General features: G+C 40.0%; 6 protein-coding genes across 6 annotated transcripts; all 6 read left to right on the top strand.

Annotated features, from left to right (window-relative positions):
* Positions 1-10,722: 10,722 nt before the first annotated feature.
* LOC146636220 (basement membrane-specific heparan sulfate proteoglycan core protein-like) lies at positions 10,723-17,634 on the top strand. Its single transcript, XM_085350298.1, has 10 exons — positions 10,723-10,849; positions 12,809-13,075; positions 14,343-14,615; positions 14,733-14,993; positions 15,192-15,464; positions 15,659-16,006; positions 16,409-16,687; positions 16,788-17,063; positions 17,359-17,565; positions 17,615-17,634. Exons 1-10 carry the CDS (start codon positions 10,723-10,725, stop codon positions 17,632-17,634), a joined length of 2,331 nt encoding a protein of 776 aa, XP_085206424.1.
* Positions 17,635-18,077: 443 nt separating this feature from the next.
* Positions 18,078-31,844, top strand: LOC146636219 (uncharacterized). The gene is made up of 10 exons (XM_085349478.1): positions 18,078-18,338; positions 18,590-18,838; positions 19,015-19,122; positions 22,110-22,172; positions 22,269-22,328; positions 28,609-28,668; positions 30,386-30,448; positions 31,079-31,144; positions 31,482-31,544; positions 31,792-31,844. Exons 1-10 carry the CDS (start codon positions 18,230-18,232, stop codon positions 31,842-31,844), a joined length of 894 nt encoding a protein of 297 aa, XP_085205604.1. The 5' UTR covers positions 18,078-18,229.
* A 3,443-nt stretch (positions 31,845-35,287) lies between these two features.
* LOC146636218 (Fc receptor-like protein 5) lies at positions 35,288-46,830 on the top strand. Its single transcript, XM_085349482.1, has 11 exons — positions 35,288-35,324; positions 35,629-35,661; positions 38,179-38,451; positions 38,589-38,849; positions 40,447-40,719; positions 42,363-42,614; positions 45,978-46,094; positions 46,190-46,205; positions 46,285-46,376; positions 46,502-46,552; positions 46,703-46,830. Exons 1-11 carry the CDS (start codon positions 35,288-35,290, stop codon positions 46,828-46,830), a joined length of 1,533 nt encoding a protein of 510 aa, XP_085205608.1.
* A 14,138-nt stretch (positions 46,831-60,968) lies between these two features.
* On the top strand, positions 60,969-64,149 carry LOC146636217 (sialoadhesin-like). The gene is made up of 8 exons (XM_085350297.1): positions 60,969-61,071; positions 61,430-61,720; positions 61,863-62,120; positions 62,380-62,625; positions 62,800-62,904; positions 63,157-63,219; positions 63,686-63,748; positions 64,142-64,149. Exons 1-8 carry the CDS (start codon positions 60,969-60,971, stop codon positions 64,147-64,149), a joined length of 1,137 nt encoding a protein of 378 aa, XP_085206423.1.
* A 5,273-nt stretch (positions 64,150-69,422) lies between these two features.
* Positions 69,423-124,323, top strand: LOC146636215 (Fc receptor-like protein 5). Its single transcript, XM_085349476.1, has 24 exons — positions 69,423-69,486; positions 70,055-70,087; positions 72,368-72,631; positions 72,754-73,032; positions 73,203-73,205; positions 74,287-74,550; positions 74,673-74,951; positions 76,485-76,748; positions 76,871-77,149; positions 78,683-78,946; positions 90,266-90,544; positions 95,783-96,049; positions 103,892-104,191; positions 104,577-104,837; positions 112,696-112,944; positions 113,196-113,315; positions 113,429-113,444; positions 113,548-113,615; positions 114,681-114,743; positions 114,840-114,899; positions 119,614-119,679; positions 120,771-120,833; positions 123,808-123,870; positions 124,290-124,323. The coding sequence occupies exons 1-24, from the start codon at positions 69,450-69,452 to the stop codon at positions 124,295-124,297; spliced, it is 3,849 nt and encodes a 1,282-aa protein (XP_085205602.1). The 5' UTR covers positions 69,423-69,449; the 3' UTR covers positions 124,298-124,323.
* Positions 80,027-90,166, top strand: LOC146636216 (uncharacterized). Its single transcript, XM_085349867.1, has 5 exons — positions 80,027-80,145; positions 80,557-80,864; positions 80,987-81,265; positions 81,436-81,438; positions 89,880-90,166. The coding sequence occupies exons 1-5, from the start codon at positions 80,027-80,029 to the stop codon at positions 90,164-90,166; spliced, it is 996 nt and encodes a 331-aa protein (XP_085205993.1).
* Positions 124,324-124,744: the final 421 nt, after the last annotated feature.

The raw sequence follows: 124,744 nt of genomic DNA, 5'->3' as shown, positions 1-124,744 counted from the left end.
ATAGCACGACTTTAAGTCAGCAGTGTTACATTAAAAAGTACTGTTATGGGCAGCAACACATACTTTTACTGTATTTGTTTAAAAATCTACATTATTTAAATAAATGATCTGATCAGTACTGTGTGAATTTGAATGTAATGAATGTATTTCTTGATTTCTTTTCTTTTTTGTTTTGGGGGTTTTTGCTTTATCTTAAACATTTTTATTCATTTTCATGCATTTATAGTTAGATTGAATCTGAATTGCTCAACTTGAATAAAAGCTTCTAAAACTGAACTATATTTTTAACATTTAAAACAGATTTGAAGGATGGGTCGGGTGTATCCTTCGTGGCCCAACCTATCCCAAAATTCATAGCGCGGCCCAGCCAATTCCAGTTTCCAAGAATGGCGGCAGCTACTTAGTTTTAATATTACTCTTATTACTCTTTCTGGGTTACAAAATAAACTTTTAAGATATTTTCAGCTGAGAATGTAGCTGTGTGCACTTCAGATATCTGCTCTGTTTATCAAGACATCACATATTGGCAAAAGTGCTCCTTTTTGTTACCCACCAGCTCGATAGCTAGCCGGGGTTTCAAGGCTCACAAGAGCCGGCGAGAACACTGAACTCCCCGGCACATCATTTTCAGATCCCTGCGGTCTTTGGCTACTCAGGTTAAACATGATCTAAGTCACTTAGATGACTTAAAAAAATATATTTTTTTGGCTTTTCTCAGTGTTTTATTTGTTCCTGAGTAAATCGGTTTGGCTGAGATTAAAGTTATAGTTTTTACACAGCTGAATAAACATCACACAAAACTGATTAAAAAGAGTGAGATGGTAGAATTTACTCCAGTGTCCTGTTATATTTTAGATAGCAAGGAGCAGACGGCTGAGTTTATTATTAAACTTTACTGAGACAATCTGCAAATTTCATTAAAGTTTAATAAACTATCATCTAGTCTTTATTTTTAGTTAGCACATATCTTAAACACTTAATGCTGTAAGCTAATGATAGTTATATAAGAGCAGATGCTGCTGGTGCAATAAGCTGCACGTTTTATGATCCAATGGATGCATGATCTGATTAGTCAACTATCAAAATAAGCATTTGTGGCAGCCTTAGTCTGAAGTCATAAAACAAGAATTGTGTATATTTTTTGATGGGTGTATTTTAAAACTGGAAACATGACGATAGAGAACAACCTCTTTGTTCTTCTGAGCGGTCTGTCGTCCTTACACGTGTGTAACAAACTGTTTATTCTGCTGTTTGTCTTTTTATCAGAGGAAACTGAAACATCTCATGATTTCTGGCTGTGCCTGTGGGTTGAGCCACAAATCTTCTGTTCAGCAGGTTTGATGTTTTCAGCAAACTTCACACAGCAGAGGAAACAAGGAATTCAAAGAGCACCGTGGGAATTTCATAAGCAGCTGTTTTCCTGATTGTTGATTTGTGATTTGCTCATTTAGTGCTTCTGTGTTCAGTTTGTTTGCTACCTGATGTGTTACTACAATGTTTTAAGTTATTTATTGCAAGTATTCATTATCAAAAATACATTAAGTCATCGTTTAAGGACGTTTTGTGTAGTACTTTAGTACAAAATATAATCACTGGGTTGTGTTTGGAGTTGGTTGCCAACAGAGGGAGTCATTTTATTATGACTTCATCTGCTTGGCTGGATGTTAAATATTAGAAGATAAAAGTTGAAGACTTTGACTTCAGAGTCTATTATTTGCCATGTCATGTTGCAATAAATAAATACAATACACACAGTTTTCTGTGTCTATAAAAAACAAAGTGTGATGAGCCTTAAAAGTGAAAGAGGATGAATTATTTCTTCTGAGCAGCCTTCAGTGCTTTTGCCACTTGGTGGAAATGATTTTAGTATCACACTCTGTGTTAGTTAGTACACTTTTGCAACATATGTATTTTGTTTGTATGCTTTTATTTTGAAAAGTAGTTTTGTTACTTCCTAACCTCATCCTCTGAACGCAATGAGGTAAACTTAAACTTAGAGCAAAGAGGACATAAAGGAAGTCGCGGCAGGAGGCCGTGGAGCTGTTTCTTTGGAACCAGTGTCAGACCTGGAGGAGGAGCCAGACCCAGTAACAGGTGATATACAACTGATAGACGACAGAGTATATCTTTACCATATTATTCTGATTTATTTTACGGCTGTTGTCACTTCATGCATAGTATTCTCTTTCATTGCTAGTTTGCTCTGTGTGATTTTATTTTTCATTGCATGGCTTGTTTTTATTGTTTTATTTAGGAAGAGTTCATCTTTTAGTTGGCTTTAAAATACAGGAATTTACTGTAAATAAATAGAATTTTATTAACTACTGCTCTGTATGCCTTTACTGCCACCCCTTTAAGCTGCTCTAGTCTTCTGTATCTCTTTTTACACCTACATGTGTGTAAATGACTGTTGGTGGTTACTTTCTATCCTCTCAGAGGCTTTTTTTTATCCACTGAAAGGCCTCGTGGTTTGTGACCACCTAGAAAAGAGGAAATGCAGCCTGTGGTTTCAGCCTGAAGTCTTCTGTGTTACAGATATGCTGTTTTATGTTATCAGCTCATAGCAGAGAATTAACAGGGAATTCACACAAAGGTCACAGTGGGAATTTCACTTTGTTCTCTGTGTGCATGACACATGTTTATATTTGCTCCCTGTACCCGAATAACAGTAATAATTTTCTCTGGTACATTTAAGTATGGATGACAGTGTGTGACAGCAGATTAAAAATGGTGTCACTGCAGTGATGACACATACTAAACTAAAGGGAAAAAATGACGTGCTGTGAAACCATGAAAATAAATTTCTCACACTGCCTTCATACAGCTGCCTTCAACTGTCACCACAAAACAGGCGTTTCAAAACTTTTGCTCCAGGTTTTTGGTATTTTTAGGTTCATCTCAAAGTATCACGTCTACCCTGTGAATGTTAATAACTGTTAATAAGTTCACTACATCACCACCATCACTCCTATTAATGGAGCCCACTCATCCCCAGACTCTGAATCCTCTATGGAAGGCTTTTCAATCAGATCTTTGAAGTATTCCTTCTACTGCTTACAATATCCTTGGTTGACATCAACAGTGCTCCAGGTGTACTATAAACTTTTTACTCTCCTACCACAACTGAGTTTTAGTTTCAGCTGCAGCCAGGGTTGCAGTATGCTTGGCCTGCCTGTACCTGTTAGCCTCCTCCAAGGTGCCACAAGCTAATAAAGCCTGAGAGTTTGACGTCTTCAACTTGATGGCTGTCTTTACCTCTCAAGTCTACCATCTGGAATACCACCACGACAGGCACCAACAACCTTGCAGCAGCAGCTCTGTGCAGCTGCCTCAGTAATAGAGAAGAAGAACACGATGCAGTCAGATCCCCAGCCTCCTTCAGAATCCTGATCCAACTGACAACCAGGTGGCGATCATCTCAGCTTCTTGCTTCATCTGAGAGTCCAGAACATGGGGCTGCAGATCTGATTATATGATTACAAAAGTGATCATCCTTCGATCTAGGGTGTCCTGGTGACATGCGCTCCTGAGGTTCAACGTTGGTGTTCATTATGGTCAAACTGTGATTAGCACATTAGTCTAATAACAAAACATCACACAGGTTCAGCTGATGCAGAAGGTGAGATGATTCTCACATTATGGACATGTGGCAAAAAGCAAAAACTAGTCTGGTGCTGATTTTTTGCTGTCAGCTGTTACCTGTTTAGCTCTGGGGTAATGATGCATCAGCTTCATGTATTCTTGAAGTCAACCCACCATGTGTCATTACACAAGGGAGGCACTTAAAGCTCAAGTCGAGTGAGGTGGACCAGAGAATAGGGCTGTATCTACACCTGACTTGCTTCTAGACATTTCTCACAGTGAACTAGCAACAAAAAACTGGCTTCCTCATCTAAGTACTTAAAAAAAACAATATTTATTTATTTATTTTTGTTTTGCTTTATTTTCTTTCTGATACAGCTTACCGTGGTTGTGCCAAGTAGATTTCATCACAAAGTTTTGAAGACATCCCACAATCAGAGCATTTGGGTGTTCATAAGGCTTACAGTTATATTCAGAACTATTTCCTCTGGCCTTGACTGAAGAAAGATGTATCTGGTAACATTACAACACGTCACATGTGTCAACCAGACTAAAAAGCTGTCTCGTATTCCAGGGATTTAAACGTTGTTGTCACGATTAGTTAACGGACTCAGGCTCAGACCAGGGAAGGGAGAGGTCCGGGAAAGAGCTGCACAAAAAATCTTCAGTAAGAGATGAACTGACAGAAACAACTCACTGATTCAGATTTTCAGCCTACTGAGCAACTGACGCTGATAGCTCAACGATCCAGCGACGAGTAGCACAGTGCTGCCTATTTAAGTAGGACTCGGGATTACGAAGATAGGCAGCAGGTGTGGAAATGGCAGGTGCGTGGACCAGGGGCGGGAGCCTGTAATGTGCACCCCCTCTGGTAGGAGAGAGAGAGCGAGAGAAAGAGCAAAACAACAAAAACACATGTTGCCTAATACGTATCAGCTGGTGAGGCACAGGGACCATGACAGTTCTGCTGTCCATGCTGTCCATGTGCCCATTTCCACAGTGTGGAAATAATGATGGTTTTTTGAAACAGGAAATGTGTAAAAAAAAAACCTTTCCTGTTCCACCTGTGCTGATGGCAGAGACTGCAGAGATTCAATCATCTGCTGCTCTGTGAGTTCCACCTGTTGACATCCTTTTGGGAACTCTGCCACTGATCAGTACCCATTGGTACTTATGTGGTTCCTGGCCTTGGTTGGGTTCTGTCATCATGAAGTTCATTAAAAAAATGTTTCATGAATATTTGCTCTGACTGAACTTTTGAAGGCTGGACCAGTGTGAAGTTTGTCTCATTTTAAGCTTTAGATGATAAAACTTTCCTGTTTTATTCTGTTTTCTCTTCTGGTCCTAGAAGCACAATATTTCAAAGTGGAATCAGCTCTGTTTCACCAAACTTGTGATACTTGTATTTTCAAACTGAATTTCAGCCCACCTGTGTTACCTTCATGGCCCACGAGGGGGCCCTGGCCCACACTTTGGGAATTACTGGAGCCGACAAGGTGGTAACTCAGAATACAGTAGTTTATTTGTAAAACATGTATGAAAATAACATGTTTGTCAGCATCAGTGGTGTGAAGCATGTGTGGCAGAGCTGAGAGAGATTCTCTGTTTGTTTCGATACAATGTGATGGTAAAATAATGTTTGCCTGCTGGCTTTCACAGAGGTGTTATATCTGTCACTGTGAGTCAGCACTGAGCTGCCGAGCTCGCTTCAGTAACACAATGATGACTTGACTATCTTTTTCTTCTGCTGCAGAATTAAAATGAGGAAGAACAATTTAAGCTAAATATGTGTGTTGCCTTCCAGAAAACATGTTTTATCTCTGACAGCTGGCAGCAGAGAGAGCAAGATGCAAAGTTTTAAAAACTCATTTTTTTGTCTTTGCTGGTTGTCATCTCTTGTAGGAATGAATTTTTATTGATTATCCACTTCCTCTTTCCTCTCTCAGTTATGTTAAAAAGCATCTTGCTGAATATGTAATATGTTATGTATGTCTATGTATGTCATGTATGTGGGCATATGGCAGCACGGTGGTTAGCACTGTTGCCTCACAGTAAGAAGATCCTGACTTCAATTCCACCATCAGGCCGGGGTCTTTCTGTGTGGAGTTTGCATGTTTTCCCCATGTTTGCGTGGGCTCTCCCCAGGTTCTCCGGCTTCCTCCCACAGTCTAAAGACATGCGTTCTGTGGTTGATTGAAAAATCTAAATTGCCCATTTAGATTGTGAATGTGCGACTGGTTGTCTGTCTGTGTGTGTTACCCCTGCAACAGACTGGTGACCTGTTCAGGGTGTTCCCCACCTGGGATAGGCTCCAGTACCCCCTGTGACCCTGAAAAGGATAAGTGGAAGCGAATGGATGGACACATGTATTTAGTTACCAAGTATATTTTAGTTTGTACAAGATGTGCATTCAGATTATTTTTTTTAAGTTTCACAGTGTGATATTATATATGGCCAAAAGTATTCACTCACATCCAGATCACTGAATTCAGCTGTTCCAGCTTCTTAAATTCTAAAACCAAATGTTGGAGTCCCGGGTATTTACACCCTAATGCAGGTCGTTGCTTAACAGGGCTGTTGGCCCACTATTAATCATGTGACTCAAGTTGTGAAAAAAGGCGTGGATCACTATCGCCAGAGGTTTTGGGTAAACCATAAAATTGTGTGACCTTGCCTCACAATTTCATGTGAGCTATCGTCACCTAATGCAAGATGTGCCTGGGCATATGGGAAGGGATCTCAAAACTAGATTGTAGGTGGCAGATGGTTGGTGTCATAAGCCATCCTCTCTGTTCAAAGATGGTCGTTCACGGTGACATAGATGTCCTGTTTCAAACGATCTTTCTTGTCTGTCCAAAATGTGAAGATTGGCGTCCTCATTGGCATCGTTCATCTGACCTTGAAGTGCAGACGACGATCTGAGGCCGACATCATATTAAACCCTATGGTTTAAGAATGGGATATCACTCATGTTTATATGTGTGTAAAAGCAGACAAGTGACTACTTTTGGTATCAGAGGCTATGTCTACACTTCGACCTGTTGTTATTTCTGTCTGCTATTTATTTACTTTCCGGCTCTTTGAAAGGTCGCGTCAAAATGGACTAACAATGAGGTGGAGTTGTTGCTGCAAATAACACAAAAATACAAAATTGCAAAAGCAAGTGAGAATTAAAGAATTTGAAGAAAAGCTATCTGGAGCATGTACAAACAGATATTAATCTTTAATAGGGCTGTCAAAACTGAGAGCAAACAAAATGCCCTCCGCTAGCTTAGTTTAATTGGTCACATGACTGCATCACATGACTAAAACACGTCATCGTTTTAAAAAGTCTCAGTTTACGCCGACCACACTGTGCCGCGAAAACGGCGTTTTTCAAATTGATCCACTTTAGAGAGCGTTTTCAATTTTCCGTGACCGAAAAGGCCGTCTCAGTGTGGACGGAAGGCCAAAAGTGAGAGAAAAAGTTGTTTTTGTGTTCCATACCCATCCAGGAGAGCATCCTTGACGGCGTTTTCAGTCAAGGACAGCTGAGCTTTTTGAAAACGCTCTCCAAAGAGGATACATTTAAAAAAGTCGTTTTGCGTCGCAGTGTGATAGCTTTTGTTCAAATTCTTTGATTCTCACTTGCTCTTGCAACTTTGTACTTTTGTGTTACTCGCAGCAACAACTCCACCTCATTGTTAGTCCATTTAAAAAACTCTGTGCTTTTCCTCTGTGCTGGGCCTCAGTTTGCCGCGACGTTTCAAAGAGCTGGAAAGTAAATAAGTGGGAGACAGAAATTTCTTGCTTTTCACGCATGCGCAGTACTGGAACGTAAGTGTTTTTGGCCGTTTCAATGTAGATGAACAACTCAGTGAAAACGCATGAAAACAATAGTGTGGACGTGGAGCGTTTTCAGACGAAAACACCGTTTTCAAATTTATCCAGGCTAGTGTGGACATGGTCAAAGTGAATTTACTGTCTGCTCACTGCTCTAGTGAGTATGTGGCAGCTATTACACCTCTTTATGTGTAAACGGGGAAGAGGAAGTTCAGTCAAATAAAACTGTTTAACACAATAAAGCAATGCACGGTTGTTGCTGTGCTTTGTATAATTGCTCAGTATGCATCATTCACTCAAGTTACTGCTGCTACAGGACTTAGAACCAAAGTTAAACATCAACTTTAAAAATAAATAAACTTTAATTAATGTAACAGTGCTGGAGCCATTAGGATGGCTGTAGCTGAGGAGGCAGAGCAGCTAGAATCTTCTTATAATCAGAAGGGTTGAGGTTCAGTTCCTTCAAGTCAGAACAACTTTGGGTTTAGTAACAGAACAGGTTTGAATAGAAAACAAAAATGGAACCACACAAGAAGCAAGCTGATCTGTTCTGAATATACAGGAACTGCTGCAGTCGAAGCTACAACTGCTGTTTGAGCTCAGTGTGAAAAGGAAGCAAGCAGAAAGAGTCAGAAGAAGAAGTTACACTCGTATCTATATAAATAACAACATCTCTTTCTTCTGCTTAATTTTTAGTACAAAGTAAAACAGTTAAAGCAGCAGAGCTGGATGTGAGGATGAGGCGCTCTTTGCTCTGCGTGCTGGAGTTATTCTGTAAGTACATCACTGACTTTCTCTGTTTGCATGTTACTGATTAAAGAAACTATTTAAATATCACGAGGAGGTGAAAAGGTTTGTCTAAGAATGTGATTGGTGCTGACTTGGCTCATTTTAACATTGTGTGGGATACACTGCTGTTTTACATTTAAAGTTTATAGTTTATGAACTCAGAAACTGATTTGAGGATGAACATCAACTGAAAATGCACATTTTTCAAAGAGTTGGATGATGTTTCAATCTTGATTTTAGGGCTCAGCACACTCTTCTATGGAAATGCTGAAGGTAAGATTTTTTTTTTCTTTTCTTCCTGTTTATAAAATCTGAACAGTATCGATCTGTATCTGTCATGATCCTGGATTTTGGACCAAGCATTTCAGTTTTGGACTCTCAGCATCTGTTTGATATTCTCTGTTTCACTTGGTTTGTTGTGGTTTTTCAGTTTTTAGTTTTTCTAATATTAAACTTTTTCTTAGATTATGTTTTCATTCATATTCTGTGTGTATAGTTATCTTTTCAGTTATTCTTCAAGCTTGTTTCCCATCCTGCTGTGTTCCCTGAGTCTAGTCTGTGTTTCTCTTAGATCTCCTGTGCTTAGTCAGACTTGTCTTCCTGTTTTTTTACCTTTTGTCTGGGTCAAGATTGTGTCTTAGTCTCTGTTTCAGTGTTTATGCTTCCTGTTTTATTTTGACAGTCCCTTGTCCCATGTCTTGTTTTCGGGTGTTTCTTCCCTCTGTCTTGTCTCCCCGATTTAGTTCCCTGATTACTACATGTTAGAGCCAATCTAAAGAGAAATATTTGTTTAGTTTAGTTTAATGTGTTGGGTAAGAAAACATTAGATCACATGTGTGGTAGCAGGTTAGAATGAGCCAGGACGGCAATGGAAATGTGCACTGAAGCAGCAAATCGTTTTTTGACCGTGACATTGTTTGTTTGTATGTACGAGTCAGAAATAAATCTGAACATCTCACATTAAGAAGTGGAAAAATTATGTTTTCAAAGCTTGGTAGAGAAATTTGCCACTACTCTACATGTGTGTACTTCAGCCTTTGTCGTGATTTGTCTCATAGTTATTTTCCCTGTTTTTTCTGTATTTCTTGGTTAGTATCCGAGTTTTTTGCACTCAGCCCTCTCCGGGTTTTCGGTTTTCATGTGAAGTTTCATCAGTAAAGCTGTTTTGAGTTTAGTTCTGCTCCCACTGAACTAACTGTGGTTAGAAATGGCTGTTATTCTAAAACAATTCATGATTTATTTATTTTTTGTAAAACTCATTAAGTAAAAGCTTAAAGTCTGCACTTCAGTCACATTAATTATTTGATTTACTGTGGTGGTGAACAGATGCAGAACTACAAATCTAGTAAAACATAATGGCCTTTTTAAAATTCTCACTAAACCTGCAGTGACAATAGTTCTCTTGTTTTGGGGGGATTTTTTTTTTTTTTTTTTATTTCTAACTTACAGTACATGGCAAGGCCACACTAACAGCAGACAGCACAACCATACCAGCAGGGGGCAGTGTGACACTGACCTGTGATGTGAAGGACTCTGCTGACTTAAAATATGAGTGGTTCAGACAAACGTCATCTGAAGAAAAGTCCATAATAACTGATGAATCAGGCAGAACGATCTCAGTGTCTGAAGGAGGCACGTACACCTGCAGGGCTGAAGGGAAAATTATCATCATTACAGAAAGTGACTCAGTCACAGTTCAGAAAACTGGTGAGTTTAAACATTTCACTTGAACTAAAACATTTTTTCTGTTATTATTATTATTGTTTTTGTTGTTGTATTTGAGGCATTTTTAAAGACAAATCAGCATTTATTCACATAATTATGATAAAACCTGCTACTGGAAACAACTTTTTGCATTATCTTTTTTTTTTGTTCCCTGTTTTGTTGTTGTTGTTTCTTTTTTTTAACAATATTTGTTGAACAGTCTTGGCTGCTGTGAAACTGCAGCACAGCTGGTCTCAGATATTCACTGGTGAGACAATCACTCTCAGATGTGAGATTCAGGGAGGTGAAGGAAAGGTGTGGAAATATGAATGGACAGCACCCAACACAAACAGCCCTCCAACATCCAGTGAATACAGGATCAGCAGAGTTTCAGTGTCCCACAGTGGAGACTACAGATGTCGGGGTAGCAGTGACTATCTCTTAACAGGATGGTGTGATGCCTTCAGACTGACAGTTTCATGTGAGTTGGACCATGATTCATGCTGACATTTAATGTTTTCATGTTTACATCTGTCTACTACTCATTGATGTTCATTCGAAACTGAACTGGTATTTGAAGTTTGAATATTTATTTTCTTATTAATTAATTCATTTTGTTATTGTTATTTTCCCCGAAGTAAATGATAATATGATGTATGTTTTCCTGTTTCTTCAACAGCAAGTAAACCCAGAGCCACACTGACAACACAAAGTTCAGTCATACCAGCAGGGGGCAGTGTGACACTGAGCTGCTCTGTGGAGGGCTCTGCTGGCTGGAAGTTTGACTGGTTCAGACGTGATTCAGTCTCTTCTAAAGCTCAGCTCATGAGAGGAAATGAAGCAAACAGAGTTATTAGTGTCTCACAAGGAGGTCTGTACCACTGCAGAGGAGGGAGAGGAGATCCAGTTTACTACACAGAGGACAGCAGTGACGTCACAGTTGTGGAGACTTGTGAGTTTTAAACTTTCTATTAAGTTTCTCATGTGTTTCATACAAATGTAGAAATAAACATTGTGGTATCAACTCCAAAAAAACCTGCATATTTATAGCTCATTAGCTGCTGTTAGTCTTTAAATTGTATTTTATTAAATATTTTTGGCCTCTCTCTTTAAATGCTTCTTTATCCTAAACTGACTTTAAGTGGACATGAAAGACTGTGTATTAAGCCATAGAGCCATAAAAACAAACAAACAAACAAACAAAAATAAAGGTTAATCCTGAACATGTTGTCATCCGAGGTCATCAACAGCTCAGCTAACATCAGGTCAGATCAGGGTCGGTAACCCGCGGCTCTTCCGCCCCTCAGCTGTGGCTCCCGCAAGCTTTGGGTGAAAAAATGAAAAATAAAAGTCCCACACAACATCCCCAACATCTGCAGGAGGAAGTTTACAGAGTGAGAAAAAGAAAAGTGTGTTTATAGCAGCAGCTACTGCAGCCAGAGAGAGTCTGACAGGCCCAGCTGTGAGCCACATGTTATTATCCAGCTGTTCACTGTGTTCACCGCCTCCAGAGGAAGAAAGTGTGCTGCTGTAACCTTCCCACGCCTCTCTCCATCTCTGCACTTTGCCATAAGTTGACCCAGAGCAGAAAGCTAGTTAGCAGCTACGAGCCAAACTCAGAACACTGAGCATCAGCCAGAGGTCTCCGTGGGTCAGAGCCGTGGATCTGGAGATAAACCTGCCGTTCTGACACTCACGTCAACACGACAAAGTCTGCTTTCCATAAGGAGACAAATTTGTGTTGAAAGTGTTACAAACACACACGATATGATCAACAAGCAATGATTTGTGACTTGAAAGCAGCTCACATTTGTGGATCTGTGTGAAGCTGGCAGTTAAATTAGACTCAAAACCCCACGTGGGCACGAGACGTGATCTGTGCGTGTCAGGTGATTCGTCCACATGTATTTAAGGTGTTGTGAGCTGTGTATTATCACCAGATCTGCTGTTATTGTGCAATAAATATCTTTATGTTTTCGACCCTGAGCTGATGTATTTTATACTCAGGGCTGCCCGTGGCTGCATGAAAACAACAGAAGATGATCGCTCATTGAAATGGACTGAAGACATAATTATATACAAAGAGTTTTCATGATTATTCTTCTTATTTTACAATTATTGGACCACAGCTACATTTTATTTACTTATTCTGAACTCAAACTGACCTGCAGAATGATGCTTTATTTAAAGTAGGCCTGCACAGGCCTGTGCTGTTTTTCTCCTCTTTAAAGTTTTTGTTAAAAAGTTCTTAAAAGGTAAAAAAGCTCTTCTTCTTATTAAGACATCTTGTATTTTATTAAGTATATTTATTATCATCCTGAATTATGGACGATGAATTTTAAAGAAAGAAATCTGAAAAACAATCCAGACGTTAAAATTTGTGCCTCAATGATCAGCAGTTACTCAGGTTTGTGTCGACACATTTGTACAATAGTTTGTGTGAACTGCAGACCTGAAAAGTTGCACACAAATCACTGCACACATCTGTAAATCTTACTTTCTGCTTGTGAATCATATTATACACAGTTGTACCACTTTCAAGGTAAATTTGTTGCCATAAAAACAAGGATATACTGTCCACCTTCACTCCCTGTCTCTGTAGCTGTAAGTGGTTCTTCAAAGGGAAAATGCAGCTGTTAGCTGTAATGTTAGGATTTGTAGATCACTTTATAAATGTGGAGTGTGTGGAGAACAGGCTGTGTGAGTCAGATACACCAGTGGGCCACCACACACGTGTACCACACGGTAAATAAATGTAAACACTGACTTTTAAATCCAACTTCATTTACAGTCAAAGTGTCACCAGGATGCAGTAAATCTTTCTCCTCTGAACAACAGCAAAAAGAAAATCAGGCTTCAAAATGACTTCATGTTTCTATTTGTGTCTAACTGGATATTTTTCTGTGAACAGTTCCCAGTAAGCCCACTGTGACCCTGCAGCCATCCTGGACTCAGATATACAGCGGTGAGACAGTCACTGTCAGATGTGAGATTCAGGGAGGTGAAGGAGCTCAGTGGACGTATGAATGGAGAGCAGCCAAGTTAAACACACCTCCAACATCCAATGAATACAGAATCATCAGAGCTACTGAGTCTGACAGTGGAGGATACAGCTGCCGGGGCAGAAGGGACTATTTCTTCTCAGAGTGGAGTGATATCATCACACTGACTGTATCATGTAAGATCTTTCATCCAGAGTATCTAAATAAGGAAAAAGCACTTCTTCTTTCTTACAGCTTTATAACTGTCTTTCATGTTGGTCAGTAAAATGTTTAGTTTTTATTCCAACAACAAAAACCTGAACAGCAGCTTTTTATTCACAGTGAAGAGAACAAAACATATGAGAGTAACTTCTCTGCTGTGCAGCTCTAATACATGAAAGATGAAATGCAGAACAAATGCTGGATCTGTCTCAGCTGCTCCACCACATCCACTAAGAAACATTAAATCCACTGATTGTTCCTCATGTGTGTTTTTAACTTAGAAATGCAGCAAATTAAATATGAAAGATTAGTGTTGTGTTTGTGTGATAGTTGTACAGTTTGTTTCAGCTTCACCATTAAAGTTATGTGATATTTATTATTTCCATATTTCCACCAAGTTATTTAAACTGGTTTGATTCAGTCATTGACTTTTGTTCTTTTTCTAAACTGAACTGCAGATAAACCAAAGGCCAAACTGAGAGCTGATAACACAGCTGTTCCAGTAGGGGGCAGTGTGACCCTGACCTGCTCTGTGAACCCATCATCATCATCTGGATGGAAATACTACTGGTACAGAGATGAGAAATCCTCTGAAGCCCTGACCACACAAGATGCAGTTTTCCACTCAAATGGACAAATCAGTGTCTCACAGGAAGGACTCTACAGGTGCAGAGGAGGAAGAGGAGATCCAGTTTACTACACAGAGGACAGCCAGTCAGTCAGGATTGACAAAATTGGTGAGTTCAAAGTTAATGAACCCCAAATCACTACCTGATGAAAAGTATCTGATGGAAATTGACCCCTTTTGTCATTCACTTGTTCATTTCCTGAATACAGTCCCAATCAGGCCTGTCGTGACTCTGTATCCAAACTGGTCTGAGATATACAGAGGAGAGACGATCACTGTCAGATGTGAGATCCATGGAGGAGACACTGAGTGGGATTATGAGTGGGAAAAAAACAGCAGGATAAAAGCTCCAAATCAAAATGAATACAGGATTAGATCTGCTTCATCATCCAACAGTGGAAACTATCGCTGTAAGGGCAGAATGAAAAGTTCACAGCATGAAACAACAGAGTGGAGTGATTCAGTCACACTGACAGTTTCTGACAGTAAGTAGAGTCATAGTTCATTTAACCTGGAAATAGAAACAGTTTGTAAAAATGTGTTTTTATTAGTACATGTTGAGTCAAAGTCATTCGTGAAACAATCTGATGAACTTTTTCCTGTAACTTCAACAGCAAGTAAACCCAGAGCCACACTGACAGCACAAAGTTCAGTCATACCAGCAGGGGGCAGTGTGACACTGAGCTGCTCTGTGGAGGGCTCTGCTGGCTGGAAGTTTGACTGGTTCAGACGTGTTTCACAGTTTTCTGGAGCTCAGAAAATAGGAGCTGGAACATCAGAGCACACGATCAGTATTTCAGAAGGAGGCATCTATTACTGCAGAGGAGGGAGAGGAGATCCAGTTTTCTCCACAGAGGACAGTGCTGCAGTTACAATTCAGAAACAAGGTGAGGCACAAATAATTGAAAGTAATACTTGATAACTGTCAATTTTATATATACATATTATTCCATCTTGATTTTATATTTTAAATATTTGTGTTCGTTTATTTGTTTGTTGAACAGTTTTGGCTGCTGTGAAACTGCAGCACAGCTGGTCTCAGATATTCACTGGTGAGACAATCACTCTCAGATGTGAGATTCAGGGAGGTGAAGGAAAGGTGTGGAAATATGAATGGACAGCACCCAACACAAACAGCCCTCCAACATCCAGTGAATACAGGATCAGCAGAGTTTCAGTGTCCCACAGTGGAGACTACAGATGTCGGGGTAGCAGTGACTATCTCTTAACAGGATGGAGTGATGCCTTCAGACTGACAGTTTCATGTGAGTTGGACCATGATTCATGCTGACATGTAATGTTTTCATGTTTACATCTGTCTACTACTCTTTGGTGTTCATTCAAAACTGAACTGGTATTTGAAGTTTGAATATTTATTTTCTTATTAATTAATTAATTTTGTTATTGTTATTTTCCCTGAACTAAATGATAACATGATGTATGTTTTCCTGTATCTTCAACAGCAAGTAAACCCAGAGCCACACTGTCAGCACAAAGTTCAGTCATACCAGCAGGGGGCAGTGTGACACTGAGCTGCTCTGTGGAGGGCTCTGCTGGCTGGAAGTTTGACTGGTTCAGACGTGATTCAGTCTCTTCTAAAGCTCAGCTCATGAGAGGAAATGAAGCAAACAGAGTTATTAGTGTCTCACAAGGAGGTCTGTACCACTGCAGAGGAGGGAGAGGAGATCCAGTTTACTACACAGAGGACAGCAGTGACGTCACAGTTAGAGAAACTCGTGAGATTAATAATTTTATTTCTGCCAAACTGAGAGATGTCATTTTGTGTCCTGTGCTAACAATTTCATTCAACTGTGAGTTAATTAAACCTGAGATGAGAGACACCTCCTGACAAATAGAAGAATTTATTGCGTCTTATTTTTTTATCTTCATGTTTCTATTTGTGTCTAACTGGATATTTGTCTGTGAACAGTTCCCAGTAAGCCCACTGTGACCCTGCAGCCATCCTGGACTCAGATATACAGCGGTGAGACAGTCACTGTCAGATGTGAGATTCAGGGAGGTGAAGGAGCTCAGTGGACGTATGAATGGAGAGCAGCCAAGTTAAACACACCTCCAACATCCAATGAATACAGAATCATCAGAGCTACTGAGTCTGACAGTGGAGGATACAGCTGCCGGGGCAGAAGGGACTATTTCTTCACAGAGTGGAGTGATATCATCACACTGACTGTATCATGTAAGATCTTTCATCCAGAGTATCTAAATAAGGAAAAAGCACTTCTTCTTTCTTACAGCTTTATAACTGTCTTTCATGTTGGTCAGTAAAATGTTTAGTTTTTATTCCAACAACAAAAACCTGAACAGCAGCTTTTTATTCACAGTGAAGAGAACAAAACATATGAGAGTAACTTCTCTGCTGTGCAGCTCTAATACATGAAAGATGAAATGCAGAACAAATGCTGAATCTGTCTCAGCTGCTCCACCACATCCACTAAGAAACATTAAATCCACTGATTGTTCCTCATGTGTGTTTTTAACTTAGAAATGCAGCAAATTAAATATGAAAGATTAGTGTTGTGTTTGTGTGACAGTTGTACAGTTTGTTGCAGCTTCACCATTAAAGTTATGTGATATTTATTATTGACATATTTCCACCAAGTTATTTAAACTGGTTTGATTCAGTCATTGACTTTTGTTCTTTTTCTAAACTGAACTGCAGATAAACCAAAGGCCAAACTGAGAGCTGATAACACAGCTGTTCCAGTAGGGGGCAGTGTGACCCTGACCTGCTCTGTGAGCCCATCATCATCATCTGGATGGAAATACTACTGGTACAGAGATGAGAAATCCTCTGAAGCCCTGACCACACAAGATGCAGTTTTCCACTCAAATGGACAAATCAGTGTCTCACAGGAAGGACTCTACAGGTGCAGAGGAGGAAGAGGAAACCCAGTTTACTACACAGAGGACAGCCAGTCAGTCAGGATTGGGAAAACTGGTCAGTTCAAAGTTAATGAACCCCAAATCACTACCTGATGAAAAGTATCTGATGGAAATTGACCCCTTTTGTCATTCATTTGTTCATTTCCTGAATACAGTCCCAATCAGGCCTGTTGTGACTCTGTATCCAAACTGGTCTGAGATATACAGAGGAGAGACGATCACTGTCAGATGTGAGATCCATGGAGGAGACACTGAGTGGGATTATGAGTGGGAAACAAACAGCAGGATAAAAGCTCCAAATCAAAATGAATACAGGATTAGATCTGCTTCATCATCCAACAGTGGAAACTATCGCTGTAAGGGCAGAATGAAACGTTCACAGCATGAAACAACAGAGTGGAGTGATTCAGTCACACTGACAGTTTCTGACAGTAAGTAGAGTCATAGTTCATTTAACCTGGAAATAGAAACAGTTTGTAAAAATGTGTTTTTATTAGTACATGTTGAGATATTTGACATGTTTAGATAGTCTCACTCTGAAAGTTCATCATAAATATTTGTGAGTCAACATTTTAGTGACATTGAATTCAGAGTTAAGAGACGAAAGATTGAGAGAAAATCTTTGTTGAACAGATGAACCCCGTCCTGTCCTCACTGTGTCTCCATCATGGCTGAGTCCTGGAGCCTCAGTAACTCTGAACTGTGAGGTTGAACATCCGTCTGCAGGATGGAGCTTCTACTGGTATAAAGCTGTTCCTGATCTATCAGAGAAATCCTCCAGTTATGAGCTGCTACCTGATGGCAGTGGGATTGCACAGGACTCCTACATCATTCATGGACAGACACACACAGCAGGATATGTGTGCAGAGCTGGAAGAGGAGACCCAGAGTATCACACTGATCACAGTCAACCAAAGTTTGTCTGGTCTGCAGGTCAGTTTGATTCTCTTATAACCAGTGCAGCTGTTGTTTACCTCCAAAGGTCACCCAAAGGAGAATTGAATCTTTTCATTTCTGATTGTGATTAAAGTCTTTATTTAAAACGTGTTTAATGTTTAGCTCAGTGAAATAAGTAGGTGACCCTATATGCCGTATGGCTAGGCAGCAGTCCGACCTGTGTCCCTTTGCTGTTTGTCTTCCCCTTTCACTCTCCCTGCTTTCCTGTCTCTCTACACTGTCACTATCAAAAAAAGTAAGAAGCTTTGTGTTTATTAATTGTAATTATTTTCACTTAGATAAAAGTGCATGTATAGATAAAACAGCCAAAAATACGAAATTTAAAAAAAAAAAGATAAAAAGAGAATGCTAACTAGTTAACGGCTCTGACAAATATGAGGAAAACCCTGACAGATAAGGAGATAGGTAATCGTTGCCATTAAAAAAGTAAAAATAAAAAAAATTCTAACATCTGTGAGCTTTGTGTCTTCACTGCATGTTGTTTCCAGATGTTCATTCAGCAGCGTCTCTCACAGTGAGTCCTGACAGAGTGCAACACTTCACCTCTGACTCTGTCTCACTGACCTGTGAGGGAAACTTCACTGAGTGGAGAGTGAGGAAGTTCTCTGAGGACGGCCGACTGTACTCTGACTGTAGGAGAATGACTGGATCCACATGTAACATCAACACATCAAAGTCAGATACTGCAGTGTACTGGTGTGAGTCTGGATCAGGAGAGTTCAGCAGTGCAGTCAACATCACTGTACAGAGTATGTTATTATACATTTACTTCTTGGTTGTTAATGATTTAGACGTGACATGAACTTTTGTCCCACCTTTGCTGTGTGTGAAGTCATTTCATGTGGAAAAATAAAACACATACAGCAGTTTTTAAATACACAAGATCAGATCTTCATGATGAAAAGCATTTGTACAATCTGTTCTTATTATTGTTTGTCAGCTTTTTCTAAAAGTGTGCACCAGCTGATGTGACTGAAACAATTGTGTGATTGTGTCACAGATGATGGTGATGGTCCTATCCTGGTGAGTCCTGTTCATCCTGTGACTGAGGGAGCTTCTGTTAGTCTGAGCTGCAGTTTGAGAACACAACAAATACTTTCCAATGTGTTTTTCTATCACAATGACAAACTTATTCAAAATGATCCCCGAGGGGAGCTGAAGATCTCTGCAGTGTCAAAGTCTGATGAAGGTTTCTACAAGTGTCAGTACTCAGGAAGAGAGTCAGCACAGAGCTGGATGTCAGTTAAAGGTGAGCAGGATCAAAACAATTTATACGTTTTTGTAAATGAGTTTAGTGACTGAGAAGGAACATTAGATTGTCTGATTTAATTCTTAAAGTCACTTGGCTCTATTTTATAAATGTATTTATTCATAAGATTATAATTTATTAATTAATTTCTGTTTTTTGTTACGTGACTGTGTCAGGAGCTGACAGCTCTTCATCTCCTGTGTGGATGATTGTTGGACTGGTTTGTGGAGTCTCTCTCATTATTATTCTCCTGCTCTTGTTGTATCGCTGCAGACAGTCCAAGTGTAAGAGCCTCTTTTCTGTTTTTATTATTATAATTATTATTATTATTAGTAGTAGTAGTAGTCATAGTCATAGTATTAGTAGTAGTAGTATTGACATTGCATTGAGTATTTGTCACAGTTACTAAACTAAAACACAACTTTATCACAGAACTTAGAAAGTTATCCAAATAAAACAAAAACAAAAACTAAGAAACCAAATTTCTACAAATCTTATTAAAACAAACTATGATGAAGGATGTGACAGTAAAGGAAGATTGAGGCAGTCTATAAAACACAGGATAATGAGATGATGGGAAACAGGTGGGAACACAGTGATAACTAATGCCCCTTTTCCATTAGTACCTACTCGGATCAACTCACAACTATTCAAATCGTATTGACTGGTTTTCTATTACAATCAAGTACCACCTAATGTGTGTGGTCGTCCTAATAGCAACGTGGCTGAGCATCCTATGACGTAATTAGGATGCGTCACACACACTACAATGAAGGTGGACGTTGAGGCGATGATAAACCTGCTGCTCAGTCTGCGAATTTTCGTCACACTCTGGGACCATGATGTTGCTTTTGCAGCTGTTTTCCTCATTGTTGGGTTTCAAAAATGGCTCTTTTTATTTTCATCAACGAAATACTCTCATAAGTCATTGAGTGATGCCACTGACCAGCCAATCAGTGGGATGCAGGCTGATGACGTCATATTTTGGGATCGCCTCGGGTCGCCTGGAACTCCGGCTGAGTAAATACTGAAAAAGTACCTGGTAACAGGAATAGAGATGGCACGATACCACTTTTTTATGTCCGATACCGATACCGATATCATAAATTTGGATATCTGCCGATACCGATATGAATCCGATATAGTGTTTTTTAATCAACAAAACTGTTTTTTTAAATATCTTGCTGCATTTTGTATAAGTCCATATTCAAGTTTAAAACAACAACTACACTAAAGCTATTCTGTTATACCTGTATGCAAAAAAAAATATTTCATAGTTCAGCAATACTGATCAATCTAATAAACTTAAACCTACACCATCCTCCCTATTCTGGTATTTTAAAGAGTACTTAGCGTAAATATTAAGCAACCTAACTAATAGGGTTCCAACTCCCAGCAACAACAAAAATAAATAAATAAAAAATAGGGAAGCACCCCTCACGCTCCACCTCATGATGCTTAATCGACGTAATCAACCTTAATTTGATGCAGTGTGAAAAAAAATGCACAGAAATCAATTATTTTTCAAGAAATATTAAATAGATTCAACATCTTTCTTCAACAAAATTGCAGACTGCACAGATGGTACCGTCCCAAAGGAAAAAGTACTATAGCTTACTAGGGTATATATATTAGACTTAATAGTCACTATATACAGTAATTGACTTCTATTCCTTTTACATCAAATTAAAACTTTGGGTGTCAGATAATTATTTATTAAAAGCTAGACATTTTAAATGAGAATAAGAAAGAAAAGTATGTCTTTGTGCCCCCTTTTCCCTGTTAATGCCCTATCGGCCCCCCTGGCTAAACTTTGCTAGATCCGCCCCTGCACAGTTACCAGCGTCAGCTACGTAGAAAAAGATCCTGGTGTAGAAAGTAATATTAAATAAATTCTAACAACAGCTTATCAAGCTTAAACGTGCTGCTGTTGTTCAGCCGCTGGTTTCCTCTTTCTGGTGCAAAGTGGGCCAAAAACAAACAAGAGAGACGGACTCGCGACAGAAAAGCCGATCAGCTGATCATTAAGCAGTTTCATGATTGAAGTAGCAGCAAGAAGAGGCAGTCACTTGTTAAGCTTAACGCAGGAATGCTTTACAAACATTCAGAGATGGACTTACACACTTGCTTTACTTCTCTTGGGGATAACTTTGTCGGAGATGAAATGCCGGGTTGCTAGCGAAGCTCCAAATGCTATCCAGACCACCGACAGGTCCCGCATGCCACAGCCGCTCTATCACGTGACGCATACTGCTCCGACGTGCTAACGTTCTGAGGTGAGTTACGGCGTGTTGCAAGTTTTGCGAGGTGCTTTCGTGATATTTAATGGATCGGATTACATTTTTTATTTTTCTCCGATATCCGATCCAGTAATTTAGGTCAGTATCGGACCGATACCGATACGTAATATCGGATCGGTCCATCTCTAAACAGGAACTATGACCTGATGGAAAACCCTGAAAACCATGGTGACCTGACCTGAGTAGTTACTAATGGAAAAGAGGTTAACAGAATGACTATGGAGGATGTAAAACTAGACCCAAGATACAGACGAGAACAGAGACCAAAATAAAACAGGAAATGACTGACACTGAGACCTGGACTAAGACACACGAGCTTGATGCAGACAGTAGACAAAACATGGAGACCAGAGAGAAAGAACAGAGTGAGAACACAAGGGGATAAACAACCTCTCATTAACCAAATAGACAGATAACTGTAATGTAAACATAACATCATACGAGAAAACGAGAATGTCAACAATACAAAATACAGAACTATGAAACTAAGAATTATCAAAAACTAGAAAACCAGAGAAAGCAAAACATCAAAACCCGGGTCAACCATTCAGGGACCTTGAAGGAAGCACAGGCAGGAAGTTACCTGCTACACATTGTTACCTGTTGCACCTCCAACGGTTACATCATGGTAGCTGAAGGGTCATCAGCTGGGAGCCACCCTTCATTGATGTTTTGCTCCATTAATCATGGAACATCTTGTGGTGGTGGAGCAACGGGTGGAGGTCTCCCTACTGTCCCCACAGCTGACCCTAGGACACTTGTCTTCCCCACATCTGGTCTTTCCCGATCTCCATTAACCTTTACATGACGTAGGTTCAGTTTGTCCTCAGCAGTTTTTTGAAGAACATTTATCAAAATTCAGTTGGACAAACATCTAAATAACCAACAGACTACATGCAATAAAAGAATTTAAGGTAACTGGTACGCTGTCATTGGTTTACAATTGTGTAACAAAAATATGAACATTTTAGGTGCAGATAAACCCCGAGATGTCATTTACTCTAATATTGAACTGGAAAACTTTGGAAATAAGTGTGAGTACACAAAACATAGAATGTAGAAAAAATGTTTTTGAAATGTTTAAAAACGTATTAATTATTTTTCTTTTGTGGATTCGATCATCTTAACAGGGAAGCATCAAAAACCAGAGCAGAGTGCTGTTTATGCTAATGTGAAGACAGGAGCTGCAGGTACAGTCACAACAGTCTCATTCAGTGTTTGTACTTGAATGTGTATATACAGGGTGGGCCATTTATATGGATACACCGTAATAAAATGGGAATGGTTGGTGATATTAAAGTCCTGTTTGTAGCACATTAGTATATGCGAGGGGGCAAACTCCTCAAGATGGGTGGTGACCATGGTGGCCATTTAGAAGTCGGCCATCTTGTATACAACTTTTGTTTTTTCAATAGGAAGAGGGCCATGTGACACATCAGACTTATTGGTAATATCACAAGAAAAACAATGGTGTGCTTGGTTTCAACGTAACTTTATTCTGTCATGAGTTATTTACAAGTTTCTGACCACTTTTAAAATGTGTTCAATGTGCTGCCCATTGTGTTGGATTGTCAATGCAACCCTCTTCTCCCACTCTTCACACACTAATAGCAACACCGCAGGAGAAATGCCAGCACAGGCATCCAGTATCCGTAGTTTCAGGTGCTGCACATCTCGTATCTTCACACCATAGACAATTGCCTTCAGATGACCCCAAAGATAAAAGTCTAAGGGGGTCAGATCGGGAGACCTTGGGGTCCATTCAACTGGCCCACGACGACCAATCCACTTTCCAGGAAACTGTTCAAATAGGAATGCTCGGACCTGGCACCCATAATTTGGTGGTGCACGATCTTGCTGGAAAAACTCAGGGAACGTGCCAGCTTCAGTGCATAAAGAGGGACACACATCATCATGTAGCAATTTCAAATATCCAGTGGCCTTGAGGTTTCCCTTGATGAAGAATGGACCCACTATCGTTGTACCCCATATACCACACCAGACCATCACTTTTGTTGTTCCAACAGTCTTGGAGGGATCCATCCAATCTGGGTTAGTGTCAGACCAATAGCGGTGGTTTTGTTTGTTAACTTCACCATTCACATAAAAGTTTGCCTCATCACTGAACAAAATCTTCTGCGTGAACTGAGGGTAGCTGGAGTTTGTAAGGGTGCCATTTGTGAGTAGCTAATATCCGCCGAAGGGATGTTCGACTAATGCCACTCTCCAGTGACATGCGGCGAGTGCTACGCTGTGGGCTCTTGCTGAGTGAAGCTAGGACAGCCACTGATGTTTCTTCATTAGTGACAGTTTTCTTGCGTCCACATTTTGGCAAATCCAACGCTGAACCAGTTTCACAAAACTGAGCAAGCAGTTTGCTAACTGTAGCATGGAAGATGGGTGGTCTCGTAGGGTGTTGCATTGAAATCTGCTGCAATGACCCGGTTACTGCGTTCACCAGATATCAACACAATTTCGATCCGCTCCTCACGTGTTAACCTCCTCGACATGTCAATGGCTGTGAACAAAGAGAAACTTGTAAATAACTCATGAAAGAATAAAGTTACGTTGAAACCACGCACACCATTGTTTTTCTTGTGACATTACCAATAAGTTTTATGTGTCACATGGCCCTCTTCCTATTGAAAAAACAAAAGTTGCATCCAAGATGGCCGACTTCTAAATGGCCACCATGGTCACCACCCATCTTGCCCCCTCACATATACTAATGTGCCACAAAAAGGACTTTAATATCACCAACCATTCCCGTTTTATTACGGTGTATCCATATAAATGGCCCACCCTGTATATATATATATATATATATATATATATATATATATATATATATATATATATATATACAGGGGGTGCATAATTATTAGGCAAATGAGTATTTTGTCCACATCATCCTCTTCATGCATGTTGTCTTACTCCAAGCTGTATAGGCTCGAAAGCCTACTACCAATTAAGCATATTAGGTGATGTGCATCTCTGTAATGAGAAGGGGTGTGGTCTAATGACATCAACACCCTATATCAGGTGTGCATAATTATTAGGCAACTTCCTTTCCTTTGGCAAAATGGGTCAAAAGAAGGACTTGACAGGCTCAGAAAAGTCAAAAATAGTGAGATATCTTGCAGAGGGATGCAGCAGTCTCAAAATTGCAAAGCTTCTGAAGCGTGATCATCGAACAATCAAGCGTTTCATTCAAAATAATCAACAGGGTCGCAAGAAGCGTGTGGAAAAACCAAGTCGCAAAATAACTGCCCATGAACTGAGAAAAGTCAAGCGTGCAGCTGCCAAGATGCCACTTGCCACCAGTTTGGCCATATTTCAGAGCTGCAACATCACTGGAGTGCCCAAAAGCACAAGATGTGCAATACTCAGAGACATGGCCAAGGTAAGAAAGGCTGAAAGACGACCACCACTGAACAAGACACACAAGCTGAAACGTCAAGACTGGGCCAAGAAATATCTCAAGACTGATTTTTCTAAGGTTTTATGGACTGATGAAATGAGAGTGAGTCTTGATGGGCCAGATGGATGGGCCCGTGGCTGGATTGGTAAAGGGCAGAGAGCTCCAGTCCGACTCAGACGCCAGCAAGGTGGAGGTGGAGTACTGGTTTGGGCTGGTATCATCAAAGATGAGCTTGTGGGGCCTTTTCGGGTTGAGGATGGAGTCAAGCTCAACTCCCAGTCCTACTGCCAGTTTCTGGAAGACACCTTCTTCAAGCAGTGGTACAGGAAGAAGTCTGCATCCTTCAAGAAAAACATGATTTTCATGCAGGACAATGCTCCATCACACGCGTCCAAGTACTCCACAGCGTGGCTGGCAAGAAAAGGTATAAAAGAAGAAAAACTAATGACATGGCCACCTTGTTCACCTTATCTGGACCCCATTGAGAACCTGTGGTCCATCATCAAATGTGAGATTTACAAGGAGGGAAAACAGTACACCTCTCTGAACAGTGTCTGGGAGGCTGTGGTTGCTGCTGCACGCAATGTTGATGGTGAACAGATCAAAACACTGACAGAGTCCATGGATGGCAGGCTTTTGAGTGTCCTTGCAAAGAAAGGTGGCTATATTGGTCGCTGATTTGTTTTTGTTTTGTTTTTGAATGTCAGAAATGTATATTTGTGAATGTGGAGATGTTATATTGGTTTCACTGGTAAAAATAAATAATTGAAATGGGTATATATTTGTTTTTTGTTAAGTTGCCTAATAATTATGCACAATAATAGTCACCTGCACACACAGATATCCCCCTAAAATAGCTAAAACTAAAAACAAACTAAAACTACTTCCAAAAACATTCAGCTTTGATATTAATGAGTTTTTTGGGTTCATTGAGAACATGGTTGTTGTTCAATAATAAAATTATTCCTCAAAAATACAACTTGCCTAATAATTCTGCACTCCCTGTATATATATATGTGTGTGTGTGTGTGTGTGTGTGTGTATATATATATGTGTGTGTGTACGTATATATGTGTATATATATATGTATATATGTATGTATTAGGGGTGCAACGATACACAAAATTCACGGTTCGGTTCGATACTTTGGTGTCACGGTTTGATATCTTTTCGATACAAAAAAAATGTTCATGCCTTTTTAATTTGTCATTTATTAAAATTATAAATATATATTTTAACTAAAAAGTACAGTTTTTAAATTTTATGTTGCTGAAACAAAAAAGTAATAAAAAAAATATATATATATCTCAGGGCTCGCAAAATTTCAAAATCCCTGGTACCCCTTCGGGCAGGGACTCTTCAGTTTTTGGTAGCCCAAAATAAATTTAAGTAGCCCGAATAAAAAAGAGAGCAATTTTTTGATTGATGTTTTGTTTCCTGCTTTGTTTCCTTTACAATATTATACATTAAAGTATAATATTGTATAATTATATAATATTAACTTCTTATCTTGTGCGCGTTTTTTATTTTGACAGCGAATGCGCACCTGTGGACCACTTATGTGCACCCCTGGTTATTTAGCTCGTCATATCGCAGCCACAGAAATTATTTTGTCCATGAAACCATAAAGCTGCACTTTCTTTTTGCCTTATAGTCTGATTTGTCAAAACTTTTCCGTTTTGTGGTCACTTCTTCACCCTGACCTGTCTTATTTGGCTCAGCAGAACTAAAATATATATCATGCTGCTTTTACACACGCACTCACATAACGCTGAGCGATTCTCTGTGTGATCAACCTCTCAAATGTTTAAGCTTGCTGCGGGAGATTTCACTTGTCATGTTTGCATAGTAAGCTAACGATTGATAAGACGATGTCAGAGGAATTGGTGCGCAAATTATCATCACTCACCAATCAGTGCTGTCGCTCTCTATACACAGTTTGCAAAGTGAAAGCAAAAAACAAGCGCAAATTCAAACGCGATTTCAATATGTCACATATTGACAGTGGCTCACCGATGCCAATGACATAATTACCCAGCTACATTTCCGAAAGAATGCAAAAGCATTGACATATATTTTTCCTTCCTATGATAGCCCGCAAAATCGCTAGCCCGACGTCCCGGGGCTAGCGATTTTGCGAGCCCTGTATCTGATTGAGGAATCACTCATCTTTGGAAAAGAGAGTTTATTACAGAGAAATGGCTCTTTCCAAAATAAAAACTATACTATACGCTTCTTCTGGGCTATATTCAACATATTAGGTCCCCATAAGGAGAATCATGTGCTAACGGCTGTCTAAATGACTCGGGTAAAGTTTGTAGCATGCCTGCTTTTTGTTTTTGTCTGCTTCCACTTCTCTTTTGCCTGGGGCTGGACGGCCAACACGTTAACGAGCTAACTGCGCTAACACACTAGTTCCCACCAATGTAATTGAGCTTTGCGTGGCACATCCAACATACTGTTTTACTTTAGTCCATGACGTGCTTACCTTCAGGGTCATACGTCACATGAAGACCAAAATAGTTCCAAACGCCACATCTGAATGAGGGTGGGGGAGGTTCAATTTGCCATGTTGCAACGAGAGCTTAACTTGTCTGGCTAGCTTGCCCTGCGCTCAGTGAATCTGCGTTCGACTACTCCGCCTAGGCTGCACTGTCGAGCGCAGATCCACTGAGTGCTCAACACAGACAGGATCGTTAGAAGGAAAGTTGATAAAATAAATAAAAAAATTTGTATTGTTCGATACATATGCGTACCGAACCGCAAGCACTGTATCGAACGGTTCAATATCGATACGAGTATCGTTGCACCCCTAGTATGTATAAAAAAAAAAACACCCAGCACGCCCCTGCGGGCGGTTTATCCTTCAAGCTCGGGTCCTCTACCAGAGGCCTGGGAGCTTGAGGGTCCTGCGCAGTATCTTAGCTGTTCCCAGGACTGCGCTCTTCTGGACAGAGATCTCCGATGTTTTTCCCGGGATCTGCTGGAGCCACTCGCCTAGCTTGGGAGTCACCGCACCTAGTGCTCCGATTACCACGGGGACCACCGTTACCTTCACCCTCCACATCCTCTCGAGCTCTTCTCTGAGCCCTTGGTATTTCTCCAGCTTCTCGTGTTCCTTCTTCCTGATATTGCTGTCATTGGGAACCGCTACATCGATCACTACGGCCGTCTTCTTCTGTTTGTCTACCACCACTATGTCCGGTTGGTTAGCCACCACCATTTTGTCCGTCTGTATCTGGAAGTCCCACAGGATCTTAGCTCGGTCATTCTCCACCACCCTTGGGGGCATCTCCCATTTTGACCTCGGGACTTCTAGGTTATACTCGGCACAGATGTTCCTGTACACTATGCCGGCCACTTGGTTATGGCGTTCCATGTATGCCTTGCCTGCTAGCATCTTGCACCCTGCTGTTATGTGCTGGATTGTCTCTGGGGCATCTTTACACAGCCTGCACCTGGGGTCTTGCCTGGTGTGATAGACCCCAGCCTCTATGGATCTTGTACTCAGAGCTTGTTCTTGTGCTGCCATGATTAGTGCCTCTGTGCTGTCTTTCAGTCCAGCTTTGTCCAGCCACTGGTAGGATTTCTGGATATCAGCCACCTCCTCTATCTGCCGGTGGTACATACCGTGCAGGGGCCTGTCCTTCCATGATGGTTCCTCGTCTCCCTCCTCTTTCTTGGGTTTCTGCTGCCTGAGGTATTCACTGAGCACTCGGTCAGTTGGGGCCATCTTCCCAATGTATTCTTGGATGTTCCTTGTCTCATCCTGGACTGTGGTGCTGACACTCACCAGTCCCCGGCCCCCTTCCTTCCGCTTAGCGTACAGCCTCAGGGTGCTGGACTTGGGGTGAAACCCTCCATGCATGGTCAGGAGCTTTCTTGTCTTTATGTCAGTGGCTTCTATCTCCTCCTTTGGCCAGCTTATTACCCCAGCAGGGTACCTGATCACGGGCAGGGCGTATATATGTATGTATATATATATATACATACATATATATATATATAATTTTTTTTTTTTTCCTTTGTGGATTTCATTATCGTGACAGGGAGGCTTCGTAGAGCGGAGGAGAGTGCCATTTACTCTGATGTAAAGATGGGAGCTGCAGGTAAGGTCACAACAGTCTCATCCAGTGATCCGGTCATTGCGTATAGTAGTACTGATCACTAGAGTTGAATCTTGCGCACATGTGGAAATTCATATCCAAAAAACAAGAAGTCTACTTTGTTTAAAGTATGTTATTTTTATTGCATCTAAAGTATGATTTTAGAAATGGTTTCCAGCTGTTTCTTAGAGATATTCCCCCATATTTTTTGGGTTTTTTTTTTTTTGTTTTGTTAGTTTGCGTGTTTTAGGGGAGACCAGGTATGGTTGTAACACATTTTGCTCCAGCACCCATAACACAATTAATTTTTGTGCTAGAGGTCACAAACCTTTACACAAATTACCCATTTTTTCCCTATAAATGTCAACCATTCAAAGCCCTGCAAGAATACCACAGACCTTGTGTGTTAATGTTAAATACATGGTGTTCCTTTGTTATCACCTACTCCACAATCAGGGTGGGTTGTAACACATGCTGGGGAGAAGTGTCAGTCGACACCAGAGAATGTGCTTCAAAAAAGTGATGTATTGGAATAAAAGAACAGTTTTTGTCTCTATTTCTCTGTGACTGACCATATCTCAAACACACCCTGGCATGTGCGGCTGTGTACATTAGTTTAGTAGAGCAAACTTTCATAATACAACGGACACTTAGTAAAGTTAGTACAATGCAAGTCTGTGTGGTGGAGTGTGGTCTGAGCATGAGAGAAGAAGAGGCAACTGCACAGCAAAGACACATAATAACTCCAGCTTTGTGTCTTTTTAATTTCAGCTAAGGTATGGAACAAATCGCTTCCTTTTCAGCTCAATACAAAACGCGTAATATTTTCTCTGAATACGGGACGAAACTCCGTCATGCTAGCTAGTACACAGTACGAGTTATTGTAACTGACTGTAAAAAGTAAGCATAATGAAAATAAACTACACCTGAACTTGGTTTACATCTGACCCAGATAGACTGCAGGTGATAACTTCTTACCTGAAGTTCAGTTCACCTGACACTGGGACCGGTGGCCGCCTCCGGTCTCTCCTCCTCCTGCCTCCCATTTCCCTCATCCACCTGCTGGCCTCTGTGGAAGCTCCGCCATAGCCACCACCAAACAACTGACTTATTTTTACACATCTGCCAGCATCTGATTATACCATTACAAAAAAAAAACCAACAACAAAAAACCCATAAAGACGAAAAATGACCATCGGCCCGCCGGGCAAATGCCCGGTATGCCCGATGGCCAGTCTAGCTATGGTCCTATCATCATAATCATGTATCCACTATTTTTACAGTAGCTGCCAGGGCCAGAAAAGGAGACTGGTAGCTGTGCATGGGTCAAATTTGCTACAAAAAACAAAACAAAAAAACTTTTGTATGTCACAACCAGTTTGTTCTCAATAAAATCTGCATACACTTGCAACCCTGACAAGCACCATGTGAAATCAGGGATGGAAGTGGGTAAAAACTGAAATCATCATATGACTCCTATCTCATCCCTGAGATAGATAGGATGAGATTAGTGGCGTTACAACTCTCCCCATGTTACAACCATACCCAGAACTTATCTATATCTTTAAATATAAAACACATTGTATGTCTTTTGTCTAAGACAGCTAAGCATACATAAAGACAACAGTTGATTTTCATTTCAGTTTCAGTCAACCTCTTGTCCCTTCAGTGAATAGCTACATATCACATTTCTGCTGAATAAATATCACTTCTCTTTTAGAGGACAGTCTGATGTATGCTGAGATCAACCACCACAAAAAACAAAAAGCCAAGAAAAATAAAGGTGAGCAAAGTCTGCCATCATCTCCACTCAGTATTGTTCAGTCTGTTTCTTATCTTAAAGATGTAAATCTTCTTATGTTACAATTTCTATTCACAGTTTACATAATTTAATAAAAGCTTCTTTTTTATCTTTTTTAATTGATATAATCTTTTTTATATGAATTGTTCGTCTAAGTACAAGTACATTGATTTTTTTTTAAGTATAAAATATACCTTATAGATTACTGTTGTAGCAGTGTAGCAGTAGCAGTGCATAAATAATCACATTAGGAAGCACTTTTATTAGTAGTAATAGTAATAATAAGAAGAAGACGAAGAATCAATTCCATTCTCTGTTTCAGCACAAGTAAAATCAGGTGCATTCATATCTAATGACTAATCATTTTTTAAATTTTTTTTAATTATTAATTTATTTTATATTTCAAGGCGTCTATATAAAACTTTGATTTGATTTCTCTTCCATGCAGCAAAAAAAGCCCATGTTTTTTTTTTTTTTTTTTTTTTTTCTATTTATTTATTTTTTTGTGCTGTTTTATTTTCTAATTTTTGGACAATTATGATATAAAAAACAGTTATTGATTTTAATTATGAGAATATGAAAAAGTTTAAATAATTGTCTTTCTACTTACAGGAAAATCAAGTCCTGAATCAAACAATGAAGCAGTTTACTCCCAAGTCAAATTAGAAAGAGCTCTAGGTAATATGAAAATATAATTATTAAATCTAACTATATCCTCACTTAACATTTTTTGCATAAAACTTTGAAGGCAAAAGTTAGATATGTCATCTTTAGTATTTGAGCTTTAAAGTTAAGATTTTGCACATTTTTGCAAAGATATATGTAATAAATGTGTAATATTTAGGTACCGCTGTGTCCAAGCTACTTGCACTTTCTTTCTTCACTTGTGAGATTATCTTCAGACCGTTGTAAATTTCTTATAGTTTACCTCCATCCACCTTTTTCCGTTGATCCATCAGCTGTATGTGATATTTGTGTTGCACAAATGTATGCTGAGATCTCATATCTCTCTTAGAGGACAGTCCAATGTATGCTCAGGTCAACCGCTGGGATAAAGGAAATACTAAGACAAACAAGGGTGAGTAAAGCCTGCAATCATTTACAGTGATGACATGGATAATTTATTATAATGATTTATGATTACATTTAAAAATGTAAATCTGTTTGTTTGTGTGTGTGTGCATTTTTGTTTATATCACTAATAAAAACAGTGATAAAGAAAACTTTATTAACCTGTGGTTTAAGAAAAGTATTGTTGTTTTTGTTGTTGTTGTTGTTGTTATGAGACTACACAAGTCTTTTAAGTAAACTTCTCTCCATTACAGGAAAATCAAGTCTTGTGTCAGCTGATGAAGCAATTTACTCTGAAGTCAAATGAGGGAGCACTCTAGGTATTTATGCTGACATGATGGAGTATGATGTGATGATTTATTCTTGTTCTTTAGCTCATATTATTGTTTCAAATTGGAAATCTTGTTGTCTTTTTTGCTTTACAGATCAGTGAGGAGAGCTGTAACAGCAACCCCAAAATGAAGCTTTTTATGAAGCCACTGTTGCTCCTCTGCTACCCAAGTGTCATACACACCCAATAAGTATAAGAGTTATAGGTCATCATCATTATGAAATACAATATCTGTATTAATAACTGTAGACATATTACTGTATTTTAGCACAAAAAAGTACAAACTGGTGTGCTTCTGTTTAGTTTCATGCTCTCTCTATTCACTCAGTGATAATAACAGCATGACTTACAGTCAGCTTTTTCAGTGTTACATATAGTTTATTAATGTTTGGGCAATAAACACGGTATACTTTTGTATGCAATAATCTTCTACATTATTAAAAGAAGACTGATATAATATGATATATATCTGACTGTATTTGTGCAAAATACTAATGAACCTGTTGATGTCAATTATGGAATAATTTGCTTTTTCTCCATGAAAATATGCGTTCATATTATAATATGTGTGTCTCTGGTTGTGTGTGTGTGTGTGTGTCTGAGAGAGAGAGATACATACATATAAACATACAGAATGTGAGATGCTGTGTTTGCTCCAGTTCAGTGTGGTGGCAAGGCCCAAAAATAATATCTGCCCGGGACTTTTCACAGAGTCATGAAAGACCTTATCTTCATCTCTTTGACTACAGAACTAAAATGACAAAGAACAATCTAAGCAGAATGTGTGCAAGCTTATGGAAAATATATTTTAGCTCTGACAGCTGGTAGACAGAGAGCATAGACACAGAACAACTGTCTGTGACTCACCGGCTGAAGAAGTGGAAGAGTGAGAAACTGAAATGTCCAATCTGTGTTCTTTTTGGAGTCCGGAGAATTGCTGGGAGCAGAAAGGCAGAAACAGAGTTGTCCCCAGGAGGGACAAACCAGGATTCAGGGACAGGAACAGAAAAACAGCACAACATGACACTCAGTCTGGGCCTGTATAGGACCTCATATGGGTATTCTGTAATTAGTGTTGCCAACTGTCCCATTTCAGCTGGCACATCCCATATAATGAGCAAAATTGGTTTGTCCCTTATTCTACCAAATATCATGAAAATTGATGGTTACCCGCAATGTCACACACAGTGCATTTTTACACCATGCCCAGCTTGTTGTGCACTGTGCTTCTGGCACGCCACGGTGTCCCTTATTTGATATTTAAAAGTTGGCAACCCTATCTGTAATTGACATATCATTTACATATCCACGTAGGCTGCCCTACATCAAATGACCAGCATATCTCTGTACTTCCAAATGAGCTGTTAAAGGGGTCTTTGTGTGATCTGTCCTTGGTGAAGCAAATGGACGAAAAGATTTGACACATTGACAGAGCTTCTCTCCACCACTGCAGCACCAATGTAGAAAGATGTCCTGGTCCACCACTTCTCCTCTGCTCAGGCTTAGCCTTTCACCAGCCCCTCACTCTTCATCCTCCATGCTCACCATTTCTTCTTTTCTGCCAGTACTTGCATCTCGCACGATGAAGAAGCTCTTGATGGTGAAGTAGTAGTTACCAGCCCAAGACCTGCAGCATGTCTGGGGAGCTCACCTTTGCCCATTTTTCTGGAAATTCCTGACTCAATGTTGGCCAGCTCTTCTGGCTTGATGATACCAAGCAGTTCATTGGTGGTTCTGCACCTAGTTAGTCTGAGGCATCTGCAACCTTAACTCCTCGAGCTCCCTCTTCCAGGTAGAAGCTCCCACCTATGTTGCCCAGGATAATTGCTAATCTGTGAGCCCTGTGCAGCTCAAGCTTTAGAAACCCAGGCTACCAAAGCCTCCTGAGCAGCTCCAGGTTCCCGAGTCATCTCTGAAGCCTTCAGTGCTGCTCTAGTCACCAGTCATCCCATACAAACAGAATCAGAGCCCATGGGCCCTGAGCAACCAGGACCAGACGCCATGGATTTTTCGCCACCGAGTTCAGAGGGCCTCTGTGTTCCTGCGCTGCTACAGTTGACCTCCAACCAAGGCACCTAAGGTTCATTGTTCTGGTCCCAGTCCCTTCCAACATCTTCATCAAGATGATAGAGAATTATGTGTGGGATCACATTTTTTTTATATTTAAAATTAAATGTCTATCTATGATTAGCACACTTGGCTCGCAGTACTAACCACAGCCTGCTCATATATTTCTCTGTGGAGTTTCCCACAGAGTAAGCCAGAATAAACTTTACTCTGACTTCCTCTGACAGACCAAAGATGTCCTTGAGAATGGCTGATTCTCTCTCTCTATGTTGACCCTCTGACAATGTGGCGACCTTTCCAAGATGTACACCACTTTTTGTCCCTGTGTCACTTTGAATTAGATAAGAGGTTAAACAATTGATTGGATGTTACTGTTTTGACAGTGTTGCACTCTCTGACTTTTGATGGGAGCACTGTATCCCTATACACCAGATCATGTCAGCAACAACAACTTCACCTGTAGAGTTCAAGACTTTGCAGATGATAAATGCTGTATTCTTTTTAATAAAAGTAACATAATCAGTACAGTAAATTGTACTACTTTCTTTTTGTGTCAGCTTTGCATATGTGCATATGTAGTTTCTGTCCATTCTGCTATACTTATTTTTATGTACTGAAAGTGACCTGATGAATTACGTCATCTAGAGAAAAGGAAATGCAGTCTGTAGCTTAGAGCTGCTTTTATGTTCACCAAATTTTTAAGCAGACGATCAAAAAAGGAATCTAGTCAAGAAGAGCACAGTGGGAATTTAATGGTGCTCCTTTTGCACTGCGCTACCCATAGTGTTAATGCAAGGCTATGAAAAATTTGAGAGAACTGGAGTGACTATGGCCATGACACATATCTTTGTGTGTGTGCGTGTGTGTGTGTGCATGTGTGTGCATGTGTGTGTGTGTGTGTAGATGTGTAGAGAAGCTGCAAAGAGTGCGTTTGTCAGTAAAACAAATGGCAATTTTTCCTCATTGTTTACTGATGTTTAATATTGTAACGAGGAAACAAATGTAATCACACTAGTCCACGTAGTAGTTTAGATGATGCATGTATTTCATAGTGAATTACCAATGATGGGAACCACTGCAACCAGAAAGTAGTGCTATGATCACTGTAAATGATAATTACATAAATAAATGCAGAACATAATGTGACTGTTTTGACCTTTCTTGGCACAAGAAGCAAGCTGATGTGGACAACAAATGTCAGCAGTGGAACGGTGCTGCTGTGGTTTGTGTAGCTGTTTATAGTTCTATGAGCTCATTATAAAGGGGAAGGAAGCACAAAGACACTTTACAAGGAAACAGCTTCACCGTTAGAACACGTTGACTTTAGCACTGCAGCAGGGTTGGGTGTGACAATGAGGCACTCTTTGTTCTGCATGCTTGATTTATTATGTGAGTACATTAATAACTGTGTCTTATGAGTATCACAAATTATTGAACATGTTTCTGTATTATTGTAGGGTCTTTATCTTACAATGTAAAGTGCCTCGATGTGGCTGTTGTTGTAATTTGAAGCTAAATAAATAAAACTGAACTGAACTGAATTATGAGAATTACAGTAAATTTCCAGACAATACAATTTGTCTTGAATGTAGCACATTTAAAGTTTATTTCAATATAATTATATTGAGTGATTCCTTAACTTCATCAAAAACAGGTTTAACAAAATCTGATCAGGTTTCAATCTTCATTTCAGTGCTCAGTACAGTCTTCTATGGAAATGCTACAGGTGAGATTTTTTCTTTCTTTCTTGTTTTCCTCAAATGTAATTCAGTCTTTATTTATTTATTTTCGTATTTATTGCCATTACCTCTTGAATGAAATTAATCTCTTGAATTTGCCAAATATCCTAATAATGAGATACTGCACATATAAAGTACTTTGAATATTAAGAAGAAGAATCGAGACTTTTTTAAATCAAGAAGAAGAGGAAGCGACTGAAGGCAAAGGGAAGAATTAAATGGTGAAAGTTGAAGGAGGAAGAATGCTGCACAGGGAGGAGTTGAGATAGATCTGGGTGGTAGGCAAGAATTACCAGACGGCTGGGAAAGTACAATTGTAGAGGTGAGGGAAACCATGAGGAACATATTCGATGTATTCTCTTGACAGAAGAAAAAGGACAAGGAGACTTAGCAGTGGAATCATGAAGTATAGGAAAGTCAAGTCAAGTCAGCTTTATTTGTATAGCACATTTAAAAGACATCAAGTATCGGCCAAAGTGCTGAACAGGGATGATGTAATCAAATAAAAGAAATAATTAAAATAAATGAGTTAAAAACATCACAAAACATCCAAATATATACACACACCCAAGCAGACTCTTATATACATTTGTTTATACAAGTATATATGTACCAGTACATATGCACATACGTATACATGCATATATGCACACACACACACGAGTACGCACGTGGACATAAATACATGTATACATATACACGTGCATAAATGATCCAATGAGATAAAACACCAGAATAGCTAAAATGTAACAAAAGCGGCATCAGATCCGAAAGTCTTTGAAAATAGATAGGTCTTCAAATTTGATTTGAAGATTTCCAAAGAGGAAGACAATTTTATAAAAGAGGAAGACTGTTCCAGAGTCTCGGAGCAGCGATGGAGGAAGCCCTGTCACCTCTGGATTTTATCTGGGTGCGTAGAACCAGTAAAAACATCTGACTGGAGGAATGCAGAGTTCGAGTGGGTAGGTAAAGGCTAAGGAGATCTGAAATGTAAGCTGGAGCCAAGCCATGGAGGGCTTTAAAAACAAATAATAAAACCTTGAAATCAATTTGGTATTTAACTGGCAGCCAATGTAAAGATGTGAGTATCGGAGTAATACTGTCTCTCTTTCTCGCATCCGTCAGGAGCCTTGCGGCTGTATTTTGAACAAGTTGCAGGCGGGACAGGCTTCATTGACAGACGCGTAAATAGAGAGAGTTACAGAAATCAAGATATGATGAAATGAAGGCATGGATAACAGTTTCCAGATCTTTAGATGACAAGATAGTTTTGAGGATAGAAATGCTCCTGAGCTGGAAGAAACTGCCAACAACAACTCAATTTATTTGTTTGTACAGCTTGAGGGTAGAATCCTCAATATTTTTAACATGGGGATGTAGATTAGCTGATCGTGGGCCCAAGTCATTTCTTGTGAGACTAACAGAGTCTTGTTGGCCAAAAATTGTAATGTCACTTTTGTCATGGTTTAGTTTGAGAAAGTTCAAAGACATCCAGCAATTTATGTCACTAAGACAATCTGAAACTTTCTGCAATGTGCTATCAACACCTGGTTTTAGGGAGAGGTAGGACTGTGTATCATCTGCATAACAAAGAAAATCAAAAATGAGAGACGAGGACAGGTGGAGGAAGTGAAGAAAGGTATGAAGAGGTGGAAAAGATCCTTAAAATGCACAGAAGGATTTAGCTGTTATTCTGCACCTCCATTGCTGGAGTGGATATATAGAGCTGGGGAAAACAAGATGGTTGTTGCCTGTTGTTGCAGTAATTCCAGAACCAGACTCTTGTATGTGAAAATAATAGCAGTCCTATTGTGCTTGGTTAGCCTGTACCTGACAGGTTCCAATAAATGAAGGGGAGTGCAACTCTGGCAATCGCTTAATTACAAACTCAGGTGTGGTAGAAGTTTGGTTCCATGTCACAAAACCTTTGGTTGACTTAAAAGTGATCCTGGCAAACGACCATGTGACTCAGGAAGCAAAGCAGTGCAACCATGGAAATATGGCAACCTTAGTTCAGGATACAGTTGGATATAGAAGTAATACTTTAAAGAAATCCTCAATCACACTGGCATTAACCACAAGGTGGTTCAGATGTCCTGGGAGCCTCCTCAGTGAGGTGTTCCAGGCATGTCCTACCGAAGGTAGCCCCAGAGCAATCCCAGGACATATTGAGAATAGATAGGATATCCATACCAGGGAGATTTGTGACATTCAGGTCTCTCTTGAAAAAAGGAATCTCTAATCTCAATGATGCTTTTACCTGCATAAATAAAAAAACAATGAACAACTGGGGACTCTGCCAGATGCTCCCAGCACAAATTACCTATATGGATGACTGATATCACATAAAACTCTACTGCCTTAATAAGTTATTAAGGAAAACTTAATAGCTTCAGTCCATAATAGCTAACAAACCAGATAATGATTTTTTAAAAATTTCTATAACAAATGTATTGCAAGTCATATCTTTGTGTTTTACTTGTTTTATATTTTGCTTTAAACAGCCAGTAAACCTCGGGCCTTAATAACAGCACATGAGGGAGTCATACCAGCAGGGGGCAGTGTGACACTGAGCTGCTCTGTGGAGGGCTCTGCTGGCTGGAAGTTTGACTGGTTCAGACGTGATTCAGAGTTTTCTGTGGCTCAGAAAATAGGAGCTGGAACATCAGAGCACACGATCAGTATTTCAGAAGGAGGCATCTATTACTGCAGAGGAGGTAGAGGAGATCCAGTTTTCTCCACAGAGGACAGCGTTCCAGTTAAAATTAAGAAACGGGGTGAGTGTTACATTTTGAAATAACAAATATTAATCACTGACATCAAAGTAACACTTCATAAACCTTTTACCTGTTAATTTCTTTTCTCTTTTTATTTTTTTGTTTTTCTTCACATTGTGTTTGTTTTTTGGGAACAGTCCTGTATGTTGTAAAGTCGCAACACCGTTGGCCTCAGATGTTCATTGGTGAGACAATCATCCTTCAATGTGAGATCCAAGGAGGGGAAGACAAGGAGATGACATATGAATGGAAATCACCAAACCCAAACATCCCTGAAACATCCAGTGAATACAGGATCAGCAGATTATCAGTGTCCCACAGTGGAGACTACAAATGTCGGGGTAGCAGTGACTATCTCTTAGCAAAATGGAGTGACCCCTTCACACTGATTGTCTTGTGTGAGTTGAACTGTCTAGCATACATAAAAAATAGATTTAATGTACACATGTGAAAGACAGGAAAGGGAGACCTATAATATTATTTCTCAAAAGGGAATGTACAGTGTTAAGAAATCAGTAAAATCTTTTGATAATTTTAGTCAGTCTATGTGTGCCTCTACATCATGTAGCTAAAATACTGAGGGGATGTTTAGATTGCACCGAGTCTGAGGCAGTGGTGGTGACGGTGATGGTAAAGGGACCTAATGACTTTCACCCCACCCCACTTTCCAAAATTATGACTTTCCAGAAAAAAGTATTCTTAACAACAGCACTAACAAAACAAAACAAAAACCAGCTTTATAATGATTCCACGTGTCTATCATGTTCTAAATTTGATTTTTTTTTTATATGAGCACAGGTCATTTTTTACTTTGCAAAGATACATGACCCTATAAAGTGGTGAGATGTAATATATATAATAAACTCCAAAAACAGTTTGAAAAATCAGGTTCAGTAAAAGGACTAGATGTTACAGTCCCTGATAATGCATTGCTTTGAATGGACAAAATCTTGAGGAATGGCTGTTATGAGAAAAGGCAGCCCAGAAACTTTACCAGCGGCACTCATCGTTATGCCTCAACTTTCGGTCTTTTACCCGGCCGTTTAGCCTGCCGTTGCACCTGTCCTTTGATCCCAATCTCTCTAAGCAGTTTTGCTGTTGTACTGGCAACAAAGCCCCTGCACCCCACTTCCACTGGGCACACCTTGATCTTCCAGCCTCTGTACTTTGAGCTTCTTAAGCTCAAAAGCTTCCTCAATTGCTTCCTCCCATGGTACCATTTTTGGGGAGTTAGACCAAAGGACGAGTAGTTGTTATGATCTCGGTGGAAAAATTAGCCTCTGATCCAAGTCCACGTGCATCTGCCAATCCCTGGCAACCTTCAGTGGGCCCAGGTCCGGGTTTGAGGGGCTTGGCTTCAGCTTGTCTCCCTCCCGGATAAATGCTGATGAAAACTGACGCTCCTCTTGGTTTGTGAAAGGTTGAGCTTTGATGGATTTTCTTTTATACTCAACTTTCTCGGCTAGAGAACTGAGGACCTGGTTGTGTCTCCATGTGTATCTGCCCTGAGTAAGGCTAGTCCTACAACCAACCAAGATGTGCTTGAGTGTGGCTGGGATTGTACACAGGGGGCTGGATGGGTCCTTTCCAAACCACAGCTGCAGATTTATTGGGGAAGGTAGCACATCGTGTGTTGCTCGGATGATGAAACTCCCCAGAAGAGTTTCCTCTTTTTGACACTCTCCCACTTGTTAGGGTGGGAGCAGTGCCTCTCACCATGGGGTCCCGGGAGTCTGTGAGTGACATCTCAAGCCTCACTTTGGCACATTTAAACTCCTCTACCAGGCTAGCGATAGGCAATGACAGTATCCTGTTGCTATAGAGTCCAAAGCTGATGAGGCATTTGGGAAGTCCGAGCCACTTCTTAACATTGGAGCTCACTACAATTTAAATGACTGACTGAATGTATAAAGTGTGATTGTTTTCATAACAAAATTCTTGTTAAAGAAAATTGACATCAATCTACTGTTTTTTCTCTTTCTGTATCTTCAACAGCAAATAAACCCAGAGCCACACTGAGAGCACAAAGTTCAACCATACCAGCAGGGGGCAGTGTGACACTGAGCTGCTCTGTGGAGGGCTCTGCTGGCTGGAAGTTTGACTGGTTCAGACGTGATTCAGTCTCTTCTAAAGCTCAGCTCATGAGAGGAAATGAAGCAAACAGAGTTATTAGTGTCTCACAAGGAGGTCTGTACCACTGCAGAGGAGGGAGAGGAGATCCAGTTTACTACACAGAGGACAGCAGTGAATTCATTGTGGAGGAAACCTGTGAGTTTAACTGTTACAGTATTTCTGACAAGGCACAGTGACTCATTGTATTTGTGATCTGCACTGTTTGTCTGTCTTTCTATACTTTAATACTTTCAAAGCCAATTGAACGTATTTCCATTATATTTTGATTCTATCTTGTTGTTCAGTCTTCCAGTTTGTTTATTAACTAGCTAGTTGTTTTCCAACCAGTACACTCATATGTTTGAAATAACAGAATCTATCAGTTATATGTTTTATTTTTGATAAAGATAAGGTGATGATAAATGGCTAATAGTAAACTCAAAAAGTTAAAAAACACATAACAGATGGCTGTGATGAGAATAATGGTCAGGGTATGTTCGAGGGAGGAACCCTGAGGAAGGAATACATTTAAAACTCAGAATACTGGGACACCTGACCAGATACCATGACACAAAGTCACAAAGTGCTAAGGTGGAGTGTATAAAAGGAAACCAGTAACTGCAGATCTCCAAACCTCCTCCTCTCCTCACCTGTGAAATAGACCCCAAGATACTTAATCTCCTCTACTTGGGGCAGCAACTTATCCCTGACCTGGAGTGGGCATGCCACCCTTTTCCAGCTGAGGACCTCAAGCCTCAGACTTGGAGGTGCTGATTCTTATTTCTGCCACTTTAAACTCAGCTGAACAGCCCAACATGACTCCTTCCTCTGCCTGATGGCTCCCTTCACCTCTGGTGCCCACCAGTTGTTTTGTGGGTTACCACCACTACAGGCACCAACCACCTTGCAGCCGGAGCTCAGTGCAGCAGTCTCAGCAATGGAGGTGCTTAAAATGGTCCATTCAGACTTAATGTCCGCAGTCTCCCTCAGAATGCTGTCAAAGTAAGTAACAGTACACCACTCAGGTTCAGGTCAGGCAGGCCATTGTTCCCAATCAAACCCCTCCAGGTCTCAGTGTAGTTTCCCACATGAGTGTTGAAGTCTCCCAGTAGACGACAGAGTCCCCAGGTGGAGCACTCTTAAGCAAGCCACCCATGGATTTCAACAAGGGCAGGTACTGTTGTTCAGTGCATAACTGCAGATCACAGTCAGGACCCTTTCCCCAACCTGAAGTTGCAGAGAACAAACCATCGGTTTGCCAGGAATCTGTCTGCCACGGTTTATGCCATTGACTGCCACCAAGCACACACTGCAGTCGCCCTTTTGCCTGCCTCCTGTGGATGGCAGGTCTACAGGCGGGTGGTCCCATGTCCTTTTTTTGGGCTGCACCCAGCTGGGCCCCATGGGCTAAGGCCCAGCAAGTAGGTGCTCAACTTGTGCACCCTCCCCAGGTCTGTCTCCAGGGCATCAGCCTGGCGACATCTCCATGGTGTACCTTGCATCTTGCCTTGTGGTAGCTGGGATAGAAATTCAGCCCCCCTATGACCTTGATAAGGATAAGTAATTAGCAAATATTTTTTATTTAAATTGTACATGTTATCACTTTAAACATTTTGATAGGTTTTCTATCTTATACTGTGAATAAAATTTGCATTTATGAGATTTGCATGTCCTGCATCGATGTTATGGATTACATGTATAATAATTAACAATATTGGCATTCTTTTCTATTAAGATGTAATAAAGTAACCATCTTTTTTCTACCTTAATGCGTTACTTGTGTTTTCCAAACTGACCAGCACAAACTGAAAAACCTCGGGCCTCACTGGGGGGCAGCGTGACCCTGAACTGCTCTGTGAACGACTCTGCAAGATGGAGATATTACTGGTTCAGACGTACCTCAGAGTCTTCTGCAGCCCAGAGAATAACAAACGGAACATCATCCCACACTTTCAGTGTCGCAGAAGGAGGCATCTATTACTGCAGAGGAGGAAGAGGAGACCCAGTTTTCTTCACAGAGGACAGTGTTTCAGTCACAATTGAGACAAATGGTAAGTGTTGTATTTTGTTCAGATATAAAACAAATGAAATCCATAATTAACATGAAATTAACAGCTGACAAAATTTTCTTTGCTATTGATTCATTCATTATTCATTATTTTTGTCCCATGTCTTAAACTACTTGGTTAAGGCAGAGTCAAAAGAAGGGATATATATATATATATATAGGATCGTAAGTTCGATTCCTGCCTGGGGCGTCTGTATCCAGTAAGGGTCCTAAGGCTAGACCCCCTATGCTAAGCAAGCCTACCGCAGACATGAGCGAGACAGATAAATATGAAGGCATGCCGGCTCGGACGTCGCCCGGATCAACAAGGTCCGCGTCAGGTGTTGAGGAACCAGGGCACCCTGACGAAAAGTGGGCTACTGGAACAAGAAGGCATCGGTGGGCAAGACACGAAAACAGGGTGCAGCCACCTCCTGTACATGGATGACATCAAGCTGTATGCCAAGAGTGAACGAGACATCGATTCACTGATCCACACTACCAGGCTACACAGCAATGACATTGGAATGTCGTTCGGACTGGAGAAGTGTAGTCGGATGGTAACAAAGAGAGGGAAGGTAGTCAGAACTGAGGGGATTGAACTACCAGAAGGCAACATTGCAGACATAGAGGACAGTTACAAGTACCTGGGGATCCCGCAGGCAAATGGGAACCATGAAGAGGCCGCTAGAAAAGCTGCAAACAAGATCCGGGCCATCAACACGTACGCCCTGCCCGTGATCAGGTACCCTGCTGGGGTAATAGGCTGGCCAAAGGAGGAGATAGAAGCCACTGACATAAAGACAAGAACGCTCCTTACCATGCATGGAGGGTTTCACCCCAAGTCCAGCACCCTGAGGCTGTACGCTAAGCGGAAGGAAGGGGGCCGGGCACTGGTGAGTGTCAGCACCACAGTCCAGGATGAGACAAGGAACATCCAAGAATACATTGGGAAGATGGCCCCAACTGACCGAGTGCTCAGTGAATACCTCAGGCAGCAGAAACCCAAGAAAGAGGAGGGAGACAAGAAACCATCATGGAAGGACAGGCCCCTGCACGGTATGTACCACCGGCAGATAGAGGAGGTGGCTGATATCCAGAAATCCTACCAGTGGCTGGACAAAGCTGGACTGAAAGACAGCACAGAGGCACTAATCATGGCAGCACAAGAACAAGCTCTGAGTACAAGATCCATAGAGGCTGGGGTCTATCACACCAGGCAAGACCCCAGGTGCAGGCTGTGTAAAGATGCCCCAGAGACAATCCAGCACATAACAGCAGGGTGCAAGATGCTAGCAGGCAAGGCATACATGGAACGCCATAACCAAGTGGCCGGCATAGTGTACAGGAACATCTGTGCCGAGTATAACCTGGAAGTCCCGAGGTCAAAATGGGAGATGCCCCCAAGGGTGGTGGAGAATGACCGAGCTAAGATCCTGTGGGACTTCCAGATACAGACGGACAAAATGGTGGTGGCTAACCAACCGGACATAGTGGTGGTAGACAAACAGAAGAAGACGGCCGTAGTGATCGATGTAGCGGTTCCGAATGACAGCAATATCAGGAAGAAGGAACACGAGAAGCTGGAGAAATACCAAGGGCTCAGAGAAGAGCTCGAGAGGATGTGGAGGGTGAAGGTAACGGTGGTCCCCGTGGTAATCGGAGCACTAGGTGCGGTGACTCCCAAGCTAGGCGAGTGGCTCCAGCAGATCCCGGGAATAACATCGGAGATCTCTGTCCAGAAGAGCGCAGTCCTGGGAACAGCTAAGATACTGCGCAGGACCCTCAAGCTCCCAGGCCTCTGGTAGAGGACCCGAGCTTGAAGGATAAACCGCCCGCAGGGGCGTGCTGGGTGTTTATATATATATATATATATATATATATATATATATATATATATATATATATATATAATTGATTGTGAAACTGCTAAAATTCTCAAAACCTAGGGAGCCAAAATGAGAATCTGTTATATTTTGTTGTACAATAGATCTGAATTACTTTTGTTTCAATTTATAGCAAAATCCTGACAGGAATAGAACACCAGATACAACTTTTCTGTTTATCGCTCTCAAAAGATGAATATAGGTACTACCAACAAAAGAAATAAGTAATAAATAAAAGTAATCTGTTAACAAAACAATATTTAGATGCCAGCAGCTCATACTGCTGATGAAGGGGCTGATTCTTCTTTATTTATCTATTACTATCGCTCAACATTTTAATACATCAACGATAGCCAGGTCCTGCTACCTGTGGGTTTGGAGTCAATTTGGCATCTCACAGCTTTTATTTATTTATTTTTTTTGGTATGGTGTACGCACACAAAACCATGCTATGACCGTCTGGTGTGGTGAAACACATTAACCAACTCAGGGTTCATACCTCAAAGCCAATGACGGCTGTCTCTGCAGCATTTTTCATATGTGTGGCTCCAGGTCCTTGCATGCTACTGCATTTCCTCAACCTCCTGGTTGTGAATATTTTTGCCCAGCCATGAAAAATATCAAGCAACAAAAGCTAACTCAGGCATCTAATATAAATTTCTAATTGAATAAATCATTTTATATATTTTCAAAAAAATTGTAAAAATTAAAATTCAGTTTTATTTATACAGCATCAAATCACAACAACAGTTGCCACAAGGTGCTTCATATTGTAAGGTAAAGACGATACAATAATACAAAGAAAACAGAGGAAAACCCAATAATCATATGACCCTTTATGAGCAAGTGCTTCAGCAAATGTGAGAAGGAAAAACTCCTTTTTAACAGTAAGAAACAGCTAGCATCTAGCCCCGTGCGTGGGGGTGCACGGCATCAACGTGTTAGCGCAGTTAGCTCGTTGACACGTTAGCGCCATCCAGCCCCACGCATGGGGCGATCCGCTCTAATGGAATGATATGGTACTATAAGGTCCTTAAGATAAGATGGGGCCTGATTATTTAAGACCTTGTATGTGAGGAGCAAGATTTTGAATTCAATTCAGAATTTAACAGGACGCCAATGAAGGGAAGCCAATAATATAGGAGAAATATGTTCTCTCTTTCTAGTCCCTGTCAGTAATCTAGTCCCTAGATTGCTGCTCTTGCTGCAGCAATTTGGATTAACTGAAGACTTTTCAGGGAGTTTTAAGGACATCCTGCTTGGATTTATGTTCATATTTCTTTAATTTACTAACTTACTCTTACTCAGTAGTATTTATCACATTTCTTGTCTTTAAGAGATACATGTAGTTTGACTTCTTCATTTTAGTCTGACTTTAGCTGTAATCTATGCTTTTCTGTCACTGACCACTCAGAGTTTGTGCTCTCTACATCCAAAATGTTATTCCATCGTTTATGTTGTTTTATATTTTATAATTTAAGGTTTCAGATGTGAAAGCCACTCGTTTCTTGTGCCTTTCATCATTGGACTTGTTTTTGGAAGTTTACTCACTGTTCCTGTGTTGTTGTGCTGTATATGCTGCCACACAAGGATAAGAGGTGAGACTACCACATATTTATATTAGACTGAAGGGTTTATACATTCTGGTAATTTAAAGGGATTACAGTATGCATTTCTTTCCCTTTTTTGACAGATCGCTGTAGAAACAGGTTTGTACAGTACTGTTTCTGTTCTTTTTAAGCATGACAATGTTACACATGAGTTTTACATTTACACGACATGTTTTAGGTTCATCCAGTCTCCAAACATCAATCAATCCTCTGCTGCACCCCAAACTCCTAACCAAAGTGACACTCAGATTTACTCCTCTCTTCTCCACGGTCAGCCCTAAAAATGATAACTTTTGTAACTATTAAAAGTCATTTAGCACTAAAGATACAGACATACAAAAACAAACAAAATAAAACTAATTTTACTTTATTTCTTGTATTTTACTCTCCTGTAGGTGATCTTTCTGTCTATGAATCGATCAGAAACTCTGGAATCACTCGAAGTGGTACAGTATAAACTTTAATAGACTTCTTAGGATACATGTGTCCTAAATCTGACGAAGCCTTTATTCTGAAATTGAAATAGGAACTGATGACAAGTAAAATTTGTGTGCATGCTTTGGATGTCAGTGCTCTTATATCGTTCTCCCTTGCAGACTTTCATTCGCATCACCCACATCCTCCCAATCTCCACCTCACTAACACCTCAGTCAGAGCTCCATCCAAGCCTCAGTCTTCATCTTCACCACCACCAGAGTTTAGACTCCAGGGGAAACTCTCCTAAGTCCTATCACTGTTTGGATTCTGTTCTGCCATGATGGGTCATTGAAGTTGAATTGCCAAAGGCATTAATTCATTTCTCATATATAGCCATATAATATATATATATATATATATATATATATATATATATATATATATATATATATATATATATATACAGGGAGTGCAGAATTATTAGGCAAATGAGTATTTTGTCCACATCATCCTCTTCATGCATGTTGTCTTACTCCAAGCTGTATAGGCTCAAAAGCCTACTACCAATTAAGCATATTAGGTGATGTGCATCTCTGTAATGAGAAGGGGTGTGGTCTAATGACATCAACACCCTATATCAGGTGTGCATAATTATTAGGCAACGTCCTTTCCTTTGGCAAAATGGGTCAAAAGAAGGACTTGACAGGCTCAGAAAAGTCAAAAATAGTGAGATATCTTGCAGAGGGATGCAGCAGTCTCAAAATTGCAAAGCTTCTGAAGCGTGATCATCGAACAATCAGGCGTTTCATTCAAAATAGTCAACAAGGTCGCAAGAAGCGTGTGGAAAACCCAAGGCGCAAAATAACTGCCCATGAACTGAGAAAAGTCAAGCGTGCAGCTGCCAAGATGCCACTTGCCACCAGTTTGGCCATATTTCAGAGCTGCAACATCACTGGAGTGCCCAAAAGCACAAGGTGTGCAATACTCAGAGACATGGCCAAGGTAAGAAAGGCTGAAAGACGACCACCACTGAACAAGACACACAAGCTGAAACGTCAAGACTGGGCCAAGAAATATCTCAAGACTGATTTTTCTAAGGTTTTATGGACTGATGAAATGAGAGTGAGTCTTGATGGGCCAGATGGATGGGCCCGTGGCTGGATTGGTAAAGGGCAGAGAGCTCCAGTCCAACTCAGACGCCAGCAAGGTGGAGGTGGAGTACTGGTTTGGGCTGGTATCATCAAAGATGAGCTTGTGGGGCCTTTTCGGGTTGAGGATGGAGTCAAGGTCAACTCCCAGTCCTACTGCCAGTTTCTGGAAGACACCTTCTTCAAGCAGTGGTACATGAAGAAGTCTGCATCCTTCAAGAAAAACATGATTTTCATGCAGGACAATGCTCCATCACACGCGTCCAAGTACTCCACAGCGTGGCTGGCAAGAAAGGGTATAAAAGAAGAAAAACTAATGACATGGCCACCTTGTTCACCTGATCTGAACCCCATTGAGAACCTGTGGTCCATCATCAAATGTGAGATTTTCAAGGAGGGAAAACAGTACACCTCTCTGAACAGTGTCTGGGAGGCTGTGGTTGCTGCTGCACGCAATGTTGATGGTGAACAGATCAAAACACTGACAGAATCCATGGATGCCAGGCTTTTGAGTGTCCTTGCAAAGAAAGGTGGCTATATTAGTCGCTGATTTGTTTTTGTTTTGTTTTTGAATGTCAGAAATGTATATTTGTGAATGTGGAGATGTTATATTGGTTTCACTGGTAAAAATAAATAATTGAAATGGGTATATATATGTTTTTTGTTAAGTTGCCTAATAATTATGCACAGTAATAGTCACCTGCACACACAGATATCCCCCTAAAATAGCTAAAACTAAAAACTAACTAAAAACTACTTCCAAAAACATTCAGTTTTGATATTAATGAGTTTTTTGGTTTCATTGAAAACATGGTTGTTGTTCAATAATAAAATTATTCCTCAAAAATACAACTTGCCTAATAATTCTGCACTCCCTGTATGTGTGTGTGTGTGTGTATATATATATATATATATATATATATATATATATATATATATATATATATATATATATGCATGTATAGAAATGAGTGTTGTGATGTTTACTTCATTAGATGCTGTAAATTTTAAGTATGATGCTGATTTCACATCAGACCACTTTGAGTAGCACAAGGTCTCCTTTTTGCCTTTATCTGATGGTCTGTTTTACTTCTTTGATTACTTGTTACTTACTGGTTACTTCAATAAATCTAACAAAGACAACCTGGTTGTATGTACATAAGTGTGTTTCAGATTTCCATAAGACATGATCTCCTTTCAAGCTTCTGATTGGTCAACATGGTTTTAGGGCAATGTCAGACAATATTTTCACGGACCTGGAATTAAGGTGTCGCCGATAAATACAACAAAATAAAATGATACAACCAAGACAAAAACTGTGGCATTTTGTAAATATAATAATAAACATGAATTCACTGTGTAATTGTGTAACTTTATCAGCAGCATCCTCCTGAAATGTGCCAAATACATTTAGAGTAACATCCTTCTCTCTGCCCTTAATGCTCTCTGGTCGCTATGGTAACACTTAAACAGTTCTTTCAAAATAAGACACACAACTACAACATGGGAAAAGACCCAGGGAAGCCGAGTTAATGATAAAAGCACTGAAAACCATACATTTCACACCTGAACCTCAACTCTCAAGGCCCGGTACCAAACGACTCACAGACCGGTACCGGTCCGAGGCCCAGGGGTTGAGGACCACTGTTTTAGGGAACTCTTGAAATACATCAGATGCATCTGCGTCTCTCATTTCTCTTCTTCTCTCAAGCTTTGTCAAGATGCACAGAGCAGGTAAAAGGGGCAGAGGTCATGCATGCAAATGTTTAATAGAAATTAGTGCGAAAAAAAGTTTCCCAGTAACACTTTTGGTGTGATCTGAAGCCATGGAAATAAAGTGAAGGTGTACCGTCACAGAGAGAGACTGTATAATTGAGGCATTAGTTGCATTTTGGTTTGACATGTTCTTGACAGCTCAGCTAATTTTTTTTTCAGGCTATACTAGATTTTATTTTTTTTGTTAAGATGAAAAGACACCAGTAGACAACAGACCTTGTAAACTGAATTTAATATGTGATAGAACCTTTCAAAACTTATTGTAAGCAGCAATATACTGCTTGTGTTTCCTGTAGGTATTGGGGGAGAAAAGCAATGTGCAGAGAATTCATTTACTTATCATGATAGACTAAGATTATATTATATTATCCATCTCCATCTTCCTCCCACCGTCTTTGGACGGTGGGAGGAAGTACCCGGAGGGAACCCACGCAAACACGGGGAGAACATGCAAACTCCACACAGAAAGACCCCGGCCTGATGTTGGAATTGAACTCAGGACCTTCTTGCTGTGCGGCAACAGTGCTAACCACCGTGCCACCGTATTAACCTATCCCCACAAGCTGCATGTCTTTGGATATTATATTATATTATATTGTATTATATTGTATTATATTATATTATATTATATCCTACAACCTCTTTTACAGTGCTAGTCACATATTCATGGATAATGACCAAATATGAACAGTTCTGTAGGAGTAAACATGCAATTAATTAGATATTATATGAGTGTGTGTTTGTTATTCGTCACAGCTAATAGGCTAATAAGTGAACTGAATCATCAGTGCACTTTATGGGGGAGTTTTGTGGTGGTAGACAAGGAACAGTAGACTGCAGTTGTGGTATATGTGGCTACCCAGCAGACAGCAACAGTAGGAAGAAGGAGCACGAGAAAACAGAGAAATACCCCGGCATGAAGGAGCAACTGGAGTAGATGTGGAATATAAAGTCGAAAGTAGTCTCAGCAGCAATAGTAGCAACAGGAGCTATAACTTCGAAACATACAATACAAAATATATGTATGTTTATATGTGTATAGATATATATATATTATTATTATTTACTTTTATGTTAATTATATGCAACAAAATTCTAATCTCCAGGCACAGACATCTGCTGGTCTGTTATTGCAGGGGGGAGGAGGCACAGGCACAACTCGAATCTCATGTCTGTGCAAAATCCTCTTGTCAAACTGAGCTCACTTAGAGTTACTGGTGAAAATAAATAAATAAACACATGTTTTTAGAGTTAATTTTTTCATTTAAAGGATTTTGCTTTGCTTAAGATCAACCATCTAAAGGGTCATTTCCTGTGTTTAGTGTCACAGCAAACCTTAAAAAACCACCACAAAGTGAACGGCGCATCACCCACACCCACACACTGTGAGGGGGTTGGGGACACAGATGGCTATTTGATGACCATAACCATATCAAGTAAATTGCTGCATGAGCTGACATCAGTACAAAGCAAAAGAAGAAAAAATGTACAGTTTAGAGAGCTTTTTAAATTAAGTAAGAGTAAGATCATATGTGTGTGTGTGTTTTTTTGTTTTTTTTTTGTTTTTTTTAACATAAACTCTCTGTGCTTTGTAGCTTTTAACATATTGTTAAGTTCAAATTTGACCGATTTTTGACCTGTTAAAATTTAGATATATTGAGGTTGTTCCAGGTCACATTTGACCCATATTAATAAAGAATTTAGATCGACCAAATCGGGGAAAATGATAGTTTAGACAATCTTAGACAGTGAGGGGATGTATGAAGAATGGAGAAGAAAAGGGTGATGCGCATAGTTCTGATACCTCCACAAAGATACGGTTGATGAGCCACCATAAAGAAATGGAAAAGAGTTGTTGAAGCTAGGCTAGGATTGCAGCAAGAGTGAAAAGGAAAATTTGCCAGATGGTAGAGGGACCTATATTGCATTGTTGATAGATGTAAAACATTCTTGACAATTATATTCTATTCAAATCTGCAAAGAAATACAGTGATACATTTTCACCATGAAGCAACTTTAAGCAAGAATAACACAACATCAAACTGCAATGATGGCATTACAGAATTAAGTATTTGTTCTTTTAAGCAGCCTACATGTGTGTAAAATACTGTTGGTGGTTACTGACTATTCTCCCACGGGCTTATTTTTATCACTGTAAGGCCTCACGATGTCTGTTTGGGCCACCTAGTAAAGAGGAAATGCAGCCTGTGGTTTCAGCCTGAAGTCTTCTGTGTAGCAGATGTCTTGTTTTCTGTTATCAGCTCACAGAAGAGAGTTAACAAGGAATGATGACAAGAGTACAGTGAGAAGACTTTGACTTTGTTCTGTTTGTGTTTGACAAATGCTCATATGATCTGCCTATATTGAAATAATAGTAATCATTTTCACCGGTACATTTAAGTATGCATGACACAGTGTGAAAACAGATAGAAAGTCAATGTCCTGCTGTCTGGGCTTCCTCTGATTATAGGGGAAGCAGACACTCCCTCTGCCGGCCACTTATAGGCCAGCTTTGGTCCAGTTCACTCTTAAAGTGTTTTATACAATGAAGCAGTATCTGATTTATTGCTTTCATTCGAATATTATCCAATTACTGCAACAGTAGTAAAAGGTGACACCAAGATTTTAACCAAGGAATTTACAAAAAGCTGGTATATATATATATATATATATATATATATATATATATATATATATATATATATATATATATATGCTTTTTTGTAGTTTCTAAAATAGATTTAAAATCTATAAAGAATATATCAAAAAATGTTAGCAGTCTTGTCTAAGCTCGAGGTGGTAGCCAGGGGAGAGGAATGTTATTTTCATCTGGATCTAATGTTTTCAGTGGGAGACACATTTGGTCATTCATCCAAGTGGCGTCTTCAGTCTCAGCTGACACCAGGTTTCCCTAACATTATAAACAGTACATGTGCATAATGCCTGAAACCAGCCCACTGAATGAACAATCGGCTGTAAGGTCAGTTCCTTGATCGTTAATATGCAAATTGACATGACCATTGATCAACAATCACTGATCAAAGACCATTGATCAATGGCTATCAGTACCATTCACCGAGAGTCGGAGAATGGCTGCAATCACAGCATTGTAAGATGGTGAGAGGAAGGTCTTTGCATCTTTGCTTGTGCTGTTGCACCTGCAACCCAGCCCTGGATAAGTGGAAGAGGCTGGATGGATGGATGGATTAAGGAATAATAAATTCATCTACTTGGCTGGGTGTTAAATATTTCCCACACCTCTGATGGTAAGTGATAAAGACTTTGACTTCAGAATGTATTATTTGCATCATGGCATGTTGCCATGTGATAAGTCTATTAAGTGAAGTATTATTTTGACAGAGTATCACTGAATCCTTACAGAATGGTTATGATTGGACTGTGTGAGCACCAACATCACTGTACGGAGTTTGTTTGTACCTCTTCACTGCAGTTTGATTCATCAAGAGAAAGTATCGACCCATCTGTGACATTAAAAGGTGGCCATGAGTATAGAATGAAGGCATGTGTGTTAGAGGAGGTAAAACATATTTTCAATGTCTGTGAGAAACTGAGGGCTCATGATTGAATCTAAGTGTATAAACAAGCTTTTGCACAACAATTTTTGTTGAGAGGGGGCTGAACACATACATACAGGCAATATGGAGATATTTTTTTGTCACTGGTGTAATGCAAAGAATGGTTAGTAGGAGGCAGTGTGGTTCATAACTGAAGCTCTTCTTCAGAGTTTGTCTTCTTTTTACTACACCCTTTCTGGGCTTCCTTCCTTTTAAACTTAAGTCAGCAGCTACAAGCTACACTCAGCTGTACACTGCAAACACCATATCCTATTATGCTTCTGTGACTATTTTCAGATTATGCCCAGTGTTCTTAAAACCACTGTGCCTGTCATGTGTGCTGTGGATTCAATAGTATGTGGATAAATATACTGTAAAGGCTTGCACAGTACAGTTCATCCTCTAAGTCTGCATGTAACCGGCTATGTTTTGGCTGTATGGCTATATCTTCTGATCAGATATATTTAATTACACAGTCTAAAGGCAGCATTTTAATAACTGCATACAAAATAAATTGATTTGAGGATGGAGGCCCTAGATTAGACACTCTCAAGCTATTGACATTCAGTGGTGTGTTGCTGTTTTGACAACACAAAACGACATGCATTCATGGGAAACCTGCAGCAGCAACACAACAGACAGCAGCGACAAACACTATGACATCATCTGAGACAAAATTAGCGTGCAAACTCAGCGATGGGTGGCTATTTGTAAAGATACAAATAGGTGCTGGCAGGCCAAACAAGGTTAAACAGCACATAAGATTTCACGTTCGGATATGTACAGCAGGAGAGTTTCAGGTCCGCCATCTGCAGGTGCGGGATGACATCGAGATCCGCAACACAAAGACTGAGGTTAGCTTTGTGGCCTGCCTGATCAACACTGTGCTTCAAACTGAAAGCAGTTTATTTCTTGTATCATCTATCAGTCGTTTGGAGAATTGTATTATTTACTCTTTTTCTCCTGCTGTGTTGATACACAGAGTGAGAGGATAAGACTTGATCTTGTTTCATAACATGTTTAATAAACAGAGCACAAAACAATGGAATAAAATTAACCTTTTTATCTTTACTGATCCATTATTTAGCACATTGGTACAGCAGCACTCATCCCTCCTTTTGAACATTAAACCTCACTTTACATGTTCTTTATTAAACCGACAGTATTTCCTTCATGTTTTGGTCTCACTCAGTCTCTGCACATTAATCAAAGCTCGGCTATACACAAAAGAGAGATCCAAAGCGACTCTCAGATTTACTCCTCTCTCCTTCATGATCAGCCACCAGATAATGATGATTATAATTCTAATTTTTATTCTTATTTGTTATCCTTTCACCAACTAATCAAGATGTAAATCCAGTAAACAGTAAACACAATAAATATCGTAATGCTCTTTTAAGCAATAAATTGCAAAAAATGTTAAAATAAAATAAAAATAAATAAAATAAAACTTAAATACAAATTAATGTTTAAGTTTTAAAAAAAATATATCAGAAGGTTCAATAAATGTTCCATTTAAAATAAAAAATAATTTTGTGGGAATTAATTTCATGATTCAAACTTGAAAGAGTTAAAGACAAATCTGGAACAAAATCAGGGTTTTTAAAATGTGAGGTCATATTTTGAATGATGGAGAAATTTGCTGTTGATATCAACTCGCACACTCAACAAAAACCTCAGTAGAAGATTTGGTAACTTTAAAGCTCTTGAATGAAGCCCAGCAGATTGTTTTTGACATATGTTGATGTCTTTGAATAAACTTCTTTGAAAATTGAGAATGTTGTACAATTTCTGACAGATGTAAGACTTTGAAAACATTTTTCAAACAAAAAAAAATCTGATAAATTTCAAGAAGGAATAAAAAAAATTATATATTGGCCCGAGTAGCTTTTAAGACTTACATGTAGAACTTACGTGTTTTGTTTTGTTTTGTTTTGTTTTGTTTTTTTGTCACAGGCTTGTTTTTATCTACTGAAAGATTTCCAGGCGGGCCACCAAGGAAAGAGGAAATGCAGCTTGTGGTTCAAGTCAAAAGTCTTCCGTTCAGCAGATGTCATGCTTTATGTTATCAGCACACAGCAGAGAGTTAACAAGGAACGCAAGCCAAGAGCAGAGTGGAAATTTGACTTTGCTTTTTGTGCACATTTGTATATGATTTGCCGGTACTTGAATAATATTAATGATTTTTCTGAATTTATATTTAAAAAGGACAAAAACAACTGACTGTGAAATGTAAACTGAGCCTGGCTGATATGAAGTGTCTCTACTTTTAAACTACTTTTAAACAGGACAATGATGCTGCAGCTCTGAAACCACAAAGACTAGTTTTTTATTTGAGTTTGGACAAAGGTCCCAAAAAAGAGATTGAATAGTGTGATTAGGAAATAAAACTGTAAATAACATAAATAATTCAATCGAAACTAATATCTAAACTCAATCATGATTTGTTTTATTTTTAAAAAATAAAGGTATAGGTATAGTATTCTAGCAATAGTAAAAAAAAAATATTTCTTTATGCTTTGTTCTCATTGTTTACATTATTATTAAAAAATTATTAACTGAACTAATGAAATCAAAACAAGAAGTATTGCTGAATAATTTATGAACATGAAAATAGACCCTTGTTGTACATTATTGTCCTTTCAGATTCACAAGTTTTGAAACCATGATAAGATGGTGAGAATTACACTCAGTATCACCCAAATAAACTAATGTGCTAATATTTTTGTGTGGTATAACTGTAAGTTACCACATACCTACAAGCTTATCTGTACCATCTCTTCACTAGGCAAAAAAAATCAGATAACTTGCTTCAGAGTGATAACTGTTATCAGAGAGAGCTCGACTGCTGTACACATGAAACAACTCTAACCAACCATTCCCGCATGCAAGTAGTTTTATTAAAAACATGTTATATGAATTGTCTTCTCATTTATTAGGGTTGCATGATTATGGTCAAAATTATTTTCACAATATTGATGATTGATTGAACTGCTTTTATGTAAACATAAAACTGCTTTCACATTCATGTTGTGTCACATTCCTGTTAGTGTACAACTCTTAGCTTCAAAATACAAACACAGTTCTTAAAATGTCAGCACACTGTTTAAAATAGAAATGAAAAAACAAACAAACATAATGCTGTAATTTGCAAATCTCATAAATCCATATGTTCAAAATAAAATGTAGAAAGCATCTTAAATGTACCATTTTTAAGAAAAAAAATATTGACCTGTTTCGAATTTCTCACAAAGCTGGGACAGAGCCATGTTTACCATTGTGATGCAAATATTTGAATCTTGGATTGTCTCTAATCAAGAAGTCATACATGTGCACCAAGTTCCTGTTTTTTAGTCATGAAAGATATATGCTGTACAATTTCACCCTGGAATAAGAACAGTTCACATAAACCATTAAAAGGACAAAATTACCATCACAGTCATGCTAATGTATATAAAAGTGTGTAAACATCTGCCAATTGTAACGTTTTTTGGACTTTTTTCATGTCATTTTCAGGTTGTCTTTAGATTTTATGTCTTAATGCCAATAAGTTAAACTAGAAATTAGAAATTGAATGAATTTAAATGTTGCCTTTAGTTTGTGAAATATGAAAGTCTGCTGTTTCAGTTCAACCACACAAATTGTTATTTCCTGCGATTGGGGTGACAAACAAATTTAAAACAGGAACTCAACCACAACATGATAAGATTTACAGATCTATGCTGAGGTTAAGGGAGCTTTGCTCACTATAGTACTGCATGATAATACCTGAGCTCACAGTGAAACACAATATAAGCATGCATATTTGCATATTTCACTGAAAATACAGGCTCCAAAGTAGAAACTCAGTCTAGCAAATGTGCTATTGTTATTGTTATTCCAAATAACTGAAATATTTGATTGACACATTTCAGAAAGATGGAAAAAAGAAGAAGCATTTTGTGAACAACTAACAGCAAATCAGGTGGTATATCAATAATACGCCATACTCATGAAATGAACCCAAGGACAATGTAAATATGAGGTCAATCCAGCTCTGAAACAGAGAGAGAAAACTTCAGACTAATCTATCAGTGTTAGGGAAAAAAAGTGTCAGGTCAGACAAGAAATATGTCAGCTGGCAACACAAAAATAGAGAAATATAACAACACAAGAAACAAATGTTTATGCTTACAATAGACAGGAAATGCAAACACGTCACACAGCTGCTGTGGTCAAAGCTACAGAAGCTGTGTGAGGTTTGTATAAAAAAAGGAAGCACAGAGAGGCCACAGCCAGAAGAAGCTGAGAGCTCTGCTCTTGTCTGTATTAAATGCAGCTTCTCATCATTCTGCATTTTTTATTTATAATAAATATAATTTATATTAAGTAAACAGTCAGATTGAGATTGGCGAGGATCCAAGTGGGGCACGGCTAGATTTGAAGATGGGATACACTTTGCACTGCATAACGGGCTTATTATTGTGTAAGTACATTTCTAGCTTCGTTTGAATGGCACTAGTTAATAAAAAAAAAGCTTCTAATCTGTGAGCATTATAGTCTATAACTGGTTAAAACGGTTTAATTTTATGATCCTTAAGGAAAATGTTGCTCGTGCCTTTGCTCAGTTTAATCTGGAGCATTATGTTGGATACATGGTTGTTTTTCATTGCTTGTCTTGTTTGATTTTCTGACAGTTTGATTCTGATGTTTCAATCTTTATTTTAGTGCTCAGTACACTCTTCTACATAAATACTGATGGTGAGAAATTTATTTTTCTTTGCTTTGCATTTATAGAATATGCATGACATTGCTTTCCAGATTCACACCTCCTGTACCACTCTAAATTATTTCTTAACACATTTTTTAACAGTTTATATAACATTTTAAAATACTAAAATCTGGTGCAGTTGCCAAAATTGTCGGGAAAAAAGACTATACATGAGATGGACAGATAACAAATAATATTAAATACAAATTTTCATTATGTTAAAATGTTGGAACACTTTAAACGTCCAGAACCAATTAAATTCCCTTTTCAACAGGCTCATAAATATTACATATTTAACTTTTCTTGTGCAGTGTTGTTTCGGTATTTTCTTTAGTTGTGGGGAAATAAATAAAACACATAACACACAGATAAATAAATACAAGCAACAAAGTTTTTATGCTTCTATTTGGATTTGTAACTGAATATTTTTATGTGAACATTTGCTGTAAGGAGAATTTTGTTATAGAAATTATTACACATTCACTCAGTGATTTGTTTGGTGCTTCTGGCACATTAGACTGAGTGTCTTCATACAAAACTACACTACAGATTCCCTCTAATTTATTCTTCGTCTATTCATAGACCACTTAAATCAATTCAGCTCAGTTAACAGTCAGTAAGGTAAAGACCCTAGAATAATAGAAAGTCTAACTAATTTGATGACACAGAAAACTGACTTTAAGATCAACATTGCTTTCTAATCCACCAATGTCAGCTTGTAGTACACCTGTTGGATAGAGCAGTAACACTGATGGTCACATGCTCTACCAATAACAGAAATAGTACCTACAGTGTTCTGAATCTCCCTGTTTTCAAACAGTGTGTGAAATACTGTTTTTGTATTTTATGTGATGTTACTGTCATTTCCATATGACAAAGGCAAAGGGAGAGTAGGCTCTGTGTAAATATGATGCAGCCCCCACAGGAATAACAGACACCATTCAGTGTCATGTTACCTTTGAGTGTTATTAAAGGATAATGTAGAGAGGACACAAAACATCTAAAAGTAATTTGTTTGCGCAGCATTTGTCTTTGAATAGATGAAGAATAAATCAGAGGGAATCTGTAGTTTTTGCATGAAGACATGTGTCACATGCAAGTAAATATTTTCTATTTGGTGCTAGAAGCTAAATGACTGAGTGAATGTGTAAAGTGTGATCTTTTCTCAGAATACTCAGAGCTGACTCTTGTTTTCTCAACATTCTTGTCCTTTTGGATGTGAGCTCAGCCTTCGACACTATCTCTCACGCCATCCTTCTAAACAGACTTTCCTCTCTTGGCATCTCTGACACACTTATTCTCACTCACTATTGATGACTCCACATTTTTCCCTTCACCTCAAGTTAAGAGCCTTGGTGTCATCCTAGACAGTTTATTATCTTATAAATCTCACATCAATAATCTCACTTGTTCTGCCCATTTCCATCTACGCAACATTAACCGATTATGTCCTATGTCCTATGTCCGGATAGTAAACAAAATTCTTCTGCTCACCTTCAAGGCCCGTCATAACCTCGCTCCTCCCTAACTTTCTAACCTGATAAGCACCACCTCTTCTGCCTGCTCACATCCAACTTGTTGTGCCTTCTTTCCATCTCAGCACCATGGAAACCAGAGCTTTCAGTTGATCTGCTCCCAGGGTGTGGGAATCTCTCTGTCTCGAAGTTGTTCTTCATTTTGTCATTGTTCTATTATGTGTTTTATTCTATTGTTAAGTGTTGTTGGGTATTTGAAAGGCACTTTTAAAAAGAAGTTATTATTATTATTTCTATAACAAAGTTCTTCCTGAAGCAAGTGAAAATCTGATATTTCTCTTTTCCTGTAACCTCAACAGCAAGTAAATGCAGAGCCACACTGACAGCACAAAGTTCAGTCATACCAGCAGGGGGCAGTGTGACACTGAACTGCTCTGTGGAGGGCTCTGCTGGCTGGAATGTTTATTGGTTCAGAAGTGATTCAGTCTCCTCTGAAATCCAGCTCATAAGAGAAGGTGAAACAAACAGAGTTATTAGTGTCTCACAAGGAGGTCTGTACCACTGCAGAGGAGGGAGAGGAGATCCAGTTTACTTCACAGAAGAGAGCAATGAAGTCACCATTACTGAAACCGGTAATTTCCAAAAGTAACAAACTGAAAGACCTGAATCTGTTTGTTCTGTTTCTAGAGTGGTCTGAGTTGAATTTTTAGTTTTCTGTTAAACTGAAATGGATCATTATGTGATCTGTGCTAACAACATTCTCTGTAAACTGTGAGTTTGTCTGATAAGAGAGACCCTGGGTTTCTGTTCCAGAAAGACAGTTAACTTACCCTAACTCTGAGTTAGGTTACCAAGTTACCATGGTAACAGGCTTCTGACAGGTTTTCTTTAACAAACTCAGAGTTTCTCCCTGACTCATCCTCTTCTGCTCCAGTTGAACCAGCTGACTAACACTGGGTTTCAGTTCCTCATTCACAAAATCAAACCTCAGAGTGGAGCCAGTTAATCTGCAGTAGTTTGTGTTTTTAAAAGCGTGAAAATCAGAATTCAATATTAATTTGCCATTTTGTGTACTTATTAAGTGCTTTTACATTAATTCAGAATCTGAACATGTTTTCACTGAAAATCATCTATATAAGTGTCTCAACCCAGATAACTGTGACACTGATCCAGGTCTGTCTGAAGGTGTTATAGGCTCTGTAATGGAACAGAAAACTGGGTCTGCATCACAATGGAAAGGGCCTTCTTTTAACACGTTTGTCTGATGCAAATTTGCATTAAGACTTGGAAAGCTGCACTTTTGAGCTAAATGTGAAAGTTACTATCTGTGAACTCTGACTATTAATGGTAACTTTGTTCTTATTATTATTATTATTATTATTATTATTATTATTATTATTATTATTATTATACAAATATATAAATAAATACATGGGTCTGCATCAGATGCTATTCACAAGGCAGAAAAAATCCAACACAGGACACAAAATATCTAAAAGCAATTTGTTTGTGCAACATTTGTATTTTGTGATGTACTGATGTACTTTTTCCTGTCACCTCAACAGCAAGTAAACCCAAAGCCAAACTGACAGCACAAAGTTTAATCATACCAGTAGGGGGCAGTGTGACACTGAGCTGCTCTGTGAACCCATCATCATCATCTGGATGGAAATACTACTGGTACAGAGATGAGAAATCCTCTGAAGCCCTGACCACACAAGATGCAGTTTTTCACTCAAATGGACAAATCAGTGTCTCACAGGAAGGACTCTACAGGTGCAGAGGAGGAAGAGGAAACCCAGTTTACTACACAGAGGACAGCCAGTCAGTCAGGATTGGGAAAACTGGTCAGTTTGTATTCACCAACAATGTTAAATAGATTGATGACTGAGGATTACTATGAAGGAAAAACAAAATTATATTTCACGGTAACGGCTCTTATTGGAAATTGTTGAACACGAACAGTCATGTAAAATGTAGAGTCCATGGGAACTGACTAAAAGTGCTCTCTAGTCAAGTAAAATATATTAATTTTCACAAGAATACAAATATGAAACATAAATATCACAGATTAACAGAACATAAAAAAGGAAAACATATTGGGGGAAAAAAACCCTGAGAAAAGCATTGAGAAAAAATGGAGAGTGAGCCTGACGAAATAATATTCATTACTTTCCAACAGGATCTGTCCTCACTGTGTCTCCATCATGGCTGAGTCCTGGAGCCTCAGTAACTCTGAACTGTGAGGTTGAACATCCGTCTGCAGGATGGAGCTTCTACTGGTATAAAGCTGTTCCTGATCTATCAGAGAAATCCTCCAGTTATGAGCTGCTACCTGATGGCAGTGGGACTGCACAGGACTCCTACATCATTCATGGACAGACACACACAGCAGGATATGTGTGCAGAGCTGGAAGAGGAGACCCAGAGTATCACACTGATCACAGTCAACCAAAGTTTGTCTGGTCTGCAGGTCAGTTTGATTCTGTCTAATAAGTTGTGTCATCACTGTAATCCACCAAGGTTCAGCTCATTATTTTTTTTCTAATACTAATTTGACATTTTTTGTTCCTAACATCTGTGAGCTTTGTCTCTTCACTGCATGTCGTTTCCAGATGTTCATTCAGCAGCGTCTCTCACAGTGAGTCCTGACAGAGTGCAACACTTCACCTCTGACTCTGTCTCACTGACCTGTGAGGGAAACTTCACTGAGTGGAGAGTGAGGAAGTTCTCTGAGGACGGCCGACTGTACTCTGACTGTAGGAGAATGACTGGATCCACATGTGACATCAACACATCAGAGTCAGATACTGCAGTGTACTGGTGTGAGTCTGGATCAGGAGAGTTCAGCAGTGCAGTCAACATCACTGTACAGAGTATGTTATTATACATTTACTACTTGGATTTGGATGATTTAGACGTCACATGAACATTTGTCCCAGCTTTGCTGTATGTGAAGTCATTTCATGTGGGAAAAATAAAACACATACAGCAGTTTTAAACACACAAGATCAGATCTTCATGATGAAAAGCATTTGTACAATCTGTTCTTATTATTGTTTGTCAGCTTTTTCTCAAAGTGTGCACCAGCTGATGTGACTGAAACAATTGTGTGTGATTGTGTCACAGATGATGGTAATGGTCCTATCCTGGTGAGTCCTGTTCATCCTGTGACTGAGGGAGCTTCTGTTAGTCTGAGCTGCAGTTTAAGAACACAAAAAATACTTTCCAATGTGTTTTTCTATCACAATGACAAACTTATTGAAAATGATCCCCGAGGGGAGCTGAAGATCTCTGCAGTGTCAAAGTCTGATGAAGGTTTCTACAAGTGTCAGTACTCAGGAAGAGAGTCAGCACAGAGCTGGATGTCAGTTAAAGGTGAGCAGGATCAAAACATGTGATGGAGTTTTATAAACCAATGACTGAGAAGGAACGTTAGATTGTCTGATTTAAGTCTCAAAGTCACTTGGCTCTATTTTATGAATGTATTTATTTATAAGATTATAATTTATTAATTAATTTCTGTTTTTTGTTACGTAACTGTGTCAGGAGCTGACAGCTCTTCATCTCCTGTGTGGTTGATGGTTGGACTGGTTAGTGGAGTCTCTCTCATTATTATTCTCCTGCTCTTGTTGTATTGCTGCAGACAGTCCAAGTGTAAGAGCCTCTTCTTTTCACTCTGTATTAGAGAGTTTATTTACTACACACACTTTAATTATTCACACATATACTAATACTACTGTTATCTTTATGTAATCACACAAGTTGAATACAGTGAAATTGGTGTACTCCAGTTCGAAAAGCACGCAACACCTAGATATGAAAAAGGTGTGAAATTTAAGAAGACTATCTCGTGATATGTTTATAAACATTTAACTTTTTCTTTGTCTTTTCTTTTTTTTATTGCAGTTCCAGATGAAACCCGAGATGTCACATATTCTCTCATTAAGCTTAAAGATTTTGAAAAGAGGAGTATGCAAAGCACACATTGTGTGGGGGAAAAAATTGTATTAATTATTTTCTTTTGTGAATTAATCTGATCATCTTAACAGGGAAGCATCACAAACCAGAAGAGTGTGTTATTTACTCTGAGGTGAAGACAGGAGCTGCAGGTACAGTCACAACAGTCTCATTCAGTGTTTGTACTTGAATGTGTCATCACATCATTATATTGCAGGTAATTATAGGTCAACATGGAGTTTAGTTATTCACTTACTGATCAGTGTTTCAGCTTTACTGAATCACAGCATCCACAGATTCTGACTCAGACCTCAATCACAAAACACACATGCAAAGCTGAAGTGTCACAGGCAACAAATGATTTCACTTAGATTTCTTTCACTGTAGTTGCAAAAAGTTTAAATTCCATGTGTATCCAACATCTTTGTATCATATATGTGCTGAACAAATGTGTCCTGAGCTCTGACGTCTCTTTTAGAGGACAGTCTGATGTATGCTGAGGTCAAACAGGCCAAAAAAGAAAAAGCCAAGAAAAACAAAGGTGAGCAAAGTCTGCCATCATCTCCACTGAATATTGTTCAACATGTTTATCTGCTCTTACAATGTAAATCTGTTTATTTTACAGTTTATATTTATGTATTCACAATTCATCAGCTGATTAAAATCTATCATACTCAATTGTCTTTGCATCAGTGGAGACATCCAGTTTCCTCCTGGTTAATGATATTATTGTTTTCAATGATCTTCTCTTCATTCACAGGAAAATCAAGTCCTGCAGCTGATGCAGCAGTTTATTCTGAAGTCACATCAGGAAGCTCTCTCAGTAATTCTGCTGCCATGCAGGCTGATTTATTCTTCACATTATTAAATGTCTTCAGCTCATAATATCTTTACATGTTGGAAATCACTTTGTCTCTTTGTGCTTGTCTTACAGGTCAGTGAGGAGAGCTGTAGCAGCAAAGCCAAGAAGAAGCTTTTTATGAACCCACTCTTGCTCCTCTGATATTTTTTATTTAAATCTATGCTCTCATTTTTATGAAGATTATATATTTTTAAAATATACTTTTTAAAAAAAAAAATATATATATATATTCATTGTTAAAGGTTTTGTATAAAACTTTGAATGTATCCTGTTCCAACAGCTGCAAAAAAAATAGTTTGAAATATGTGATCATATATTTAGTTTCTTATATAGCGCAACTTAAAGTCAGAGTTGTTTGCCATGACTTTTGTTGCCATGAAAACAGGATACTGCTGGACTTCAAGCTTGCTCTGTCCATTTTACTTTAGTTATTTTGTTTGTCCTGTCTTAGTTTTATTATATCTATTTGAGAGGGATTTATCTTTTACCTCTTTTTAGAGTCATTTTATATATTGTGAATAAAATAAATGTTTTTATTTGCTACTCTTTTGGGTGTAAAAGGCCTTTATTGGTTACTTCCTATTTTGCCTCTGGCTTATTTTTATCAACCGAAAAGCCTCATGATTTCCCCAAAATGGGGAAACTAAGCATGTGGTTTCAACGAAAAGCCTTCTGTTTATGAGATGTCTTTTTTCATGGTATCAGCACATAGCAGAGAGTAAACAAGGAGTTCAGACAAAAAGCACAGTGGAAAAATCACTTTGATAATTATCACTGTTACATTTAAGAATGCATGACACTGTGAAAAGCAATGAAAAATAATTGTGGTCATTGTGGTGCTGAGACATGGAAGGTGGAAAAAAAGCAACAAAAAATGTGACATGTCGTAAAACTGAAACTCCTCACACTGAAACAGCCTGTATGAGTCTGTTTAAAAAATAAAAATAAATCTGGTCTTTTCAATATTTTCCCCATGTTTTTTTTTTCAAACCTTTATATGTCAAAGCCACCCTGCTGAATAGCTATTGAAACTTGTATAGGCAGTATATAAACAACAAATAATATACCATAAACAGCAGGTTACATTAGTGTATTTCCCCATTTCTATTGTTGCCAACAAACAAACTCAAACATCACCAACAGCAAAAATCAGTCTTTGGAAAATCTGTATGTTTCCCTCCCTCCCCTACTTGCTGGCAGCTGGATTGCAGGTTGTGTCAGATAGCTCAGCTATTATTATGCCAGCAAGACAGCATTTAAGTCATTTTGAATTTGTGTTTGAAAAGGACAAAGAAGAACACCACAGTGAAATGCAAACTGAATCTATCTTATATGAAGTGTCTCTACTTTTAACCTGGAAAATTTCCTGTTAATACAATCATACTGTGATTTTCATGCCAGATTTCAGTGTTGTCCTTGTATGCAGTTTCTATAGTCTTTGTGAATATTTAGACATTATGTATTTTTATGATCATATATTCACAGTCTTCACAATTTTAAGCTGACAAAAATTATTCTGGAATGGTTCTGCGTTTTGTAGATATAGTTTTCTGCAAGTTGGTGAAACTCTGCCACTTAAATATTCTCTAAATATTCTCCCTTAATGCATATCTAAGGAGACAAGAAGTAAAAGTCAAAAACAGCTTTACTGCTGAGCTCCTTAATAAATACAACAAACAGCAGGTCAGGTCCAAATAATCTGAAACTACACCTCTTGCAACAAAACACAAACACAAGGACAGACACAAACATAAAAGAAAACATGGCAAAGGACAAGGAAGACAGGTGGGAGGACAGCTAAAACCAATCTAACTAAACACAAAGCACTATGGACACAAGAGATCAAAATAAGACAGGAAGATAAGATGAGACCAGAAGACCATATAGAGACAGAAGATAAACAAACAAGGAGACAAGACTGGAGGGACAGAATGGGAATACTAAAGGGGATAAACAATCATTTAAATAAAGAAGTCAAGGAACTAAAGGCACTGATAACAAACTCATAAGGAAAGCAACCCCCCCCCCCCCAAAAAAAAAACAAACAAACAACAACTATCATTATAAACTAAAGACTATCAATATATCTATCATATAGAACATAGTACCATTATACAAAGATTATAAAAAATACAAAACTAGATGAACCATAAAAATCCTATGAAAATCTAAACCCTGTGTCCAAGACATAGAGATCATAACAAATATTTGAACAACATAGTAAAATTAAATGAAATATATCACTTTAAACAATTAAACATTTAAGCATGCTTGTTTGTAAATAATATATGGATTTATAAGATTTTCAAATCACAATTCTCTCTTTTTTTAGATTTACATTCCATGCAGCATTCCTTTTTTTTTTCTTTTTTTTTTGCAGATGAGTCTGTAAAACTGAATCTCCTTATTCACTTAAATTTAGCACATGCCTTAGAAGTGTGATGACCCCTTGGCCTTTTGTGCCCTCAGTCTTAGATTTATGTTGTTTGTACTGTGCTTTGTTCTGCTGGAGGCTAACTACCTGCATGAGCTGCACCTGGACCCAGTGAGCTTGGCTATGAAGGCTTCTCTCTGTCCTGACTTTGGCATCCACATCCTTACTTGATCGTGCTTAACTGCAGCATGATTTCTTGAGTTATTTTGCTATTTTTACACTCTGCCACACATACATGCATGCTTTACACTACTGACCTGCTGGCAAACATGTTTTCTTTATTTATATTGCCATTAATCTATTCTTACTTAGTTATCACCTCGGTCAGTCTCCCTCTCTTGTTGGAGCCAATGGGCCAGGGTTGCCAGGGTTTCCATGGCAACAAAAGTCATACATGCTCTAGAAACCATCATAGCAATACAGTAAGCATGTACTCTGTCTTTTATCAGCCGTAGCTCACACATCAGCCTGGCTCTGATGTGTGGTTAGTAGAAAGTTCTGAGTTTATTTAAGCTGCTATAGTGAGTGATGAATTACTGTTGTGGTGAATAAGCTTTCTTTGGCTTGTGATTATAATCAGTCTGTTTGTAGCACATCTCCCACTGTACACACATAGAGTCTCAGACAGTTTCCTTCCAGAAATCACACACATATCAGTTCCAGGCCTGCTACTGTGTAAAACAGGATAGAATATTAGTGGATGCCTAGCAGTTGTGCTGGTCAGCCTCCTCTGGCATTCCCCCTGAACCCACTGCACCACCCCTTCCCTGCAGCTGAACCACAAACCACACCCAACCACCACGGACTGAAACTTTGCTACCACTTATTCCACTGAACATAATTGTTGGCTGAGGAAATGAATGTGCTTATTTGGTACAGGCCTTTCACAGAGTTATTATGCCTGTGAAAATAAATTCAAGTGCAACTTAAAGTAATTGTGTATTGTGTATCTGCTAAGTAAAAAACACAGTGACTTTATCATTTTTTCTCTGGCCTACTAAACCAAAAAGAGGAAGAACAGTTTGAGCTGAATTTGTACAGCCTTCCAAAGAACACGATTGAGCCCTGACAGCTGATAGCAGAGATAGATCATAGGCAGAACTCAAGATACCAAGTTTTTAAAACTCCACTCTCATCTGTCATCACGTTGCTGCAGACATTAATTACTGACTAGCCACTTCCTTTTTTCTGTTTTATTTTGCAAATGATGTGCTTTAGTTACTATATATAATAATAATAATAATGGATTGGATTTATATAGCGCTTTTCTAGGCACCCAAAGCGCTTTACAATACCACTATTCATTCACTCTCACATTCATACACTGGTGGAGGCAAGCTACAGTTGTAGCCACAGCTGCCCTGGGGCAGACTGACAGAAGCGAGGCTGCCATATCGCGCCATCGGCCCAACACCAGTAGGCAGTAGGGTAAAGTGTCTTGCACAAGGACACAACGACTAGGACAGAGAGCCCGGGGATCGAACCGGCAACCTTCCGGTTACAGATACGCTTCCCTGAGCCACAGTCGCCCCAAATAATGTCTAATAATAATAATGTCTGCTATATAATTCAAAATAAAAACTGATTGCACATGCACTAAACACATTTGTCGTCTGCTCGCACATAACCTCTAGTGAGTATATGGTGGCATCTTATCCCTGACATATCACATCTTTTTTTGTGTAAAGGGGAACAGAAAATTCAGTCAACCGTTTAGCATAATGAGGCAATACATGGTTTTTGCTTTGTGTATTTCTCAATATGCTTTCAACTTTTAAAGTTAGTACTGCTATAAAATTCAAAAACATACTATTCAATAAATTGTTAATAAAGTTCAAATCTTTTAATAGTGTTGGATCTATAAGATCCTGATTTTTGGTGGCTGCTTTAGAGTCGAGAACCTGGTACTAGAAACTACCTTAGAAGTGCAAACAAGGAACACGTGAACACATGGTACATGGTAGAATAGCAAAGAAGCATGGCAATGGCTTACGTTACTGAGTGCTATGCTTTGTTTTCAGTTAAGAAATATATAGTTTTTGGCAGAAAGATATTGATTATTGTGTTTTGGTATTTTATTTGGCACATTTACCCACCAAATAAGGTCTGTGTGCATCTGTACCATTGCAATTTAGCAAGCAAGAAAATGAATTTGTGCGTTGGTTCATTTATTCCTCTGGTTTGTAAAAACTGCATCTCATTTCCATCAGTTCAGCCACATAAATAATCCGGTCACAACCACCTTCTAACCAAAATTCAACCACAAGATGAAAACATTTACATATCAAAGCAGAAGTGAAAGGATGTTTTCCATTGTAATAGTACAAAAAACAAGCTAAAAGTCTATTTTTTTCCTGCAACTTAAAAGGGAGTATCTTAACCTTGTTTCCTGTTATAGGCATATTCTTTGGTCTAATTATGTCAAAGCAAGTTTGTTCACCTCAACTATGGCCCAGCATGTTTTGCATGAACCTGCTCAGGACAGCCAGAAATAAATGATATGCTGCCATCCGGCCACTGACAGTCTCAAAAACCCAGACAAATATTCCAGAATTATAGCAATCTAAATGTATGGGGTTGTATGACTTTTTTTGTATGGGAAAAAAGTGAGTTTCTAAAGAAGACAGAAGTAAAACTAAACCTAAATGAAAGCTTTGCCTGACTTGAAGTAACAGAACTGTTATTTTATAACGCAGAGAAAGAGAACAACACTGAGAACAAGCTTGAATGTTCTGAATGGACAGGAAACGTAAACACTGATGCGGCTGAAGTTATAGCAGATGGTTGAGCTCAGAGTAAAAGGGAAGGAAGCATGGAAGCCACTGAGAAGAAGAAGTTACGGTCTCATCTATATTAAGCACAGCATCTCTTTCTTCTGCTTATTTGTGAAAGTAAAACACTGAAAGCTTAGCTGTGCATCAGAGAGCTGCAGAGCTGGATGTGAGGATGAAGCGCTCTTTGCTCTGCATGCTGGAGTTATTCTGTAAGTACATCACTGACTTTCTCTTGTGACCAATTTAAGAAACTATATTGGTGTAAATTAAAGTGTATGAGGTGGTTAACAAGTCTCTGAGAATTCGAATGGTATTACCTTATGTCCATTTAAAGCAGGGTATTGCGTTGGAAACACTGCTGTTTTACATTACTAGTTTAGAGCATATAAGCAAAGAAATTTGAGGATGAGTCTCCGATCTGAAAATTTACTTTAACCTCCTAAGACCTGAACTCTTCCACAGCATGCATTTTAAAGTTCTCTTTGATATTTGGTCACATTGGGGCCCGATGAATGTAAAAACAAAGAATTAACAGATTTTTTTTTTTGCCTTATTTTTGTTTTTAATAAAAAATAAGAGCCACCTATGAGGATATTTGTTTATAATTTTGATAGAACAGTAGCAGTATAATGTCGTAAGTGAATATCAGGCCCTTGTAGAGCAAAATTGAGTATTTTGGTCTAAATAACCCAAAATGTCCTAGGAGGTTAAAAAATCTTTTACTTCATAGTGAGTTGATTTGCTGCTGTTTTGATGATGTTTCAATCTTGATTTCAGTGCTCAGTACACTCTTCGATGTAAATGCTGAAGGTACGACAGTTTTTTTTCTTCCTGTTTACAAAGTATGAACAGCATTGATGTATCTCCTGTATCTTTCTGTTTATGTGTTGTCACGGCTGAATCAAAATCCAGACACAGACAAGAACTGACAAACTTATCAGGAGTTTACTTTCACAGACACCAGTAGCTGAGAGAAACAGGTGTCTATGGTAAACGTAGGGGGCTGATTATCCATCAGGAGAGAACCAGCTTTTTGATTTGGTGAACAAAGCCAGGAACAGGGTGAGTTAGAATTGATTTGAGTTGACTGACAGGAAGCAGGAGCGAGCGCTGCCCACACATGGGCCAGCACAAGGCTAGTTGTAGACACACTGGTGGCCCTGTGCTGGCCCATATGTGGATCATCTCTGGCAAACCTGAACCGGGCCACCAAATGGCCGTCATTCTTTGCGGTATGTGGGCCATGTGTAAGTTGTGTGCAGCCACGGGCCAGTTGCAGACACACTGCTGGCCCTGTGCTGGCCCTGATGTCAGCCTAATGTGTACCTTAATCAAGCCATGTAATAATAACATGTGCCGGAACATAATAGTGCAAAAGTAACATGACAAAACTCTGGTCAGATAGTGAATGGACTGATTCTTTAATAGAATCTCATCTAACAGATTACTCAAAGTGCTCTATACAACATGCCATATTCACCCAATCACACACTTTCTCTAAACTGAGTGCTTGACATGGAGACTGGAGGAGCTAGGGATTGAACCACTAACCTTCCGATCAGAAAATAGGAACATAAATAGTTCATAAATAGTTCATTGCCAGACCTGGCCCACATCTGGTTGACATACACTCTGCCATGACACCACCCAGCAAAATCTCCAGTGTTAAATTAACACTAGAGAGTGTCTATATGGGTCCACACCTCTGAGTGTTAAATTAACACTTTTGACAGTGTTATATGTTTAAAAGTAACCTAGTCAGTTTTGAAGATTAACAATGGCTAACACTGAGCAGTGCTGATTTTCTAACACTGGAAAATAACTCAAAATGTTAGAAGTATTCCAGTGTTAGAAAATCAGCACTGCTCAGTGTTAGCCATTGTTAATCTTCAAAACTGACTAGGTTACTTTTAAACATATGACACTGTCAAAAGTGTTAATTTAACACTCAGAGGTGTGGACCCATATAGACAGTCTCTAGTGTTAATTTAACACTGGAGATTTTGCTGTGCAGTCAGTCAGAAGTGCCAGCTTGATGTCGGATCCGGGCCAGACCTGTTTTCTATGAACCTGGGCCACATAAACCAAACCACAATCAAGCCAGATGTGGCATGCCATCACATAGACAGTGCCATCTTTGCCAGGTCTGGCCCATATCTGGATGACATACCACTTACCATGCCAGAAGTCAGCCAGCAGTGCCGGCTTGACACCAGCTCTGGGCCAGACCTGTTTGCTATGTAGGGCCAAGCAGGACAGATAAGGGAAAGTGAGAGGAAGAAGGAGAAAGTGCGACCACCTCCGTCAAGAGCCAAGAAAGAAGTGATCATATTATTTGATTATTATTATTATTATTATTACTTTATTTGAATCTGTGAAAATCAGAAAATCATATTTCAATAGTTACAGTGCACTGACTGCCATCTTTCATTTCTTCTGGAGTGTGGGAGAGGTTTATTATTCTTATACCCAGACTATTTGTTCTTATCAGAGTTTATAAAGTAATTTTACTACTATTAAATTTTAATTAATTTTAACAGTACTATATTAAAATAGAACTATTAATAGTAGTGTTTTAGTATTTTTAACTACTATCAAAAACATATTCAAAATGATTGTTTGGGAAAAGGAAGATAGCACGCGTTGCACTGAACACTTATGATCGGCCATCCATGACAATATTCAAACATTTAAAATGACTGAAAGTTATTTTCATTGATTTAATGTTTCAATTTTAAATAATTCAATGACAACTGCTAAATAACATTTTACATTGAAAATTCATGATAACACTCAACAGACTCCAACAGAAATAAAGGTTGTTGTTCAGTGCACTGAAACTATTAAAATATTAATGAAAAGGGAAACAGATATGATGAGAAATTTAAAAATGTTTTATCTGACATTTCTCTTTTTATAAATAATAAATCAGAGCGAGTTTGATTGTGTAACACAGTCCAATATGTCACGTGCAGAGTAATTAGTCATTTCTACTAAGAGTAAATATTTAAAGTGTGATCAGTGCTGTAAGAAATTTCTTCCTGAGACAAGTGACAATCTGTTTTACATTTTCCTGTAAATTAATTGCAGATAAACCCAGGGCCACACTGACAGCAGGAACAACAATCATACCAGTAGGGGGCAGTGTGACACTGACCTGCTCTGTGCAGAGCTCTGATGGATGGAAATATGAGTGGTTCAGACGAACCCAAAGAACCTCTGAAGGTCAAATCAGAGATCAACAAAACAGAGATATCAGAGTATCTCAAGGAGGAATCTACCGCTGCAGAGGAACAAGAGGAAACCCAGTTTACTACACTGATAGAAGTGATGATGTCACCATTGAGATAACCTGTGAGTTCAGTCATTTAGTTTGAAATATACATTCACTCATGATTATCAAACATACAATGTTAAGTTTTCTGTGTTGATTTCATGTTTCTGTTTTTATCTCAACTGTTAATATGTGTAAACAGTTTCCAATAAAGTTGTTGTAAAACAACGACCCAACTGGCCTCAGATATTCAGAGGTGAGACGATAACTCTGACATGTGAGGTGCAGGAAGGAGGTGAAACCACTGAGTGGGAGTATAAATGGAGAGGACCCAGGACACCCACACAGTGGACACACAATAATGATGTGACATTCAGTGTTTCTGAGTCCAGCAGTGAAGACTACATGTGTAAGAGTCGACGCAGAGATGACTCATATTCTTCAACAGAGTGGAGTGAATCCATCACATTGTCAGCATCAAGTAAGTCATGTTTGTTGTGTGATCTCCATTTGACAAATGTCATAATGGTCAGAACAGGATGGATTCAATGGTCTACAAAGCATGTTACATTGTTAGTCAGACAAAGAGCTGCAGCTGATAGTAGCCTCATTGTAGACAGTTTGTCACCACTTTGTGTCATGAACCTTCAGCTGGTATAGAGACGCCAATGCTGACCTGCTGCTCCATCACCTGAGGACAATAATGACATAAATAAACAGGATGAAAATATAGTATAGTATCTGCAGGTTATGTACAACCGGCAGAAAGAGGAAGTGGATGACATCCAGAAGTCCTGCCAGTGGCTGGACAAAGCTGGACTGAAAGACAACACAGAGGCACTAATCAGGGCAGCACAGGCACAAACTCTGAACACAAGATCCATAGAGGCTGGGGTCTGCCACATCAGGCAAGACCCCAGGGGCAGGCTTTGTAAAGATGCCCCTGAGAGAATCCAGCACATAACAGTGGGGTGCAAGATGCTAGCAGGCAGGGCACACATGGAACGCCATAACCAAGTGGCCAGCATAGTATACAAAAACATCTGTGCCGAGTATGGCCTGGAAGCCCTGAGGCCAAAATGGGAGACCTCCTGTAGGGTGGTCAAGAATGACGAAGCTAAGATCCTGTGGGACTTCCAGTTAGAGCTGCACAAAATGGTGATGCCTAACCAACCGGTCATAGGGGTGGTAGATAAGTGGAAGAAGACGGCTTTAGTAATAGACATAGTGATACCGAATGACAGCAACATCAGGAAAAAGGAACACAAGAAGATGGAGAAGTAACAAGGGCTCAGAGAAGACCTTGAGAATATGTGGAGGGTGAAAGTAACAGGGGTCCCAGAGGTAATCGGAGCGCTAGGTGCAGTGATCCCAAGCTAGTCAAGTGGCTCCAGCAGATCCCAGGAACCAACATCCAAGATCTCTGTCCAGACGAGTGCAGTCCTACGAACAGGAAAGATACTGTGCAAGACCCTCAAGCTCCCAGGCCTCTGGTAGAGGACCTGACCTTGAAAGAAGACCGCCCGCAGAGGGCGAGGAGGAAATTATATAATATAGGCAGGTAATAAATCAGAGGGAATTTGATTTTGTAACACAGTCTAATATGTCTGATTTGCTGATTACTCATTTATACAAAACTACTCAGTGAATATTTAAAGTGTGATCAGTGCTGTAAGAAATTTCTTCCTGAGACAAGTGACAATCTATTCTACTTTTTCCTGTAAATTAATTGCAGATAAACCCAGGGCCACGCTGACAGCAGGAACAACAATCATACCAGTAGGGGGCAGTGTGACACTGACCTGCTCTGTGCAGAGCTCTGATGGATGGAAATATGAGTGGTTCAGACGAATCCAAAGAACCTCTGAAGGTCAAATCAGAGGTCAACAAAACAGAGATATCAGAGTATCTGAAGGAGGAATCTACAGCTGCAGAGGAACAAGAGGAAACCCAGATTACTACACTGATAAAAGTGATGATGCCACCATTGAGAAAACCAGTGAGTTCAGTAATTTAGTTTGAAATATACATTCACTCATGATTATCAAACATACAATGTGAAGTTTTCTGTGTTGATTTCATGTTTATATTTGTATCTCAACTGTTAATATGTGTAAACAGTTTCCAGTAAAGTTGTTGTAAAACAACAACCCAACTGGCCTCAGATATTCAGTGGTGAGACGATCACTCTGACATGTGAGGTGCAGGAAGGAGGTGAAACCACTGAGTGGGAGTATAAATGGAGAGGACCCAGGACACCCACACAGTGGACACACAATAATGATGTGACATTCAGTGTTTCTGAGTCCAGCAGTGAAGACTACATGTGTAAGAGTCGACGCAGAGATGACTCATATTCTTCAACAGAGTGGAGTGAAGCCTTCACATTGTCAGTATCAAGTAAGTCATGTTTGTTGTGTGATCTCCATTTGACAAATGTCATAATGGTCAGAACAGGATGAATTCAATGGTCTGCAAAGCATGTTACATTGTTAGTCAGACAAAGAGCTGCAGCTGATTGTAGGAGCCATAATTGAATGTATTGAATTTTGATGATCACTGGGTTTTTATTTGTTTGGTTGTTATGGGAGTCACGTGGGTGCTAGCGGTGACATTAAGAGGGCGTCGTCAGTCTGTAATTCACTGGTTTTGATTTTGAAAGAGAGGAGGGCTGGGTAGCCATAGTTTTTGTTGACCGCTGCACAACATGTTTCGCCTTGTTACATTAGAGCCTGTGACGTTGTAAGAGTCTGAATCAGGAGCCAATGACATTACTGTAAACTCTCAAAGCACTTTAATAAACAAGCAAACAATTCCACCTCTCGCACTATTAAGTAAAGTTGACAGCGCGTCAGGCAAATAGGCAGGCTTCATCCCCGGGCTCTAGCGACTGTGGAAGTCGCTACACTGATAGTAGCCTCATTGTAGACAGTTTGTCACCACTTTGTGTCATGAAGTTTCAGCTGGTCTAGAGACACCAATGCTGACCTGCTGCTCCATCATCTGAGGACAATAATGACATGAATAAACAGGATGAAAATATAGTATAGTATCTGCACGTTATGTACAACCGGCAGATAGAGGAAGTGGATGACATCCAGAAGTCCTGCCAGTGGCTGGACAAAGCTGGACTGAAAGACAACACAGAGGCACTAATCAGGGCAGCACAGGCACAAACTCTGAACACAAGATCCATAGAGGCTGGGGTCTGCCACATCAGGCAAGACCCCAGGGGCAGGCTGTGTAAAGATGCCCCTGAGAGAATCCAGCACATAACAGTGGGGTGCAAGATGTTAGCAGGCAGGGCACACATGGAACGCCATAACCAAGTGGCCAGCATAGTGTACAGAAACATCTGTGCCGAGTATGGCCTGGAAGCCCTGAGGCCAAAATGGGAGACCTCCTGTAGGGTGGTCAAGAATGACTAAGCTAAGATCCTGTGGGACTTCCAGTTACAGGTGCACAAAATGGTGATGCCTAACCAACCGGACATAGGGGTGGTAGATTAACGGAAGAAGACGGCCTTAGTAATAGACGTAGTGTAATCGGAGCGCTAGGTGCAGTGATCCCAAGCTAGGCAAGTGGCTCCAGCAGATCCCAGGAACCAAAATTCCAAGATCTCTGTCCAGACGAGTGCAGTCCTACGAACAGGAAAGATACTGTACAAGACCCTCAAGCTCCCAGGCCTCTGGTAGAGGACCCGACCTTGAAAGAAGACCGCCCGCAGAGGGCGAGGAGGAAATTATATAATATAGGCAGGTAATAAATCAGAGGGAATTTGATTTTGTAACACAGTCTAATATGTCTGATTTGCTGATTACTCATTTATACAAAACTACTCAGTGAATATTTAAAGTGTGATCAGTGCTGTAAGAAATTTCTTCCTGAGACAAGTGACAATCTATTCTACTTTTTCCTGTAAATTAATTGTAGATAAACCCAGGGCCACAGTGACAGCAGGAACAACAATCATACCAGTAGGGGGCAGTGTGACACTGACCTGCTCTGTGCAGAGCTCTGATGGATGGAAATATGAGTGGTTCAGACGAACCCAAAGACCCTATGAAGTTCAAATCAGAGATCAACAAAACAGAGATATCAGAGTATCTGAAGGAGGAATCTACCGCTGCAGAGGAACAAGAGGAAACCCAGATTACTACACTGATAAAAGTGATGATGCCACCATTGAGAAAACCAGTGAGTTCAGTAATTTAGTTTGAAATATACATTCACTCATGATTATCAAACATACAATGTGAAGTTTTCTGTGTTGATTTCATGTTTATATTTGTATCTCAACTGTTAATATGTGTAAACAGTTTCCAGTAAAGTTGTTGTAAAACAACAACCCAACTGGCCTCAGATATTCAGTGGTGAGACGATCACTCTGACATGTGAGGTGCAGGAAGGAGGTGAAACCACTGAGTGGGAGTATAAATGGAGAGGACCCAGGACACCCACACAGTGGACACACAATAATGATGTGACATTCAGTGTTTCTGAGTCCAGCAGTGAAGACTACATGTGTAAGAGTCGACGCAGAGATGACTCATATTCTTCAACAGAGTGGAGTGAAGCCTTCACATTGTCAGTATCAAGTAAGTCATGTTTGTTGTGTGATCTCCATTTGACAAATGTCATCATGGTCAGCACAGGATGAATTCAATGGTCTGCAAAGCATGTTACATTGTTAGTTAGACAAAGAGCTGCAGCTGATTGTAGGAGCCATAATTGAATGTATTGAATTTTGATGATCACTGGGTTTTTATTTGTTTGGTTGTTATGGGAGTCACGTGGGTGCTAGCGGTGACATTAAGAGGGCGTCGTCAGTCTGTAATTCACTGGTTTTGATTTTGAAAGAGAGGAGGGCTGGGTAGCCATAGTTTTTGTTGACCGCTGCACAACATGTTTCGCCTTGTTACATTAGAGCCTGTGACGTTGTAAGAGTCTGAATCAGGAGCCAATGACATTACTGTAAACTCTCAAAGCACTTTAATAAACAAGCAAACAATTCCACCTCTCGCACTATTAAGTAAAGTTGACAGCGCGTCAGGCAAATAGGCAGGCTTCATCCCCGGGCTCTAGCGACTGTGGAAGTCGCTACACTGATAGTAGCCTCATTGTAGACAGTTTGTCACCACTTTGTGTCATGAAGTTTCAGCTGGTCTAGAGACACCAATGCTGACCTGCTGCTCCATCATCTGAGGACAATAATGACATGAATAAACAGGATGAAAATATAGTATAGTATCTGCACGTTATGTACAACCGGCAGATAGAGGAAGTGGATGACATCCAGAAGTCCTGCCAGTGGCTGGACAAAGCTGGACTGAAAGACAACACAGAGGCACTAATCAGGGCAGCACAGGCACAAACTCTGAACACAAGATCCATAGAGGCTGGGGTCTGCCACATCAGGCAAGACCCCAGGGGCAGGCTGTGTAAAGATGCCCCTGAGAGAATCCAGCACATAACAGTGGGGTGCAAGATGTTAGCAGGCAGGGCACACATGGAACGCCATAACCAAGTGGCCAGCATAGTGTACAGAAACATCTGTGCCGAGTATGGCCTGGAAGCCCTGAGGCCAAAATGGGAGACCTCCTGTAGGGTGGTCAAGAATGACCAAGCTAAGATCCTGTGGGACTTCCAGTTACAGGTGCACAAAATGGTGATGCCTAACCAACCGGACATAGGGGTGGTAGATTAACGGAAGAAGACGGCCTTAGTAATAGACGTAGTGTAATCGGAGCGCTAGGTGCAGTGATCCCAAGCTAGGCAAGTGGCTCCAGCAGATCCCAGGAACCAAAATTCCAAGATCTCTGTCCAGACGAGTGCAGTCCTACGAACAGGAAAGATACTGTACAAGACCCTCAAGCTCCCAGGCCTCTGGTAGAGGACCCGACCTTGAAAGAAGACCGCCCGCAGAGGGCGAGGAGGAAATTATATAATATAGGCAGGTAATAAATCAGAGGGAATTTGATTTTGTAACACAGTCTAATATGTCTGATTTGCTGATTACTCATTTATACAAAACTACTCAGTGAATATTTAAAGTGTGATCAGTGCTGTAAGAAATTTCTTCCTGAGACAAGTGACAATCTATTCTACTTTTTCCTGTAAATTAATTGTAGATAAACCCAGGGCCACAGTGACAGCAGGAACAACAATCATACCAGTAGGGGGCAGTGTGACACTGACCTGCTCTGTGCAGAGCTCTGATGGATGGAAATATGAGTGGTTCAGACGAACCCAAAGACCCTATGAAGTTCAAATCAGAGATCAACAAAACAGAGATATCAGAGTATCTGAAGGAGGAATCTACCGCTGCAGAGGAACAAGAGGAAACCCAGATTACTACACTGATATAAGTGATGATGTCACCATTGAGAAAACCAGTGAGTTCAGTCATTTAGTTTGAAATATACATTCACTCATGATTATCAAACATACAATGTGAAGTTTTCTGTGTTGATTTCTGTTTCTGTTTTTATCTCAACTGTTAATATGTGTAAACAGTTTCCAATAAAGTTGTTGTAAAACAACGACCCAACTGGCCTCAGATATTCAGAGGTGAGACGATCACTCTGACATGTGAGGTGCAGGAAGGAGGTGAAACCACTGAATGGGAGTATAAATGGAGAGGACCCAGGACACCCACACAGTGGACACACTATAATGGTTGGATATTCAGTGTTTCTGAGTCCAGCAGTGAAGACTACATGTGTAAGAGTCGACGCAGAGATGACTCATATTCTTCAACAGAGTGGAGTGAATCCATCACATTGTCAGTATCAAGTAAGTCATGTTTGTTGTGTGATCTCCATTTGACAAATGTCATAATGGTCAGAACAGGATGGATTCTATGGTCTACAAAGCATGTTACATTGTTAGTCAGACAAAGAGCTGCAGCTGATAGTAGCCTCATTGTAGACAGTTTGTCACCACTTTGTGTCATGAACTTTCAGCTGGTATAGAGACGCCAATGCTGACCTGCTGCTCCATCACCTGAGAACAATAATGACATAAATAAACAGGATGAAAATATAGTATAGTATCTGCAGGTTATGTACAACCGGCAGATAGAGGAAGTGGATGACATCCAGAAGTCCTGCCAGTGGCTGGACAAAGCTGGACTGAAAGACAACACAGAGGCACTAATAAGGGGAGCACAGGCACAAACTCTGAACACAAGATCCATAGAGGCTGGGGTCTGCCACATCAGGCAAGACCCCAGGGGCAGGCTTTGTAAAGATGCCCCTGAGAGAATCCAGCACATAACAGTGGGGTGCAAGATGCTAGCAGGCAGGGCACACATGGAACGCCATAACCAAGTGGCCAGCATAGTATACAGAAACATCTGTGCCGAGTATGGCCTGGAAGCCCTGAGGCCAAAATGGGAGACCTCCTGTAGGGTGGTCAAGAATGACCAAGCTAAGATCCTGTGGGACTTCCAGTTACAGGTGCACAAAGTGGTGATGCCTAACCAACCGGACATAGGGGTGGTAGATAAGGGGAAGAAGACGGCTTTAGTAATAGATATAGTGATACCGAATGACAGCAACATCAGGAAAAAGGAACACAAGAAGATGGAGAAGTAACAAGGGCTCAGAGAAGACCTTGAGAATATGTGGAGGGTGAAAGTAACAGGGGTCCCAGAGGTAATCGGAGTGCTAGGTGCAGTGATCCCAAGCTAGTCAAGTGGCTCCAGCAGATCCCAGGAACCAACATCCAAGATCTCTGTCCAGACGAGTGCAGTCCTACGAACAGGAAAGATACTGTGCAAGACCCTCAAGCTCCCAGGCCTCTGGTAGAGGACCTGACCTTGAAAGAAGACCGCCCGCAGAGGGCGAGGAGGAAATTATATAATATAGGCAGGTAATAAATCAGAGGGAATTTGATTTTGTAACACAGTCTAATATGTCTGATTTGCTGATTACTCATTTATACAAAACTACTCAGTGAATATTTAAAGTGTGATCAGTGCTGTAAGAAATTTCTTCCTGAGACAAGTGACAATCTATTCTACTTTTTCCTGTAAATTAATTGCAGATAAACCCAGGGCCACACTGACAGCAGGAACAACAATCATACCAGTAGGGGGCAGTGTGACACTGACCTGCTCTGTGCAGAGCTCTGATGGATGGAAATATGAGTGGTTCAGACGAACCCAAAGAACCTCTGAAGGTCAAATCAGAGATCAACAAAACAGAGATATCAGAGTATCTGAAGGAGGAATCTACAGCTGCAGAGGAACAAGAGGAAACCCAGTTTACTACACTGATAGAAGTGATGATGTCACCATTGAGATAACCTGTGAGTTCAGTCATTTAGTTTGAAATATACATTCACTCATGATTATCAAACATACAATGTGAAGTTTTCTGTGTTGATTTCATGTTTCTATTTGTATCTCAACTGTTAATATGTGTAAACAGTTTCCAGTAAAGTTGTTGTAAAACAACGACCCAACTGGCCTCAGATATTCAGTGGTGAGACGATCACTCTGACATGTGAGGTGCAGGAAGGAGGTGAAACCACTGAGTGGGAGTATAAATGGAGAGGACCCAGGACACCCACACAGTGGACACACTATAGTGGTTGGATATTCAGTGTTTCTGAGTCCAGCAGTGAAGACTACATGTGTAAGAGTCGACGCAGAGATGACTCATATTCTTCAACAGAGTGGAGTGAATCCTTCACATTGTCAGTATCAAGTAAGTCATGTTTGTTGTGTGATCTCCATTTGACAAATGTCATAATGGTCAGAACAGGATGAATTCAATGGTCTACAAAGCATGTTACATTGTTAGTCAGACAAAGAGCTGCAGCTGATAGTAGCCTCATTGTAGACAGTTTGTCACCACTTTGTGTCATGAACTTTCAGCTGGTCTAGAGACACCAATGCTGACCTGCTGCTCCATTCAATTCAATTCAATTCAATTTTATTTATATAGTGCCAAATCACAACAAAATTTGCCTCAAGGCGCTTCATAGATACAGAGAAAAACCCAACAATCATATGACCCCCTATGAGCAAGCACTTTGGCAACAGTGGGAAGGTAAAACTCCCTTTTAACAGGAAGAAACCTCCGGCAGAACCAGGCTCAGGGAGGGGCGGCCATCTGCTGCGACTGGTTGGGGTGAGAGAAGGAAGACAGGATAAAAGACATGCTGTGGAAGAGAGACAGAGGTTAATAACAGATTTGATTCAATGCAGAGAGGTCTATTAATACATAGTGAGTGAGAAAGGTGACTGGAAAGGAAAAACTCAATGCATCATGGGAATCCCCCGGCAGCCTATGTCTATTGCAGCATAACTAAGGGAGGATTCAGGGTCACCTGGTCCAGCTCTAACTATATGCTTTAGCAAAAAGGAAAGTTTTAAGCCTAATCTTAAAAGTAGAGATAGTGTCTGTCTCCCGAATCCAAACTGGAAGCTGGTTCCACAGAAGAGGGGCCTGAAAACTGAAGCCTCTCCCTCCCATTCTACTTTTAAATACTCAGAATCAGAATCAGAATCAGAAAGGGGTTTATTGCCAAATGTTGAGCAGGTTTACAACATTAGGAAATTGCTGCGGTGCTTCAGTGCAAACATACTGTCATAAATTGCGATTATATAGACATGAAAAAATAAAAGTAGGAATAAGAATTAAAAGTGCTACGTAGAAAGATATGTGCATGAGATATACATGAGATATATACATGAGAATAAGAATTAAAGTGCTGCGTAGAAAGATATATACATGAGTGCAGGTGGTGATCAGTGCCAAACATGGAATGATGCAGTGACACAGCGTAGGGTCATGTGTTTGTGGCGGGGACAGTCATATGGTTATTGTTCATGTGTCCGACAGCAGAGGGGAAGAAACTGTTCTTATGGCGAGAGGTTCTGGTGCGAATGGACCGGAGCCTCCTGCCTGAGGGGAGCAGGTCAAACAGACTGTGTCCAGGGTGAGAAGGGTCAGCTGAGATCCGAGCTGCACGCCGCAATGTCCTGGAGGTGTACAGGTCCTGCAGAGATGGGAGTCTGCAGCCAATCACCTTCTCAGCAGAGCGCACAACACGCTGCAGTCTCTGTTTGTCCCTGATAGTGGCTCCAGCGTACCACACGGTGATGGAGGAGGTGAGGATGGACTCGATGATTGCAGTGTAGAACTGCATCATCGTCCGTGTTGGCAGGTTGAATTTCTTCAGCTGCCTCAGGAAGTACATCCTCTGCTGGGCTTTCTTGATGACGGAGGTGATGGTGGGCTCCCACTTCAGGTCCTGGGTGATGGTGGTACCCAGGAAGCGGAATGAGTCCACAGAGGTGATGGGGGTGTCAGTCAGGATGATGGGGGGGAGTGGGGCTGTGTGCTTCCTGAAGTCCACAATAATCTCCACTGTCTTCTGGGCATTCAGCACCAGGTTGTTGTGGCTGCACCAAGACACCAGACGTTCAACCTCCCTCCTGTAGGCAGACTCATCCCCGTCAGAGATGAGCCCAATGACGGTGGTGTCATCTGCAAACTTGATTAGCTTGACAGACTGGTGGGTGGAGGTGCAGCAGTTGGTGTACAGGGAGAAGAGCAGAGGAGAAAGAACACAGCCCTGAGGGGAGCCGGTGCTGATGGTCCGGGAGTCCGAGACATTCTTTCCCAGCCTCACATGCTGCTTCCTGTCCGTCAGGAAGTCAGTGATCCACCGGCAGATGGGATCAGGCACATTCATCTGGGAAAGCTTGCCTCGGAGATGGTCTGGAAGGATGGTGTTGAAGGCAGAGCTGAAGTCAACAAACAGGATCCTGGCGTAGGTTCCTGGGGAGTCTAGATGCTGCAGGATGAAGTGTAGGGCCATGTTGATGGCGTCGTCTACAGACCTGTTGGCTCTGTATGCAAACTGCAGGGGGTCCAGGAGGGGGGCCGTGAGGGTCTTGAGATGGGAGAGAACCAAGCGCTCAAATGACTTCATGACCACAGATGTCAGAGCCACGGGTCTGTAGTCATTTAGTCCAGTGATCCTAGGTTTCTTGGGGACAGGGATTATGGTAGAGGACTTGAAGCAGGCAGGCACATGACATGCCTGCAGTGAGGAGTTGAAAATGCCAGAAAACACTGGGGCCAGCTCGTTTGCACAGTGTCTGAGGGTGGCAGGAGACACACCGTCTGGGCCGGGAGCTTTTCGAGCATTCAGACTCTTAAACTGCTTCCTCACATCTGCTTCATGAATATGAAGAGTTGTGGTGGGAGGAGGTGGTGTGAAATCCTCTTTTGTGTGGGGTGAGGAGGGGGGTGTTGTAGGTGAAGTGTTTGAAGGTGGTGATGGCTCTATGGAGGGGGGAGAGGTGGGGGAATGAGTGTCCAAAGTGCCTCTATTGCTGGGGCCGTTGGAGGTGTGAAAGCTGCCTGATGGCTCGTCAAAACGGCAGTAAAAGTCGTTAAGGGTGTTGGCTAAGAGCAAGTCATCAGTGGAGTGGGGGGTTTTAGGCTTGTAGTTGGTAATATTCCTAAAACCTTTCCACACAGAGGCCGAGTCATTCTCTGAGATCTGCTGCTGCATCTTCTCAGAGTGCTGATGTTTAGCAATGTCCACTTCTTTAGTGAACCTGTACTTGGCCTCTCTGTAGCAGTCCCTGTCTCCGCTTCTGAACGCCTTTCTCTTTTCCAGCCACAGCTTTTTGAGTTTAGGGGTGAACCAGGGTTTGTCATTGTTATAACTCACCCTGGTGCGTGATGGCACAATGCTGTCCTCACAGAAGTGGATATAGGAGGTGACAGTGTCCGTAAACTCGTCCAAGCTGTTAGAAGCAGCCTTCATTGTGTCCCAGTCTGTGGTCTCCAAACACGTGCGAAGCTCCTCCACAGCCTCGTTGCTCCACAGTTTTTTGGTCCTCACGACAGGTTTGGAGAGCTTCAGCCTCTGTCTGCACGCGGGGATCAGGTGGATCATGACGTGGTCAGAAAGTCCGAGTGAAGCGCGGGGCACCGCGCGATAGGCCCCGCTGATTGTGCTGTAGCAGTGGTCTAATGTCCTCTCCTCTCTGGTCGGGCATTTAATATACTGCTTATATTTTGGAAGCTCATGGCTCAGATTGGCTTTGTTAAAGTCCCCAAGAGCAATGATGAGAGAGTCCGGGTATGTCCGCTCCATGTGGAGAATCTGCCCTGCGAGTGCGCACTGAGCTGCTTGCGCATCCGCGTCTGGCGGGATGTAAACAGCGGCCAGGATGAATGAAGCAAACTCCCGCGGAGAATAAAACGGTTTGCAGTGAATAAAAAGATATTCCAGAGAGGAAGAGCAGTGCTGAGCAATCACTGTCACATCTGTGCACCAGCCACTATTGATGTAGAAGCAGACCCCTCCACCTTTGGACTTACCGGAGAGAGCGGCCTGCCGGTCCGCGCGCAGCAGATGAAAGCCCTCCAGCTTGAGCGCGCTGTCCGGGATGTCCTCACAGAGCCACGACTCCGTAAAACATAAGACACAGGATGAGGCAAAGTCTCTGTTCATGCTTCTCATCAGGGCCAGTTCGTCGATCTTATTCCCAAGTGAGCGTACATTAGAAAGGAAGATCCCAGGAAGAGCCGTTCGCAGTCCGCGTCTCCTCAAACGCACGAGTGCGCCGGCTCGCTTTCCTCTCTTTCGGCGTCTCGCTCTCCTGGTCAGAGTCTGCAGTAAATCTGCCGCAGATGCGACAAATATTGGAAATAAATCCACAGGCGTTGTGGTCCTGTAGTTAAGGAGCTCTTCTCTGGTGTAAGAGTATCCAGAGGAGTGCCCAGACACAGAAGAAATGCACAAAAACAAAACAAAAGTAACGGACTGAAGCACCAGGGCATCCATACGCGGTGCCATCTTGGTTGGTTGGTTGGTTGGTTTAAATACTTGGTTGGTTTAAATACTCTAGGAACAACAAGTAGGCCTGCAGAGCGAGAGTGAAGTGCTCTAATAGGGTGATATGGTACTACAAGGTCATTAAGATAAGATGGGGCCTGATTATTTAAGACCTTGTATGTGAGGAGCAGGATTTTGAATTCAATTCTGGATTTAACAGGAAGCCAATGAAGGGAAGCCAAAACAGGAGAAATATGCTCTCTCTTTCTAGTCCCTGTCAGCACTCTTGCTGCAGCATTTTGGATTAGCTGAAGGCTTTTCAGTGAGTTTTTGGACATCCTGATAATAATGAATTACAGTAGTCCAGCCTGGAAGTAATAAATGCATGAACTAGTTTTTCAGCGTCACTCTGAGACAGGATATTTCTAATTTTAGAGATGTTGCGCAAATGGAAGAACGCAGTCTTACATATTTGTTTAATATGTGCGTTGAAGGACATATCTTGGTCAAAAATGACTCCAAGGTTCCTCACAGCGTTACTGGAGGCCAAGGTAATGCTATCCAGAGTAAGAATCTGGTTAGATACCATTTTTCTAAGCTTTTCAGGGCCGAGTACAATAACCTCAGTTTTATCTGAATTAAGAAGCAGAAAGTTAGCGGCCATCCAGGTCTTTATGTCTTTAAGACATTCCTGCAGTTTAACTAATTGGTGTGTGTTATCTGGCTTCATGGACAGATAGAGCTGGGTGTCATCTGCATAGCAGTGAAAATGTATGCTATGTCTTCTAATGATGCTGCCTAAGGGAAGCATGTATAATGTAAACAGAATTGGTCCTAGCACTGAACCCTGTGGAACTCCATAATTAACCTCAGTGTGTGAAGAGGACTCTCCATTTAGATGCACAAATTGGAGTCTATTAGATAGATATGATACAAACCACTGCAGTGCAGTACCTGTAATACCTACAGCATGTTCTAATCGCTCTAATAGGATATTATGGTCAACAGTATCGAATGCTGCACTAAGGTCTAGCAGGACAAGCACAGAGATGAGTCCACTGTCAGAGGCCATAAGAAGATCATTTGTAACCTTCACTAAAGCTGTTTCTGTGCTGTGCTGAGCTCTGAAACCTGACTGAAACTCTTCAAATAAACCATTCCTCTGCAGATGATCTGTTAGCTGTTTGACAACTACTCTTTCAAGGATTTTTGATATGAAAGGAAGGTTGGAGATTGGCCTATAATTAGCTAAGACTGCTGGGTCTAGAGATGGCTTTTTGAGTAAAGGTTTAACTACAGCCAGTTTGAAGGCCTGTGGTATATAGCCGATTATTAGAGATAGGTTGATCATATTTAAGATCGAAGAATTAATTAATGGCAGGACTTCTTTGAGCAGTTTTGTAGGAATGGGGTCTAAAAGACACGTTGATGGTTTGGAGGAAGTAATTATTGAAGTTAACTCAGAAAGATCAATTAGAGAAAAAGAGTCTAACTTAACATCAATGGTACTAAGAGTAGCTGTAGATAATATTACATCTGTGGGATGATTATTGGTAATTTTTTCTCTAATGATAAAAAAATTTTTTGTGAAGAAGTTCATGAAGTCATTACTAGTTAACGTTAAAGGGATGGTTGGCTCAAAAGAGCTCTGACTTTTTGTCAGCCTGGCTACAGTGCTGAAGAGAAACCTGGGGTTGTTCTTATTTTCTTCAATCAGTGATGAATAGTAAGATGTTCTGGCTTTGCGGAGGGCTTTCTTATAAAGCAGCAAACTATTTCTCCAGGCAAAATGATGATCCTCTAAATTTGTGACACGCCATTTCCTCTCCAGATTACGAGTCATCTGCTTTAGGGTACGTGTTTCAGAATTATACCACGGAGTCAGGTACTTCTGATTAGAGACCTTAGTTTTCACAGGAGCTACAGTATCCAGAGTCGTACGTAGTGAGGAGGTGAAATTATTAACAAGATAATCGACCTCTGTTGGGGTAGCGTTCAGATAGCTGCTCTGCTCTGTGTTGGTACAGGGCATTGAAGATGATAACAGTGGGTGGATTATATTCTTAAACTTAGTTACAGCGCTTTCAGAAAGACATCTACTTTGATAAAGTCTACTCTCCACCGCTGTGTAATCAATTATTGTAAATGTAAATGTTATCAGGAAATGATCAGACAGGAGAGGGTTTTCAGGAAACACTGTTAAATGTTCAGTTTCTATGCCATATGTTAAAACAAGATCTAGAGTGTGATTAAAGTGGTGGGTGGGTTCTTTTACATTTTGAGAAAAACCAATTGAGTCTAATAACAGATTAAATGCCATGTTGAGGCTGTCATTTTTAGCATCTACATGGATGTTAAAATCACCCACAATAATTATTTTATCTGAGCTCAGAACTAAATCAGATAAAAAGTCTGAGAAATCAGAAAGAATCTCTGTGTAAGGCCCAGGTGGACGATAGATGATAACAAGTAAGACTGGTTTCTGAGTTTCACAGCTGGGGTGGACAATGTTAAGCATCAGGCTTTCAAATGAATTAAAAGTCTGTCTTGGTCTTTCATTAATTAATAGGCTGGTGTGAAAAATTGCTGCCACACCGCCCCCTCGGCCTGTGCTTCGAGATTTCTGGTAGTTAGAATGACTCGGGGGTGTTGATTCATTTAAACTAACATAATCATCCTGCTGCAACCAGGTTTCTGTAAGGCAGAGTAAATCAATTTGTTGATCAATTATTAAGTCATGTACTAATAGAGACTTGGAGGAGAGAGACCTAATATTTAATAATCCACATTTCACTGTTTTACTCTTTGGTTCAGATGTGGATACTGTATTGTTCTTTCTTTGTAATTGTTTATGTTTAAGTTGTTTGTTGCTGGTTTTTAGTTTGTTTTTTGTCTTTTTGGAAGCTGACACAGTCTCTATGGAGATGGGGTTTTTTTTGGGGGGGGCGGGGTAGCAGGAGGAGAGAAGCTGCAGAGAGGCGTGTAAGACTATAACTCTGCTTCCTGGTCCCAACTCTGGATAGTCATATTTTGGGGGGTTTAATAAATTTGTCCATATTTCTAGAAATGAGAGCTGCTCCATCCAAAGTGGGATGGATGCCGTCTCTCCTAACAAGACCAGGTTTCCTCCAGAAGGTTTGCCAATTATCTATGAAGCCCACATCGTTTCTGGGACACCACTCAGACAGCCAGCAATTTAAGGAGAACATGCGGCTAAACATGTCACTCCTGGTCTGATTGGGGAGGGGACCAGAGAAAACTACAGAGTCCGACATTGTTTTGGCAAAGTTGCACATCGATTCAATATTGATTTTAGTGACCTCCGATTGGCGTAACCGGGTGTCATTACTGCCGACGTGAATTATGATTTTACTGAATTTACGTTTACTCTTAGCCAGCAGTTTTAAATTTCCTTCAATGTCGCCTGCTCTGGCCCCTGGAAGACAATTGACTATGGTTGCCGTCATCCATCATCTGAGGACAATAATGACATGAATAAACAGGATGAAAATATAATATAGTATCTGCACGTTATGTACAACCGGCAGATAGAGGAAGTGGATGACATCCAGAAGTCCTGCCAGTGGCTGGACAAAGCTGGACTGAAAGACAACACAGAGGCACTAATAAGGGCAGCACAGGCACAAACTCTGAACACAAGATCCATAGAGGCTGGGGTCTGCCACATCAGGCAAGACCCCAGGGGCAGGCTGTGTAAAGATGCCCCTGAGAGAATCCAGCACATAACAGTGGGGTGCAAGATGCTAGCAGGCAGGGCACACATGGAACGCCATAACCAAGTGGCCAGCATAGTGTACAGAAACATCTGTGCCGAGTATGGCCTGGAAGCCCTGAGGCCAAAATGGGAGACCTGTAGGGTGGTCAAGAATGACCAAGCTAAGATCCTGTGGGACTTCCAGTTACAGGTGCACAAAATGGTGATGCCTAACCAACCAGACATAGTGGTGGTAGATTAACGGAAGAAGACGGCCTTAGTAATAGACGTAGTGATACCGAATGACAGCAACATCAGGAAAAAGGAATACAAGAAGATGGAGAAGTAACAAGGGCTCAGAGAAGACCTTGAGAATATGTGGAGGGTGAAAGTAACAGGGGTCCCAGAGGTAATCGGAGCGCTAGGTGCAGTGATCCCAAGCTAGGCAAGTGGCTCCAGCAGATCCCAGGAACCAACATCCAAGATCTCTGTCCAGACAAGTGCAGTCCTAAGAACAGGAAAGATACTGTGCAAGACCCTCAAGCTCCCAGGCCTCTGGTAGAGGACCTGACCTTGAAAGAAGACCGCCCGCAGAGGGCGAGGAGGAAATTATATAATATAGGCAGGTAATAAATCAGAGGGAATTTGATTTTGTAACACAGTCTAATATGTCTGATTTGCTGATTACTCATTTATACAAAACTACTCAGTGAATATTTAAAGTGTGATCAGTGCTGTAAGAAATTTCTTCCTGAGACAAATGACAATCTATTCTACTTTTTCCTGTAAATTAATTGCAGATAAACCCAGGGCCACACTGACAGCAGGAACAACAATCATACCAGTAGGGGGCAGTGTGACACTGACCTGCACTGTGCAGAGCTCTGATGGATGGAAATATGAGTGGTTCAGACGAACCCAAAGAACCTATGAAGGTCAAATCAGAGGTCAACAAAACAGAGATATCAGAGTATCTCAAGGAGGAATCTACCGCTGCAGAGGAACAAGAGGAAACCCAGTTTACTACACTGATATAAGTTATGATGTCACCATTGAGATAACCTGTGAGTTCAGTCATTTAGTTTGAAATATACATTCACTCATGATTATCAAACATACAATGTGAAGTTTTCTGTGTTGATTTCATGTTTATATTTGTATCTCAACTGTTAATATGTGTAAACAGTTTCCAATAAAGTTGTTGTAAAACAACAACCCAACTGGCCTCAGATATTCAGAGGTGAGACGATCACTCTGACATGTGAGGTGCAGGAAGGAGGTAAAACCACTGAGTGGGAGTATGAATGGAGAGGACCCAGGACACTCACACAGTGGACACACAATAATGATGTGACATTCAGTGTTTCTGAGTCCAGCAGTGGAGACTACATGTGTAAGAGTCGACGCAGAGATGACTCATATTCTTCAACAGAGTGGAGTGAATCCTTCACATTGTCAGTATCAAGTAAGTCATGTTTGTTGTGTGATCTCCATTTGACAAATGTCATAATGGTCAGAACAGGATGGATTCAATGGTCTACAAAGCATGTTACATTGTTAGTCAGACAAAGAGCTGCAGCTGATAGTAGCCTCACTGTAGACAGTTTGTCACCACTTTGTGTCATGAACTTTCAGCTGGTCTAGAGATGCCAATGCTGACCTGCTGCTGCATCACCTGAGGACAATAATAATATAAATAAACAGGATGAAAACAAACCCCATCAGTTGTGTTGTGCAGAAGTCAGGTTGGTACACAGCTGACAGCCCTATTTGACAACTGCTGGAATTTATACTATAGCAAGAACCAATCAGTTAAGTAAAGAGAAACAACAGTCCATCATTACTTTAAGAGCTTCAGTCAGTCAGTCTGGAAACTGCTAAAACTTTGAATTAGAGATTGACCGATCTGATATTACGTATCGGTATCGGTCCAATACTGACGTAAATTACTGGATCGGATGTCTACGGTGGCCCCTAGAGACAAAACACTTGCAAACTCCAAAACACTTGCAAACTCCAAAACACTTGCAAGCTCCAAAACACTTGCAAGCTCCAAAACACTTGCAAAATCCAAAACACATGCAAACTCCAAAACACATGCAAACCCCAAAACACATGCAAATTCCAAAACACAACGGAAGTGCTCCAGGACGCTAGGGGTAGTGTTGAGCTCGATTTACAAAATAAATGACAAGTTTGTCTGTATGGGACGGTCTAGTCTCCGTCGCGCTTCCCAGGTTGCCTAGCAACCATCATACTAACCGCTGGAAACGTGTCATACAACTTTGTTTGACAGAAATGAAGAAGAACATATTTTGTTCATTTGTTTGTTTGTTTCTACAAGAGCTTTGTGTGATTTGATAAGTATCTGAGGCTGAGACCACAGGACAGTAAAACATGATTTTTGGGCTTCTGTACTAAACAGTCATTTAAGATTAGTTAGTAAATAACAATTAGCTAATGTTGTTCATGAGACTAAAGTCATATCACTTTGGTAATGTAAATATAATATGGCCAATATTATAGTTATTATATTAATCATTATTAGCTATTACAGCAGTGAACATGAACTGTGTCAAATACTGAGCCTCAGTACAGATTCAAGTTGCAGTTATTTATATGTCTTATCACCTTAAATCTTCACTCAAAGACAAGTATCTTTGACAGTGCATATATAGGTGTATCATATATAAGGGACAAATGTTGTTCCTTCAGTATGTTGGCATTACTAAATTTGGCTCATTGCTTACATATATTTATAAAAAGAAAACTGTTTCTGATAAAATGAAGAGTAGACTGATATATTGAATATTCCTTTATTGGGTGAGAAAATCAGACCATGTCATAACTGCTTTAAGTCATACAGAATAGATATCAGAGCCTTAAACAGGCTAACTTCTGCTAAATGGGTCAAACTGGGCAGAAAGTATACAAACACATAACATCCTTATAGAATATATGATATAACACTATAGATCAACTTACCTTAGAATATATAAAGCATATAAACAATTACAGCAATATGATGCAACAAACACAGCAGTGCTACTAATCCAAAATACTCAAAGCTTCATAGAACTGAAACAAACATTTATTTTTAGCTCCATTCTGCTGCTGATACATACTTAAGGTTTCTGAATATTAAACTTGTTACTGCCTTTCATAGTGTGTAACTTGAAGGCCCTGAGTACTTTCTCCCATACTGAAAACACTGAAATGATCAAATTATTTGAACATTACCTAATAAGACTGATTCAGGACAGACAATTAGTTATGTTAAACTTTTCTAGCAGTCCTTCACAAACAGGGAACAGTCTGTCTATTCTCTCCATCTGTCAGCTGCTGCTGGCTCTTCCTCCTCCTCTTCCTCACACACTGCTGAGTTTGTCCTGGTGGATCATCAGGGGTGCAAAGCCTCACAGATGATGTGCAGCAGTGGGTCCCTCAGTCTGTCCTCACTCTGGACACTTGCAGTTGTCACACATGGAAATCAAATGTGTGATAAGCTGCAGGATTCAAACACAAGTGTAACTTATAAATACATGTTCATACTTTTATTACACAATCAGAGAGAAAGAAACAGAGAGAGAGTGCAGGACAGACAGACAGGTGACAGTCTCAGGTGTATACACTGCTACAAAACAGCACAAAAGAAGGAGGATTGTGTTATTACGAAACAAGAAGAGTTCCCAGATGGTACAGTGGACACACGTGTGACTCCTGTGATTAAAGCATCTTTCTTTCAGCTTAACGAGTGAACCGTCAGCTCGTTCAAACACACGTTAAAGTCCGTTTGGCTCGACACCACCGAACAGAGGCAGCAATATAACATAGCTAACATTAACAGTGCAGTGAATCCTGCTTGTGCCGTGATATTCATGACTGCAAACCGAGCAGCATCACTGACTTTCAGCTTGTTGTGTTTGTGGATATATGACTGACTTTAATTATCCACAAAATCATCAGATTCTCTGTAAGATTAAAGTCAACTATTGAACGGTGTATATTTTGAAGTAAAGGCTTTAAAACCAAGTTAGTACAAACATCGCTAATGTCACATAACTTTCCCGACATGTGGCCAACAGTAATGTTTTAATGTTCTTCATTATAAAAACATTTGCGCATAAATAAGTGACATAATATTCAGCATGTGTTTTGGAGTTTGCAAGTGTTTTGGAGTTTGCAAGTGTTTTGGAGTTTGCATGTGTTTTGGAGTTTGCAAGTGTTTTGGAGTTTGCATGTGTTTTGGATTTTGTAAGTGTTTTGGAGTTTGTACGTGCTTTGTCTCTAGGGGTCACCGTAGATATCGGAGAGAAATAAAAACATGTAATCCGATCCATTAAATATCAAAAAAGCAGCTCACAAAACTTGCGACACGGCGTAACTCAGCTCATAACTGTAGCACGTCGGAGCAGTGTGCATCACGTGATAGAGGGGCTGTGTGTATTTGTAGCCTCGCTACCAAACCAGCATTTCATCTCCGAGGAAGTGATCCCAGAGAGAAGTAAAGCAAGTGTGTAAGTTCATCTCTGAATGTTTGTAAAGCATTCCCACGTTAAGCTTAACAACCGACATATGGAGCGACTACCTGTTCTTGCTGCTACTTCAATTATGAAACTGATTAATGATCAGCTGATCGGCTTTTCTGTCGCGAGTCTGTCTCTCTTCTTTGTTTTTGGCCCACTTCGCGCCAGAAAGAGGAAACCAGCGGCTGAACAACAGCAGAACGTTTAAGCTTGATAAGCTGTTGTTAAAATTTATTTAATATTACTTTCTACACCAGGATCCTTTTCTACGTAGCTGACGGCTGGTAACTGTGCAGGGGCGGATTTAGCAAAGTTTAGCCAGGGGGGCCGATAGGGCATGAACAGGGAAAAGGGGGCACAAAGACATACTTTTCTTTCTTGTTCTCATTTAAAATGTCTAGCTTTTAATAAATAATTATCTGAATCTTACACCCAAAGTTTTAATCTGATGTAAAATGTATAGAAGTCCATTACTGTATATAGTAACTGTTAAATCTAATATACCCTAGTAAGCTATACTACTTTTTCCTTTGGGAAGATACCATCTGTGCAGTCTGCAGTTCTGTTGAAGAAAGATGTTGAATCTATTTAATTTTTCTTAAAAAAGTATTTATTTCTGTGCATTTTTTTTTCACCCTGCATCAAATTAAAGTTGATTACGTCGATTAAGCATCATGAGGTGGAGGGTGGTTCCTTTTTTTTTTTTTTTGCTGGGAGTTTGCAACCCTATTAGTTAGGTTGCTTAATTTTTCTGCTAAGTACTCTTTAAGATGCCAGAATAGGAAGGATCGAGTAGGTTTAAGTTTATTAGATTGATCAGTTTTGCTGAACTATGAAATATTTTGGGTGCAGTGTATTTTTTACATACAGGTATAACAGAATAGCTTTAGTGTTGTTGTTTATTTAAACTTGAGTATGAACTTATAGAAAATGCAGCAATATATTAAAAAAACAGTTTTATTGATTAAAACACACACTATATATCGGATTCATATCGGTATCAGCAGATATCCAAATTTATGATAGTTATCAGTATCGCACATAAAAAAGTGGTATCGTGCCATCTCTACTTTGAATGTGTCACAAGTGCAGTTGCAATAACCATCAAACGCTACAATGAAACTGGCTCACATGAGGACCACCCCAGGAAAGGAAGACCAAGAGTCACCTCTGCTGCTGAGGATAAATTCAGCCTCACAAATTGCAACTTAACAGCACCTCAAATTAGAGCCCAGATAAATGCCACACAGATTTCCAGTAGAAGACACATCTCTACATCAACTGTCCAGAGGAGACTGCGCAAATCGGGCTTTTATGGTCAAATAGCTGCTAAGAACCCACGACTAGGGAAAAGCAACAAGCAGAACAGATTTGTTTGGACCATGAAACTCAAGGAATTGACATTAGACCAGTGGGAATCTGTGCTTTGGTTTGATGAGTCAAAATTTGAGATGTTTGGTTCGACCTGTTGTGTCTTTGTGTGACACAGGAAAGGTAAAAAGATGGTCTCTACATGCATGGTTCCCACCGTGAAGCATAGAGGAGGAGGTGTGATGGTGTGCTGCTTTGTTGGTGACACTGTTGGGGATTTATTCAAAATTGAAGGCACGCTGAACCAGCGTGGTTATCACAGCATTGTGCAGCAATGTGCCATCCCATCCGGCTTGTGTTTCTTGTGTTTGATTGTTTGATATTTCTCACCATCTCTGTGAACTCCTTCAAGACTGTTGGAAAACCATTTCAGGTGACGACCTCATGAGGGTCATTGAGATAATGAGTGTGTAAAGCAGTAATTGAAGCGAGGGGTGGCTATATCTTGTGAGAATTTACAGTGTAAATAGTCATGAAAATAAAGAAAAAACCTTTAAATAAGAACATGTGTCCAACTTTTTGTCTGGTAGTATATGTGTGTGTATGTATGTATATATTCTTTTCATAACAGCAGATAAACCCACAGCCACAGTGGCACCAGAAAAGGCAGTCATATAGTCATACAGTTTCTCCTCACGGTCTCACTGTTTTTCTCCATCTGTTAAATCAACACAAAATGATCCTTTTATTTTTGTGCAGGTCCATTCCTAACTATAAAACAACAAATTTACCATTATTATGAAATACATATCTTAATAGTCTCTGTTGATTTTGTTTCTATTTTATGAATATTTTTCTGTGAACAGGTCTCAATAAGCCCACTGTGACCCTGCAGCCATCCTGGATTCAGATATACAGCGGTGAGACAGTCACTGTCAGATGTGAGATTCAGGGAGGTGAAGGAGCTCAGTGGAGGTATGAATGGAGAACAGCCAAGTTAAACACACCTCCAACATCCAATGAATACAGAATTATCAGAACTACTGAGTCTGACAGTGGAGGATACAGCTGCCGGGGCAGAAGGGACAATTTCTTCTCAGAGTGGAGTGATACCATCACACTGACTGTGTCATGTAAGTTGGAGATGTTTCATCTATAATAGGTAAAAAAAAAAAAAAAAAGGCTTATTCTATGATACAGCTTTCTAGCTATCTTAGTGCTGCTCGACTTTCAGATGGCAACAAAAGAACTGTTTTTTTTTTTTTTTGTTGAATAAAAGTATTCACAGTGAAAGATCCAGTACAGAACAATGTGTATCACAGCATCATCTTTCTTATCTGCCCTGTCAACATCTACTGTACAGAGGGTGAACCTGTCTTAGCACATCCAGTAAGAAAAAATTATGTATTTGTCTAATTTATTATTTATTTCTTCTTCCTTTCCTCCATTTCTATATTCACTGGTTTGTCTTCTGAGTATCTGAGCATTTTTCCCGTGGCTCCACAGGTGGAGTTTTACCTATTCCAGCAACTTACTGTATTATGGTGTAGTTAGTTCAGTTTTTTTAGCCTGAATTTATTTTTAAGTGGATTGCTAGACACACTTTTTTTAAATAGAAAATTTGGAAGAAGTCTAGCTGTGATTTAAAACTGTAAAATGGCCCAATTTTCTTTAAAGATTTGGCTGGTGCTGATATCATTTATCATTTATCTCCATTTACATTATTAATATTATTATTGACATTAACTCTTAGACGAAATCAAAGTACATAAAATGTATCCACTAAATCTATTTAGGATTAGAAAGTGTTCATTTTTCTGCAGTAGAACATCTGATTCTTCTAGAGTCTGATCAGTAAATTATGTCACACTTCAAGTATAACATTTACTATTATTATAACAAATATATTCCTAAAACAGTGAATTAAATAAAAAAAATTCACATTGGAGCTCACACTGAGTGATCTTTGTGAGTCATGATAGAATTACTTGTGTGTATATATATATATATATATATATATATATATATATATATATATATATACATACATACATACTAGGGGTGCAACGATACTCGTATCGATATTGAACCGTTCGATACAGTGCTTTCGGTTCGGTACGCATATGTATCGAACAATACAAAATAAATTTTTAATTTATTTTATCAACTTTCCTTCTGACGATGCTGTCTGTGTTGAGCGCTCAGTGGATCTGCGCTCGACAGTGCAGCCTAGGCTGCGGAGTAGTCGAACGCAGATTCACTGAGCGCAGGGCAAGCTAGCGAGACAGAAGTTAAGCTCTCCTTGCAACATGGCAAATTGAACCTCCCCCACCCTCATTCAGATCTGGCGTTTGGAACTATTTTGGTTTTCATGTGACGTATGACCCTGAAGGTAAGCGCGTCATGGACTAAAGTAAAACAGTATGTTGGATGTGCCACGCAGTGCTCAATTACATGGGTGGGAGCTAGTGTGTTAGCGCAGTTAGCTCGTTAACGTGTTGGCCGTCAATCAATCAATCAGTCTTTATTTATAAAGCACTTTTCATACAAAAAATGTAGCACAAAGTGCTTTACATAGTTAAAAGCAGCCCACCCCACCCTCCAACTCACTCCCCACACTCTCATTAACATAAATGATGTGAATACACACATATCCCCCCACACACACACACACGCGCACACTTAAAGAGTAAAAATTGGGCTGGGTTCGCATGAGCCAAGTGAGGAAACACTATAACAGGGAGCCGTCTGCACCGGGAGCCGGTCACAGACCGCAGCCTCCAGGCTGGGCACACAGCAGGAGGGAGGCCAAGGAGCCCCCCAGCCAGGCTGAGGGGACCCCCAGAGACCCAGCAGCCACGGTCGATCACAGCCCCGGTGCAGAGAGCCCCCTCCGAGGAAACACTGGAGATATGACACAATAGGATATGTACAGGGTAAAATGATAAAATAAATAAGAACGGGATACAATATAAATATAAATATAAATAGAGTAAGAAGATTAAAAAATGAATAAGAATAAAATCAATAAATATTAGGTAAAGCCTAAATTAATAATAGAATAACAGGATAGAATAAATAAGCATAAAATAAATAAACGCTAAGTAAAAGCTAAATTAAAAAGGTGGGTCTTGAGCCTGTTCTTAAAAACATGTACGTTCTCTGCGGCCCTGAGGTCCTCTGGCAGGCTGTTCCACAGACGAGGACCATACCACTGAAAAGCTGCCTCTCCGTGAGTATGTGTCCTGACTTTAGGGACAATCAAAAGGCCAGCACCAGAGGACCTCAGGGTCCGCGAGGGTTCATATGGTAAAAGCAGATCTGAGAGATAAGAAGGCCCAAGACCATTAAGACATTTAAAAACCAATAAAAGAACTTTAAAATCGATCCTGAAACACACGGGGAGCCAATGCAGCGATTCTAAAACCGGTGTAATGTGGGCCCGCCCTCTGGTCTTCGTCAGCACACGAGCTGCCGAGTTTTGCAAAAGTTGTAAAGTTGAAATATTCTTCTTAGGAAGACCAGAGAGCAGGGCATTACAGTAATCAATGCGACTGGTAATAAAAGCATGCATCAACATCTCTGTGTTGGCCTGAGAGAGAATAGGGCGGACTCTGGCTATATTTTTTAGATGATAAAATCCAATTTTGGTTACATGTTTAATATGTGGGATAAAACCAAGCTCAGAGTCAAAAATAACACCCAGGTTTTTCACTTGTAGCGAAGGACATAGTGAAAATGCCTCTAATTTAGACAAGAGTTTCTCTCTCTGAGCCTCAGGACCGATGATTAAAACTTCAGTTTTGTCCTGGTTAAGCTGTAAAAAGTTTTCTGACATCCAAGATCTTATATCTAAAATACAGTTAAAAAGGGCATCCATTGGTCTGGTGTCATCAGGAGACACAGAGATGTACAGCTGCGTGTCATCAGCGTAACTGTGAAAGTTCACTCCATGCCTCCTGATGACACCGCCGAGAGGGAGTATATACAAATTAAAAAGTACAGGGCCTAGAACCGACCCTTGAGGCACACCACATGTCATTTTATGGATCTTAGAGGAGCATGTATCCATACTCACCATAAAAGTTCTGTCAGAGAGATAGGAAGTGAACCAGTTGTGTACAGCACCAGAGAGGCCCACCATGTGTTTAAGTCTGTTTAAAAGAATAGCGTGGTCTACTGTATCAAAGGCTGCGCTTAGATCCAGTAGCACCAGGACTGAGAGCATTTGGGAGTCCCAGTTACATCTAAGATCATTTAGAACCTTTAGGAGAGCAGTCTCTGTGCTGTGGTTCACCCTAAATCCAGACGGGAATATCTCCAGGATCTGTCTATCATTCAAAAAGTCATTAATCTGAGTAAAAACAAGTTTTTCTAAGATTTTACTTAAAAATGGTAAGTTGGATACAGGTCTGTAGTTATTAAAATCATTACAATCCAAATTGCTCTTCTTCAGAAGGGGCCTCACCACCGCCGTTTTAAAGGCAGCAGGGAAGACACCCAACTGAAGAGAGCAATTCATCATGTATAAAAGCTCAGCCTCAAAAAGTCAAAAGTGTTTTAAAGAGTGAAGAAGGGATTGGATCTAAAAGACATGTGGTCCAGCCCCATGCACGGGCGATCCGCGGTAGCTCGTTAACGGAGATTTGCCGTGTTGTGGCGTTAACGTCATTTCAACGAGATTTACGCTGACAGCACTAGTGGGAACACAACAAATATGACTGCACATTTACACCGACATCATCCTAGTGCAAAGAGAAGTGGAAGCAGACAAAAACAACAAGCACGCATGCTACAAACTTTACCTGAGTCATTTAGACAGCCGTTAGCACATGATTCTCCTTATGGGGACCTGATATGTTTAATATGCTGCTGAGAATATAGCCCAGAAGAAGCGTATAGTATAGCTTTTATTTTGGAAAGAGCCATTTCTCTGTAATAAACTCTCTTTTCCAAAGATGAGTGATTCCTCAATCAGATACAGGGCTCGCAAAATCACTAGCCCGACGTCCCGGGGCTAGCGATTTTTCCAGTCGGGCTACCAAAATCTATCTCTGCCCTGCCCGTCGGCCTATCGTAGGAAGGAAAAATATATGTCAATGCTTTTGCATTCTTTCGGAAATGTAGCTGGGTAATTATGTCATTGGCATCGGTGAGCCACTGTCAATATGTGACATATTGAAATCGCATTTGAATTTGCGCTTGTTTTTTGCTTTCACTTTGCAATCGCGCGAACTGTGTATAGAGAGCGACAGCACTGATTGGTGAGTGATGATAATTTGCGCACCAATTCCTCTGACATCGTCTTATCAATCGTTAGCTTACTATGCAAACATGACAAGTGAAATCTCCCGCAGCAAGCTTAAACATGTGAGAGGTTGATCGCGCAGAGAATCGCTGAGCGTTATGTGAGTGCGTGTGTAAAAGCAGCAGGATATATATTGTAGCGGGTCAGGGCTGTTCGGGGTTCTGTTTGTACAGTTATGTTTTGTTTATGTTGCCATAGTGACGGGTGACGCCCTCTCGCTGCGACGGTGTGTCCTTCCGGGGTCAGAGGGCGCCCTGTGTGTTGTTGTTGTTGCTGTGCTGTTGCCGCGCTGAGCAGTTAGCTAGCGGCAGTGTTCTTCTGCAGATGTCAATAAACGGCTGTGCTCCCTGGCTAGCTCACGGGAAGCAAGACCAAACGATACCTCCGTCTCCTCCTTGTCTGAGCTCACCACAATATTTTAGTTCTGCTGAGCCAAATAAGACAGGTCAGGGTGAAGAAGTGACAGCCAAAGAAAAGCTTACCACAAAACGGAAAAGTTATGACAAATCAGACAATAAGGCAAAAAGAAAGTGCAGCTTTATGGTTTCATGGACAAAAGAATTTCTGTGGCTGCAATATGACAAGCGAAATAACCAGGGCTGCACATAAGTGGTCTGCAGGTGCGCATTCGCTGTCAAAATAAAAAACGGGAACAAGATAAGAAGTTGCAACGCGTGTTTGCATACATACGTCTCCCTCCTCTTTCTTGGGTTTCTGCTGCCTGAGGTATTCACTGAGCACTCGGTCAGTTGGGGCCATCTTCCCAATGTATTCTTGGATGTTCGTTGTCTCATCCTGGACTGTGGTGCTGACACTCACCAGTCCCCGGCCCCCTTCCTTCCGCTTAGCGTACAGCCTCAGGGTGCTGGACTTGGGGTGAAACTCTCCATACATGGTAAGGAGCTTTCTTGTCTTTATGTCAGTGGCTTCTATCTCCTCCTTTGGCCAGCCTATTACCCCAGCAGGGTACCTGATCACGGGCAGGGCGTACGTGTTGATGGCCCGGATCTTGTTCTTACCATTCAGCTGACTCCTCAGGACTTGCCTGACCCTCTGCAGGTACTTGGTGGTTGCAGCTTTTCTAGCGGCCTCTTCATTGTTCCCATTCGCCTCTATGTCTGCAATGTTGCCTTCTGGTAGTTCAATCCCCTCAGTTCTGACTACCTTCCCTCTCTTTGTTACCATCCGATAGGGCTGGGCGATATGACCCAAAATTCATATCTCGATATTTTTTAGCTGCATGGCGATATAAGATATATATCTCGATTTTTTTTTTAAAAGCCATAAGTTAAGAACAAAAAGAGAGTTCTTAGTCACACTGTGTCCCAGATGTCACACGGGCACTTTTCTTTACATACAGCGTAGATGTACATGAAGAAATTACTCAAAAATAAATTATCAGCATTTATTAAATAATCATGGTCCATAAATAAAAGAAAACAATGTTGTTTTTGTGCATAACAAAAAGCTCACAATTGTGCAGTCAAAATGTAAACTAATAGACGCTGAGCATAATAACAAAGAGACAGATTTCACAGCTGCACCACGTCTCTGAACAGGTGCCATTTGTGGTCCTTATAAACACACAGTACGGTAATATTACGTTGAAGCACAGTACGTATCACTCTGCGAGGCTCCTCCCCGGTAGCCGTAATCCTCCGACAATCCATCAAGCGGTGCAGCTCCGTAGCTTAGCAAAGTCATATTAGAACATTTTTTGACAGATTGCTGAGTGCTGTGTACCACATAAAATCGGTTCGCGGTCAGTAAGCACAACCAGAATTCATACATAAGGCGCACTGTCGAGTTTTGAGAAAATGAAAGGATTTTAGGCCGTGCAGCCCCTCCGGGCTGCATGTCGTTAGCACGGTTAGCTCGTTAGCTCGCTAACACGTTGACGCCGTCCAGCCCCACGCACGGGGCGATCCGCGGTAACTCGCTAACGGAGATTTTCCGCTTTCATCTTGTCATTGCCTGCAGGTGAAGCTATGGGGGAGGGGGAGTTGTGTTCAGTGAAGGAGAGACAAAAGTGGACGAAAGAGAGGCAAACCTGCGGCTCCACAACGTAACATAGACTATATCGATATAAACGATATTGTCACATCTTATATCTCGTATGAAAATATATCGATATTTTTAAAAAACTCGATATATCGCCCAGCCCTACCATCCGACTACACTTCTCCAGTCCGAATGACATTCCAATGTCATTGCTGTATAGCCTGGTAGTGTGGATCAGTGAATCGATGTCTCGTTCACTCTTGGCATACAGCTTGATGTCATCCATGTACAGGAGGTGGCTGACAACTGCTCCGTTCCGTAGTCGGTATCCGTAGCCAGTCTTGTTAATGATCCCACTGAGGGGGTTCAGGCCTATGCAGAACAGCAGTGGGGACAGAGCATCTCCTTGGTAGATCCCACACTTGATGGTGACTTGTGCTATGGGCTTGGAGTTGGCCTCTAGTGTTGTGCGCCACATCCCCATTGAGTTCCTGATGAAGGCTCTTAGGGTCCCATTGATCTTGTACAATTCTAGGCATTCCAGTATCCAGCTGTGGGGCATTGAGTCATAGGCCTTCTTGTAATCAATCCAGGCAGTGCACAGGTTGGTCAGTCTGGTCTTGCAGTCTCGGCTGACTGTTCTGTCTACCAGTAGCTGGTGTTTTGCGCCTCTGGTATTCTTGCCAATTTCTTTCTGTGTCCCGCTCATGTATTGACCCATGTGCCTGTTCATCTTAGCCGATATGATGCCTGACAGGAGCTTTCATGTAGTACTGAGGCAGGTTATTGGTCGGTAGATGGAGGGGACCGGTCCCTTCTTGGGGTCCTTGGGGATCAGGACCGTCCGACCTTCAGTTAGCCATTCCGGGTGTCTCTCGTTAACTAGCAGCTGGTTCATTTGTGCTGCCAGACGCTCGTGGAGTGCAGTCAGCTTCTTTAGCCAGTAGGCGTGAACCATGTCGGGCCCTGGTGCTGTCCAACTCTTCATACTGGAGACCCTTTCTTGGATATCTGCCACTGTGATGGTTACTGGACCCTGTTCAGGGAGGTCGCTATGGTCTGCCCTCAGATCCACTAGCCACTGAGCATTGCCGTTATGGGTTGCGTCCTTCTCCCATATGCTCTTCCAGTATTGCTCCGTCTCCAGCCTTGGTGGTGCTGTTCTCTTATTATTATTATTGTTCCCTTGCCACTGAGAGTACACCTTTGCTGGTTCTGTGGAGAACAGCTGGTTTATTCTCCTGCCTTCTATCTCTCTGGTGTACCTCCTCAAGCGGCTGGCCAAGGCTGTGAGTCTTTGTTTCCAAGGCCTCAGGTATGGACAGCTTGCTGTATTTCTTATGCATCTTCTTTGCCGCACCTTTCTGCAACTCCGTTAGTTGGCTAACCTCCCTCCGTGCTACTTTGATCTTGCCCTCTAGCCTCCTTCTCCATGAAGGGTACTGCCCCTTGTGGCTGTTCAACTTGTAGCCAAGCATCTCACTGATCACTGCTGCCGTATTGTAGATCAGCGCAGACCTATATATGTATATATATATATATATATATATATATATATATATATATATATATATATATATATATACATATATATATGGTGAAAAGTTTAATTCAGTCTTAAGAAATGCTACTAGACATGTTTGCTGAGAAAATTGTTTTTCAACAGATAAAGCCCGTCCTGTCCTCACTGTGTCTCCATCATGGCTGAGTCCTGGAGCCTCAGTAACTCTGAACTGTGAGGTTGAACATCCATCTGCAGGATGGCACATCTACTGGTATAAAGCTGTTCCTGATCTATCAGAGAAATCCTCCAGTTATGAGCTGCTACCTGATGGCAATAGGACTGCAAACAACTCCTACATCATTCATGGACAGACACACACAGCAGGGTATGCGTGCAGAGCTGGAAGAGGAGACCCAGAGTATCACACTGATCACAGTCAACCAAAATTTGTCTGGTCTGCAGGTCAGTTTGATTCTGTTTATCATCACAATAAACCAATTTTATGTCAACTCTTTTCACCAAAAATCAGCTCATTAAAATTCAATAACGACAATTTAATGTCTGTGTATATTGAATATTTCCATTTTTATTTATGATCAAACTGAATTTCTTTGTTTCTTTTCATTATTTTTGCACTTGTATAATGTGATAATATGGAAACAACTATTTTTTTAAACGTTTTTTGTTCTTTGCAATGAGTATTTTTATTTTGGATATTTAAATTCATTTTATTTTTTATAGTCATTATTTCGCACATAGGATTTGGATAAATAGGGTACATTTTCATCACGATATTTTGAATCCTAACATCTGTGAGCTTTGTCTCTTCACTGCATGTTGTTTCCAGATGTTCATTCAGCAGCGTCTCTCACAGTGAGTCCTGACAGAGTGCAACACTTCACCTCTGACTCTGTCTCACTGACCTGTGAGGGAAAGTTCGCTGAGTGGAGAGTGAGAAAGTTCTCTGAGGACGGCCGACTGTACTCTGACTGTAGGAGAATGACTGGATCCACATGTAACATCAACACATCAAAGTCAGATATTGCAGTGTACTGGTGTGAGTCTGGATCAGGAGAGTTCAGCAGTGCAGTCAACATCACTGTTCATGGTATGTTTTTACACACATTTCCTTAACTGCTTTTTTTTTCCATTTCAACCATTTAGAAGACACATATTGTGAATATTTATCCAATTTTCCCTCTGAATGTTACAGAATTCTGTGCGACACAATGGCAGTTTTAGGTATATCTACAAAGTAACTTTATTGATTGAAACAAATTACATCCAAATTTTAGCCAGTGCCAGATTTTACATTTCAAAGATTTTTTTTTCTTTTAACATACAATATTTCATTCACCATTTTTACACAACTTTACAGCCCTTTAGCATGTCATATAAAAACCCGAATTTAAATGGTTTAGTCTTACTTAATAATAAGGTTACATAATATATGTTTCACAGCATTCTTTGTAAGCAAAGACATGTTTCCTTAAAAAATCTGACTCTTTTTACCCTATAAACAAAAAAATGTGACCTTCCCAAAAACTGCTATTATATTTTTTTTCCACTTTAAATGACTCAGTCTTTTAAAATTACTTTAGCTTAAAATATACATTTAAAAAAAGTAATTGTAATTCTTTTTATTTAAGGTCTGTTTGTTTAAGTATGTATATTTAGGTCCACTGTTTTTTTTTGATCAAAAAACAAAAAAACAAACAAAAACAAAATAATTTCTATAAACTAAGGAGCTTGGAAAGAATAGCATCTAGACTTCTCTAAGTTGATTGAAGAGGTTTCACCTCTCATCCGAGAAGCTTCTACAGTTCTAGGGTCAAATGGTGGAGAGTCCCACCATCCCATGTCTTCAAGCAACTTAAACAAGTCCAGACGCTTTTCTTTCCAAGCTCCTTAGACTACGATGACCTGGATGACTGAGAACCTTCATAGACATATTCTATAAACTACATTTCAAGAAGTCTTTGGTTATTATTTTCATTAGGTCCTAAGTTGGCTGAATGATTGGCAACAACATTGACCCATTCATGTTTTCTCTAATGTCATATTTTGTATTTTTTTTTTTTAAATTGACATTCGTGATCCTAAAGACCTAAAGATCCTAAAAACTGCTGTAAAAATTATTTTATAGTAATGTGGAGGTAAACAAACATGACATAAGAGACCTCACTTCTCACTCCAACTTTATTCTTCGCCTGAGAACTGACAAAACTGACTGCTTTCCCGGTGGGGGACAAGACTGGCATGGGCGGTCAGGACAAGCTGAAGACAACTCAAGCTCCACCGGGTGCGGGTGGGTGCTCCTGGAGGAAAAAGCAGTCTGTCAGCCCGGAGTATCAAAATCTTTGTCTGTGTAAAACAGAAATGTTACTTCCTTAAAATCTAGAAATACCAGTATTCAATGGCCATAATGCATATAAAATCAAAATTCTCAAAATACTACTCTAACACGTTAGTAAATCTGTAGATTAATATAACGCCATTTTAGTGCAGCATTTCCCACACAATTTTCTCCTTTTTGTATGTATTGTGACTTCCTTTTTAGCTTCTATTTATTCTATTATTCTATAGCTTCTATTTAATCAGCGATTATGATCATAAAACAGCAACAATATCTATTTTAATATAGCTCTTACATGTGTGTTTAGCTTTAAATTCTGGCGTAAATGACAGTGCATCACTTGGTACATCTAGGGTTATGATTTAAAATATCTTTAACCATGGCTTACAATTAACAAAGTATTTACAAAAGCTCTCTTGACCTTTAGAGTTTTGCTCAACCAACTGGTAGAGCACATTTTCAGGCCCTATATCTAACTGAGGCTTTCACTGAAATTGACCTACCTTATTGAATCTTTTCTACCAATTGGTTTACATCTGTAATGCCAAAAAATCCACCAGAAGGCACTGTGAATGTAAACGGTTGGCTCTTCTTATCACTCTCCCAACCAGGAAGTCAGAAACAAAAAATCATCCAACATATTTTGAGTGTTTTTGATGAAACTAAGGTAGGAAGATATAATTTTTTGATATATGATAGTGTTAGAGGACTTACTAAACAGATGTATGTCACTTGAAAGCATTAAAAATGTGAAATTAAATGTTTAATCATTTAAACATGATTGCCCAACCAAACGGCTGATTTGTCACTTTATGGTGCTAATGCTAACAAAACTTAATGTTATTATAATTCATTATTTGTCATAATATCAGACCACTATTCCCATTTTGTTTATCCATTGCTGTTGATAAATCCCATTAAGTGTTAGCACAGCAAGAATATGCTGAAATAATTTCCTCAGTAAGTAATTTTTGTAACTTTCTGAGTTAACATTAGTAAATACTGTAAAAATCAAGAGTAACATGTGGAAATCACAAATATCACAACTAATTACCTTTTAACCAAAGTACAGTAGCTGGTAAATAAATTTTTCTGAGAAGTCAAAATTATAATTTCATTCTGTACATACGATAATTTTTAACCCTACAACTGTTTACAACTTGCATAGTTCCCATTTCTGTATAGCTGTATATCTCAGATTCCTGTAAAGTTATTTATTTCATATTCTGTATAGTTTTTCATATTTATATCCTGTCCATATCCTGTCCATAGCTTGTACTCACTACAGCCTGTACATACTTATAGTTATAGAATATTCACAACATACTTCATACCGTGTACATTATAACATAATAGACCCATTTCTGTAATATACTTACATATCTATATTATTGCTAATATATATTGTAATATATCTATATCACTAAGCACTTCTGAATGGATGCAAACTAGAGCTGGGCGATAGAACGATAACGATATGTATCGCAATATAACTTTTTCTCGATAGAAAAATTAAACTATCGCGATAGACCTCGCCGCTCTTGTCCTCTTAAAAAAAATAAAAAATAAAAAAGAGAACAGCCAATCCAAATTAAGTAGCGCAGAGCCGAACCAATCACAGCCGCAGCGTCACGTCACGTGTCAAAAATACCCGTGTACGTGTGGACGTAGCCTCAGTCTCTGACTGGAAGCGCTAATTCGTCATTCGGCTTTTGTCAGACTAAAGTAACTGTTAAAACTGTTTGAAAAGCTAAGCTATACAACAAGGAGAGATTGAGAATTTCCTTTTAGTTCTCAGTTTATTTGATATTGACAAAAGTTAGTCAGTTTTGTCTGTTCTTCTGTAAAACAAAGATTTATTTTTAGAATTAATATTTTGTTTCTAAGTGGAATTGACAATTTAGTAGTCTGTTTCGTTTGTTCTATTTTGAAACTTAAACGCTTTAGCGGCTGCCTTTTGTGTAGTTTGCAATATTTGCCTTTATTTATCTGAAAAAGTCTCATGTTCCTTAAGTACATCTACCCTGTTGAACTTATTATGGGAAATAAATATTTAAATAAAAACAAGCTGCTGATTATTTCACATTTTACTTGTGAGCAACGGCACATTTAAATCTTACAAATATAGTTATTTGGCTTATATCGTGATAGATATCGTTATCGCCTGAAATGAAAAAAACATATCGTGATATGAAAAAATCTTATATCGCCCAGCTCTAGTAGGGCACAGTCCCTCTTGTAGATCAGGTATTCAAGTCAGGGATGTATGTTTAACTTGTCTTATACAGGTGTAATAGCATATCAGAAAGCTTAATTCCTCCCATATGCTAATTATATACAGGGATGAGTGATGGGCATGGAATGGTGATCTTTGCATTGGACTCTTTGCTCCACCGTTTGACCGATATAAGAGGCTTGAACCCACAGGCATTCTTTAGAAGGTTGACACATTTGCTGTCAGACCATTTTACTGGAATCAGACCTTCACCAGACCTGTAATAACAGGCTCCATGGCCCTTCTTCATCAGGTCTTTGTCTGCCATCAGGGGAGCTCCACCGGTGCAGTTTGGTCATAGAGTACCAATGCACCTGACACCGAAGGAGGTGTGCAAGTTCTGGACCAAGCTGAAACTTGTGAAGAGCTGAGGTTCTTTTATGGGTTTGCTTAGTGTTTTTTACAACTTTGGCCCCTTAGAGGTAGCTTCTGTTCCTTGTCACTGAGGGGAGCATTGAAGAATGTAGATCCCCCTTGATACAGCAGCAAGTCATGGATGATGCCAGATGAACTTGCTTGGCAAAACCATTTAAAGCCCCACTCATCTGGTTTGTTGGCAATATACTGGTGGAGATAAGATAAGATAAGATAAGATAAGATAACCTTTATTAGTCCCACACGTGGGAAATTTGTTTTGTCACAGCAGGAAGTGGACAGTGCAAAAGTTATGAGGCAATTAGAATACAATAAGAATAAATACAGTACACAACTGTACAGAATAGAATAAAATAAAATACTATATACAGTAGAATAAAATAAAATAAATATACAATAAGATAAAAATAGAATACAAATATAAATACTATATACAACTGAGTAAAAATACAACGATGACAGAAAGGATTATTGCACTTAGTATTATTGCATATGTATGGATGTGTGTGCTTGATCAGTTAAAGTCTTTATTATGGAGTCTGACAGCAGTGGGGAGGAAAGACCTGCGAAATCTCTCCGTCCCACACCGTGGGTGCCGCAGTCTCCCACTGAAGGAGCTGCTCAGTGCTGTCACAGTCTGCTGCATGGGGTGGGAGATGTTGTCCAACAGGGATGACAGCTTAGCCGCCGTTCTCCTGTCACTCACCACCTCCACTGGGTCCAGAGGGCATCCTAGAACAGAGCTGGCCCTTCGGATCAGCCTGTTCAGTCTCTTCCTGTCCCCAGCAGAGATGCTGCCGCCCCAGCAGACCACACCATAAAAGATAGCAGAAGCCACAACAGAGTCATAGAAGGTCTTCAGGAGTGGGCCCTCCACTCCAAACGACCTGAGTCTCCGCAGCAGGTACAGCCTGCTCTGCCCTTTCCTGTAGAGGGCGTCTGAGTTATGAGTCCAGTCCAGTCTATTGTTCAGATGAACACCAAGGTACCTGTAGCTGTCCACAGCCTCAATGTCCATACCTTGGATGTTCAGTGGTTGCAGTGGAGAATGCTTGTGCCTGCGGAAGTCTACCACCAGTTCCTTGGTTTTACTGGCGTTGATCTGGAGGTAGTTCAGCTGGCACCAGTCCACAAAGTCTTGGGTCAGACCTCTGTACTCCTTGTCGTCCCCATCAGTGATGAGGCCGACTATTGCAGAGTCATCAGAGAACTTCTGCAGGAAGCACTGGGTGGAATTGTGGGAGAAGTCTGCAGTGTAGATGGTGAAGAGGAACGGAGCCAGAACCGTTCCCTGTGGGGCCCCCGTACTGCAGACGACCCTGTCCGACACACAGCCCTGAGTCCTCACATACTGTGGTCGGTCGGTGAGGTAGTCCAGGATCCAGGTAGTGAGGTGATGGTCCACTCCAGAGTTCACCAGCTTGTCCTTTAGAACCGAGGGAAGAATGGTGTTGAAGGCACTGGAGAAATCAAAGAACATGATTCTCACAGTGCTTCCAGCGGTCTCCAGGTGAGCGAGGGAACGATGTAGGAGGTGAATGACGGCATCATCCGCTCCAATGCCAGGCTGGTAGGCAAACTGAAGTGGGTCCAGTGATGAGCTTATTAGGCGCCGAAGCTGAGCCAGGACCAACCGCTCCAGGGTCTTCATCAGGTGGGATGTCAGAGCCACCGGCCTGTAGCTGTTGAGGTCCTTGGGGCGTGAAGTCTTTGGCACTGGTACAACACAGGAGGTTTTCCAGAGCTGCCAGCCCTGTTGGCTTCATATGAAACCATGACCTCAAACACACTGTGGTTGAAGGTGGATGGTATCATGAGTGTCATGCCACAAGACCATGTGATTTTTAGCCATATAATTGTTTAGCGTCCATATAGTACTTATTAATAGAATTAGAATAGAATTCAACTTTATTGTCATTGCACATGCACAGGTACAGGGCAACGAAATGCAGTTTGCATTAGAGCAGGGCGATATGGCCAAAAATATTTATCACGATATATATTTGAAAATTTGCGATAACGATATAACCGACGATACAATTGATGCGAGACAAAATACAACTCCACAACATTACTAGCGCAAAAAGACAACCTTCCATTTATTTTCACTTAAACAAGAAGCTGGTTTTTATGTACATTAAAGCTTTATAAAAATGTAACAGTGCAAATGCAAATTCCTTGCTGAAAGTTTAACCAAAAGGCATTTCCAGTAGAAATGGGCTGACATATCCTGAGCATAACCATGTATAATATCCACTGAAGTTAAAAAGAGGTGCTTTGCAACATTAAACTGCAGTGTGCAGTACGTATTTTTCGGACCATAAGGTGCACGGGATTATAAGGCACATTAAGCGAAACAAAGCAGTCAGATAAATCAAACTTTATTAAACTCATTCTTCTTGCTTCCTCCACTTCTGTACCATTGATTTATTAATGAATGAATTCTGCTCTATTCCCATGTTGTTGCAGTATATTAATGACTAACCTTGTATTGTGGATGGATTATCTCAGTTGTTCTCCTGACTGAAAATTGGTCCGTTTACAGCATCCTGCCATGCGATTGCATTTGTCTCTAACTATCAGGAACTTTAACGTTAACTTTTATAAGTGGAAAAGTGTTAGTGTTTGTCCTCCAGCTTCACTGTTTATGTTATGCTAACATAGCTGTGTCGCTAGCGATCAGGTAGCACATCATTATATACCAGCTAGCCCAACTTCAGTAACCCTACAAACGTCACTGCTGTTTAGTTTCCTGTCTTCATTTATGTTGGACGTGATAGCAGAGCTGTACGTTTGAATTTTTCCAGAAATCTCTCAGTCAGAACATGCAATATCATGCTTAGGTAACTAGCGAAACTAGCGAGCTAACTTCCGCTAGCTTCCTGCTAACTTCTAACTCTGTTAAATGTAATAAATTTTGTTTTCATAGATGCCTGGAAGTTAAACTTCATAGTTACACCTGGTAAAGCAGCAATGCTGATCGTTTTATTAAAGATGAAAGAATTTAGACAGTTTTTAACTCTCAGTGATGCTGCAGTGTTCGTTTGACCTGAAAAGACGGAATTTAGGACCCAGATTACTCCCAGATTTAAGAGCATCTTAGTCCGACAAATACGACAATAATGACGGCCGCTTGCATGTTCTGCAAAAAAATGTGCTTTGTCGTGTATCTGACGGACAAACACCAAACCCGTTCCACATCACTGAAGTTGCACCATTTTTACAAACCAATTCTGGTTCATCTGTTTCACTCAACAATCGGCCATGTGCGTATGAAAACAAAGGCACTGCACATGCGCGTTTTACTCATTCTATCGCGATATTTCATTTTCCTATCGTTGCCTAACATTATACTGGTATTACCGTGAACAGTATAATATGGCCCAGCCCTAGTATCCAATGCCCTGGATAGTTTTTGTTATTAATTGAATTATAATTTGGCCCTTTATTTGATTTTTCTTTACAACTGTATTATCTACTGTACTTGTATTTGCATGACATTTCATACGTTAACCATTAAGTGACATCTCAACCATTTAGTAGAGATCAATATTTTAAAAACTACAGGGTCTATTGAAAAAAAAATATTGATTGTGGTTATTACTCACCCAAGTCAATAAGAAATGCAAAGAGAATTTTTTTTTTCCATTGCTTTTTTCTTGGTGTGGACCTCAAAGGGTTAACATACTCGCAACTATTTTAACTATTAAAAACTACTATTATAATCGAACCCAATTAATTTGTACTGGTTTGTGCGGTTATTTGTAAGCAACAAAACAGAAAATAGTTTTTAAATATTCAGGATTGGAAATCAGAGATTGATTTTAAAAGCCATTTGTAGCATTTGTGCAATCTATTCTTATCTCTTCCTATATTATGTCTTCTTTCTTTTTTCTTTTCTTTTCTAAAAGTGTGCACCAGCTGATGTGACTGAAACAATTGTGTGTGATTGTTTCACAGATGATGGTAATGGTCCAATCCTGGTGAGTCCTGTTCATCCTGTGACTGAGGGAGCTTCTGTTAGTCTGAGCTGCAGTTTGAGAACACAAAAAATACTTTCCAATGTGTTTTTCTATCACAATGACAAACTTATTGAAAATGATCCCCGAGGGGAGCTGAAGATCTCTGCAGTGTCAAAGTCTGATGAAGGTTTCTACAAGTGTCAGTACTCAGGAAGAGAGTCAGCACAGAGCTGGATGTCAGTTAAAGGTGAGCAGGATCAAAACATTTGATGGAGTTTTTTTGTAAACCATTTTGATATTTGAGAACTAGCATGATTATCATTAAGTACAGTCATCATAAAGAATAAAGTGATGTGCTCTCCATAAAGAATGTTGGCTGTTCTGAAGTTTGAAGTCATTTGATTCTACTTTTGCAATTATCTTACCATTTTAAATGTTTTTTCTAATAATTATTATTATTTTATTTCTATTGTTGTTATTATTTCTTTGAATTTGCAGTAGGTGTGTTATGTCCTGAAAGCTCTTCTTTGCCTGTGTGGTTGATTGTTGGATTGGCTTGTGGAATCTCTGTCTTTATTATTGTCCTGCTCTCGTTTTATCACTTTAGAAAAAAAAAGGGTGAGACCTTTTCCTTGATTCAAACTTCAAAATTTAAATGTAAAGATAACTGCGACATTTATAACAGGGAATTTTATTTACATTAACAGCGAAACAATTGTCTTTTTTTACAGATTCAGGCTTCATCAGGTTGGTATTTTTTTTATTGTAGTAAATATATTTATTAACCTGCAATGCATGCGTTCATCAGACTTTTTGCATGTAATTGTTATGTTTTTATTATGCCATACAGTCCAATGACCACCACCAATCATGTAGTCAACCAGAGTGAAATTCACAAACACAACTGTCTTGACCATGGTCAGTTCTTCTTTAAGTTTTCATTTACCCTTAACTCTAATTCTTTGCTTCAGTTTTTGGTCACCTGTTTTCAAAAGAATGTTATTTAAAATATATATTTAAAAATCAAAAGCTGTGAGAATGAAACTTTTTTCAGTTGAACTAAAGTAAAATGACAATAAACCAGATTTTTTTTTATACCTGATTGTATCCTTTATTACTTGATTGAAAGAATCTACAAAGGTTATTGTTGTATATTAATTACACATACTATAACACCATTATGACTATGCTGCCCTCACGACATGTGATCATGTGAAGCTAGACAGCTAGCGAACAAAATAGACTAGATCTTCCACACAAGGCTTGCTTTTCTTGCTTTTCATGAAGATCCTTTAAAACCTTATCCTCTCTCAAGGCTTCTCCTTGCTATTTCTTATTTGTAACTGAAATATACAGAAAGTGAAAATAAATTGCTAGCTAATACACATCTTAATGACAAACTTAAAGATTAGCCTAGCTTAACACGTGCGTTACATTAGCATCGCAGTTCACTCCAGGTAAACACATATAAAGGTTGTTTCTGAACACATTAATACTCACAAAGACGAACGTTTTCCAAGGTACAAGCGTGTAGGGCACTCTTAGCGTGTACATGAACTCGTTCACTCTTTTAATACTGCCGAAGCACTTTTCACAGCATTAACGGAGAAAATACGTCAAAGATAGGTTAATGATCAGAGCGCTCCCTCGCTCCACAAAGATCACTTGTGATAACGATGACTCACTCTGAGCAAATTTCGAACCCAGACATTTTAACTGTTTTTAACATGAATCACTTATAATATTTCTTAACTTTGAACTTATTTATCACCTTGCTTATGTAACTTAATCAGACTATGCACTAACTACTGACTTTTGACCAAAAGGCATAACAATGAATCAGTAACCCATGTGGGAAAAAAACTGGAGATGATTTAATATATAAAGTAGTTACAAATAAAGCTATCTTCTTGTTGTTAGTATTTTTATTTTTGTTTCTCTAATTTAAGGAAACTAATTCCATGTGATATATTTGCATTACAGGTGCAGGTGAAATACACGATGTTACATACTCTGTAATTCAGCTTAAACATGTTGGAAAAAAGAGTGAGTATGTAAAAAAAACATTGAACATGAATATATAATTTTTCATAATTGAGAAAGTTCAAATTATTAAAGTTTTTCATATGATTATCTAAACAGGGAAGCGTCATAAATCACAGGAGCATACTATTTACTCAGAGGTGAAGGTGGGAGTTGAAGGTAAAGTCATAACAGTCTCATTGTTTGCATTGCATGCAGTTTCAGGTCAGCTTAGCAGTTACCAAGCTTGGCTACTTTCATAGGATTAATAAATATTACCAGAGTTGAATCTTGCACACATCGAAGATCATTTGGATATTTTGGATATTATTACATTTGCCTGCTTTATATACAGTATTTTTCAACCAATTTGTGATTTATAGTTGCTTTCCATTTGTTTCTTAGATATATGCATGACAGATAAATAGCTTTTTCCTATGTTTTCACTCTCTATTCATATTCCTAGAATAAAATTTATTGGATTTTTTATTTTGCTGGTTGTTTGCAGGTTGTACATGAACTCATACATACTGTATGATATATATATATATATATATATATATATATATATATATATATATATATATATATATATATATATATATATATATATATATTAGGGGTGCAACGATATACAAAATTCAGTTCGGTTCGATACTTTGGTGTCACGGTTCGATATTTTTTCGATACGAAAAAAAATTGTTCATGCCTTTTTAATTTGTCATTTATTAAAATTATAAATATATATTTTAACTCAAAAGTACAGTTTTTAAATTTAATGTTGCTGAAACAACAAAGTAATAAAAATATATATATATATATCTGATTGAGGAATCACTCATCTTTGGAAAAGAGAGTTTATTACAGAGAAATGGCTCTTTCCAAAATAACAGCTATACTATACGCTTCTTCTGGGCTATATTCTCAGCAGCATATTAAACACATCCGGTCCCCATGAGGAGAATCATGTGCTAACGGCTGTCTAAATGACTCGGGTAAAGTTTGTAGCATGCGTGCTTGTTGTTTTTGTCTGCTTTCACTTGTCTTTGCACTAGCATGCTGTCACCGTAAATGTGCAGTCATATTCGTTGTGTTCCCACTAGTGCTGTCAGCGTTAATCTGAAATGACGTTAATGCCACAACACGGCAAATCTCCGTTAACGAGCTACCGCGGATCGCCCCGTGCGTGGGGCTGGACGGCCAACACGTTAACGAGCTAACTGCGCTATCACACTAGTTCCCACCAATGTAATTGAGCATTGCGTGGCACATCCGACATACTGTTTTACTTTAGTCCATGACGCGCTTACCTTCAGGGTCATACGACGTTGCACCCCTAATAAATAAATATATATATATATATATATATATATATATATATATATATATATATATACATACATATACATATATATATATATATATATATATATATATATATATATATATATATATATATATATTTATTAGGGGTGCATATATATATATAAAACACCCAGCACGCCCCTGCGGGCGGTTTATCCTTCAAGCTCGGGTCCTCTACCAGAGGCCTGGGAGCTTGAGGGTCCTGCGCAGTATCTTAGCTGTTCCCAGGACTGCGCTCTTCTGGACAGAGATCTCCGATGTTATTCCCGGGATCTGCTGGAGCCACTCGCCTAGCTTGGGAGTCACCGCACCTAGTGCTCCGATTACCACGGGGACCACCATTACCTTCACCCTCCACATCCTCTCGAGCTCTTCTCTGAGCCCTTGGTATTTCTCCAGCTTCTCGTGTTCCTTCTTCCTGATATTGCTGTCATTCGGAACCGCTACATCGATCACTACGGCCGTCTTCTTCTTTTTTTTCTACCACCACTATGTCCGGTTGGTTAGCCACCACCATTTTGTCCGTCTGTATCTGGAAGTCCCACAGGATCTTAGCTCGGTCATTCTCCACCACCCTTGGGGGCATCTCCCATTTTGACCTCGGGACTTCCAGGTTATACTCGGCACAGATGTTCCTGTACACTATGCCGGCCACTTGGTTATGGCGTTCCATGTATGCCTTGCCTGCTAGCATCTTGCACCCTGCTGTTATGTGCTGGATTGTCTCTGGGGCATCTTTACACAGCCTGCACCTGGGGTCTTGCCTGGTGTGATAGACCCCAGCCTCTATGGATCTTGTACTCAGAGCTTGTTCTTGTGCTGCCATGATTAGTGCCTCTGTGCTGTCTTTCAGTCCAGCTTTGTCCAGCCACTGGTAGGATTTCTGGATATCAGCCACCTCCTCTATCTGCCGGTGGTACATACCGTGCAGGGGCCTGTCCTTCCATGATGGTTCCTCGTTTCCCTCCTCTTTCTTGGGTTTCTGCTGCCTGAGGTATTCACTGAGCACTCGGTCAGTTGGGGCCATCTTCCCAATGTATTCTTGGATGTTCGTTGTCTCATCCTGGACTGTGGTGCTGACACTCAGCACCCAGCCCCCTTCCTTCCGCTTAGCGTACAGCCTCAGGGTGCTGGACTTGGGGTGAAACCCTCCATGCATGGTAAGGAGCTTTCTTGTCTTTATGTCAGTGGCTTCTATCTCCTCCTTTGGCCAGCCTATTACCCCAGCAGGGTACCTGATCACGGGCAGGGCGTACGTGTTGATGGCCCGGATCTTGTTCTTACCATTCAGCTGACTCCTCAGGACTTGCCTGACCCTCTGCAGGTAGTTGGTGGTTGCAGCCTTTCTAGCGGCCTCTTCATGGTTCCCATTTGCCTGCGGGATCCCCAGGTATTTGTAACTGTCCTCTATGTCTGCAATGTTGCCTTCTGGTAGTTCAATCCCCTCAGTATATATATATATATATATATATATATATATATATATATGAGAAAAAAAGAGGACGTTTTTATGTGGTTGATTATTTTTTGTTGTAAAAGGCTTCTTGGCAATTAAGTCTGTTAAATGGTCCCTTAAATGGTACCACATTTGTAAGGAAATTGCATTTGAGCAATAAAGCTGAGTATGCTGGTTGTGCCCATGAAAAACTACTACAGGGGCCGGCAGTCCGGTGACTGAGTGGGGCCTGATTAGTAGCGCCTGTGAGGATAGACTGCTACAGCTGTCAGTTGGTATCTGCACCAAGCATGTCACATTTGACTGATATTGCCCATGCAATAGGTCAACTTCAAGCTGGAGTTCCACAAAATGTTCCAGTGTTATTCAGATTTGGCCCTGGTACCATCTCCAAATTGAAGAGGAAGATCCTTGTAATGGAGGATGTCTTCCCAAAAAGATCACACCACAAGAAGACCGTTTCCTCACCCTGTCAGCACTCAGGAAACATCTTCTACAGATTTGCAGTTAAGGTTTGCAAAATGATATAACTGATAGCTCATTGTACCCAAAATAAATTTCACAGACCAAATCTCCAGTCTCATGGAGCTGCCAGGAGGCCCTGCCATAATTGTTCTTCACAATCAGGCCCACTTATACTGGTGTCAGCAACTTGTGCACTAGAACCTGAACATATGGAGGAAAGTTGTGTTCAGCAATGAGTCAAGATTCTACTTATGGATTATAGAGTGTTGAGAAGACACTAAGAGCACTATGCTATATGCTGGACTGACAGGGTAGAGCTAGTATGACGGTTTGGGAGCAACCTCTCCCTCAATGGAAAAACAAGTCTTTTCATCATTGGCGGTCATTTCAATGAAGAGAGATATCAAGATTAGAATGTGCAACTAGTACCTATCCTTTGCTCTTCGATGCATTCATCGGAGTATGAATGTGTGAATGAATGTAGGAAGCACTGAGTTTAGAGAAAGTGCTTGTGAGAATGGGTGTGATTGGGTGATGTGGCATGTTGTAAAGAGTGCTTACTCCTGGAGAGTAGAAAAGCGCTATATAAGAGTCAGTCCATTTACCATTACACTGGCAGAGAACATTTGGCATGGATTTTTTTCATGGACGCAGGCCACATACTCAACTAAATGGTAAATGGACTGGTTCTTATGTAGCACTTTTCTACTCTCACTGAGCACTCAAAGCACTTTATACAACTCGTGCATTCTAAGCTGCATTCTAACCCAATCATACAAGCGCGTTATCTAAGGTTTTTAGTGTTTCTATCAAACATTCACTCGCATTCACACTCCGATGGATGCATCGGAGGGCAAAATGGGGTTAATATCTTGCCCAAGGATATTTGGCATGTAGACTAAAGGAGCCTGGGATCAAACCACCAACCTTCCGGTGAGTAGGTGACCCGCTCCACCACCTGAGCTACCGCCACCCCAGCTCTGCTGCTGCTCAACTCACAAATACATTTTCCTTACAAATGTGACACCATTAAAGGAGAAATAAACAGGATTCACAATGGTATAATATTTATTGCTGAGAATTATTTTTACAACAAAGAAATCTTTTGTTACATTGTTTTATCTTATATATAAAATCAATAAGCATGCATTAGCTGCGGTGTCAGTGACAAAAAGCTGATTTTCTTTTCAGTGTCTTAAAAATAGTTTTAGTCCACCTCTGAATCTGTTTATTAATTCAACAGCTCTGTATCACATTTTGGATGAAAAAAATCTGACTTTTTTTTTTTTTTTTAATATGAGTCTGATTTATGTTGAGGTCACACACCACCCAAAAAAGTAAAGAAAGGAAATAACTGGCAACATCTGTCATCAGTCCCACTGAATATTTTTCAATATGCTTATCTTTTCTTGAAAATATAAATCTTTTTATGCATTTTTATGTCTGTAGTCACAGTTTACATCAAGATTTGTAAATCAGTTGATGCTATCATACTCCTTCTTTCTTTTCCTTAGTAGAGATATCAATTGTCTTCCTTTCAAGTACATTATAATTGGTAATCATAACACTGCAGATCAGTGCTTTAAATGATCTTCTCTCCATTCACAGAAAAATCAAGTCCTGCAGCATCTAATGAGGAACTTTACTCCGAAGTCAGATTAGAAAGCAGTCTCGGTAATAAATATATAAGTCTATATAAAAATCTATAAGTTATAGAAGTGCATTCACATTTAATCACATACATATAAACATACATACATGTATATATACACATACACATATAGCTGTGGTCAAAAGTTTACATACACTCATCAAGGGCATGAGTATCATGGTAGTTCTCAGCTTTTATTAATTTCTTTTGACACAGTTAAGTGAAGTCAACATATTTTCAATTGGGCTAATGTCAGAACTTTGAGCTTCGGGAATGAACTTTCCAATGGGACAGTCCTAAACAACTGTATGTAAGTACAAGTTATTCAAATTTCTCACCACCTTGCCAAGGTCTGGAAGTGGTTAGAATAATGAAAGGAGGACTACCTCTAAATTCTTAAACTTCACCCTTACTCAGTAGCTAGAGGGTTTAAACTTGGGCACAACTGAGTGTTTCAACAGGACAATGATAACAACCACAGATCAAAGTTATTTTTTTAATCGATAAAGCAGGCTAAAAGTAAACCTTTGGAATGGCTTTCCCAAAAGCTTGATCTCAAAAATTAATCCAGAAGCTTGCTTATTGTGACCCAAAGCACTTGATCAAGGTGCAACTTGCTGAAGGACCTCTTACCAAATTATTTGTAAGAGTGTATGTATACTTTTGACCCCATATGTACACATTTGTGTAAACTGGGGAAAATCCCAAACAAAACATGTACACCCAATTCTCTTTATTTAAAGGCCCAAAAGAAAAAAGAAAAAAAAAAAGATTAAATCATCATGTGCTGAGTCTGGGGCGAGGGGGATTACTCACCCATCACTGGAGGCGGAGTCAGTAGTTAAACAGGTCCTTGGTAGCAGGAGATGGATGAGATTCACCTTGAGTTCCTTGAGGATCTGGATGTTGTAGGGCTGTCTTCGTTGACATTCCTTTGCAACATTGCATGGACATCAGGGGCATTGCCTCTGAACTGGGACACTCACTGTTGGTGGTTCCCCTTTCTAAGAAAGGGGGCCAGAGGGTGTGCTCCAACTACAAGGGAATCAAAATTCTTAGTAAGCCAGTGAGCCACTGATAGAAATATATTCTCAAATCTCCTTTCTTATTATAGAAGACATTCCAACATATGCCGAGATCAACCGTCACAATAAAGCAAAAGCTAAGGAAAACCAGGGTAAGTAAAGCCTGCTATAATCTCCAGTGTTGAACTTGATAATTATTATAAAAATAATAATTTCTGATTAAAAATTAAGTCTTTTTTCTTATTTGTGTATGCATTTTAGTTTATATTAATAATTTACTGTCATAATTAATGATTGTGAACTCTAAAATTGTGAATCTATTTTACTTTTTTGTTTGTATGTACTCACAGTTTAAATCACTAACAAAAGCTGTGATATTGATGTTTGCTTGCCTTTGTCAATTGCCTGATCCTTTTTGTGTTGTGGATGTGTGTTGTTGTTTTGTTTAGGGTTTTTTTTTCCTTTCAATTTTTGGCCAACTGTATGCATCAGTTCCTTCTGAGTCTCAAAGAGATTTGTTTGGTAGTTTCTCTTCTATCTGTACCTTACACAAAGAGTTGGTGCACCCATAGATTGTCTTATAGTCCATCTTCTGCATTATCTAGTGTCTGTACTGTCCTGTTCTAGGAAGCAGGGTTAGCTAACAGCTCTGAGTTGTAATAAGTGAAACTGGGGTTTTCTGTTCCAGAAAGAGTGTTAACTTCAACTCTTAGTCGGTTTCTGGGGTGACAGTCTCTGTAAACCTAACCTGCTCACTGGCAGGTTTTCTTCTATAAACTCTGAGTTTCTCTGACTCCTCCCCTTCTTCTAGACTTGAACCAGCTGACTGACACATTCATTTCCTCATTCATAAAGATGCATTGACAAGTGAATTACCGTATTTACCGGACTACAAAGCGCACCCGAATATTAGCCGCACAAGCTAAAATCAGGGGAAAATCCTGTTTTGTACATACATTAGCCGCACCTGACTAAAAGCCGCAGGTGTTTCAATGTTGACTTATCATATGTAAGAGAATATGCACAAAGCGAATTGTCAGGAAAGAGATGGCTGTTTGGAGACACATCACTTTTATTAATATTTTGAAAAACAAGTTATGGGTACATATTTGCATAACTTTTTAGGTATATGTACAAGTAGCGGTAATTACAAGTATGAAACATGTACTGTGCTTCATAAATGAGTAACAAATGTAGTACATAACAATAACCTATAGCACACCAGAAAAATAGATTCGGCCTACCTTTTAGGCTCAGGTGCAGTGACACGGCTTTAACAAGAAGAAAAGTCAGTCATTCACCACCATCTTTCTCTTCTTCCTGCACACTAAAACCACCAAAGTCCTCTTCTCCAGTGTCGGAAACGAACAGGCTCAGGATGGCTTCGTCATCCACTCTCCGCTTCTCTCCTTCGTTGTCACTTTCAAAACCAAACAAATCCTCGTTGTTAGTGTCAGAGTCGAACACCCTCAGAAGGGCCGTGGCGGTGTCCTCCTCTCCATCATGCAGCAGTCCAGCCCTTCGAAATCCGTTGGTGATCGTGGATGTTTTCACACTTTTCCACGCTGTCAGAATCCACTGGTGGAGTTGGGCATAACTTGCTTTTCGCAAGTTTATCGCCGCTCATCATCCACGCCTCCCGCTGAACGCGTAGCGCTACTTTGAAGTTTGTTTTTTTGCGCTACTTCGTACGGCACTACGTTGCCTGGCGGACAGACATGTGACCAACATACCACTCTTGAACCCCGATCAGGCAACGTAGTGCCGTACAACAGCGGAACAAACAAAACAAATCGTCTTACGATACCACAAAAATCATGGACAATCCATAGAAAAGCCGCACCTGACTAAAAGCCGCAGGGTTCAAAGCTTGTGCAAAAAGTAGCGGCTTATAGCCCGACAATTACGGTAATTTGCAGAAGTTTATGTTTTAACAAGAACTGAAATCCTAGACTTGAATTAGTTTGCTATTTTGTGTACTTAACATGACTGCTTCCACATTCATTCAGTTAGTACCAAGTATAGGTGCATTTTTTGAATTTTTGTGTTCCAGGTGCTGTATGTTCATTTTTCTTACCGGTGTGGCAGTTGGTGATACATTGTGCAATTCTATTTGTACTCGTTCCTTTTATTAGGTCCCCCTCCCCTGCCCGGCTGTCCTGTCTTAGACATTGTCATATTGTGTACCATATACAATGTAATAATTGAAATAACATGGATAAAAGTGACAAAATAAACAGATAAACCCTGAAAAGGAAGCGCCCATAGCAAATTTATAGAGCTGATCTTGAAAAACCAAAATGTGTTTGGAACAACAGTTTATCACATTTAGTTAGGAACTGGACCCAAATGCAGGACTTTCCTGGTTGTGGCAGTGAATTTATTTACAGTGTTAGAACAAACAGTGCGATTTCTTCCGTGGCAAAATTCCCGACTCTTGTGCAGTGCTCTCCTCCCGATCCGTAGTGCAAGATTAATCCAAAATGACTTATTTACAGCAGTGCTCACTCCCTGCACTGAGCCACTTAGGACAGGTCAGCTGTTGAGGACATGACATTGATTGCAAAAGCTGCCAGACAGGATAGGATTAAGAAAAAAAAAAATACTGTTGTCTTCTTTTCTGTTTTTAAAGATTGACATTCATATTGTGAATATCAATCTCTTGTCATATCTTATTTCTTGGTCCTCGGTATTAAAATGAATGGTCTGCTATTTTTTTTACCCATTGGCATGTTGAATTGCAGTATTGGGGATCCACTGATGATTGCTTTTTTCTCTGCTCATGCATCGGGTGAACATATTCAGATTTGACTGAACTAACTCTGATCAGCTGTTCTGGAACAGAAGACACAGAGTTGCCAATTTCAGAGTTAATCAACTTATTGTTTGTTTTTAAAGTCAGAGTTTGATGAATATGCTTCCTGGAATGGTGCCACACAGGGGGGTTAAAACAAACAAACAAACAAACAAACAAACACACAGTTTTGTGTAATAATAATAATAGTAAAGAATATTATGAAATTCATACGATTTATGTCAACTTCTAAGGCTGTCCACAAGTTCAGCAGCTGTATATCATTGTTTTCTGCGGCATAAATGCATCCTGAGATCTCATTTCTTTTTTAGAAGACAGTCCAACGTATGCCCAGGTCAACCGTCACAATAAAAGAGCATCCAAGAACAACCAGCGTAAGTAAAGCCTGCCATCCTCTCCAGTGATGATCTTAAAATTTAACTGGAATAAATAACATGAAAATCTGCTTTACTTATTTTTTTACTTGAATACATTTTAGTTTGTATCACTAATATGTCATACTCTGTATTTGTCTCAGATACAATTGAGAACTAACTTAATTGACCTGTGAGTTAAAGACTTACTTTTTATTATGAGTTTACAGCTAAGCCTTTTAAATAATATTCTCTCCAGTCACAGTAAACTCGAGTCATGCATCAGCTGATGAAGCAGTTTATTCTGAAGTTAAATTAGGAAGTGCCCTCTGTAATTAAGCTAACATGACTGTTATATTTAGTGATTTATTTGTACTCTTTAGCTTATAATATTGTTACTAAATGATAATCCCTATGTCCTTTTTGTGGCTGTTTTACAGGTCATTGAACCGAATTGTAGCAGTAAAACCAACCTCAAGCTTCTTATACAGAAATGTCTGTAGCTTGTTCAGTATTTTGTACAGTTTTTTTAGTGATAGTCATCATCATTATAATATACAGTATACAATATATATAATATATGGTACAGACAAGGTGTTTTCATTTAGTGTTCATATTATCTGTATTCATTTAATAATAAAACATGATTTAAAGTTAGCTTTTGCAGTGTAACATAAGATAGGTTCCTCTATGGGTACAAAGAAATACTATAAATGCATGTATTGAAAGTTTTTGAACATTACCTAAAAGAGGACTGATATAATACCGTATGGATTTAAATGTGTGAATAAATGCATTTCTTCATGGAAATTGTATGCAGTTATAGTTTGGGTTTTTATCTTTTTTTATTTTGGCCTGAGCAGTGTTTTTGTTCTATCATGATATAGCTCTACAA

The sequence above is a fragment of the Diplotaxodon limnothrissa genome, linkage group LG3 (assembly GCF_057381915.1).
Source record: "Diplotaxodon limnothrissa isolate DT_005_m linkage group LG3, D_limnothrissa_male_GT1.1, whole genome shotgun sequence".
In the NCBI taxonomy this organism is placed as follows: domain Eukaryota; kingdom Metazoa; phylum Chordata; class Actinopteri; order Cichliformes; family Cichlidae; genus Diplotaxodon; species Diplotaxodon limnothrissa.
This window is presented reverse-complemented; position numbering and strand designations above follow the sequence as displayed.

Coding starts and splice junctions, on each gene's coding strand:
- LOC146636219 (XM_085349478.1), top strand. CDS start 18,230: ATGACTGGATCCACATGTAACATCAACACATCAAAGTCAGATACTGCA. Junction 18,339..18,589: donor AGTCAACATCACTGTACAGA/GTATGTTATTAT, acceptor ATTGTGTCACAG/ATGATGGTGATGGTCCTATC. Junction 31,145..31,481: donor CAAATTAGAAAGAGCTCTAG/GTAATATGAAAA, acceptor TATCTCTCTTAG/AGGACAGTCCAATGTATGCT.
- LOC146636217 (XM_085350297.1), top strand. CDS start 60,969: ATGCAGTTTTTCACTCAAATGGACAAATCAGTGTCTCACAGGAAGGAC. Junction 62,121..62,379: donor TGCAGTCAACATCACTGTAC/AGAGTATGTTAT, acceptor GTGTCACAGATG/ATGGTAATGGTCCTATCCTG. Junction 62,905..63,156: donor TTGCTGCAGACAGTCCAAGT/GTAAGAGCCTCT, acceptor TTTTTATTGCAG/TTCCAGATGAAACCCGAGAT.
- LOC146636216 (XM_085349867.1), top strand. CDS start 80,027: ATGCCTAACCAACCGGACATAGGGGTGGTAGATAAGGGGAAGAAGACG. Junction 80,146..80,556: donor GAACACAAGAAGATGGAGAA/GTAACAAGGGCT, acceptor TTTCTTCCTGAG/ACAAGTGACAATCTATTCTA. Junction 80,865..80,986: donor TGTCACCATTGAGATAACCT/GTGAGTTCAGTC, acceptor ATGTGTAAACAG/TTTCCAGTAAAGTTGTTGTA.
- LOC146636220 (XM_085350298.1), top strand. CDS start 10,723: ATGAGAGGAAATGAAGCAAACAGAGTTATTAGTGTCTCACAAGGAGGT. Junction 15,465..15,658: donor CGTCACAGTTAGAGAAACTC/GTGAGATTAATA, acceptor GTCTGTGAACAG/TTCCCAGTAAGCCCACTGTG. Junction 16,688..16,787: donor AGTCAGGATTGGGAAAACTG/GTCAGTTCAAAG, acceptor TCCTGAATACAG/TCCCAATCAGGCCTGTTGTG.
- LOC146636215 (XM_085349476.1), top strand. CDS start 69,450: ATGAAGCGCTCTTTGCTCTGCATGCTGGAGTTATTCT. Junction 78,947..90,265: donor TGTCACCATTGAGAAAACCA/GTGAGTTCAGTC, acceptor ATGTGTAAACAG/TTTCCAATAAAGTTGTTGTA. Junction 104,192..104,576: donor AAAATTTGTCTGGTCTGCAG/GTCAGTTTGATT, acceptor TGTTGTTTCCAG/ATGTTCATTCAGCAGCGTCT.
- LOC146636218 (XM_085349482.1), top strand. CDS start 35,288: ATGAGGCACTCTTTGTTCTGCATGCTTGATTTATTAT. Junction 35,325..35,628: donor CTGCATGCTTGATTTATTAT/GTGAGTACATTA, acceptor TCTTCATTTCAG/TGCTCAGTACAGTCTTCTAT. Junction 40,720..42,362: donor ATTCATTGTGGAGGAAACCT/GTGAGTTTAACT, acceptor CAAACTGACCAG/CACAAACTGAAAAACCTCGG.